A 144,179-nucleotide genomic window follows, 5' to 3' on the forward strand; every position below is an offset into this window, starting at 1 on the left:
TACTGGAAAATGTGTACCAAGTAAATCACAAAGGACCCTTGAAGCATCAAGAATGGTGTATTCTTAAGGGTTGTTGAGTTCAGGATGCTGAGGACGGAAAGAGCATTCATTTTTTCATGATTCTCAATTATTTTTAGTCTGCAATCAATCTGTACTGATATCTTGAAATTACAAACATTGTATTCAGCCTATATATTCAGTGGATCTGTTTCTGATGACGTTTTATAATAAATCTGAGACTAAGTGTTGTACTAGAGATATTTACTTTACATTAATTGATGATTATAATGAATATATACTGAGAACCGTATCCACCTTATTCTCTAAATCAGCATAGTCTGTGCCCATGATCAATATACCATCGAGATAGGCCGCGGTACCAGGATTGTCTTATAACATGTTTACATTCAATTTCAATTCGTACCACTACTCTTATGTAACTATTTGTGATAATTACCTGGTTTAGAAGAAAAAAATTGTGATGACGGACCACCTGTGAACTCGAGGAAGCTGTAAGAGGCTCAGAAGGAGCCAAAGACGTCTCATCCAATCACCTTTCGGAAGAATATTCTGGAATTCCAACGTGTAGCTTCCCGATTAGATAATGCTAATAACCCCCTGTATGCGGATTGGAAGACTATAATGATGATTTCGTTCTCACTAAAAAAACTATAAATACCTGACAATTTTGTACTATGATTGACACTGTTTGGAATAATATTCCTTTCGTTAGTCTTCTGTCTTCTTACTGCGACTTGGAAGGGTTTTGGTGTTCTAGTGCTCTGTTATACGCGGTAGTATCAAGAAAAATCAACTTTTCAAGATATAACATCTGGCGACGGGTTGTTGTACCAATATGTCATTTACCTTTGAACAATTTGAAGCCCTACTGGAACGCCAAGAACAGTTCCAGATGCGCATGATAGAGATGCTATCTCAGAAAATTAACCTGGATCAAAAAGAAGTTACAGATGATCCCTTCAAATCTCATGTTGACGAGATTGTTAATTCTATCCATGAATTTAATTTTGATGGTTCAGCTGGCATTACTTTTGAAACTTGGTTCAAGAAATATGAAGATTTGTTCAAGGTCGACCTCAAAAAACTTGATGACGCCGCTAAGGTCAGAATACTCTTGCGAAAACTTGGAACTGTTGAACATGAACGTTACAGTAACTTTATCCTTCCAAAGAATCCAAGAGATTTTTCTTTTGATGCAATGATTGAAATTTTGTCGCAAATCTTTGCTGAACAGTCATCCTTGTTTAATATTCGTTATCAATGTCTCAAGATGACAAAAGCAGGTGATGATGACTGGGTGAAGCATGCGGGTTTAGTAAACCGTGAATGTGAGCGCTTCAAACTATCAGCAATGACAGAAGACCAGTTTAAGTGTCTCGTATTTGTGTGCAGCCTCCAATCTCCCGAAGATGCCGATATTAGAACCAGAATTTTGAGTAAAATTGAACAATATTCGAATATGACACTACAAGAAGTAACCGCAGAGTGCCAGAGATTGGTAAACGTAAAGCATGACACTTCCATGGTCGAAAATAATGGCTAGTTGCCATACGTTCGTGCTGTAAGCGTAAAGAAAGATTCTTACTCAAGAAATGTATCGCACACAGATAATCAGCATTCATCTCCATGTTGGTCTTGTGGGGGTTGGCATTGTAAAAGATTCTGCCCATATAATGGACATTGTTGTAGCAGATTGTTTCGAAGTTAAACTCACTTATTACTTACTAATTACTTACATCTGTTACCCCCAATGGAGCATAGGCCGCCGACCAACGTTCTCCAACCCACTCCGTCCTGGGCCTTGCTTTCTAGTTCAATCCAATTTTTGTTCGTCCTTTTTATGTCTGTTCTTTGGTCTTCCTCTCCTCCTTTGGCCTTGAGGATTCCAAGTGTAAAATAGTGTATTTCCAGAAAGGCTGTAAATATGCAAATTTTTGATAGACGAACGATGTAATTTAACAACTAAAAATCATTTTAACATTAAATTTAGCTCTCAAACTTTAAGTATAGATGAGTGACGTAACACAGAAATCACTTTTTCTTCAAGTGATTGAGCCTAATTTACTGAGTTTGGCGTTTGTCTTGTTTATGGGCATCCAACGTCCGTAAGAGTTTCGAGTATCAAGTTGTACTGCGAATTCGTTAGCAAGTAATTGAAGAAAATGGACTAAGACCGTAAGCTTCTGCTACCTTTGGGTATTAACTACTTTAAAACTTTTATAGTAACTGTTGCTTATCTAATAAATGAAATCTTTTTAAAATGCAGAAAAATCTGACTGAATATCTTTAAATGTTTGCACGTATTGAAGTAGTAACTGCCTGGTATTTGAAAATGAACTTTCTTTAAATTTTTGAATTAATTTATATGGTATCAAAAGGGGTTTTTGGTGATATTATAGTGATTTCAATAGTTGAGATCATGAGTCAATTGAAACTTGGGTTGATTAAACAACTGTATGTTGCATTTCCTATTGATAGAAAAGCGATCAAAAAGGAATGAAATCTTTCTTCACTTCTATGGAAATCTTAATCATAGTAATTAATATGAGCAATAATGGTTATAACCAGTTAAAATGATTTGAAATTAGATTTAATTGTTTATCTATGATCATAATTTACACACGGATACTATGATATAATAATCCCAGTCCTGTAAATTCTTTTACCCACATTATGATTGGCTATTTGTTAACCAGTCACAATCTTTATAGAATTTATATTCATTTTCATTACTGAATAATATTTTTATTACCTACTGTTACAATTAATTTGATTAGAAAAGATGAATTAACAATTACTGAAATCAGTTGTATAGTAAAATCGTTTCAAACAATCATTTGAATAATTCTATTATAATGTAAATAAAAAATCGCAATACTCCTATTGTTTTGTTGTAAAAAACAGATTACATTTTATGACTTCAGTTTATATACTGTTTATTTGTTGTTTATTGGGAAATATATAACTTAAATTATGAGTACAGAATCTTGTCATAAATACAGTACAGTCTCAAATCAGTTATCTGATACATCAGTAGAATTACCATGTGCTGAATCATATTGTGATAATACTGGATATACTACTACTAATGAGGAGAAGAAAATATCATATGATAAGTTAGCATTAGCTAGTATAGCGCGCCGTGGTGCTATAGTCGATGTTAGTGAAATCATGGTAAGTAAAAACAGTTGAGTGTTATTTGTTTTAGATTTACTCTATTATCATTCATCTTGATTTAACTGAAGTAGTTGGATATTGAGAAGACAGACTAATGTTATCTGACTATCTAACATGACATGATAAATCATTTATGATATTTGATATTTTAATATCTGTTCTTTATAACTCGATTAGTGTCAAGTACTAGAAAAGAAACATGACACTGGTTATGAGTTTATAAATCCTTTTTTAAACATATTAACCTTCCTCACCTAATTGTTACATTCACATTGATCTAGTCCCTCTATTTAATGATTTTGTTGATTATTGAAGGTAAGCAAATACAAAGATATATTTTATTTCTTCTGTTAAGATGTGTCATGAATTATCACCTATATTTGATTACAGTCACTTAGGTAACATTAGTGAGATACACCAATATTAAGCTGAAATTAATAAGAATTTTCCTCTGAGTCAAATGCTTTTTACGACATGTGAAAGTGAAAAGCAAATAAAGAAAAGGTTTTTAGAAATTAAACTTAAAGAATTTTACTGAGGCAATATTAGTTGGCTGGAAAGTAACTCATGAACTTATCATGTTACATATAAACGATAGTAATCATTAATATTATGTGCATTAGAAAACTGAAAATTATCAATGTTTTTACTGCCAAAAATGTTTCATAAGATAAAGAAAAAAGAAAAAACTTAGGTTTTAATGAAATGTGACAAACTTTCTGCTCTTTAGTAGAAGAACGCGAAAGATATATTTTCTGTATTGCAAAATTAGTTGCATGCATACATATGGGTATAAATATATATATCACAATTTGTCAGTCAAACAATGGACTGAATGATCAAGAAATCTAAATGGCGTCTTATTACAAAAAAACACAATAACAGATTCGCAAATTGAATGAAAGCATCTGCTGTTTTATCACTTCTCATAACCAAATAAAAGTATTTTATGAATATGGATAAATAAGTAGTTGTGGTTGTTTATTTTTCTTATTATGATACACATTAGGTAGAGTATGGAGAACGATTGTATCAGAATAAAATAGGTGTATATTCATAAGTATTGGGTTTTGGAGACTGTAGAGTTTTAACTGAGATCATCAACCGATCAGTGTTAGACCACCACTGAAAATCTGGAAGCATTGGCCGACCATTTTGTCCTAATATGGGATTCCTCAGCGGTGCGCATCCATGACCTCCACTCGGGACTTGAACACAGAACCCTCAGTCTCTCGCGTGAACGCTTTACTTCTGGACAAGTGATCCGGAATCAAACGGTGTTGAATTCTGACCTCAACCGGTTCACAATATTAGGTAATTTAGGTATTGAGCGTTTACACGCGAGACTGAAGGTCCTGGGTTCGAGTCCCACATGCAGGACCATGGACACGCACTGCTGAGGAGCCCCATAGTGCGACAAAACAGCCTTACAGTGCTTCCAGGTTCTAACATTGGTCGTGTCGTAATCTAAAATGTATATTTATTCAGCTACTGACAACCTTAGCGAAATTATATGTATCATTTATAGATATGTTTATATTATATTATAATATCAGAAGCGTCTTCACTATTCGCTTTAGATGCTTCTTATAGATTATCCACACCATTCGATACAGAAATATTTATTCAGAGATACATCTGTTATGGTTCTTTCAAAATGATTACACTTTTAATAGTATTCATTAAATAAAGATTTATATTTATTTTACCCTAATACAATCGTCTTTCATACTCGATTTAAATTTACAATAAACTAATTCGATAGGATGCGCATTATTTAGCTTTTGTTTTCTAACGAGTCACTTTCTTATCGTGAACTGGATTAGATAAATTTGATTTACATCATGAAGCTGTATAATGATAATACAAATACTTTAAAAACCATCCAAAAAACCCTTAGATGTTTAGTTGATTCGTACATAGTAACAATAACCAACAAGTACTTAGCATGATAATCAACTTAATTCAATTAATCATGCTAATCATATGACAAGTTAAATGCTAGTTGAGTATTAATTGTCGTTTTATTCAATATCAGCTGTTTGGTAGTATTGAAGGTTTGTGGAGATTTTACAGTTTGTTATTCCACAACGAAAGTTTTTATCAGATGAATGTCAAAAAGATTATCACTTGTCGATTAAATATACACAGATGAAAGTAAAGACCATCGTGGTAAAGGAATATTATTTTACGGCCATAAGTCACCTGGATAATTGGTTTAAATCTCATGGTTACTCTATGGTTATTCTGTTTTATTTTTAAACTTCAAAAATAGTGAGGCTTTATGGATTATTAGTTGAATGATACTAGGATTTTTAGGCTTTGATACGAGCCCATTTTCGTTGGACTTGGGGATAAGAATGGTTTAGATCATATTTCAACCAACAGTTTATGCTCAGTATAACTTCACAATTTATCAACGTCATCGACATTTAATTGTTTCATATTTGACGCAAGTAAGCTTCACATGTCGAGGCTTTTCAAAAGAAACTCATACATAAATTTCAACGGCGTGCACTAGTCAATCAAATCAAGACATTTAGTAGAATTTGGAAATATGATTTCGTTATAAATTTATAGAGATAATCGTTTCTCAGCTCCTCATCAAACAAAAAAATCATTCTATGAAGGGGAAAATACGGCTGGGGAAAGGCAAAATATTTACTTCGGAAACTTATTTAAAAGTCTGATAATATTTAGTACAATATCTTGGGGTGGTTTGCAACTCAAATTTCTTCTGGTTCGGGACTTGTTAACTAATTGCACCATCACTTCAGTGTTAATACTCACATTGGGAACTGAACCTCGCTCTTAACTTTCATTCATTATTTATCGGGTTACTGACTTGCAATAATCACAAGGTTGCTAAGAAAGTTTGTTGTTAGCGTACAATCGTATTGAAATACAACTACGTCATTAATGTACTTCATGACAAATGAATCAGTAATAAATTAGCATTATTCTAATAGACATAGAAGTGATAACAGTATTAAAGAATAACATTAATATAATTAACAGCATATTGACCAACTTCTACTTGTCGGCTTTGGTATGATGAAAAATTTCAGTAATAATAAAAATCAAACCAAACATGACCTCAGTAACTGACCTAAATCGAATAACTTTCTTCTTTATTAATGACTAGTTATACGAAAAACTTTACATATATTTAATTGTTTTGTTTATTCTATGTAGGTCACTGTGTTTGACAGTAACGCCATTTAAAGCTGTATATATAAATGTATATACAATGTTATTTTCTAAGTATGCATTTATAATCAATAATTTTCTTTGTTTAATTATTTCATAATTATGAAGAAATTTAATATGTACACAACAGAGGAATTTTGCAGTAGTTACTTAGAATGCGACTGTACTGAATTGAAAGGATATCATGTATATGTATTTCATTTCTTCATCTAAATTTTCATTTTTTCATTTTCTAGAATATTTTGAAGTAAAAACAATTCAATCTAGTAATGTTCATTGATTGTATCAAAACAAGTGGTTATCAGGACTCAGTAGCTAAGAGGATAATACGATAGCGTTTGAAGCGAATGGTACTGGGTTCGCATCCCAGAGTGAACATCAACTCTGGGATGTAGATACACCCAGCTGACGAGTCCTCGATAGGACGAAACGCGTGTCCTCGATTCCACTGCTAGCCACTATCCATCTTTGCTTAAAATGCTTGTGAATTAAGGCAATATTGAGGCAATACGCATTGTATGCATATATACCAATAAGAGACTGATCACTTTCAGTCCTAAACATTAAATGTAAGATTCAAGTAAACAATATCAAGTGAATTTAGTTTTTGATACGTCTTCATATTTATTCAACGTTTTATTCTTCTTTGTTTTTTTCGATAAACAAAGTTCATCGGGAATCACTTATATTATTTTGCTTCATAATTCATTTATCATTCATGTTTACAAGTATCAGTTAGGAATTCATTTAGTTGAAAATGTTTACTACTTTTAATTATAAGTGTAACAAATATAACGAATTTATTTACAATTGGCTTGTCATTTCTGTTTCTTTATATAGTTAAGGGTATAAATTTAACTTGGAGATGCGCTTCTAATTTTGAATAAAATTCTTTTCTTACCCGTCACATTCAAATTAAAGTATATGAATTTTCATTTGCTTTTTTAGTTATATTTTACGTATGTGTTATTCAACAGTCCAAGATCGTCGAGTAGTGTAAAATACTAAACTTCTCTAAACAAGAATAGAAATCAGAAAAGATGGCAATTCATTTAAATTAGTTTGTTAAACCATTTTAAATTCATTTGACCTAGTGAAATACGGTCATCGTATTTCGTGGGGCAAACACATGTTCACTTGATCTACTGGAATTAGGTGCATAGGTCGCCCATCTGTTCTCGATATGCTATTCCTAAAAAAATACTTTTGCATTGCTCAGTATAAGGCAATATACACCGGAACTTGAACTCGATCTTAATTGTTTTGTAAATTGTGAAAAATACTGATTATAATCAATGTTAAATCATAACAATCTTCCTCATGAGATTATCTCAAATTCAAATATTCAGTGATTTGTTAACGTTATCTGAAGCCTATTAATTCCATATAATACGATTGATCATATTTTGCTGGAAACTTTTGAATAAATAATATGACAGCATATTGTCAAGATAGTATTTATTTCTAGTATGAAATGTCAGTGTTAAAACGTTCGAAACTATTCATAATCATTGTGATATCTAAATGTTTTTCGTTTTAATTCATTTAATATCATGGATGTATGTTGTCATGATGACTTGGGACTAAGAAAAGACAGCTATACAGTATTTTTGGTGTATATTGGAAGTTTGTGCTGGTGAAGTTTTCTAGAATAACACTGGGAGCTTCATGATCAGGGTCTCCAGTAATGGGAACCTCAACTCTGCTTGAATCATCTTCCTGAGCTACAAATCCCCTGAACCAGCTAAGCTGTTTTATTGTGTATTTAATATATTTATTCGACTGAGGAAAATATTATATATATTTAATAATATTTTTCAATCACTCAGTCAGTTACAATGTAGGACCAGGCACATATATGTATCGGTCCAAGTTGTCACACTTCATTAGCACAACAAGATGAACATATTCAAAGAGGTATTCACTTCAATGTTACTAATGCATAAAAGAAAGATTGCATATAAGTATATAGTAAAGGAAGAAAGAATTAGTTCGTAGAAAGAAAGATATGAAGCGATTTCAATCTCACAGTTAAAGAGAAGACAAAGAGTGTATACACCGACGTCACTGTGATCGATTCTGAGTCATGTCACCCAGAGTCTCCAACCATTGGTTACCATAGTTACGCGGACCCCAACCAAGTAGTTTGCGTCTACCAACATGGCTCAGACCAGAAGTTAGTGACTTCACGTTTTGGTTTGGTCGCCAATAAATTTCTTCCAACCGTTTCCAACACTAGTCAGCATTGCTCAGCGTTTTGACTGATTTATAAATTATTAAATTATTTAGTGACTGATGTTAGTCGACGAAAAAAATTCTTCCGAAATACATTTTTATATATATTTTTAGAAAATAAAAAGTGAAGTAGATTACACATGTGACCCTATAGTTTCAAAATTAAATTTTATAAATTTTTCATCTTTTAAATGCATTATAAAACATGGATCTAGATAATTATAAATTACATAAAAGCAACGTGATGCAGGTCATAACGGTTCATGAATTGAATTTCATTCTCATTTTTAAAAAACTCACCTGTAGTATCAGAAAAATGCAGTGAAATCAAATCATTTTTGAGTAATAACATAGGTAAGATTAAATAAATATATAATATTTTCTGAACTTAGCTAATTAATGAAGTTAATTCTTCTTCCTGAATTCCACCTAATAAACAGGTCCTGGGTTCGAATTTCACCAGGCGGGATCGTGGATGCGCACTGAGGAGTCCCACAATAGGACGAAACAGCCGTCCAGTGCTTTCAGGTCTTCCATGGCGATCTAGCTTCGATTGACTCATGATCTCAACTAATGAAATTACTATAATATCCACAAAAAGCGTTTCTGATATATAGATTTAACCGAAAAAAAATTAATTTAGTTATATTTTTCGAATACTCGTTCTTTTGGTTAGCGTTTTGCAGAACCAATTTAAATTTCTTGTTTCACTCTTAAATTATTAAACCACTGTACAGCTAGACTATTAACTTGTATTTTTTTATATTAACTGAATTAAATTATATGATCAGGTAATCTCCTATTGGTTCAGAATCCAAACAATGCATGAAAATCTAATAAACGGTGATTTATAGAGAATTTTTTTAATTTTTAGATCTCCATTTTAACAAAATCTTGTGTGGGCTATTACAACAAGTAAGATTTCATGCATGTGATGTAACTTTTGACACTTAAATCAGTAGCATAAATCAATAAATTTAAGATTCAAAAGATGACTTACATTTTTACTTAAATTCCATGATCTATTTCTATCTCAGAAAGTAAAAGAGCCATATACAAACACCTCTATCTTCAGAATGTAAGCTATTTATTAGTAAGGTTCTAAAGATATTCTTTACAAACGTTAACCAGAGACAGCATTATTAAACGTGAAGTAAAGTGTTAAATGCAAAAGTTTTTATATTTTGAATAAAATTTAAATCCTTGTTTGAGAACACATTTCTAGATCTTGCTTCATACATACATTAAACCGGATGCAAATTTATGTCAATAAACTTATTTCTTTTCGACGAAATCACTTACTTAAGCTGTACATTCGTCTATATAGAAGAAGGAACTTACAGAGATCTATATACAGAAAACCTTCTTGGAAAAGACAGTATATGAACTTCTATAGTTGGGTTCCATTAAGTAGAAAAAGGAACTCAATTCACTCTTTATCCTCGAGGATTAAGCGAATCTGTTCCAATGACACAACAGATGGGGAACTATTTCATCTTCGACAGACCTTCATCAAAAATGGTTATCCACCGAGATTCGTTGATAGCAACTTGGCACCCAGACTTCATGACTAAGCATCGACAGTAGAGAAGAAAACTCAACTTATGAATATGGAATTTAAAGGAGACACGGCTGCTGAAATACTAAATAAACGGATTTCGAAATTATTGAATAAAACATTCTACGCAGCTAAGCTCCGAATCGTTTTCTCTAGCCGACCTACCATTGTGGGAAGTGTTAAGGACAAACTTCCGCTTTGGGCCATATCAATGTGCATATATAAATTTACTTGCTCATGTGGGGCAAATTACATAGGCCGCACAAAGCGATCATTATCCAAACGCATCTCGGAACATTATCCGGACTGGCTCTTAAAAGGGGAACGTAAAACAATCACTAGTTCGATATAGCAGCACTTAATTAACTGTGGACACATCGCTCCAAAGGACTCCTCATTTAAGTTAGTCCACAGAGTCAAAGGAACTTGATCGAAGGGGGTTCGAATCAATATTTTATGCACCGCAGAGGCATTGGCAATCCACATTCTCAAGCCTGAACTTTGCCTGCAGAAACGATTTGTCCAACCTCTCATCCTTCCTTGGTCCTAATTCCCTTAATGGGTATGTTTCAGTGTTGTTTTTTTTTGTTGTCTTTGTTGTTTTTCTGCACTTTTATTTAATTGTTATCGATATTTTTTTAAAAATTACTATTTTGCACTTTAAATTCTAATCATTTATTATTATTACTTTATACAAGTTTTCTTGATTATCATGCAGTTTATTATTATGACCTTTGTTGTTTGTCGCTTTTCTTCATATCTGTCAATTGGACTATTATCTGACCCATAAATTCTGTTCTTCCTTACCCCTTGATTAGTACGTTAACCTCATTTGTTATTTATTCTCGAATCCATTTTTGTGATATAATCCTTCCTATCCTTCTATAGACATACATTTTCCATATAACTATATATACAGCTTAAGTGAATGATTTCGTCGAAAAGAAAGTTTTCTTCGCTGAATTCTCTTTTTCTTATTCAATGACACTATAGGTTATTTTAATTAAACTTATTTCTTGTGGTGAAAATAAATTTGTACTATATTTCCCATTGTATAGACCATTTAATTCCTACCAATTAAGTTTTTTTATTTTTTTAATATACCAAGTCAAATAGTTTTATTCACTAACTGATTGACACGTTTATTCATCTGAATTATTTAAAACTCATCACTATTTCTATGGGTATTAATACGTATCTTGCTATGGAACATGTGATGATCTAACTATTACTGATCTTTCTATTGTTGTTTATCCCTGATATATTTTTGTGGAACCATGATAAAGAGTTAACGTAAAAGAAATGTCTGTTCATTTTGCGTTTTTTTATGTATCCATAGAAATATTTTGCTTTATAAGCTAGCATCTGTCGGCTAACAAAAACATCACTACGCAAATAAATAACACAGTAAAATCTGTTTAAAATACTTCGAAAAGAATATTTTGACTACCATAAATTGGTTACCCAAAGAACCTTCTTAAACACCTTGTTAAAAATAAATCTTACTCTAGCTTTCATTAAACTTATTCAACTGTTTATACTTTTTTTACAGGAAATTAATAAGAAGTGCATTGTTTAAAGTGGTCATTGAGATGGTGGAAAAGATTTGTAGCACAGGTGGATGATTTTGATAAGGTTTCGTTCTCTGAGCTGGATGGTTTGGTCGACCAAACCAAAATAAAGTGGTCATTTCTGACATTATAATACTTCTAAAAATGCATAGTAATCTATACTCAATATTTTCTATGGATAATTTAACCTGATAAGGAAAGTGTTCAAACATGAATATTTATAACAGGATCATATCAGATCAACTACTAGGTATCTACTTATTGTTATCAATAAAGTACTAAACGTAATCGAGTTATTACATACAAGTGCGAAGTTATAGTGTGATAATAAACATAAATTCTAAATTTCATCTTAAGACATTTTACTTAAAAGTATGTTTACCAGTCAAATTTTCTCAAAATGAACGAAAAAAATGTTTCTTTACAATAAATGTTTTTATGGTGCTTTATTCTCCCGCTGTAAATTTTTTGATATATTTGGTTCTTTGTTGTCTTGTATGTCAAGTTTTTATAACGCTATTTTGTTTGTAGTAAGAAAGGATAAAATCTAGTTATGAATAACTGTAATGTTTGCCATAATACATTGTTTTTCTATACTCTCTCTCTTTATACATATATATATATATATATATATATATATATATATATATATATATACCCCTGATTCGTTATCCACTGTCATTGTTTTGATCAAATAAATAAAACATGATAAATAACTAGCCTAATTGATTTTATCTTGGTGTTTTGCAACTAGAAGTATTTTGGTGTTAGTGATTGATGTTTATTGCGATTTTGTTTTTCATATTTACAAGTTATCATTAATAAAATTATTTTCGCCATTGTGTAGGTTAAATTACTGGTATGTCATACAATTTGTTCTGAATCAACATATTATTGCATTAGCATACACAATATGTAAAACATCGTCAGAGGATGTGAATGGGTAGTAAGGTTGATATATGCTTAACTAATTACAACTCATTTCATAAAGTCATGTGATGTTCACGAATTAAGGTTTAAAGTTTGTTGTTATGTCAATAAACTTGTCCTCAGCTGGTATTTTTTTCCAAAGTTTTTTCTTATCGATGCAAAGATTTGTTGTTCATAATAAACTAAGGAAAGTATAGATTGCATTCCTACAAATACGCAATATTACTCTTGACAATACTTCATTTTCACACTAGACACTGCAGTCATTACCCAGATGACGTCAAATTGAATCATAATAGAACATTTTCAAGAGTTATCGTGGCTGAAAAGTCAATAACAGAGGTATTTGAAGTGAAGACATTTGTCTACAGTGGCATGTGTTTTACTGATGTGATTGAAAGCGGTTAAATACTCTTTTTGATAAACTACATTACTCATCAATGGGTTTTGTATTTAATTTTCATCATCTATATTTTGATAAGTGGTGATATACTTGGCGATTATGGGCTTAGGCTATCCCTCATTAAATAATAATAATTAACGATGCATTTTATATTATAGAGATTTATAACGATAAGATTGATGGTCTGATTTATCTTCATAAGTACCAAATTCTTCTCCTTATTCTATTTTATATATTCATATATGCATTTAAATGTACTCTGTTAGTGAAATTATAAGTTAAATAATTATATGCGCTCAACAATGGACGAGAATCCGATCTCAAAGGCTTCAAAATCTAGACCGGTGAAATTTTAAGTTTTGCATCGGTTATTATTGAGTGGTCGACTGGAATGAACGACAAGACTCAGGAATGGTTTACGGTTATGATTAGAATCACTTTGGATTTCAAGCTATTCATATATATTTTTGTAATATAAGCTATGGCCGATAACCATAATTAAATTGTAGAAACAATTTGAGTGAATAAGAGTTCTTCCCAATCAGTTCTTTATCAAGGTTCTACACTGATATCACTTTAATAGTTAAATCAAAAAACGATTAAAAATAGATGGAAGTTAGTCAATTTATTAATGTGATAATCAAGTAAGTAACAACATTTAGAAAATTAAAACTAAATTGAAATTTCTAAACCGTTGAATAACACCACTAGTTGAATAAGGAAATGAATAAGAATTGAAATTGAATAGTAATAAAAAATGAGTGTAGTAAAAATGAGGTAATTCATTACTAAACAAGATATGTCAAATTAAAATGTTAATAAAACCAAGATTTGGAAAAGTTAAGAGAAAAAAACACTCTTGAAAAAAACAACAGTTGTATCTAAGTGGAAGTTTAGGGCAAATTCTAAGTCTGTATAAACATTTCTTGTATACAGAGGTTAAGTTTATTAATATTGTTGTGAACAGGGAAATAAGAAGCTCAGACAAACTACGAAAGCTATTTCTTGGGACGTTATTTCATTTTATTCAAACCTTGTAAAACACTTATATCTATTTTTGTCCCTGTTTTATTCCACAGAACATGAGCTTTCGTTCGATGTATCATTCATTACCACACCCCTTTTTGTTCCGAAACTATTGTAATTTAAAAATAACATTTTGGACCTTATTTTATACCCTAATTCCCAGTTTTGGACATAATTTCATTTTCCCAAATTATCGTACGTTGTGGTCAGGATATTCACTCATTTATTCATGCACCTTTTTGCACTAGTCCGAATTCAGAGATTTCAGGGTGTTCCAACTGTCTTTTCTTCTCTCACTTGCGCGCTTGCCAGCCAATCAGGTTCGAGAGTAGTTTTCTCTCTACCCCATCTCGAACTCACGCATACTAGACTCAAGGTTAAACCGCTCAGCCTATTGCGCCAAGGTCATAATCTAGACTAGACGGAGCAAGGTCAAGTCATAACAAAGTATCGACGGGGTAAAAGCGATTCAAGGTCATAACAAATATGGTTAGCTTTAGAAAAACAGTTGAAATAATAAATATACGTAGAAGCAAAGAAACTAGGGAGTTTATCCTTATTTGGTGGTTTCACTATCGACTAGTTGAAGAAACAAACCATATAATCTTACTGCATTGGATGTACGTTCTAAAGTTTTTCGTGTACGTTGGATCAATATTTTGCTTTCCAAATAACCTTTAAACAATATTCTTAGAATTATGAGTTTTTTTAGGTACTTCCAGCGAGTTTACATTAGATTTAGTTCCAAATATGTTTCGTCAAGAATTTGGATGAGTATCTGTGTTCACTTGGTTAAGCATGAAATAGTATTGATTTCTCTTTGGGTCTGTCATCAGAACAAATAATTTCGGTTCTATGGGTAAAGCATTTGGTTAATTTTCTCTTGTTTTAATGGGAACAATTTGAAAACTGAATATAGGCTTTAAGTAGTTTTTTTACTTTAAAGATTTTTTTATACATTTTGAACTGAATGTTTTTACTGTTTCTTTTTATTAAGCCGTCAATTCTTTTTGTTAGAATTTACTGTTGGTGTATACATTGAAAGGCAATCTATATATTAGATATATCATTATGTAGAGTACTACGGTAAATATTTTGTAACATTTTTTGACCAGCTAATTTTGAAGTTAATGGTTTCACACAATCCTTTATTAAACACTTATTCCTATTTATTTGAAAAATTGAGCGTTCATATTATACTAAATATTAATTACAATCTACTGAGGTTTTCCATTTAAAATCACTTTGGAAAAATGAAAACATACTGTGAACATAAAACTGCTGATATGGAAATCGAAGTTAAGACTAGACGAAAGAATTTCACATTTTATTTAGCATGAAGTATTGAATAAAGTGATCATTCATAAAATGATTTCTACTCTTGTAGTAAAATTTAAGTTACGTAATCTCACTAACTTTAATATGCCGAGTTCGTTTTATTTCAGTTATATCTCCAAATAGCTTATTTACAATATGTGAATTGATTCTGACATCATTTTCTTAATTTATATGACTAAACATCTCTCGTATAAATATGCATTAGCTATAACTGCAATTTTTACTGTCTTGTTATGCTTTTTTTTAACCTTGTTCTTTACACATTTAACTGAGGTATGTCAAAATACTATTCCTAGTGATGTTATTGAATAAGGTACTGAAGTGTTTACAGTTGAGATGAGTAACTTTCAAATAGAATGAAACCATTGATCCTTGTTTGTCTAAAATAATCAAGATATGATGTATAAAAAATTGGATAGAGAGATGAATTCCATCCACTTGCTCATTATCAGATAAATAATTTAGGTATTATCTGTTAATTTACAAAGAAAGAAACTCCGATCCTTCATGATGTTAAGTGTAAAAAATGGTCCAATCATAGGATTGATTCCTAATAGTTTGTGACCAGAATTAACCGCATTTTTAACTTGGTTTCATCGGAAAACGACTAGATTTGCCCAATCAACGACTGAATAGTGAGCTCATTTATGTCATATTCACTAAGTTGGCAGTATCAAGGAGATGAAAAAATATGAACTGTAGAATCGTTCGGAATGACTAGAGTCAGTGATAAACGAAACAATGCTTACATTGGATATTGAAGCTTATTGAACATTTTTAAACAGGTACTTGAATATGTGATTTTTTTGGTTTAGACCTGTTTACTTGGTTCAGTTTGATTAAAAATATCAAGAACTATAAGTCACAGCTTAAAAAAATCTAGTATTTAACACTGTTAACTAAAATATAGTATTCATTATGTATATTCCATAGATATAGTAGGTATCATTACCAAGTTTTGACTTGATGATTTCGAATAAATTGAGCATTGAGTAGATTGTTGTAAATAAATTAATATATTTGTAATATACCAGTGAGTAGAAAGATTGATTTTTCTGACAGATCGTGACTCAGTGTAAGTTAGTTCTCTGAATAAGTGGCTTACACTGAGTCACCAAACGTCGAATGATCTAATTTTTCTACTCCTTGGGATATTACAAATATATTATGTTACTTATATACCATAGATACTTTTAAAACGTTTGTTCTTCTTAAAAATATTGATAACAATTATTTTAAATGCTCTATGTGGTGATATTTGAAGGTCATTGTCGCAAAATTCGGCTTATATAATTGTCCTCACTCTATTTCCAGAAAATAAAAGTAAATGCACTATCAGAATAGAAAATTTTGGAAATCCTAGTATTTTAATAGTTGAAATCACCAGCCGATAATAGCTAGACCACCACTAAAATCTTGGAAGGCCTGGATGGTCATTTCGTCGTAGTATCAGACCCCTTGGTAGTGATTATCCATGATCCCCCACGTGTGACTGGAAGCCAGGATCAACGGTCTTAGGTACGAACACTTAATTTCTAGACCACGGAGTCGGTATCTAACAGTGTCAATTTCTAACTTCAATTAATGTATGATCTTGTGCAACCCTACATCTGTTGCCTAAGTTGGATAACTGTTTCACATCCAACATGGATGGACTACACTGGTCCCACTAGAACTCCAGGAAATCCATCTTGAAACTAGTCACTAATGAACATATGATTATTTTCAGTATAGGAATTTGTGGAGATTGTAGTATTTTAACGGTGGATGCACACACCTGAGGGGTCCCTTACTAAGACAAAACGGCTATTCAATGCTTCCAGGTTTTCAATGGTCGACTCTTGATCTCACTTATGTAAATTCTCTATGTTACTTGATGTTTTAAACAAGATAATGAGACAATGACTGTTGATCTGATATATTATGTAGGCGGAGAATTATATCAAACAGATTTATGTAAGCATTATAAATTGTCTAATTTTATATAACTGTCAACTATTTAACTATTACTTAATATAAATGAGTTATATATGCACATTTGGATTAATGATTTATAGAACTATAAATCAACAAAAGTTAAAGTTTTTTCCAAGAAAATAACATCCATATGTACATTTTTAATATTTGCCAATAAATATCATTCAATCATCATTTGAAAGAAGAAAAAAAAACAGTTTTGAAATCGGCTCCCTAGACAATACAACTAACAAATGATTATTGAACTTATTGTTTATTATATATTAACAAAAATGGATATTATAATACAGTTAATTAAAGTACAAATTTGACTATATTATAATCCTAAAGAAACAGTTAAATATAAAAAAATATTGATTATTTCATTAGAATTACTCGGATTAAATAGAAAAGATAAATGTTGTTAAGTAGTTACAGTTTTGGTCATAGAAATATTTTATATGAGAACTTTGTTAAAATTATGTTCAAATATCTAATGTCTTAATTAATAATTGAATTTTCTCAAAGTATTTATAAAAAAAAATAGAAAAATTTGATATAAAGCCTCATAAGTAACAATACTGTTTTCCAAGATTACAAACATATCTTTCTAATGAGTACTAACAATAACAAATCGTATTTCAATGAATTAATCAATTAAATCATGATCTCAACTATTAAAATTACTATAATATTCACAAAAATCCCTTCTGATACTAATCAGTATATGCTCACTAGTGACTGGCTTTAAGCGGTATTTCCTGAAGTTCTGGTGAGAAGCGGTGACCAGTGGAGTTCAACCGGGTCAGTTGTGAGATAGTAACTCATTTAAGACAATGGTGGATGTGTCGCTCAATTTCGTGGATTAGTTGAGTTAGACATTTACACCGTTGGATGCCGGTCAGCTCAGTGGTCTAGTGGTTAAGCGTTCGTGCACGAGACTGACAGGTCCTGAGTTCAAATCTCTCTAGGCGGGATCGTGGATCCGCCCTGCTACTGAGGAGTCCCGCAGTGGGACGAAACGGCCGTCCAGTGCTTCCAGGTCTCCCATGGTGGTCTAGCTTCAACTGACTCATGATCTCAACTAATGAAACTAACACAACTTAGCATCGATTGGTGTGTGTTTCTCGATATTCATTAATTCGATTCATTATTAAGCTACTTTGACTGATTGAGAAAATGACGTTACTTAGAACATGACATGAATACGTAGGTATCATAAACAATGTTTGACTTGATAATTTCGAATAAACTGAGCATTAGGTAGACTGTTATATATAAATCAGTGTTGGACATTGATTAATTCAGATCTGTATTTCGATTGATCGCACATTATATTCTTACGTTGTTCCTTTGTAATATTTAAACTGACTCATGAGTTCAATCTGTGAAAATTTCTAAAAATCTCCACAAAACACATTCTGATAATTTTGATTTCATTATTTATATCCTGAAGAAGTTGCTTACACTGAGTTACGAAACGTCAAAAGACCTAACTTTCCTATTCGTTGAGATATCTGCAAATATATTATTTATTAAGGCATGTGTATATATAATTAATCGTTAACCAGCAATTTATATTTCATAATCAATTTCGATACAGCTACTTAATATGGCGATTTTATTCTTAATTTAGTAAGAAACCTTATTTGTTAGGAATGAAGTACCGAACAAACAAACAGTTTTACCTCGATTTCCATATGAATATATGTCTTTAACCTGTAAACGTGTGGCAGTCCAAAGAACGTATAATCGTCACAATAATATAAAAGATTTTGAATCTCAATGTTGAAAACCAGACAAAAATGAAAAAAATAGACTGGTACTAACAGTTATATGATCCCTCCATAGTTTTTCCACTCACTAAGATCTCATTTCTTTAGTGTTTTGATAAAATATCCCCTTTTTCCAGTTGTTTTCAGTTGTTTGTATAGATTACTTGGGTGCTTCAACTGGTACGCTATCTGTTCCTACTGTCTTGTCACTCTTCATTTGCCTAACGACCCTACTATTTGTGAAGGAAAATGACTTCTAAAACATGTCTGCAAGTCCTTTAACACTGACGCTTTGCTCCCAGTTTGTGTCAGTCCATGATATGTTAGTACATGGTTTATCATCATGATAATTAGCTCATGTCCAGGGCGCTTCTCTGCGATGGACTACACTCTCCAAGAAAACCGTTTTCATCTTTTTCATCATTGGTGTGGTCGTAATACTGAGTAAAATTCCAAGTGGTCCTTAGTTTGTTACTGTAAGAACACTGTAATTATCCTGGAGCTAAGTTTTATGGACAACAGTTGGCCTTTCTTTCATAGCTCAAATAAAGTTACTGCTACCGTGAAGTTGGTATTTTTGTATATATAATGTCCTCTTGGTGTCTCATACGCCGAAAACGGCCAAGTTAAACTTTTTATTGGTAGATTAAGTTAATAGACTTCCCCGCATTCTTGAGTATTTCAACTACCAATCAGGCAACCAAACAACCTCAGACTAAAACATAACGTGTCATTGTCTAATTAAAGGAAAACCATAAGAATTTCAAAGATAATTGCAGAAGTACATGACAAATGATCGAAATATACTTGATCCCTGAAATCCAAATTATTTTTGTTTTTATTATTGATCAAGACAATGTAAAGTTAAATACCTTAACTGTATAAAATGAATAATTTGATTAATTTAAACAGATTATCTCGTTGGTAAGTTTATGTAATGACATAAGAAGACGACATCTGTCATAATCATGTATCACCCTAATATATTGAGTGGCTTCGACAAACTTTGTCTTTATAGTTCACACAAAGTACTGCTGATCAATTGTCCAATGACTACTAAGAATAACTTAATGTAGCAGAGAAAAAATTAGGAATAGAAACTAAAGATGGAAATGACATAATTTTCGGAAAACGCCAAAACGTTTCAAAAGATAAGCTTTAACTGATGATCCTAAATGCACAAGAAAAGAGGCAGAGCGGGGATCGCACGTTGTCAGTGATTAAAGACAGACACGGAAGATATGAGTATCACTTGTCAGAGACTGGAAAAGCGAGCCCGGGGTAGAGTCAGCCTGAGATCTTCAATCGTGAGTTTCAACAAGATTTGTGTTTAGAGAAAAAAGTTTGACGATAATTTAAGGTGTTATAGCATTTGTTAACTTTAATGTTTTCGTTTTCGTGATCCACGGATATAGACCTGACAAATTCATATCTCAGCACATCCTATTACTGTGCTAGGAAACAGCAGATAACATTTATATGTTTTTGTAAAGTTTTTACGCTTATCCAGTGCTTTTGTACTCCATCGCGTCTCCTTTCCTACTTTGAATAAATCGTTGAACAAACGATTTAAGTCAATTTCCTTAGCTTTTTTTATTCTAAGTCCCTAATATATCCGGTAATTATTATTTGTATTCTTAGTAACAAATGAAATAATTAAAACAACACTTTATTTTATCAGACTGTGGATTTCAGATCGTTGATTTGACTTGCTTATTGATTAGTTCCTCTAATAAAAAGGTATTTTCAGTGATATAAGTATTGTAACATTTTATTCTATAGAGAAAACACATTCTATTAAAATATCGTTAGCTTTACTGAAGATAATAATGGAACAACATTGGCATCAGTCTGCCATATTTTCAATCGTCTTGATTTTAGTTAGTAATAGTTATCACCCTCACGTTTTTTAAAATTCATTCATCACCCTGTTCTTACATGTCAGTTGGACAATTATCTTTCGCGAATTAACTTTTTATCCCATTATCTCTTTTTAATTCTTGATTACCAAGCAGCTTTTTTGGCAATATGATATGAGGTAATAACTTGAATAACTATAAATACAATTGTACAATATGAGTAAATGATACCATCGAAAATTAAAAATTTTCTAAATTGTCATAATGACTTTTTAATGGCATTAAGGGTTACTTGGTTATTTACATTTCCTAGCCTTTATTAAATTTAAATACAGTCTTTCAACATGTAGATGTGTTCTACGTTTCGTTTATTCAAAGAATGTTTCCTTGGAAAAATCAAATCTGGCAAACATTCATAAAATCTTGCGAACTCACATAATTTATTGAATATTATGTTCTATAGAATTGTTAGAAACAACTGTCCACAAATAGCAAACTCAGAATCTTTAATTCAGACATCAATACAGTTCTACTGTACGGAGCTCAAACGTGCAGAACTAAAAAACACCATCATCAAAAATGTACAAGTAATTATAAACAATTGTCTACACAAGATACCCAATGTCCGTTGATCGGATAACATCAGCAACAGCCTACTGTGAAGGAGAACAAACCAGCTCACAACTGAACAGGAAATTAGGAAGAGGTGTCGGAAGTGAATAAGACACCCATTACGGAGATCATGACATTGCACCACGAAGCAAGCGTTAACTTAGAATCCCGAAGGGGAATGGAAAAGAGGGAGTCTAAAGAACACACTACGTCGAGAATTGGAAGCAGACATGAAAAAGATTAATAGCAACTAGAAAGAACCTTTAAGAGTTGCCAAGGACAGAGATCAATGGAGAATGCTGGTGGGCTGTCTATGCTCTTCTACGACGGGTAAAATTCGTAAGTTACTCAGATTAGTGTCAACATTACAAGAACTAGTCATAAAACATAATATTCCTATCACAATTTCACCGACTTCTGAACTTCATTCAATATGTTTACTGATTGAAAATTTTTCCGCATAATAAAATTTAGAAACTGTGAAACATTTAATTAACATCCTAAATTATTATATGTTGATTTAAAACTTAAGCTTCCATGTTCAACATGAAGATGTTATTTTAAATGATGAGTTTTCATTCCTGTGACTCAAATGAGATAGTAGTGGACAAGAACACGAGTGGGGACAATCGAATGTTTTTGATACGGAATTGCAGAGCATCTCACTAAAATCTGGGGACCATATAGTCAATAGTTAATTTGCAAAATATCAATCCATCGTCTCAAACTTGACTGTTCTTTTTGTAAATATCAGTCCATTGACTCAGATTTCATCGTTCATGCATTTTCATACCAACGGCGTTCCGTTCTCGCTCTTTCATTATCGATCTACTGAAATACATTCTATGCCTGACAACCGTTATATGTTACTTATGTGAATATAAGTAACCCACAACACAAGATATTTAGCAGTTTTGAAAATAAGGACAAAGAAACAAACAGATTATGTTCAGTCAACTTGTGTGTATCATTGAAAGTTACCTTTGAAACCCTGTTTTTTTCTAATTATAGCTGTAATACTAAACAATCCCTATTCTATTTGTTAATTATCGTCAGTGTCAATACATATTTTCATGAATTGTTGTTAGTAGAACATACGATACTTTAGTTTATAAATCATAAAAAATGTTTTATTTTAGAATAAAAATCATGCACCGGATGTTTAAACTATCAATCATTTATGTTTTTAAAGCAAGAATAATAATAATATTATTATTACTTATATGTAGATTTTTAAGTAACATAAATACAGTATAAATAGAAACGTATTCCTTTTAGTTACTATCACTGTGTAGAGTAGATTGAAAGCAGTTGATTTTCGTCAATATAGTATGACTTGGATTAATACAGGAAGTTTGAATTTCCGGTGTGTTGCATAATTTATTTAGAAACTTATAAAAATTATTATAATAGGAAAATATATTGTATGATTTTTTGGACCGTGTATAATCCATTGTCAGAACTAATGGTTTAGTAATTAATCTGCTATAGTTGGATTTAGATGAATATTTAATTTCACTGGTTGAAATCATGAAGCTAGACCACCATGGAAAACCTGGAAGCACTGGACGGTTGTCTCGTACCTGACGCGAGACTGATAGGTCCTGGGTTCGAATCTCGCGGGGTGTGGCATCGTGGATGCGCACTGCCGAGGAGTCCTATACTAGGGCGAAACGGCCGTCCTACACGCCCAAGTTTTCCATGGTGATCTAGCTTCAATTAACTCATGATTTCAATCAGTGTAATTTCTAAAATCTCCACGAAACCCCCTCTGATAAAATATTTAATTCACTGTACCTTGGTTAAGACGTTAAAACAATGTTTTTTGTGTTCAGATAAACACTGTTATTTTTTGCTGAAATAGTTATTTAGTTTCTCACAACTTCATTATTTGACAGTTAAATAAAGTGGGAACAATGAAATTTGCATGATAACATAAATTCATTAAATCTTAGGGCCTATCATCAACTCCAAATGTCCTCAAGTTAAAATTAGAGCATATGGTATAACATACAGAAAATTATTTTAATTGTTTTCTGAGTCTTACCCTTAGAGTAACCAAGAATGTACTTCCGAATGTTCAATAAAAAGTCGACTTTAGATCACTAAATGTTTTTATTTTTATTACTAATTTGCAATTCACAGTATTCCAGTCTACTTTGAACGAAAAGACTGTGAACCTGCTGATAGTGATGATTGTCAGTGTTGGAATTCTACCATACAGAAAGTTTGGAAAAGCTATTAACTGCTGGTGTAGATGGATCGTTCATGTTCTCATAGTGGGGAACTATTCATAAGACTTGTCCATGCTTACGTCTTTTTACAGAAAAAACAAGCTTCCATCTTCTGATGGTTTCTGGGGCTGAAACTATTTTTACAACCGACTTCACATGAGCAACTCACTGAATGAACAGCACAGGATGTCTTCAACATATAGTCACAGATGTTTAAGCAATAAAAAATTCCAGAGCTTTTTAAGTTTTATCACCACTTTTATCTAATACATAGTTTTAATACACTTGCAGCAAATATCCTCGTACGTTTTATTCGTTTCTGAAAAGCAGCTACCGATCGCACACAAGATTTTGTGATTTCATCTAGGTAATCTTGAAGAAAGTAGTTACTCATAATATTCTGAACATGTCAGAATTACAGAGAATCGATTCCTTTGTACTGGTTATAAACAACTAGTGGAATATAAATTTATATTTTTATTTGTACGCTACCATTAATTTCTCTGCGTGAGGTAGTGACTCTCAAGGTTTTCAAATCTGACACAACAGATTACGCAATAAATGTAAAAGATTTAATTATTTAACATCAGTTTAAGAAACGGTTTAGTGTAAATCTCAGATGAGTGGAAAGATAAATTTAAAGTCTATGAAATCAGATGTAGCTAAACGAAGATGACACACACACCCAAAAAAAAATTAAAATCATAATGATGAAAGCAATACGACATTTTATCTATTTTGTTCTGAAATGAAATATCATGTGAATGTTTTCAACTTGTAGTTCGGAAAATATGCAAATATCAAGCAAATTTAACTGTTCGTTGTGCATTTTATAACTCAAATACATGGACCGGAAGTATTCATTTGAATATATACAACCAGAATTACCTACACTATGTCATACTTTAATTAAATCAGGTGAAAAGAGTAGCACAACGCATGGCTTGAAGTTTTACATCTAAACGTTTATTCGAGATAGTAACTAACTAAAGACAATAGTGGATGTGTCGCTCAATTTCGTGGATTAGTTGAGTTAGACATTTGCACCGTTGGATGCCGGTCAGCTCAGTGGTCTAGTGGTTAAGCGTTCGCGCGCGAGACTGATAGGTCCTGGGTCCGCATGTCTCTAGGCGGGATTGTGGATGCGCCCTGCTACTGAGGAGTCTCACAGTGGGACGAAACGGCCGTCCAGTGCTTCCAGGTTTTCCATGGTGGTCTAGCTCCAACTGACTCATGATCTCAACCATTGAAATATATAACATATTGCAGAAGAGTTTGGTTGTTCACCTTTCAGATGTTTCATAGGAAATAGCATCAGATGACATTTTTTTTATCAATAACTGTCCCATCATCAAAAATAATATAAAGTTTTCACAAAAGTGTTTACCGAAAAAGGAGGAATATCAGTCATTATGAATCATATTATTAATAACCCAATGTAGTTAAATATGCTAGGGTAATATTCATAAAAAATAGTGACAATATATATGTTCCTGAAATTTATCTCCCACTCTAAATATTAGGTCTAACACAGAACAGAAGAAAAGATACCTCTTGAAAAAAACTGAAACACATCAATTGAAATACTTTGAAAATATTGGCTTTAACATACTCAACAAATGAACACATGTAAAAAGTTGTGTTAAATAGAAAAATTAGAAAGTATACAGATTAGCTTCGTTTTATATGTTTAATAAAAACTTAAAGAATAATGAACTATTCAGTTGAAATTGTAAGCTCATTACTTTCTATTAGTATTCAACTAATAAATAAGTGTTCGATTACAATGTATAGCAATGAATAATCTTTAGCTTGTAAACATGCATTTCTCATTTGATGAAAATAATATCTTTTTTATTCTGATCATAAAGACATTGTTTTAGTAATGTACTATTATATCTTAATATCTAGAAGATACAGTTGATTGTCTCCAAAGTAACTAGTTAGACACCATAGCAACTGAAGTCTATTCATACACATTAGCCTTGAGTGAACTTTTAAGATGTCTCTTATGGAAAAATAAATAACTTTAAAAGTTGCTTGATCAACATAATATCTTTTAAACGGTTATATTTCTGAATAGATAAACATCTTAAGGAGCACTTTATGTTGCAATAGCATTCACACACAGTTTTATCTCATTATCTAGGAGCATTTAATAGCCAAATCTCAAGAAATCGTCTTTTAACAATAGGCGCCAATTATAAAGCAACATTATAATATTAGAAACACTGATACTTATTTTGTGTTATTTGTTACTTTGTAACCTTGTATTCTGTATATTCCTATAAAACTGTTCTAATAATGTTCAGCTAGAATCCCAATCTTAGAGACTTGATTAGTTATTCGCTAGTGTTTGAAACAAAAGACCAGGTGAAAACAGATTTGTGTCATGAAAAATGCACGTAAAAATATTTTATTTCAGTCTGACTGATTAGAAAAATAGGACCAGTGAAACCATGTTCATTAAGATGAACAGATTATTGAAATAATTTGTTGAGTTACTTATCAAGAATTTCAATTGGAAACTAAACCAACACTGAACACAATTTTTCTTTTTGTACGTATTATTGTTTTCAATTGAGCAGAAAAATAGTATTCAGATATGTCCTGTCACTACGAAAATATTGCTTGTGAAGTAATATATAAGAATGTGCAATGAACCCTCAAAAAGTTGTAAGGTAAACAGTTCTGATGTTAGTAGCAATCTGTAGCTAATAATCGATATAAATTGTTATATGCTAAAACGTTAGTATTATCATCGACATTTGGCGAATAATAGAAAACACTTTTTCATATTAAGCCAACACAATACATTTTGTGACAATGAGTTAATAGAAGTAGGGAACGATTATTTGTTACCACATCACTTCACTTTAGAAATATCTGACAAACATTAGTTTGGTTTACCGGAAGCCATTCTTAAAAATTTCTTTCAACACATGACAAAAACATCATCATTAAAATTCATAAGAACCCATGATCCCACCCGCGGGATCGTGAATGCGCACTGCCAAGGAGACCCATTCTAGCATGAAATGACAGTTCAGTGCATCCAGGTTTTCCGTGGTGGTATGGCTTTAATTTACTCATGAATTCAACTAATAAATTACTAAAATCTCCACTAAACTCCCTTCTGATAATATGACAATTATTCTGCTGCAACCTATGAAGACAATCAAGCCCTGTTAGGTGTTAAATGGATTGGTGGCTGAATTCGTAAATCAAATATTTAGGTATGATAGTTGTAGGAAAGTTTCACATATATCACATGGAAAGCTACTGGCACTGAATAGAAGTGACTTACTGGTAATTATTGGCATTTACTTATTTTTGTTTGCGATTTCTGAACGAAGTTTGGTCAACATCGACTGGAGCTAGAAATTTAGTTCACTGTATGCTAACTCAGAAGTCTAAAGGGACCGGATTTTATCCATGAATGGATCGTAGTTAGTACTTCCGAGAAGTTTTAAGCATGGCAGGTAATATCCACTTATTTGAAGAACTTTAACAAGATGAACTAAATAATACAGACCTTGTGATGATTGAAATATCATATACTAAATAAATTGTGGGCTACATAGCAACTATACTCCATTGTGGTAGGTAGATTAGTTTTCAAGATTAATAATAATTTTAAGGTCATGAATGGATCAAGCTTAGACCACCGTTGAATACATGGAAACACTGAACGCCCGTTCCGTCCTAGTACGGAGCTCCTCAACAGTGCATATTCACGATCACGATCATGGGACTCGACCTCAGTACCTTCGGTTTATCGTGCAAACGCTTAACCTCTGGACCTCTGAGCCGACATCCACCTGTATTAATGGGTAACTTCAACCAACCCACGATATTGCACTATCATCCCCGATTGTCTTCAGTGAGTGTCTTACACCGGACACGGTTGAGCTCCACAGGTCGCGGGTTCTCATCAGAACTCCAGGAAATCGATCCTGAAGCTAGCACTGATTGCTAAAAACTGTTAATTTTACCTGATATCCGGAAAAAATTGGAAAACAAAGGAAGAAAGTGATGAAGTAGATTGTCACCTTCATCGGCTTACAGCAGTGAGGATGCAGTGTAGTGGTATTCCCAGAAAGGCTGTATAAAACCATCATTGTATTAGTTTTGAAAAACTGCTCATTGGGATTTTACTGGTAGTTTGTTACATTAATTGTTTTATATAGATAACAGTAAAACCACCTTGAAAGAGAAATTTTCAGGAGAAATTCATATTCGGATAAACTTTTTGAAAATCTAGCCTTTATGATAAGAAAAAATTAATAATTCTAAGGTAGACTAACATGCTTGTATTAAGAAGGTAGTGTGTAAATTTTTACCCTTCAGGCTGTATTTATATTTGCAAGTAACTCCTAGTCATTCTTAAACACTAAATATTATTCAAATAGCAACAAATATTTACTGTTTATATTAACTTTATCCTGCTCCTAAATATACATAAATAAACAGAATAACAAGTACTAAAGTATACTAATCACTGAACGTATTTTAACTTTTGCACTTAGTGGGTCTATAGCAACACTCACTTACAACCTGACATTTGAAACCACTCATAGTATTCTAGTTTTTCCGAGAATATTGTTCCATAAGACCAGTATGCTGATAGACACAGCACACAACTTTATTTTTCGTCAGCACGATGATCTTCAGTTTGTTACTGTGTGTGTCACTAAATAGCTCTAAACTCATACTAAACTTTTGTTCAGGGATTATTTAACACATATAAGTCAGTGGAGAAAATGATTTCTCACCGATTTATGAATAAAAACAAATATAGACTACTGTAGTGGATTTAAACATGAATTTAATCAAACTTGTTTCGGTATAAATAACCTTCAAAATTACCGATTTTGTAAACAAAATCAATAGTGAATAACGTTATTGACAAACATTCCAGTTTACCACAATTGTTCACATACAGTATAATGGTACTTTACAAATATAATTCCAATAACCACAAACAATTATACAAGCACAAAGAAGCTGGTAATAACTTTTATATGTATGCATAAACCTTAAAAATAATTTTTTATATGTGCTCGGATTCCCAGTTGTTGTTCGTTTTTCATTTAGACGTAAGAGATAGATTATTTATTTACAAGACTAAATGTTCTAGATTAGCAATGAACTTGATAAAATAATTAAAAGCGCAGATTTCTGAAGTGTTTAGCAATAGATTATTTTTTGTTATTTATGAATATACGTAATTCGCTCAATGTTATTTTGAATGGAACACAGGGTACACACATTTCTAATAATTCTGATTTTGAACATTTAGGCAACATTCACTAATGATTTTGTACTGAATAGATCGCAATATTTTTTGGTTCATAGAAGTTATAATCGTATTGACCCATCGCTCCCTCTTCCTCTTTCCTCTGGTGGTCAACTGGATTATGAGGACCTCGACATCTGAGGGAAGACGCGGAATGCAATGGACAGCTCAGAACCAGTTAGACGATTTGAAGTTCGCAGATGACTTGGGCCCCCTACCCCATACACACGAACAAATGCAGATGAAGACGACTAGAGTAGCAGTCTCTGCATCAATAGGCCTCGACATACACAAAGAAAAAAGCAAGATCCTCAAGCACACTATGGAGAACACCGACCCAGTGACACTTGATGGAGAATGTCTGGAAGATGTGAAATCCTCCACGTAACTGTGAAGCATCGTCAACGAATGTGGAGGACCAGATGGAGACATAAAGGCGAGGATTGGCAATGCAAGGATAGCATTCCTACAGTCCAAGAACATTTGGAACAGAAGACACTGTCAACCAATAACAGTCAGAATCTTCAATGCAAACGTCAAGATAATCCTACTGCGCGGACCTGAAACGTGGAGAAATACTATAACCATTTTCATAAATGTACAAGTATTTATAAACAGTTGTCTACGCAAGATACTCAATATCGTTTGGTTGAATACCATCAGCAACAGCCTATTATGCCAGCTTCGAGTTGAAGATGAAATTAGGAAAAGTCATTGGGAGTGGATAGGAAATACTTTACGGAAACCACCAAAATGCATCACGAGGCAAGTCCCAACCTGGAATCGTGAATGGAAACAGAAAAGTGGGAGGTCGAAGAACACACTGTATCGGGAATCAGAAGCAGACGTGATAAAGATCAATGACAACTGGAAAGAACTGGAAAGGATTTCCCAGGACAGTGTTGGATGAAGAATGCTGGTGGGCTGCCTATGCTCCTCCACGAGGAGTAACAGGCGTAAGTAAGTAAATAATTGACCCATAGAGTCTTAGGAATATAAGATAGTCATAATTCAATAGTGTACATTAGTCTTTAATCTACTTGTTTAACTTTACAGGGATTTCAGCATTTCGAAAATATTGGGTCATCATAAGAAAACTTTAAATGAATAATATTTTTTGTAAGGTTACTTCACATTTGTGTAATTCAGTTACTGATTAAGGATAGCCAGTATCCCATTAATCTACAGATTGGATTTTAGAATAGCCCTCAAGAACGTCGGATCTTAACAGTATTCAAGGTTTTTTAAATAATAGCGCTATATATATTACGATTAGCATAGTGTTTTTATGTACATCCTTTCAAGCAACAAAGTCACATTTCTAGTTTTGCTTCAGATTAAAAAAACAACAATCTATCTAATAATGAATTGAAATATCAACATTAAGAATGACAATCTTAGAAACGTGTCCACATTATTTCATTATTCGATATCAGTCTGTATTCACATGATTTATTATTGGATCTATTCAAACAACTATGGTTAATATTCGACCTAAATTGTCAATAGTTAATTGATTTTTTTCCAATGAGTATAAATACATTTGTAAAGTTATAAAATCTGATATAAAAAATGAATTATATCACTGTGAGTAACTCATTTTTGTTATCTGTTGTGTAATTTATAAGCTTTAGAAAATTTATTTTAGCTCAATTTTTCATGATGACATCATCAGTTAATGTTGATAATCCATGTGTAGATACCAATTCTTTTATAGCTATAATCATCACCGTTATGAATGTTTCTAACTTGAGACATGGGTTATTTAAGTTATCTAAGTTTAGAGTTTAAATTTAATTCGCATTTAAAATGGAGGATCCACTAGTAAAACATGTAAATAACTGAGAATTATGTACAAGAAATTCATCTTGTGGTATTCGCTTACACAATAATGACCTTCCTTATTGTTTATTGTTTAAAACTGTTATTTGTAAAGATGTACACTTCGTTAGCCTATTAGATGATTGAAGATTATCGGTGCAAGACTTTAGTCGAATTTTTACTGTAGTTGTCATTTTTCTGTATGGCGTATCTCTATTCTTCAAGCCATTGATCATATCATCGAATTTGAATCCAGGTCATTATTTTTCTAGTAAGTGACTTTAAATGTCTAAAGTAATCGATCACCTTATGATGGTACAAGTAGGTTTTGCATTTTGAATAAGGACCAAATTTAACTTTATGACCACTAATCTACAAGGACTTAAAGTCAAGGCAGTTGGAAACTGTCAGCTAGAAGCCTTGATCTGAATCTATTTGCAACATCATATTAGGTGCTCTGTCATTTTACATCACTAATACAAGTTGACAAGTTGACACGTCGGCATTAACTATAGAAACTAAATAAGTATGACTTTGCTAACTGTTAAGAGAACTGTTTGCGTGTTTTTAATCTCTTCTAACTTTTCAAAACTCGTCTTACTTATTGACAATATTAATTTTATTCTAATTTAGCAGAAATTCTCTATTTCAAACAAAAAAATGGATTCATCATATGACATGTTTACTAAACTATTTGGCTTACTTGTATAGTTGGTAAATCTTTGTGAGTGAACGCTTGGAGATTTGAACAAAACCTGAATTTCATAAGGAATACTTCGTACGGTTTTAAAAGCAGTTTATTGCTAATTAGAAAGTTTAAAATGATTGTTGGACATTTATATTAGAATAAATCCAACCAACATAATAAGAACACTGAGATTTAGTAGCCTATTTGTTTTATAATGACGTGTCATACATTTAACCTTCCACTCCTCTTACTAAGGAAAAGTTGATTCCTATTCAAAAGCAATCATAACTTTGTAGCTGAACCGCTTTTTTAGGGTAATTAGATTTGACTATCACTGCCTAATAAAACTAACAATATGCTTATAAGACTGATACTGTTAGTTCGTGCATCCTGATAACACTGGGATTGACTTAAATGCTCTCATCTTTAATTGTGCATTCTGCCTATATATGCTTCATATTATCAGCACCTTTGTCACCAATGATCTAGTAAAAGAATCTATCATTCACATCTTTAATAATGATTTACACTTATATTTTTGTTCGATGCTGTACCTCTTTCGTAGTAGCCTTATCATATCTACAAATTGATGTGTATTCTGTAATTATTCTAAACATCCATAATCATTGTTATTATTATTACAACTACCTTTACTATTGGTACTGCTTCTGCTATTATTCATATTATTATCGTTATTGGCTTAACGTAATGATCTCTCTATCAGGAAATCACAATAAACAAAACTCGATGATATATTGCCTACAGTTCTCAATGATCTCATTGAATCCTGATTAGTTTATTAATTATAGAAATCTATTTCTACCTTTAAATCAAGTCCTGATCGGTGGTTTCATTTAGGGTTTTTGACTTATGTAGCAACTACGTAACTTCAACCTCTCTAGGGATGCAGTTACTATAAATTGTTCAGTTACGTTTACATATTAAGATGTTTGTTTACATCCACGTCCAGTTTAGAACAACCAATTCCATTTATGATTCCAATATTCTAGCGTCAGAATTAAGCATCAACATGAATGTTCTGCCTGAAACTAAATAAGATGGTTATCATGTAACCTAAATTATTTTATGTACTCGTGTTACAGAAAACTACTGAATAAACCTCATAGCTACATACAATGAAATACCTAAATAGTTTGCGACGTAGATATAGGTAGAATTCGTATTAACGAAATTTGGATTTACAATAAAACCAGTGACAAACCTTGAACATTACATGATTTTCTTATAATCTCTTATTGGGCTGAGTATGAACTACATTAAAGCACCCGACTAGATCCTTTGAGATAGTAGGGTTTGTGCTGATGATGTTGTTCAGAGAAACGATGAAAGCTCCACGACCAAACCATCCAGCACAGAGAATAAAGCTCCATCAAAAACTAGATCCTTTGTTTAGGAACGCTTTGACTTACATTTATTTTGTTAGAACACGTTGCTGTTTACTCAACATTTCCAGTCATTATCGCACGAAGAATAATGTAACATCCTTTACTGAATCTGTTTCTGATATCATATGATGGTAGATTTTTTTCACTTTTGATTGAACAGTTTAGTTACTTATAAATAAGAAAGTAGTTAAAAATATTTAAAAAGATATTTCACATTGAAATTATAAATTCATGAGGGAAATATAGAAGACTATTTGCTTTGTCAATATATGGATAAATATATGCTGCAAACACATTCAGTATGATATAAGTTGTGTAGTCACTAAATACTGTGCCATATTCATCGGGCTCCCATTTGAAAATCTCATTAGATTTTGTTATAATCGATGATAAAACTAGTAGTTAATAGCCCAACATAGATTTCATAATCCTTATACAACCTGGTTTGTAAACCTCGTTATTATTTGAGATTGTAATCCATGACGAATCATTTGATTTAAGGATAGTTATCACCAGTTGATGTAACCCATACAAGTTTAGATGATTGTTAGTATTATAGATTCAAACCATACTATAATTCGGATATTACAACGAACATGATATTATTGAGCCAGTGGTTTGAAACTATTTGGCTCGCTTCTATAACCTTAGATCTACCTGCGACTTGTTACTGACCGATGGACAATGTGTTAATTTGAATTCTTATTTTAAAAAGCATAAACCAACGTCCTTCAAGGTAACTTCACAACAGTTAATTAAACTTTAGGCATGCCATTTATCGACTAATTTTTCAGAGTCCAGACAAATGGTGTCTTAACCATTTTAACAAAATGGTCTTGCACATTTCAAGAATGTTCCCCAACTTATTTGGGGTAAAAAAAGAGATACTGACAAATTAAAATAGCTTACTCAACATTAATGAGTGAGTAGCCACCACCTGATCAAGAAAATAGTTCAGTTAACTAACCATTAAAGAAATAAATTTCTATATTTTTCGTAAGACAAGTGATTTAAGTTCAATAGTTGAGACCATGAGTTAATTGAGGCTAGACCACCATGGAAAATCTGTAAGCACTGAACGGCCGTTCCTTACTATTGTGGGACTCCTCAGCAGTTCGTATCCACGACCTCGCCCTGCGATATTCGAACCCAGAGCCTAAACGTTCTGTAGCTATCGGATCTATCGCTCAATTTCGTGGATTAGTTTAAGTCAGACATTAACACCCTTGGATTCTGGCCAGCCCAGTGGTCTAGTGATTAAGCGCTCGCGCGCAAAACTTGTGATCTAGCTTCAATTGATTCATGATCTTAACTATTGAAATTACCACAATCTCCACAAAACCCCTTCTGATATAAGTGATTTAACATAAATGTCATGAAAATGAGTCTTTGTTTAATATTTTTTGGGGTTTAATAAAACTAATAGAACAGAAAAGCTTAATAAATGAACGTCTCTAAACTATCATTCGGTTCTTAATTTCTCATGACCTACATATAAATTGATTATTTTATTAATTTTCAGTTGATTTTTATATTCCTTTATTTCAACCATAAGGTCATAAAAGTCGATTATTGATTTGGGTTAAACATACCATGACGCCTGATGAACAAATCGGCGTATACATAAAAATAATGGCATGTTACCAGATCGGTAATTTATATTTTATTATACTCAAATAAATATTCAGGATTATTATGTTATTACATTTCAATCATTTAGATTTATGTGGAAATGGTAACTGGATGGAAAATAAGTATCATTCAGTCTTACTTTTATTTTTTCTTCATACAATTAAGTTTACTAATTTCCTTGAGTAACACAGCCTATTAGGTTTTGTAGTTTTCCCTTTTTATTAATAATTCAATTACCAGAAGAATAGTGAAGATACTACCAATAAGCCATAAAAAGTCAGTTTTTCCGGAATTGATCAACACATTCTTTTAAACTAATAAGCACTGTATATCCGTTTAATCTTGGTACAAAGCTCTTCATCAAGTCATATCTGTGATATTGGAATGATGGTTGTGTAATATTATGAGCTGACTGAGTTAGACATGTAACCATTGGTTGGATGATCAATGGCCTAAGAATTATTCCTTCGTTGCAAGACCTGAACGTCTTGAGTATAGTTCTTGGTGAGGTTGTGGATACACAATGTAGAGGAACCCACATTTGAAAAAAATAGCTATCCAGTGCTTACCAGTTTACAAAGATTGTTCAATTATGATCAGTTTGTAATGTAAACCGTAAAATCCAACAGTCTCTACAAACTCACGTACCGGCATTTTCTAAGTTCATAAAAAGGACAAACACATGTACGTACGATCGATTGTTTGTCAAATAATTCGAATTTTCCAGCATTATGAGAATTTTTTGGAAAAACAGGTATGGAACTAGCTTCCCAGCGCAAATCCAATCGTTTGCTCCTATCCAGTTTTAATGGCTTGCGTTTAATTAATAACTAGTGTAGATTTGTTTTGCCGCTACCAACTCCTAACAAAATTTAGTAATTCATTTTTCTCAGAAGATAGTATATATTAAGTCTGTCGTCAGGTGATACGGTCAAGCTTTGTTTTACCTCGTTTACAGTATAGCCAAAAAGGGATTAAACATGAAATATTTCCTTTCTTCTTACAGCGATATTACTTCTCAGTGGTTGCAGTTTAAATTTAGTTATATGAAATTTAACGATTCAAGTTGATTTCTTAACTAGTTATCTTTCTAACTGATCCATTTGGATAATCAGTTGATTAATAAGCATTCTACTACAAGTAAATGACATCTGTCATTACAGCATTCTATAAAACGAAGTCTTAAAATAATAGGGATTAGTGATAATGATGTGATACTAGTTGAAGATGTAAACAATTACTGAAAACAGTTTCAGTCAGTCAGTCAGCTACAACGTAGGACCAGGCACATATATGTATCGGTCCAAGTTGCCATACCTCATTAGCACAACAAGATTAACACTGGATTCATAGAAGTAGTTAATTCAATGGTGGTAGTATATAAAAGAAAGATTGCATGTAAGTATATAGTGAAGGAAGAAAGAATTAGTTCTTAGAAAGAAAGATATGAAGCGATTTTAATCTCATAGTTTAAGGGAAGACAGAGAGTGTATACACGTACGCCATTGTGATCAATTCTCAGCCAATGTCACCCAGTGTCTCCAACCATTCGTTGAAATAGTCACGCAGTTTAAGAACTAAATTTGTAAAATATTGATTTATTCAAGGCTGAAGGAGTAAATATCATTCCTTACAGTTGTTGATGTTCACAACTGAAGATAAATAGATCTCTTGTACTCTGTGGGTTTCATCAAATGCATAACATTTATCAGTTCGTATTATAAATTTATTTGCCCCCAAATGCCCTGGTACGGCCGAGAGTGGGGAGAGCCATCTCTCTCTTTTGAAATGCTCCCAAATAGCCACGTGCATATAACCACTGCCAAGGAATTCCTGCTCACTGCCTTCTCGTGACGAGGGTGTTGTTCACGAAATTGAGAGGATGAAAAGCGAATGTTTGACGCCTTAACTGGGTTGTTGGATATGGAGGATCCACCTAGGGAAGTTGAAAAACCCTGATTCCAAACCAATAGTGTATATGAGCTCCAAGATCCTAAGGTAAAAAAATGGCGTATGAACCAATGATGGTCACCAACTACTATGGGACTGCATTTCTTTACGTTGCTCCACTGCCTTGTGGATTAGACCTTTTGGTCAAAGGCTCGAGGTGTGGCCCTCTAAGAAAACCACCTTCTTCGGATTTGGCACCCGGGTAGTATCCCATCCCACACAAATCGAATGCTTTATGTGGCGAAAATATTTTTGGTGCCCTCTTGTACCAATCTTTATATGTTTGAATAAATAAACCATAATATAAATTGATTTGTGAATATACATGAAATTAAAAATAATGATTTTCTAATGATACTAGAATACTATTACTAAATCATACTTATTTATTATTCATACATTCTCACAGACTGAGTTCATTTTAAGTGTAAATCGCCAAGCTAAACGATAACTTCAGTTCTTAGAATTTTTAGAATAAGCATTGAATCGATTATCTCAAGGTTATGAAACGGACATACAGTTGTAGACACACACCCTTAAATATGTTACTAAGGTTAGGTTTTTTTCTATGCGAACAAAAGTAAAACTTTGTTATGAAATATAGCTGATTCAGGACAGAAAATATAAGGATATCCTTTAGTTTTTAACTCTAACATAGTCCTATCTTATCACCACGTGACTAATCAATGAATATCAGAAGAAAGACTGGGATTATTTTGTTTTTATAGGTAACTATAAGTGACTAAAGTAAATATAAGCGAAAATAGTCAACAAATGATAGTGATTAACTGTACTAATAATCCATGAATTTAGAATTGTATGAAATGACACATAAACATCTACAACATAGTTCAACAGTAAGATGGTCGGTTGACGAATTCAAAGAGTAAGCTTTGAACTCTGTTTATCATTTCTGTCAATACACTACTTATAACATCTACAGAAGAATGAAAACTTTTCCAACATCTCTCAGTATCCTTTGTTATTTCATCAAGGGCTTGTTCATAAATATGTTGATGCGGAAGATGATTGTCTTAGATTTCAGTGTTAGTATAAGTAAATGATAAATATTTATATTTTTTGTCATATCCAATTGAGTAATAAAATGATATTTCTGACGTTTCTTTTTTAAATATAAGCCACTTCTTTAGAGTCAACAAATAACAGAGATATTTATTTACTCTAAAGAAGTACCTTACATTAAGTTACAAAACGTCAGAAATACAACTTTATTACTCATTGAGATATAACGAAAAAATATATTTATTATCAACTTCCTACCCAAGGCTCGATTTATTTGAAATTATCAAGTCCAACCTTGTCACTGATACCTATAAGTAAATGATATAGACGTTGATGCTTTTCACAAATGAATTCGTAGTTAATTTCTAGTTGTAACGAAAAAAGACTGATAAACTATATTAATATACTGATTTATTTATTTATGATAATACTGATTCGGAAAGTTTATAAATATCACCTTCATACCAATTTATATTGTCATTTGTAACAACTTTGTCCTGAGGCTAATTTGACCAGTCAGTATAAGGGGGTTCAGTATAAAGTTATATGTATCCTGGATTCCATTAAAACAACACATTATGTAAATTATATTTTGTGAATTCACAAAATATACTACTACTTTATCATCTAATTTTTTTACGTCTGAAAGACTTTCATGAATTTGATGGAAATCTGGTTTGATGGCTGAAATCTTTCTGTTGCATCATCACGTTTATTCATATCTTATATTGCTTCACAGAGTTCATCCATAAAATCTTATATATGAATGCAATTTTACCACATGATAATAAATTCATTAAAAAGTGATTCAATTGACACATTTCATGATTACACGTTTGAATATCAATTATTGGTTAAAATCTCGACAAAACCACGACTGATAATAATCATCGTATGTTCACTAGTGACTGGCTTCAAGAGGTATTTCCTGGAGTTCTAGTGAGAAGCAGTGACCAGTAGAGTTAAACCGGGTCTATTGTGAGATAGTAACTCATTGAAAACAAAGGTGGGCGATGGCACAATTTCGTGGATTAGTTGAAATTAGACATTAAAACCGTTGGATACCGGCCAGCTCAGTGGTTTAGAGGTTAAGCGTTATCGTGCGAGACAGTTAAGTCCTGGGTTCGAATCCCTCGAGGCGAGATCGTGGAAGCGCACTGCTGAGGAGTCCCATACCAAACGGCCATCCAGTGCTTCCAGATTTTCCATGGTGGTTTAGCTTCAATTGACTCATGAATTCAACAATCATAATACTATAATATCCAGAAAACCCCTACTGATAACCTCAAGTTTAGCATTCTTATGCAAATGATTCATCGTACAATATATATATATATGATCGATCGTGATCGTTCTAAGGCGAACGGAAACTATTTCAATTTCGACAATACAAAAACTGGAACGAATAACTCTTCAACACTAAACTCTAACAATGAAACACAAAAAGCAAGTGGCAGTGTGGAGTGAAACTCAGCATTTGACAAAGAATCTAAGCTTAACGATTTTATATGAACAGTGGTCGGCATAACTATCAGACACAAAAATTTAGTGAATTAAATATAGTAACAACCTAACCGGTAAATAGCAGAATCGGAAAATTTATACTCCTGGTTATCGATGCAAGAAATAACCATTGTTAATTCATAGCACTAAGTAATCGAAGATCATTTTAGAAATGTAATACCTGTGTCATGATGACATCACCTTTATAAATTTTTTTAATATCCTGGCTTTTTTACAGAAATATTTTATTAGCTTAAACTAATTGTACATAATGACTTCATTTAATTAATCAATACTCCATCATTTAGGATGCTATTTTCAATGATTTACTCCAGTGAAAAACGTATACCTCTGTGATCGAACAATATTTATGTTGAAATGTATTCAAATGTAAATTCTGCGAGTTCATTTAATGAAATAATTATATCCTAAAATTACGATAAATAATGTGAAATAGAATTTTAAGTGTATGAATATGATAACTGTAGATAAATAATTAAATCATTTTTTGATCTTATGTACTTAAGAAATTAAGTTAATATTTTAGCGATTCAAATAATTTATGATAAAACTAATGCATCATTATCAACATTTAATAATTGAATTCATGAGTCAATTGAAGCTAAACCACCATGGAAAATCTGGAAGCACTGGATGGCCGTTTGGTATGGGACTCCTCAGCAGTGCGCTTCCACGATCTCGCCTCGAGGGATTCGAACCCAGGACTTAACTGTCTCGCACGATAACGCTTAACCTCTAAACCACTGAGCTGGCCGGTATCCAACGGTTTTAATGTCTAATTTCAACTAATCCACGAAATTGTGCCATTGTACACTCCTCTCTAACCATTAGAAAGATGTTTCACTTCTATAGATAAACTTTACTAACGATTATTAACTAACACAAAATCTGTAATGAAGTAATTCTACTACATATCTCAAAAATACTTAAATTTCTATCTGTTCTTTAAAACAATTTCAGCGTGTTTATTAAATACCTAAAGAAAAGTAGAAATAAATTATGATTTTATTAAATTTATTAACAAATTGAATAGTAACTAATGAATTTATTTGAGGAAAAATAAAAGAAATTTTTTGTTTCTTCATTTCTGTTTTCGAAATAAAAATGTACTTCCTCTATCAGATAGGTTCTAATTCTGACCAGACAAATAATCCGAAAATTTATTAACCAATGAAATTATTTTGTAGATAATTTATCGATTATTACATTCATCAATTAAATCAATAGACTTTCCCTTTCAAATATTATTATTATTATTGTTCATTTACGTACGTGTATGTTGTCCATTTGTAGAATATGACTTATATCTTAGTGAAAAATAAATGATTATAAGAAAGACTATATTATTATTATGAACTTGTGGACCAAGATAATATTTAAATGAATGAACTAAATTCAATGGAATTATATGAGAAAAGTAAAAAGAAAAGAGAAAAGAAACACTGGGAAAAATCTAGTTGGTTAACATAATCTTAAGTAGCTAAAGGCAAATTTATAAATTTCATAATAATTAACATTTCGAAATATAGTACAACAAGAAAATGTTGTATTGCCTAATCATATTGAATTATATTTTCCAAATGCACTTCTATCAAATTATATAATTAGATTTCAAAATTGTCAACAATAGTGGAAACTACCTATAAATATTTCATTATATATAATACATATATATATATATTTATAATTTATGAGCATGCATTCATCATTTCCGGATACATATAGAAAGTCAGATGATGAAGATCATATAACTAAATCGAAACCCCTAACTAGCAAAGGATGTAGTGATAATAATAGCAACAACAATAATTTGTCTAATTCTAATAATGATAACACTGATGAAAAGAAACTCAATGATGTATTAAAATCAATTGAAGAAGGTGATAAGTATAGTATGTCTGTCGGTCTAGTCAAACAAGTAGATTCAGATGACACGGTAAGCTTTAATTTACAGTGATAAATCTTTTGAAAAATAAAATCGGTACTTATTGAAAATATCTTTTCTGTTGCTTGAACAAGTTCTCATCCAACAGGATGTATGTATACAAAGCTATCATAATTAAAAATTGAGTAAATACTATAAGAAACAATGTTAAATTCCTTAATTTCAATTTAAGGTTCATGAGCAAATTCATTCTAAGTAATATTTTAACAAAATATAGTTATTTGGCATTTTCATTACATCAGAATTCAGACTTTTCCATGGTGATGTTGCAGATTATTATTTCAAGATGAGATGAAAACCATCAGATTACCGAATGCCTTTTAGTAGCACCATTTAATTTGATTTCAAAACAAAAATAAAACCACAACAGTTCGTTCTGTTCTACTTTACAGATGTGAAACGTTGTCATCAAAGGTAGAAGATACTCGTAAGCTACTAACAGTTCACTACAGATGCCTTAGAAATATTGCTCGCATTTGCTGTGATCACTAGGTAAGTAAAAGGGAGGTTAGACGCACGGTATTAGGGAATGATGGTAAATCAGTTGATGAGGTTCTGAATCTACATCGACTGAGATGGTTGGGAAATGTGTTGTGTTTGCCGGAATACTGACTATCACGATGCGCATTGCTGACTAGTGTTGAGGATGGTTGGAAGAAAGTTAGGGATGGCCAAAACAAAAAGTAGCATCAGTCCCTGAAGTCACTAACTTCTGGTTTGAGCCATGTTGGTGGTAGATGCAGACTACATGGTTGCGGTTCGTCTAACTATGATAATCAATGGTTGAAGACACCGGGTGACATTGGCTCAGAATCGATCACAATGGCGTACGTGTATACACTCTCTGTCTTCCCTTAAACTATGAGATTAAAATCGCTTCATATCTTTCTTTCTAAGAACTAATTCTTTCTTCCTTCACTATATACTTACATGCAATCTTTCTTTTATATACTACCACCATTGAATTAACTACTTCTATGAATCCAGTGTTAATCTTGTTGTGCTAATGAGGTATGGCAACTTGGACCGATACATATATGTGCCTGGTCCTACGTCGTAGCTGACTGACTGACAATTTGTTCCTGTTGTAGATACTCATAGTTCAGTAATGAGATATTAAACGGAAAAAGAATTGCTAACATAGTAAACATGACAAGAATTCTTTAATGTACAACTTTTAATTCTCTGTATTTATATATGATTCATGACTCGTTAGAAATGTACACCAGGTACAACTTAATGATCGATACCATATGGGTTTTAACATATTGTTTAATAATTGTTGAATATAATGATATAACTAACGAGTTTATTTTTATCACGCAAAGATTTGAATCAACTGTTAAACTTAACATAAGAGAATCTCTGCATTGTTGTAAATGATTTGAAACAGTTTAAACGATCATTTCTATATTTTAGGTAAAAAATAGTTCATTACGGTTAAGCATTTTTAAATTCTATTTTCTACTATTAAAAGTATCCATTCTCCAAGAACATATTATATTAACATCCCGAAAATTCTGGTACCATTTTCAATTTAAATATTTGATTCACGGGCTGTTAAGCTATTATTGTTCACAATAAGACAATTTTTATATCATGAATCAACAAATGTAGTCTCTGTTGCACAAATTAAAATGGTATTTGTCATCTATTTATCCGGTAAAAAGAAATAAAAATAATTTTTTTAAGATCATAAATGAAATAAAATGAATAGTAAAGATTTCATATTACGACAGTTATTCAAAACGTAAGACTCAGTAGCTAAATAGATAACGCGATGACGTTTGAAGCGAATGGTACTGAGTCCGAGTCCCGGAGTAAATATCAACTCTGGGATGCAGGCACATCCAACTGACGAACCCCAAATAGGACGAAACGCGCTTCCTTGATTCCACTGCTGACCACTATTCATCTTTGCTTATAATGCTTGTGACTTAAGGCAATATCGAGGCAATCCGCACAGGATGCACATATGCCGACGAGAGAATGATCAATTGCAATCCTAAATAAAAATGGGATGATACAAGTAAAACAACATCAAGTGAATTAAGTATCTTATTTGTCTAATAAATTGATGATTATCGACTATTTTATTTAAATAGGTACAATCGAAGTATTCAGATAACCAAGAGCAATTCAGTTGACTTTACTAAGAAAGTGATCAATATTGTTTAATTCATCTTATCTTACTTATATTTTGCTATCGGATTTTGTAACTCATTTTCCATCCCTCTTTTTTAATTATCGTATTCAGTCAATTTTAGTTTATATAAGTCAAATATATTTGTAATTGGGACTAAATACTAAAAATAAAATCGTCCAATATTTGAAAACCTAAAATAAAATCAGATGACATTTTAGGTTAAAATAAATTACAAGCTGAATTTACGTTGATAATTTCAAACATTTAGGGTTTCATATACATATTGAAAACACTATGAGAAACTGAGTTTTATATAAATATAAGGTTTATTTTCACAATTTATTTCAAACCATCTTACCAGATTTATTTACATTATTATAGTATATTTAGATATTACTAACATGCTCCATATTAATTATAGTACACGAGTTTGCTCAATTCTAGAAACCTCATAAAACTCGATGATTCCTGTCAAAAGCTTCAATTTAGTGTAAACACAACAAAATGTCCTGACCATTTTCGAATATATAATCAGCAGGCGAATATACAAGTATCGCATTTTAAAATCTAATGTCATCAGCACCGGGCCATTTTTGCCTGCAACTGGCCTGAAGCTGTAAAATTTAGATTTGCTACGTGATACCAACAACTATTTTACTAATAATTAATTTTATTAGATTGGCAATCATAATAAAGTTAAAGGCATGCCTTTTGATTAACACTTAACTAATCAGTATACTATTGACCTTATAATTGTTTTACTATGTTATGTCATTTCATTTCTGTTCACATTTTTTCTAACCACACCAATATAAGTAGTCTGTACATTTATACGGTTAGTTAAGTTAGAACTAAAGTACGTAATGTTTATTGACAAAACAAGTAACCGGAATTGCTAGAAAAAAACTATCAGTACATATTTAAAAATAAGTCCCCATACGATGTAGTAAAATCACCGTGATTTACATACCATTTTGCACTAAGATACTATGACAACGTAAACAATGATCAGCATATCTAAATTTGTACGCCTTCTAGTGATATGTTCGGTTTTTTCTGAACAGAATGGATGCATTATTCCGTCACACTTTCATTCAATTTTGTGCTGTACAAAATATATAACAGGAACTGATGGACGTAACCACGAATGAAAAGCCTCACTATAGGTTTAGTTGTTTATCGATTTATTAATGAACAAACGGGGACATAAGTTTCCTTTTCACACATGCCATTTACTACATAATTTTTTTAAGTTAGTAAAAATTTAATACCAATATATGTATAGCATCTTTGCTGATACTGAGTTATCATTTGCATAGTATAGGAATCATTATCTAACAGTAAAATGTCTTCAGTTTGATTAGGCCACTTCATCCTTTTCTGCGTTTCTGCTTCACGTAGAAATAGACTGCCCTATCTAAAAATACTTTTACTGTTTAACCGGTTGAAAATAAGCATTTCACATCTTGACTGTTAAATAACTTGGTTTGAATAAAATGACTTATACAACTGGTTCTAAGGTTTTTTTGGAAACAAAATATAAGATGAACGACGTTTAAATTGGTCAAAACATACTGTAAGGAACAACTGTTTCGTTTCTACTTATCTGGAATTAAGGTTTACTGTTGTTATGCATTTAAGTTCCAGATTTTGTATTTTATTACTTCTTAAATATTAAATCTATGTAGTTGAGCGTCCTGAAATACACTCTAAACGTAACAAGCTGTAATTTTGTAAATTACCACACATGGTTTCTGTTTTGCTGAAATTAACATACAGAGTAATTCCCAGATATTTAGCTGTTTCAGATAGATAGAGCCAATTTTCATAAGATTAAAAGAAAACTTAATGTGCTTCACATTGACCTAAAGCTAATGATAGAATGCTGGAAAAACTGCCTTAAGTCTTAGTTTTCCCCACAAGTATGCTCTTGGAATCGTTTTAGATAAATATGTTTATTGTCCATCAAGTTGTTAAACTGGGTATCAGAGTCCCTCAAGATACTCTAATTCTCAAAAGAAGGCAGTTTGTTGTGACTGATTAAAAACCTATCAATATAAAACTCTCGGATATCTTACCTATTATCCCGACATCATATTGGAAAAATATTTCTGTAGTCTAAGTTGTAGAGAAATCACATTGATGCTTGCATTTTGTTGATATGTAGAAAAAATAATGTACGCTATTCCAAAAATGGACAAATCAGTATTTTATTTCACAACTGATATCGTGGGTTACCGTGCCGAACACCATGTGACCCACTCACCCATCGAGGTGGTTGCTGAATACGTACTTGAGGATTTGTTTAATGACTAACTATACGTGCCTTACTCAAAAACCTGTATCTTAGCTTCGCAATATTCTCAAATAGGTTCATAGCTATACTGAGAAGATTAGCATACTAAAAAATAAGTGGTTAACAGATCATCATATTTTTGAGTCAAATTGAAGGATAAACGTCAAACAGGTGAACAGGAAACGATTATAATTATCTGAAGTTAAAAGTGTAAGGTGACAGAAAATAGAATTATGTGTAGGACAAATAATTGAGTCTCCTGCTATTTACCTCAAGTCACCCTGGATCCCAACAGAGTGCACGGATATTCGAGTCATTTATACTAATGTACACATTGGAACCTGGTCGACAGAATCTTGTCAGAAAAACATAACATCAATCACTACTAAATGATCAGTTAATTATAAACTTCTCGGTACTACAGGAGATCAATTGATGGCTGAATATTTTATTGTTAGCATGTCTCACTGTTAGTCTATCTAACGTGGGTTCGAACCCCCTACAGAATGTCAACTACCTCATTATTACATGTACGCCTTTCTGATGATCGCCAACTAACAGAAGATCTAGGTAAAGAGTTTACTGCTCACCACTTTCAACCACTTAACGTAGAAATCCTATCATAATAGAGTCGAAACCTCTTTGTTTTTATGTCAACATTGAATTTTTAAGCACATAATATGAGAGTTTTGGGATTCTTGAAACTTGTAAAGACCTAACCTTCCGGCATTTTCAAGTGTTAAAATTCTTTCTTCTAACCATCGTACATTATAGAAAATCGTATAATTGTTTTTAAAATAAGGCTGATGTTAACTGAATATCAGATAGAATTTAATTTTTACTGACTTCGGTATTTTAAAAAATTGATTGTTTTATATTATTGATTTTCATTTATTGTTATTCTATCGGCTGTGCAGGAAATAATGACGAACACTCCCCAGAAAAGAAATTGGAAAGGAATTCTACTTGCATTGCTTGTGATTATGTTTATTTCTTCTTTGATTCTAACAGCAAGTGTCTTAACAACACCAAGTAAGTTGAGATTTCAAGTGTTTGAATGATAAAATGTTTTTGATCATTAATTTATGTATATTTGCATATGTAAAAAACTAAATCCTTTGATGCGTGTATTCCATAGTACACTACAACGTATTCTTAGTTTTGCGAAAATGAAAACAATGTAAAAGTATTGCAGCTTATAAAAAATATACTATCAGTCTTTTATGGGAATGATCATTCGTTGGTGAAATTTGTTAGATTAATAAAAATAAGACTAAATCTAAATATATAGATTTTAATAGTTGAGATCATAAGTCAATTGAAGCTAGACCACCATGGAAAACCTGGAAGCGTTGGACGGCCGAGAGACTGATAGGTCCTGGATTTGAATCTTGTGAGGTGGGATCGTCGGTGCACACTGCTGAGGAGTCCGTCCAGTGCTTCCAGGTTTTCCATGGTGGTCTAGCTTCAATTAACTCATGATCTCAACTATTAAAATCACTATAATATCCGCAAAACTCCTTCTGATATATAGATTTTGCTCGATATTTGTGTTATATTATTGTAAATGTCAGTGTATAACAAGCGAATTTCATCAGGACAGATGTCACATTATTTTTATTTAAAAATATAAAGCAAACTAATACGTTTATTATTATAATAAATTATTCTCGTTGATATTTCTGAATTTAATAGTTGAAAATAAAGACCAATCTTAGTCAAGCAACCGTTGAAAATTAGGAAGCACTAGATTGCTGTTTGTTTCTTGCATAAAACTCTTTATTAATATGCGTACAAGACCCCACCAGGGATCAAACACACAACCATTAGTTTTCGCGGTAAGCTCTTGCACTTTATACTAAGGGGACGACATCCGGCGGTTTGCATGTCCGACTTCAGTCGACCATTCTCTATTACACTGCTTTACACCTAACACGTTTGAAGTCCAATGTTCGCGGCTTTTCGTCTAGACTCTGGAATTATCTTTCGAAGTCGGACAATAGAGGGCGCATGATTAATTACTAAAACAGGTTTATGGAAAAATTTTTAATATTATAGTTAGCATGATGGGTTGATCTTAGTAGTGTTCATGAGGTGATTCAAATTCTTTTAATTAGGCTCATTCATCTATCGTGCTTTCAGTGTTCTTTAAAACTATTGATTTAAAACTCGACCTTCAAAACAACATAATATATTAAAAGCAGAGGTGGATGATGGTTAGCGGTGGGATCCACAACGCTCTTTTCTTCCTATTTGGGACTCGTTATCTGGGTGTACCTGGATATTATATAATGCTTTCCCAAGTTTGTTTCTACAGATTTAGAAAAAGTGATTATTTAAAAAAACATATAATTGTCAATATATCTAATGTCAATTTGTGTCATTATACAGATCAGAGTGATACAGGTATATTTGACAAAAATTCCAGTAAAGTTTTCATTAAGTAGATATCAACCAATGTAAATGTTGGTTTTGACGTTACTTCAATTACAATTAGAATTGTGTCATATAAAACTATGAATTATCAATCTACTTTAACCATAAAATTAGTTTTAATACGGACCCGTTTTAGCCTTGACAACAAATAACAATTATTGATAGACATTTTATGTGCAAAATATATTTGAAATAAGCTCAGCCATTGAAATTCAAATAATTCCAATGTTTCGTCCAACAATCCTGTCCGAACTTCCCCGGAGTATCAAGCAAAATCATCAATGGAATATATAGCGTTGTAGCAATAAAATCAAATCTATACTGTGTTTATCCAGTCATATATGGATGTTGATTTTTTCACATGATTCAAATTTAACTGACTTATATTATCCTAATTTGATTATTACCCTGAAGAAGTCGAGACAAGGTGGCTGGACGAAACGTTGAGATTATTTAAATTTTCATCGCTGCGATTATTTCAAATATAATTTCCGCATGAAATGTCTTTTCTATACTCAGCGCCCAATTTCTGTCAAACTGTTCGTTCTAATCTTGACGAATATTTGTTGGGGAGATCCAGAAAACTTCTCGAAAGAAGACAAGAAATGCTCTGAAAACACTGAGCAGCATCTTATCCAATCAGTGTTCACTAGAAGTTTTGCCAGAAACATCTAGAAATTGGAAAGTCACATTTCGAGTTTCGATTGGATGATTACTACACTGCTAATATGTTTAGTGGCATTCTAGAATTTTCGGAAAAACCCAAGGACATCTAAAATACTACAAAAACACTATATTTTCTGTACATAAATGAACCTTTGGAGTAAAGTGTTTCTTGCCTATTTTGCACCTTTTCTCTTGTGTTCAAGTCACTATGTAGTTCTAGCTTGGGGGTTATTAGAATAGCTTAGGAACCGAATATAGCGTTCACTTAGCAAGACTTATCAATATTCGCATAAATTAATAATAAATTTACACTGAATAATTTGGAAATAAATTTGGTCACGTTTCGTATGTTGACTTCAATTGGTGTTTAATATGTAGTAATAATCCCATTATAACTCAGTATATGTGTAATAACCATGTCTCTAATTTTCGATTGTCTATCCTAAATATGGAACTACATATTAAATTCTCAATTTATAAATATTATTCGAAGTATAAAGTCACATTTGTTTATTGAATAATCAGTTTGATTTCAATATTTCTTACATAGAATATCAATTGTTTTTTTTATTATGTAATCAGTCATAGTTACATCATAATTAGCTCGTTATTATTTTTTTTCCGTAAAATGGTCATTTACTTGTTCTGATAAATCTCTCTGTTTTTAGCATAATAATGCTTTGATTAACAGCTGCTAAACTCTTAAGATATAGTAAAATAAAGATTTGTTTCATTGCTAAGATGTGTTATGCATATGGAGAATTAACTGAATATACTTTAATGCTTGGTATGATTTAATAAGCATAAGTAGTATTTCTTGTTTAGTCGAAAATATTGATGTGGAATTATGTAACCTACAAACTCCTTTTTACTGTAAAATCACTGTTTCAGATATGGAGACATTTAGCACTTGTCCGAAAATTAATGCTAATTGACAGCTTTGACAAACTTAAGCACTTCTATTTAGTTTGGTTAAGTTGTCGAAAGTTTCTAAATCATAATGGTCACTTCATAATAATTCATACTGATAGTTTGCTGGATTACAAATCTTTAACTCATAGACCATCAAAAATACATATTTGAAATAAAACCAAACAGAGGAAATGTCTTTTTTTCAATTAGTTGTTCATTATGGATCTACATTAATATAGATGTTTATCAATCATGAAGTGTATTAGACAGAAAATATTACAAATTCAAAATCCATATGAAAATAATTGTGAATGATTAACAAAATAATTAATGATGTTGTAGATAAAACGATTGAAATTCAATTAACAATTATTAAATCAATGAAACGGAAAATATAGTTGCGTGAAAATTTTATAAGTGAATTGAAAATTATGTAAGAACAAAAAAGAGTGCTGGAGCTATGCTTCAAAGAAAAATAGGAAAAGAAAGTGTAAAACAAGGATTACGCAATAAGTCATTAGCAGCTCATTTCAATATTGGTTAAGTATTATGGTTGTACAAATATTTTATAAGCACAAAGACCAGACATTTTGAAATTGATGCATGTGGTTTAAACTATATGTAATATGTGTGCGTAAACTGCGTGGCTTATCTGATGAGATCCGGTAGATAATTTGAAATACACTGCTCAAACTCACTAGATACCCTGTATTCGTTAGAAAAGCTAGTATTAAGACCCACTTAACCAAACTAGATGATGTCCGATAATTCACTGACTGACATACTTAATTGTATTCTCTATCATAATGTATGTTCACTTCTTATTTTGAAAACTACCATCAAACTATGAAGTATGTTTTTAGAACTTATGCCTCTGTACATAGGCAACCCAGGTTAAACGAGCGAGTGGTAAATTTCGACATTAAATGTCTAATAACCAGAAGGTAAATCTGTCCGCGTTATTATAAAATGTATTCATTAAAAGTATTGCGTATTGAACTAATTAAGTTGGGTTTAACGTTCAGGAAAAAGAATACTGGTTAGAATATATTTAAAAAAATAATCTTCGTAGATTTTTTATATAACGCTATAAGAAAAATGTATTTACAAGTTTTCAGTTTCAGGGAGAATATGCTGGTTATTTACCTAAAAGCGTATGGAGAGGTCTTATCTGAAGATTGTTTATAGGACGTTTCCTAGAACCTCACTATAATCAACTTTTGATATAGCATTACAATGAGAACAAATCACATTACCTAAGCAACAGTGCTACGCCGAGTCCGATAACGTTTATCAAGACGACTTTCCGAAAGATAATGCATAACAATTAAGTGTTTTTAGATTTCACCATATTAGTGTTTTTTAAAGATCATACAGAGTGGAAAGTGGACTTACTGAAATGACTTGAAGTTCAAAATTATTTCATACATACCAATAAAACCTAGAAAAAATGTGGGTTAACCTAATATACCATATCACATTAACCAGTGGAGATGAAATTAACAAGATGGTTTGTAAAGTTGATTAAAATAATGTGGTACTGATGATATTAATAACAAAAGAATATAGAGAAAATAATTCGAAAATACGGAATTGGAGGGTATGTATTGAGGGATAATATAATTCAAGGCCTAGAAGGCAAAAGTGAATGTACCCGCGCAATCGACAATGATTTTAAGCCATGTGGCTGGGAGTCTCAAACCACTAATCACTGTTATTGCATGAACTCCATGCATATAGTCTACGTCTACCGAAACAGACCAGACTAACAGCCAGTGACTTATTGGACTGATGTTTCATTTTGGTTCGTCTACTTCACACGTACTTTTACATCAGTTTACACTGGTGGTGGTTAGAGATAACAAACAAATGTTCATTATCTGCCTAATATTGTTGATGGTTAGTGTTTTGCTACGAAAATGACTGTCGATTTTCAACACATTTCTTTTTTAAATTTAGAATCACATTTTAGCACATTCCCTCAGTTGATTTGAAAATTGACAATGTAAAGTTATAATAATCACTGCATCACTCACATTGTATTATTTTATCAAGTCAGCAATACTGAAATCCTTTCTCAAGTATGACTGTGTATCAAAATTGTCACATCGGTTTCTAAGAATTGATGCACAACTAATTTTACTCTCAATATATCTAGCGTATTAAGCGCAAGAAGTGTTTTGTGGAGATCATAGTTGAATTCATGAGTCAGTTGATGCTAGACCATCATGGAAAATCTTGAAGCACTGAACGCCGTTTCGTCCTATTTTGGGACTCCTCAGCAGTGCGCATTCATAATGGGTTGGTTGAAGCGCTTGCACGCGAGACTGATAGGTATTGGGTTTGAGTCCAGCGAGGCGGTATCATAGATGCACGCTGCTGATGAGTCCTACAATAGAACGAAACGGCCGTCTAGTGCTTCCAGGTTTTCCATGGTGGTCTGGCTTCAATTAACTCATGATTTCAACTATTAAAATTATTACAATATCCACAGAACCCCTTCTGATATTAAATTTTGTTTATCGAGAAGACATAAGAGTCATAAAGTAATTCAAATGAATAAAAGATCTCAGATATTTGTTGCTTTTTTATCTATCGACAGAGGTGACTGGGAAATTTATTATCTCACAAGTTTACTTCTTTTCTAACCATATTCACTATGTTTAGTTTCACCTAATAGGATTTTCGCTCGCATTGTTATGCATCCTGATCATTTTATTTCGATTTGCTGACCCATTATATATAAACCACCCTTAAATTGCTGACGTCAAGATTTCAATACAGTTGTTGATGTACATTTTACATCGTGATTAGCTTGCTAATAAAAGCTACTGTATATTATCTAAAGGGCATTTTTTAGAACATACTACAAAATTTGAACAAATAGTTTTCCATTAAGTAAGTGGCAATTTTATGGAAAAGATTATAAGCGAAAGTATATTTGTAAAACTCTTAGCTAATGAAAACAAAAGTAACTCTAACGTTTCATTTGGCATTCAAGTAAATTATTGAACATCGAAACCATTGAGTATAAATCGGGTTCACAAAAGAACTGTGTACTGAACCATTGTCTGATCATTGAACTTAGAATTTGTTAGTGTAAACATGAACATGAGTCCTTAGTGTAAGACCTGGTAAACGTGATAATAATTGAAGATATACTTATATATATCTGTAAGGTAATTACAAGTAAAAATTGTCAGAGCATGAATAATATGGCAATAAAGTGATAAACATATGATTGTGTTGATTATGTTAAACAGAATGTTCATGACATGTCGAACTACAATAACTTGTTAGGAAACAATGAAAGTATTGCGTTATTTTATGCCTATCATGGGATGAAAGAATGGTTAGATAAATAATTATTCACTTTTTATTCATTAGCTACTGTTAAACAACTAAATGTATTCTGTTTTATCTACTTGAATTGTCTGGGTTTGCCTATATATGCCGGTCTTCTGTTGTCATTCATTGAGACTAACGAAACCTTATTTATCAATTTTGTACCACTTAAGTTAATTTTATGTTCAGCTTCCGATGGATGTAGTGGTATCACTTATGTATTTTTAATTCAAGCATAGTCTCACTGTTCAGAAAAGATATACCCAGTTACTTATTTTGCCATGGTATTAACTTACTAACTTAATTTTGCTATTCTATAAATAATTCTTAACACCTGTTCATTTCCTCGCTATCTTCGCTTAATTTGTTAAGTGTGAGATTATTTTTCGCCATTTTAATATTATGTAATTTTCACTCATAATTTAAAAATAACTTGGGTTTTTTCATAACCCTGTTAACTTCTTATTTTACCATAGACTATTATATGTCAAATGGCCATAAGTAAAATTGTACCCGTGTAATACATAACATCTTCGGTACGAAAATTTTCTTAGCTGGACCATCATTATTCTGACATAGAAGGTCATGAGTGTAAATATTGTTTGAGAAGTTTGGTTTGAATAGATTTTTGTAGCACTGTGTTTGACAATTGTTTTTCTGCTTGTTTGTTATAACAAACTGACTTCTTACAAATTTGGTTTTTTGGTTATTTTCATTTAGTGCGCAGTCATCTTTTCATGACTAATTTCTTTTGGTTTTGAATTTTAGAAGAGAAAAAGATCGACCATGGATTACCATTCACTTTTTCTGATCTTATTCTCATAGATCGACTTTTGGAATCATTCAATAGTCAATCTGTTAATGGTATGATGTTGCTCTTACTAATTATGAGTATTTACATAAGCAACATTTTTCTATAATACTTTGAGCTCTCTATAACTTTGAAAAAAACAGTTTAAAAGATCTCAACGTCTGTCTAACTGACGTCTGTCCATTTTGTATAAACGTTAAAATGATGAGTAGTTCCTGGTTGTCATATAAAATGCAGTTCGAATAATCGATTGAGCAGTTTTGACATTGATTAACATAACTCTTGAAGGCAATCTGGAAACTTTTATAATCAATCTTTGTTCCATATTTGTAACAGTTATCTTATTGGCAGATAATAAAACGCGTTTCATTGTTGTTTTTTCCTACTGACCTAATAGTAGTACAATCACAACTTTGATTATCTTCATGATGTGCAATACTGTTACTTTCTACTATAACAATTGTACTGTTCAACTAGACCAAATTAGTTTCAAAATAACCTGAAGTTCAACATCAATTTAAAAAAAAAGAAAATTGCCCTAAGTATTTTAAAATTTGTGTAAGTATATCTCTGATTACATTGCTGTAAAATTATTAGTCCGGATGATAAAAGATGTATAATTTTACATAGACAAGATTGTCATTGCCGATACATCTAGCTGACGAGTCGAAAATAGGACGAAACGCGCGTCCTGGATTCCACTGCTAGCCACTATCCATCTTTATTTGAAAAGCTTGTGACTTAAAGCTATGCCAGTAAGACACTGATCGATTGCAGTCCTAAATAACAATGGGAAGTTACAAGTAAAACAACGCCAAATGAATTTAGAATTATAATGTTTAAATACAAAGTAGTTAGCAGGTGCTGTTTTATCCTAGAGCTTTAATTTACTCTTAATATAGTGTGGATAATTTTGACTGTAATAACTCAGTTACTGAATTTAGACTTTTTGTAACATAGAATTTAAAATAATAGTTTTATTTAAGTAAAATCTTGATATTATTGGTAGAGTCATTTCAATACTAATCTTTAAGATAAGGTTAGCTTACTAATAAATTATTCACTCATGGTATATTCACATTCGTACGAATAATCACATCACATCAATATATCGAATTGAAAATCTCAAGACAAATGTAAAAGTAGTTGAAGTCGTAAAGGTATAATAGGTCATAGAAAGGATTAGGTTTTAACAATACTATTCCAAAAGAAAGAATGAATTCACAATATAAAAAGTATGACAAAACTTCAGGATTCAAGAGAAGATAACGAGTGAATGCATTTGCAACATTGTTAGAGATTCTAAGTCATGTCACCCGACGTTTCAAATCATTTGTTACAAACAGGTAGATTCAGTTTCCTTAATATGAACATTTGAATTTAGTCAGATATCTCAAGTTATTAGGAATAATACATTAAATATAAAAATTTATATTCGCCATCTGAAATTCAACTAGCCATTGAGATCATTTATAAACACTTCACTGGATAAATTAATTCTTATTATCATTTATGACCACTTCAATCCAAATTCTTGGAATTATTTTCAAAATGATTTCTCATTTAGTAATTTCAAGCCAAATACTTAGAAATTAACCTAAAATTACGTGAAAGATTTCTTTGTGATCTCAGTGCTTACTATTAGGTTGAACGTGAATTGCTTCAAATATAAGCTTGTTCAGTGAATATGACTTCTGGCATACATCTTAGATAAGTTACATCAGAACTCTGTGTTCACTTTGTTACTTAAATTGCTTCAAGCCTGTTGTCATTCATTAATCGGTATAGTGAAAGGGAGACTACTAATCATTATGAATTGTACACTGAAATAATGAAGACACAGCTATTTCTTAGAATAAATTTTATTATTTTATGTCAATAAATGTTACCAGTAAAAGTAAGATGTTGATATGAAGCTGTAACCTTTCTTGCTGTCATTATCACATAAAATTTCAATATAATTTTAGGTAGTTTTGTTTATTTAACGAGAGGAAAAGATCTGATCGTGTTGGATACTGATACGCTCAAAGAAACACTTCTTCTATCTCATCTTGTTATACAAGAGGTAATCATTGAATTTATCGTGAGATGATATCTCACCTCAGTTTTTTGATTGAGCATTCTTTATAATTGCGTTTTGTGTAGTCCTACTGATATCACAAAAAAACATAATCCATAAACTAAAGTTCTGTGATTATAATGTGACTAGCTATTTCACTGATCTGATTGCAATGATTTAAGTGTTTAACAAAAGTTGTTACCTACCTTTTTTCAATAATTATGTATCTAGCCTTCTTTGAATTCTAAACCAACATACCTAAACATTCATAATCTAGTCATCAGTGATAAATCGTATTTTTTGGAAACGTTTAATTTGTTAAAAGACATTTACATCTAAAACTTAGAATTTTTAACACAGTTCTTTTAAACAAACCCATACAACAGTGTTTTACAGAAGACAAAATATTTCAACATATTTACCTAAAGTGAATTGTGTTTTAATACAAATATATGCATCATAGTTTTACCCAGGTAACTCTTGTCTATAGAGTATGAATATATGTGAGAATGCACTAAAGATCAATGGACTTTTAAAGATATCAAATACCCATATTTTGCTAAACTTAGCATGGTTTTTATGTGAGCATTACATACTAACTCAACAATAAATTCGTTCATTCTCACTCAAATCATATATTGGGTTGTTTAGAATTGATATCTGTCCCATGAATTTTATGTTGAATCACCCAAATGACTTCAGCAAATAGGATGAGATAAAAGCTTCATCATCGTGTAAAGTGTTCCAAATTTGTTATCGAACAATTGTGATCTTCTGAATGATTATATACAGATTATTTTTTTCTTAAATCCTTATACTTTGTTGATAGTTTTCAACAAACGTAGAAAATAAACTCATTGACTTGAGTGAGTTATTTAACATTATTGACAAGAAATGAAACACTACCTAACAATAGTGAAATAAATAAGAATACGATGATACAAATAAACAATACTCTCAAAATCTCATAAGACTAAAATAGAATATAGTCAGAGAGAGGTTTTGTGGATAGTATAGTAATTTAATAGTTGAATTCATAAGCCAATTAAAACTAGACCACCATAGAAAGTCTGGAAGCATTGGACGGCCGGTTTGTCCCAGTGTGGAACTCATCAGCAGTGCGCACACATAGCTCCGCCTGCGGAATTAAAACTCAGAACCTATCGGTCTTGTGTGCGAACAGCTAACCTCTAGACCATTGAGCCATCATCCGACGATGTTAATGTATAACTTCAACTAATCCACGGAATTGCGCCACCGTCCACCATTGCCTTTAGCGAGTTACTATCGCAAAACAGACGAGTTTGAACTCCACTGGTAACGGATTTTCACCAGAACTCCAAGAAATAACTCTTGGAGACAGTCTGTTGTAAAACAGTGACTCACTGATGACAATGAGTTAGACATTAGCACCGTTGGATGCCGGCCAGCTCAGTGGTCTAGTAGTTCAGCGTTCGCGTGCAAGACTCATAGGTCCCGGGTTGGAACCCCACGAGCGTGATCGTGGATGCAAAAGGCTGATGAGTCCCACAATAGGACGAAACGGCGTCTAGTGCTTCCAGGTTTTCCATGGTGGTCTAGCTTCAATTGACTCATGAATTCAACTATTAAAATATTTTATATTATATTTACATCTACCAAGGAGGCTCTGACAATAATTGATATTAGACATTGGTCTATCACTAACAGTTAATCAAATACATTTTTAACATACATATTGTCTATAGGATGTCTGCTTAATTGGTAATATTGATACAACTTATAAGGTGCATCATGTCTGCTTTGTCATAGAATATTTCTCTCTTTCTATGTATATATACCACTACTTATTTTCGTTCTATTATTTCAAAACAAAATTCTTATCCAGAAAGCCTCATTCATGGATAAATATTTTGTTGCACCAGATCTATCGGGAGTGATATTAGCATATGATTTTAAAGATGTAAGTGAAGAATTATTAATCGTGTGACATCTTTAATTTTCTATTCTTGTTGTTTTTCGTTTTAGTATATATATATATATATATACATCATAACATGGATAGCAAATATAAAGGTGAAAACAATGAACCGTTGAATTTCACCATACTAGTGAAGCGGTTACTTTGATTATGAATGTTCTTTAATAAAACGTTCAAGGAGTAGTTCTAAAAAAATTAAATTAATCCAAATCAATACTACTTAATGTTATCCAAGGCTTTATAAATTAAAACATGTTTATAAGATAAAACGAAGTTTTTCATATTGGAACGTTTAATAATACAACACCAACATGAATAAGTTCATAATTTAATCGGAAATTTAAGAATAATATTTCGAATAAATATAGATGCTATATAGTTTCAATGTTATTTGCACCATAAAAGTATTTCAAATGATAGATACAAATAGATTTTGCTAGTCTATAATATGTATCTTCGAATCTCGATGTCACCAATGGAGGCGTAGAGAACATTAACCATAATTTTAAAACAAAAAGTATTCGAATCAGTACAATCATCAAACTTGGAAAAAGTAGTTATCCAGGAATCAGTTGTAAAGATCAAGGGATCACAAAAATAAGTCAGTTAATTAGGCCTGAATAAGACTTTTGTAAACCTAAAACGCTAGATTTCAGCGATATTTGACATATATTTTTTTGTAAGTAAGCATCGGAGCTGCACAAAGTTGGTAATAAAGTTTCATTTTCATACTGATTATGTGAATGTTTAATTGATTCAAAATTGTTTTCTCAAATTTCAGCCTACTCGACGTTCTGGAAAGTCAAAGTATGATGTAGTGAACCTTAATCCGTGAGTGACGGATGATTTTTTTTCATGAATATTTTCAAACAAATTAACTGTTCTTTCGACGGACTTGTTAAATTAATGGTTTAAGATGTAGTTTATGCCATCTGATTAACTGCGCAAAAATAGGGTGCAACATTGTGTAATAAAAAATTAGATTAGCTTTTGGGTTACTGTTTGGCTTACAAGGGATTATTATTGATGAGCTTAGATTGTATAAATCCCATATCTAGAAAAGTGATACCACATGAAATATCTGAAAAATGTTGATATTAAAGCGATCAGTCTATCTGGAAATACGTTATAGTGCTATGTATTATAATTTGAAAATTTAGGTTGTCATTTATAACGTGCAACATTTGAAATTTTTACATTGGCGAGACTATAATTTGTGGACGACCTTTGAACTAATCTTCAGTGAAATTCAGAAATATTAGCCAATCAGAAAACAGTTTGTATAGAGTAAAAATATAATATACAAAACCAAAGAATTAAAGCGGATTCAGTTCTTTTACATGGTTCAAAAAACTTATCAACGTTAGAAAAGAGGTTCAGAAGTTCTAAAATCCCAACGAATACAGTAGAGGAAATCATCCATATGGCTCCATAATAGTCGGCCTCTGAAGCCACGGTAAGGTGCCAAAACTCTTTCAGCCCTGACTATATAGCTTCAACGTTGTTTGTGTGCACTCCGGTTGTTGGGTCCACAAAATGCCGCTTGTGGATAACGACACGATGCGTATAATCAAGTATATGTAGGCATCTGTACGCTCTACAATCATTCGTATATATTGTAGTACCCGGCAGCACCCAGTGTTACTAGTACTTTTGTTATCCAGTTGGCAACAATTCTCATAGTTTGTCTTAGTCTGGATCGAGCGCGAAAATCCTATTCTAGCAGACTCCTCCCTCCAACACATGAAAAGACAATATCATCACGGTGGTCTGCACAAGATCCACAAGTCATTTGATTACCACAATCACAAATAAAAGGAGTTCTTAATAGTCCCATCTGTTGTAGCCGCTCAATTATCACGTTTTCTCTAAAAACCACTACAAAACGATTGTACGTGAGCATCAGGTACTGAAATTGGCTCCGTGACCTTAAAATCCCTCAAACGCTTCGTCCATAAATTATGGTCACACCCTTTTAGCATCTCTAACAAAAAAAAAGCTATTCCATTTCACTCTGGGATGTAGATACATCTAGCTGATGATCCCAAATAGGACGAATCCCGCGTTCTGGATTTCACTGCTAGCCACTATCCATCTTTGCTTATTTTAAGTAAATTTTAGGTATAGTTTTCTAGCAGGGTTTATTTGTTCCAGACTATAATAATTACTTGACTTTTTCCTTTATGTTGGTATAACAATGTGAGGCTGGAATAAATTAACTAACATTACTATCTTATTGAAGCATGTACATTTACATGATGTTACTTGATGTACAAGTTTTGCTTGTAAACATCTAGCTTTCAGGCATCATCTGTTCATTATATCAGTTTTATGATGTAATATTATTGATTATATATCATAAACTTACTAGATTTAATTACGAAAAAATATACTTTTGGTCCACGAATCACTTAATTTGTAATATTTTAATCAATCAAAAAGTTAATAATGATAAATGGTCCCTTGTTTTCACAACAACAACTTTGAAAATACAACTGTGAAATATTAACAAACAATTAATTTTAGAAAACAATTGACTAGTTTCTTTCAAACTCATAATATTTCTGTATAGGGTAGCAAAGAGAACTGGACTTGAAAGAAGAATTGAAATCGGAGTAGACGATCAAATGACAGAACAACCATTTTTAGACTTTGTCAAGTGGTCACCAAAAAGTAATTGTATAGTAAGTTATGTAATTTATTAAGTTAATACGTTTTAGTTTGGAAAACGAGTAAACCTCACTGGTATTCGATCTTATAGTCCATCAAGTGAAATACTAAGTCGGTTAACTGAAAACCGTTTGTCTGTATAACATTTCAGCCCAGCCACTGTCTCATAATTACTAGATTGTATGTGGAAGTGCTTTGTTAAAGTACTGTTTATCTATCTTTAACTGAAATTTGTATACATTTCACTCGTAGATTCTACATGAACATCACTGAACTTGAACTCAGAAGTGAATTCAGATGTTATAAGAATGATATCCATCTCATATTTCACAAGTATTTATCTGTAATATGGTTGTTGAATGTAAAATATACATCGTACGTTATAATCCACATGTCACATTGATGATGAACCTTTATCAGTTATTCTACGTTGTCACAGTACACTCCGTTGAACGCTCTATAACTTGGTTTTTATGCTGATTAAATTTGTGGAAGCAACAAAATTCATGGCTCCTGCTGTCTCTTGTTTATTTTTTTTAATTCTATACGTATGAACGTCTCCAAAATATAAGCATTATTCTCAACATTTCATTGTGCACAATGCACAATATTATTAAATACTGATGATTGATCATTTACACTTGTGAAAAAATATTTTCGCCTAGGAATTCAAAATACTGAAATAATAGATAAATAGTGGTAAAATATAATGTAATATGCAAATACCTTAGGTATTTGGTACAGTCGAAGCAAAAGCGTTTAGCGTTTGCCATAGAAGTGTAATTATGAAAATGGTATTGCAATCACGAAAGCAGAGATATTATTATTTCATGCTTTTCTTCAACACAAAAATGTCTGACAATCGCATATGCATAACAGTTGTTAACGTTTCCATGTTTTAGCATTTTTCATGGTTACCGACTAAAAAAATAGATGATTTGTATCTTAATAGTATAGAGGGATTGTGGAAAATGTATGATTTTCAGTTTAAATCACAAACCGATCTTAGTTAGACCACAGTTGTAAGCCTGTAAGCACTGGATAGCTATTTCGTTTTGGTACGGAACTCCTCAGTAGTGCACATCGAAAACCCTGCAGCCGGTCATCGAACCCAGGGTCTTTGGTATTAAACACAGACAATTAACTTGCGTACCTTCACCCTCATCCATCGCGTGTGCTGGATAATTGTCTCGCACCAATAGAGTTTAACCATGCTGAGTACGAATTACCTATCCACCAAACTCAATGGATGGAGATTTCGCAATATCGTGAGTTGGTTGAAGTTAGGGATTAGCGCCGTTGGATCATAATGACACAGATGAATTGTCTTATTATACATCTTGAGTTGCATCACTCCTTTTAAATGCTCACTATTTTATTCTAATAAGACTTAATGACGATGATGTTAGTGAAATACATAAACTATTTATCTTTGTATATATGCTGTCGACAAATCGTGTTAACTACGTAGAAACAAAGAGTCAAATACCAGTTTCAGACATTTCATGTGAACAGGTAAACTGTACAAGTGAAAATGGAGATCGAATTAACGCAAAAAAGAGTACCTGTACAGAACTACACTATGAATAATGGAAAATTTAGCCTTTAAATAAGATGAATAATTTATGAATTACAGATAACCAATTAGAGTATAGATGTCAGATACGTTTCGGGGAAACAACTAAAATATTTTCAAAGTTAATAGTGGATAATCAACGTGAACATGTATATCAAAAAAGACTAAGAATGCAACTAGACATCCATACATACAAGATAATCAACAAAGTTACGGTTAAACGTGTAAAGGTCAAAAAAAGAGCTCACAACAGTTCGTATCAATCTTTTACATTAATTCATCATAAAATCGTAAATTACTTGAGGTAATTAAACGTCACTACACCTTTATATATACATCTCGAATCATTCATTCTCATTATAATTGCCATATCATAATTCTATATGTCTGCTATTCATCTGTTTATTATCATTACATTGTATTTATGTGATTTTGAAAATTGGCTAACTCATAACAATCTCCACAAATTCCCTTACTGATGACTCATATTATCAGCTGTTTTAACGTTGATTATAACTGATTAATTATGTATAAACTTACGTACTATCCTTAAATTATGCTTGTGTGCTACATTATAGGATTGAATAATTAATTATTTTTCTTTATATGAGTGTTTGGTACTCTGACATTTTTTGAATACATTCATTGTATGACTTTAGGCTTTTGTAACTCAGAAGAATATCCACCTGTTATTCAATCCACTTGATTCAAATAATAGGAAGGTTGTAAATCTTACACAGTCGATGCCCCAAAGTCACATGTCTTATGGTGTATCAACTTGGTTATATGAAGGTACGTAATATATAGTTTAATATTATATTGGAAGATGAACTGAGGTATTATACGAAAGCAATTTTTCGGGTATTGACTTATCCAGTAGAGCAGGAATACTATGATTTACTGTATCAAAGAAACTGAAACACAAAAAAATCAAATGTGAATAAATTCATCGGTATATTTACAGTCCGAATATATTTGTGAGTTAGTTTTATTTCTATAGAACAATGAGAAGACGGAGTTAATCTGGAAAACGTGATGTATTCGCGCTATACATTTCGAACAATCTGGTCACACATATTCTTGTCAGAGCATTTTATATGAAAATAAATAAAGGTCAATTAAATGAAAGTCCAAGTAAATATGTAACAAAGGAGAGAGAAAGAATAAGAAATTGTCGCGTTATCCTAGGCCATAGAATGACTTAAGGATTACCAAGGTAAATTCAAGGTTACGACAAATTGTTTTTGCACACATAAGGGGGGTTTAAATTTACGAATAGCCAAAGCTTAAATAAACTTGAGAATTCGACCTTGACAACTTCTATACAACGTTCTAAAAGCTGTATTAAAGTCAATTTCGTGCCCCGTTTCAATTATATGTCTCGCTATCGATGAACCTGGTTTTCTACCTCCCACGTTGATCGGATCATTTGACACATTAATTTTGAAGCCATCTAGGCACATGTTCATTGACTCTTGATTGCATTGTTCGATCACTCCTCCCTATCTATATGTGTCCACACAAATATGTAAATTGGTAAATACAATGGGATGTGACGTAATCATTAGTGCATTGTTTAGGTCTATTAGGAATCATGGGCTTAGACTTTTCAATCACAACCAGTTGAGCAGCATAACAGGTATTCTCGATGGCTGCTTTCAGTCTCTGTCTTAAAACTATGCTGTTGAATTCACCTCTATATGGTAGATAGATATAAACTTTTTTCTTTGGAACTGAATAAACAAGATGTCTTGGCATTAACTGACTTTTACGCCTACTAATAAACTTAAGTGGATAACCATTTGCCATTAATGTGTCAGTCAGTAACTTTTCATCTTTTTCCACCATGTCAGAAGTACAAAATGCTAGTCTGAAATCGAATTCAGCAATTTGAAGCGTTTTGTTTCTAGTAATCAAACACAACAATTATGAATACTTTAAATACTGATTATTTTGTACTATTACTCCGAACTCTATTGCGTAATCTATCTACTAACTTCACTTTTTAACCTACAATGTGATCACAAACTTTTGTGATAAGTGAAGTAAGGATAAAAAAGCTCTCATGCTTCATTTGACCTAGAACCACACCAATGATAGGAATGATCACGGTCAAAGCTCATTAGAGACGTATTATTTTGTGTAAGCAAGTCTGTACACAAACGTTTTTCACAAGCTTTAACCCGTTTGCTTTTAACAGGTCTAGTTATTATCTTACCTCACACTGCAGAATGAAACTTGTACAAATATATGTCAAGTGTATTGAAAATTATTATAATTATAACTAAAAATAATAATGATGATAATTAAACAACACCAAGTGAAAACCTATACTTCTTTTGTTTCTTATGAAATTTCTGATTTATAGAGGAAATTTTACATACTAATGAAGCATTATGGTGGAGCGATAGCGGAAATTACTTAGCTGTAGCTGCGTTTGATGAAACAAATGTGAGTACATATGAAATACTTAAATTTGGTGATGATTATGAGCTGAAAAATAGAAATAGGAAGATGAAATATTCGATGGTAAGTGAAATATATCTGGTTGGATTTATGTGAATAATTCCTTTTTATTTAACTGTGAAATATGTTAAATATTGTGTAATCAACAATTACTAAATGCATTATTATCAGAAGGAGTTTGTGGAGATATCTCACAACAGACCTAATTCAACTCCACTGGTAACGGCTTCCCAGTAGGTCCTGGGTTCGAATCCCGCGAGGTGCGGGGTCGTGGATGCGCACTGCTGAGGAGTCCCACACTAGGACGAAGCGGCCGTCCAGTGCTCCCAGGTTTTCCATGGTGGTCTAGCTTCAACTGACTCATGATTTCTATCTGTGAAATGCATTATTATTTATTCTAGCACTTATAAGTAATGAGTTTTCAAAGTGCATTCTGTTAATTAGCAGCTTAAATTAGAAGATATTTGAGGTGGCCTACTTGATCAAGATCGACTAGGTCGAATTATATATTTGCAGATTTGTTAGTGTTGGGTATGGATTGAGGACGCTAGTTTATTTTCGAAAGCTAGTCTATTTTTAGTTGAGTTATTGGGGAGCCTGTACACACGAAACCATCACCAGAATCCCATGTCATTTTAACCTAGGACTTTCCAGTACTTTACATTCAAGAAATGAAGAAAAAACGTAAGTCAGTTCTACTTATGTCTCGCAATCAATCAGGGTTCAATAGTTCAGCGAATTGAACTAAATCGCACGTTAATCACCCTATACTAACGGTAATACCAGTACCATTCGCGAGTTCGTTGAATAAAGCTGGTCACAACATCCTATTAGAATATTTGCAGTTCATTTTAAAATCCATTCATCAATTAATATATTATTATCGTTTAGTTAAATGGTATCGTACTAATTCATTGTAAATAAAGTTACTCTACATACTAAAATCAGATGGAAAATTTTAAAAGTATGAGACCTTGAAAAAAACAGAATGTCTATTCATTAAAACCTATATTTCATTGGCTATTCGTTAAATAATAGATGATATCAGGTGGTTTGGAATATTTCTCAGGAGACTATGGAACTAGGTTTTGTTCTAGTTAGCACTTATCATCAAAGCGTACCTGAAATAGTGAGGAGACTGATGCTCTTCTATTGATTCAGACGAAGGGTACTCAGTTTCATAATATGGAACTTTACTATTGAGCTCTTCAGACAGCAAATGACTTCCTGTCGGACTAAAATGTTTAACCTGACTGATTATTAGTGATGTTTTGTTAGGCAACTCCATAATTCTGATCAACTTTCACTGATAAAGTTTGAGTGTGATCATCATTTAAATTTACAGTACTAACAAACAAATGCAGAATTTTAGCAATTGGGAAAACATGAACTGTAGGTTAAGCGTTCGCGCGCGAGACCGAAGGGCCTGAGTTCAAATCATGGGGTGCACTGTTGAGGAGTCCACACTAGGATGAAACTTATAAGCATTCACATAATGATAACAACAATAGTTTTATTCAATATCACAAGTTCAGTACAATATGATATTCCCTCTACATCATCTTATAAGTCAGAAAAAGTTTATCTACGTAACTGCTTGAAATTAGCACGCGAAATTACATAAAATTAAATTAAATCTTCATAACAAAATAATAACCTACACTTTAATATATAGGAAACAGGTCCGATAGTAGAAGTTTCTGGTTGAATCAGCCCTTAAAGTTAGGGGAAATCGTAAGTGATAAGAGGTAATATGTAAAACCGAAAAAGAGGGAAATAAATAATAGGTCAAACGATTAGCTATTATCGGTAGTCATAAAACATGTCAATAGTTAGAGAGATCGTAAGAATAGATTATTAGCATTCTTATTACAGAATCTCCCACAGTACAAACTTCATGTGATTTGAACAGTGTTTTCATGTTTTAGACTAAAGATAACATTTGAATATTTATGAGCATTATGTGTAATACTATTAAGATTTTATCATCATTCAGTGAACCGGAATGATAAGAAACTGAAATATATACTGTAAGACCATTCACATTCTTTATGAAGGTGTCTTTATGAGGTACTAGATCATGCAAATGTTACTGTGAAATGTTTCATTTATTAAGGGTATTCCGTTTGTCAGTAGAAAGAGATAGGCAACCTTTAATAAAGTCTCAGAAATTTTACTTTGTTCTAAATTCTGTAAAGTTAGTAACTTTCTATGTGATTTAAGTACACCGGAACCTTACACTTATTTGTTTTATAATGTCTAGTCGTCAACAAAATGTCTTCTAATATGATTTATCTTAACGAGCTATTCAAAATTACTGGTCTGAATTATTGGTTCTATGCTTCATAGATACTTCTAAAATTCTAATTTTATCCTGAAGTTAGAACAATGTCTTATATTTCGTTTATAAATGTAGAAATAATAATCAAGTTTGTAAATGCCTTAATGGTGGCAGTGTTCAAGCAATGAATCTCTCCCCAAAGTTCCCTATTTATTGATCGAGTTATGAGACCCTGTTATTGACATGATCATAGTATGCTGAACCCAAGTTATAATTAAATTATAGTATGACTCGGGTTTTTATTTAATTTCAAAGACGATAGTTGAGTGCGATAAGTGGTTTATCCATTAATCCACATTACAAGTATAGAAGACTCTTAGAACATATAATTTTATGACAGTGCAATAATTATGCGCATTTACTATGAAGATTAAAAATTTTGTTCAGTTTTGAAATGACTGAAAATGAAGGTACACATTTCTTATTTTATATACTTTTTAGGCAGGTGAGACCTCCTTGTATAATAGTCCTGTGGTTACCTTATATCTATACGATATGAAAACTATGAACTTTCAAATAATTCCGATACCAAAACAAATTCCTAGGTGAGTGTATTTCAAATTATATATAATTTTATATCTGTTACTAAATCTATTATGTATACAACAAGAATCTCAGCAATGATTAATCAAATATACAACTGAATAAACAAATACATCTTTCAGCACATTCTCACTAAATTATACACTTACGTCTGCGAACTAACAATTAGAGTATTACGTTTTCTAATACCACTTACACCTTTACTACTTCTGCAAAGTTGACATTTTTGGTCATCTCATCGTTCTGTACTGACATGGTGTGTCGACTCGAACCAATCCACATGTGTCAGATTATTTGTCGTTTATGATGATTGCCCTGCTACTTAGATTTATAATTAAGAAGCAAGAAATCATGATTTTTTGGTTGAATATCATTGTGATTTCTGCCACAAGATCACCTAATTTGCCGGTGGTGTATTAAAAGAGTTTCAAAGACCTCAGTGTGTTTCATACTTTGAAGTCTATCAAGTTTCATCAAGAAAATAATCACGTAGCATGTCATTCTTTATATGCATGTACATTGTATTACTGTATGTAAACTAAAACAACAGGGATACAGCATCCTTCTGAATCAACATATTGAATAATTCTGGATTGAATCAGTAATCTGCGAGTTACTATGTTTATTATATTATGTATAGTGATGGATTATTAACAATGGCGCGCTGGATGAATGATGACATTTTCGTACATGCATGGACAAACCGTATTCAAAATCGTGGTTGGATAACCGTCTTCAGTCAATCTCTGAATCAAAGCTGGGTTGTAAGTTCATCAAAAAAAATTATTACCTAAAAGTCCCTTTTTAAACACGTTTTGCATTTCATCGGGAAAACGTCTTTCAGTCATCGTAAGTTTTGCCCAGTTTTTCTCTCCAGACTGTTAATTATCTGCACTATATGTAAACAATACATTTGACGTTCATGTGTTATTTGAATATTTAGTTCAAACACCCAAGAGACAATTATTAAAAATTTGTTTGTAATCTTTCTACTCTGTTGATTTCAATAATCATGGAATAACCTCAGCTGAGTTATTGTCAAAAACCAGGGAACATTGTATAACTGTATCAAAACACCCCTGCACTAGTCTCTATTTTAAAAATACAATATTAAAAAAAATACATATAGTATAGTATGTTACGTGTGAAAATGAGAAAAAATAATATTCATCATATTAGCGATTTAATTTATTCAACAGGACAATTTCATCACTTAACATAATCTAGAATAAAAAGTATTGCCGAAAAAATTTGTTAATTAGGCACAAAAGTCATAGATACTTAGGATAGCTAAAACATTGTTTTCTAAACTTATTATTTTCTTAATTGTTTTATTATATTTTTTTGTTATCTGTGCCTCTATACCACTCTTACAGAATTGTATTGATATCACTTATTTTCAGTTTTATAAAATTGGTTATGAAAATGGATGGGTGGATTTGGTAGGTGAATTACATTGACTATTTATTATATTCTCGAATAAAGTGTCTATTAAAATGTTTTCTAAGTTGACATTATTTGTGGAGTAAGTGAAATGTCCGTCTAACAAACAACAGACGAGTTTAATGTTCAGTGGTTTGCTCTGTCCTCTTTGATGTCCATGAAACTGGATCTATAAAAGTAGAGGGAATTCCTAGAATACTAGTACCTGATAGTAGGTGTCGCTGAAAAATTGCTCATGTACATCGAGAACACAAAGTAGCTTGTCCTGAGGCAAGACGCTGGCGAAACTAAGTAAACTTTATGGGACATGTATTACGTATGCTCAATCATCACTTTTCTTGACAAGCACTGCTAAGCAGTGACTACGTGACTTGAAAGTAAGCTAAAGGGAGGACGAATCAAAACATGATATCAGTCCATGCAGTCATTGATTGTTGGACTAAGGCGTCTTGGTAGACATATCCTCGTTGACGTCAACGGGTGTTTTTCATCAAGCATCATTATAATTTCTTTAGAGTGTTGTTACCTAAATGAGACGCATTTCATGATTTTTTCAAAACTTTTTAAACTGCAATATCGTCTACACTAAAAGGTAACACTGATGCCTAATCTTTTCAGATCAGGCATTGGCACTCTTTAGATTTTGTTGGAATTTAAAGAACAGTCCTATTTAATTTTGTCTTTTTCAGTTAAAGCAGACTAATGTGGAGCCTATAATTAACAAAGAAAATCAAGAAATGTTAATTATACTTCCAAGAGATTATTCAGAAAAAGGGTATAGGGGTATAGCAAAACTGAAAATTGTAAGTCGCCATGTTATTTAATACTTTCAAATTTCGATCATTTCTACAATATATAACTGGATCTATTACTGTTTAGAATTAGTCTATATTAAGTAATTGCTTGAACAAACAAAGCTATATGTAATATGGTGGTGTGACTAAAAAAGGAAGCTTCATAAATAAACTGTACCAAAAATGCCAATGAAAGAGGAGATAGAAGATCTTGGAGTTTTCGCAAAATTCAAAATTCTGTGATAGATAGTCTGTACCTCTTAAAGGTATACATAAAAACTAGATAAAACGAATTAATATTTAGTTATACTAAGACTTTCAATGTCGATAAATACAACAAGGCCAACAGACAGGAGCCAACTTCAACGATCCTATCAAATATTTTTATCAAATAGATGGGTAATCTAAAAGTTAATTACTCAAAATTCGTTTCCTCAAGAGGCATGTTGTCATCCATAGGTCAAAATGCATGTTAATTCTCTCGGTTACCACAATTCGGCAGCGTTATCCAAAAGTTACACACATATCAGTAAGACACTAAAATAAAAACAACACGAGTCCCTCAGTAATTTTGTCAAACGGTGCCAAATCATCTACTAATAAAGCCAATCAAATTTTATTGACTGTGACATTCATATTTGAGAAAATCAGTCGATGAACAAATATTTCAATGGTTGGGATCATGAGCCTATTGAAGCTAGATTACCACGGAAAATCTGGAAACACTGAACGGCTGTTTCGTCTTATTGTGAGGCTCCCCAGCAGTGCACATCCACGATTAACACCGTTGAATGCTAGTCCAGTGTTCTAGAGGTTAAGTGCTCGCTCGCGAGACTGGTAGGTCCTGGGTTGGAGTCTCGCAAGGTGGAATCGTGGGTGAGCACTGCTGAGGAGTCGCGCGATAGGATAAAACAGCCGTTCAGTGCTTCTAGGTTTTCCATGATGGTCTAGCTTCAATTGACTCATGATCTCAACTATTAAAAAATTACTATAATATCCACAAAAACCTTTCTGAATAAATATTTTTAAAATGGTCTGCTATGTTTTGTTCTTACTTCTCCAGTTACAAATGGTTATAACATATTCCAGATTTATTGAAAAAAATTCTTATCAGCAGATAAATTACACTTTCAGTATAAATCAATGTGGTTTTATGGGCAGTGTATGTAACTAAACATTTCAAAGCGATATCTGTAAATCAGCTTCAAGTATCATGAGCCATTGACAGTCACATCAGATATTACTTCAATATTTAAGTTTTTATGTATAAAACTTAATACAATGATATTTCATTTTAAAATTTCCTAATTTCGCTACTTGTTATGATCTGAATGTGTTCAAATGTGACCAAATTCTACACAGTATACTGTCAGCCTTTCGAAATTTTTTAGGTATATAATTAATTTAAGCTCAATAATGAATCTCAAAAATGATCACTCCTCGAGAGAACCCTTAACTGATTTGCATCTTAATCTATGTATGATGTCAGAAAATCACGAATATCAAGCTCAGTAACTCAGTTATGTTATAGTTAAAGTTACTGAGATTGGAAATGTTGTGCACTTAATTATTAACTGATTAATTTATATCAAATTACTAGTTTAATACATTCTAATTCGCCTACTGATAGATTAAATGAGTCATATTTAATGCAGAGTAATTTTGAAACAGCTTTTGAATCAGTGGTGAAAACACTAGTTGGTACACAGATAAATGTTCACCTAGTCTTATCTTTTTTACATCAAGCCGTATCAAACCTTCTTTAGTTACACAGAGTTAACAAGGTAGTTGTATCTTCAAGATATGTCAAGTAGTCACACCAGTATCTTTGCAAGTTACTACACAACCAATCAGTAGTTTTACACCTTTTCTTAACGTTATATTTTTGCAGCTTTTGTTAACACTTTTATGAAACAAAGTAAAATTGTCTTTTTATTTCTAGCCAATGTTACCATCAGAAACTCTTCAGTTACCAAAGTGGATTATTACACCGAATTTCGATGTGAAGGAAATACTATATTATGATGGTAATGATGAAGTCATTTTTATTGGAACAGGACCTGACTCTAAAAATGCTCATGTTTATTGGTAAGTGGGAATATTTTATTATAGGATTCGAGCGAAGTAAATGTAAAGACAACTAAGTGCATCTGTTGTCGTTATTATTATTAAAACTAATAATCAACATTTAACTGGAAACCATGTTAAAACAAATAAAATATTTCTATCTCACGTTTTTGATGTTTGATTTCCAATTAAATAGTCTAAATTTATAAATTCAGCTATTATATAATATGATGCATTTAACATGCCCAATTCCGATATAAAGAATCATTGGTATCTCACTTTCTGTATGAAATTAAATTTCTACATCCTACCTCATTCAAAATCGTGATGGTGGAAGGAATAATTTTCGTTCTTCATTGGTTTCATGTCATCATGAAAACAACCTATATAAAACCCACACAGAGAATTACCTTACATGCTCAAATAAAACACTGAATAATTAACCATTCCAAAGCAATCTTGAATTTTTGTAGCAAAAGCCTCTTTCCCCTATAGAAGATATTCCTCTAAATTTCTAGATTGAGTAAACTGCGTTAATAGGTTAAATTAACATTTAAAGAAAACGTTAGAGTTAATTTTAAATATATAGCCTCATACGCTAGTAGTTACCATGGTTTTTGTTATTATATTTGGTAGATAAGATGCTTAATAGTCATACATCTATTAATGAGCCAATAAACAGCTTCATTATCTATTTGGGTGTATTTACAGCACTTTATTTAATACATGACACTTTTTTCCCCACTTTTATGCACTTTTCAAGGACTTCTCAATCCATAGGTAATATGACTTGTCTTACTTGTGAAAATGTGAATAATACATATAATTGGGCAGAAGTTCTGTCAAACGGGAAATATTTAGTTCAAGATGTTCGAGGCTCGGGTAATCCCAAAACTTTCCTAAAAAGAATTAATAAGAATTTAACAGAAACGAATAGTAAGTTATATTATATGATTGTTTGATCTCTAGTTATGTATTCTTCCTTTACTTTGTTTTAGTTACGGAACTCATGTTTTACAAAAACTAAAGTATATATATACCTCTACTTCTTACGTAATCCTGTTAACTTCCATCAACTCATTCTCTTCTTTATCTACCGCCTGTAAATTGATTATTGATATGGAAGCAAAAAAAACATGTAAAACTCATAAACTACTCTTCTAGGCAAAATGTTGTGTTGTAACTATTTCATCAATATATATCAGATTGTACGTATAAAAGTATATTATGATAGAAATATGAATATTCAGTTAAGTTATTCTCTTTCGGTTGTTTGACGTTGTTAGAAAATTAGTTGAGTATATACTGACATACTTATAATTTACTGACAAAGTGAAAATATGTGATATTCATGCAATACGTATTTTATGAGATGTTGGCATTACAGAAGGACTGGCTAAAGATTCATCTTCCTGAATTGTTGCATTCTATTTCATCGAGTGGAATTATCTTTGTTGTTTCATTGCTTGAAATTCAGAAGTTAGTAATGACAGATAATTAAGTGCTGACTTTCATTATATTCTATACAAACTCATTGGAATTATGAACTGTCTACTGGAATAAGATCAATTTTATGATGTTTAAAAGACACCTCATGACCGTGAAGTGGTGTTACATACATTTTCTTCCCAATTACAGTATAGAAGAATCATTGGATCTTATTCATATATTCTTTATTGCAAATTTTGAGTGGTATAAACGCTTATTAGAAACCAATTATAATCGATTTCTGCCCAATTTTTACGAAACGTTTTGGGCAGATTCTTGTACATTACATATATTTTCTTTCAACACTTTTTTTCCGATTCTTGCCAAAGATTTCACAGTTACCACAGAAATCATCAAGTACTTTGTGACTAATAGAGCATTTGAAAACTTTGTAAATTCTCATGCACTACCACGTGTTGAATATACAAAACTGAGATTACGTAATGGCACCAGAAATCAAATCGATGTCGAGGCTAAGCTATATTTACCACCGGAACTTGATCCAGCACATATCACTCAATATCCTCTTTTATTATATACGTAAGTTCTTATTAATTTCTATAATTTCTTTAAATGATACAAGTGTTCACTTACTGTAAAGTTATATCTTCAGTATATTACTAACAGCCGATTAAGCTTAGAATGAGGCTTTCCCTGTGAATTCTCGCCCACTGTTTGTTTCTTCACTTGAAGATATCTCTTCAATCGTGATATCCTCTCATAAATCTCAATAAGAGAACAGTAATCAAACTCTAACTACAGAACTTTTATTTCTAGAACTCGAAGTTGTGAAACAATAACCTGCCTGTATAGAAATAATCATGACAGTGGGAACAAATAGTGTAATTAATAAACTAAATGCTAATAGTAACTAATCATACCTTCAGTTATTATCAGTATGGTGATATACATTTCAAAAAAAGGTTACTCAAAGTCTGGTTATGGTAATTCTTAATCCATTTTGAAATTTATGTGTAATGTATCCATTTATCATTCTTTCTAAATTATCCCATTACTTTTATTTATTTTTATAATTTTCAATTTACTTATTTAATTTTTATTTCTGTTGTTTGTGCAAAACTTCTGGACACTTGAAATCCTAAGACTGTGATTTTGAACGAATAATTACTTTGAGTAAGTGACTATCGTGATTTTCACTTAGCCAATAAAATAAGAACTGATTAAAGACAACATCCTCAAAATAAAGGAATTTTATACTAAGTATTGTAATTCATTCAAACAATTTTAGTTTTTTACAAAATACCTAGTGAAAGAATAATTGACCGACGAACTTAAGTGATTGTAATGTGATCTTGCAAAAATTGAACAGTCACTACGTAGTCAGAATATGGGTAGCATCAATAAATAACTTTTGACGATCAAACAAAAAACTGAGTAGGCTCCTACCGTAAATTTGCCTTGATCATCAGTAGCATATTTTTTTGCCGAATACCTTGAAAATCTCGACGTGTAGTCGTGTTGTTCAATATGTATCACGCAAACTCATAAACTTTATCCAATACATTTTTTATCACACTACTGTACGTTACCACAAAACTAACTTAACATTTCTGATTACGGTCATTATTATTATTATTGTTTTGAAGTAGAGTATTTTTTTAGGAAAAAGAGTCATTTTGAATTCTGGTAACCGAATTTGTAAACATAGTGATATATTTATAAAATCCCTGTGAGTAGAAAATTGAATTTCCGAGCTTCCTAAACACCCAAACGGGTGGACTACAAAAGTACTTTTGGGGTGTATCAAAGTCACTTCAATACAAAATCTAATAAAAAAGACTGTCATGACTTGATTGTGAAAATTGGAATTAAGCATTAGAGATGTATTACAGTAATAAGTAATGAGGAATCTGCTGGGAAGATCCAGAAAACTCCTCGAAAAAAGGCAAGAAATGCTCTGAAAACACTGAGAAGCATCTTATCCAATCAGCGTTCACTGGACGTTTTACCAGAAACACCTGGAAAATGAAAATCACATGTTGAGCTTCTGATTGGATGATTACTTATACTGCTACTATGTTTAGTAGCATTCCAAAATTTTCGGGAAACCCAAGGACATCTAAAATACTATAAAAACACTATATTTTCTGTACAAAACGAACCTTTGGAGTAAAGTGTTTCTTACACATTTCGCACCTTTTCTCTCGTGTTCAAGTCGCTGTGTAGATCTAACCGAGGAGTTAGTAGAAAAGCTTAGGAACCAAATTTAACGTTCAACTAGCAAGATTTATCAGTATCATTCTATATAAGTATAACTATTTAAACATGTTTAGATTTTATCTATGGTGTTCTGGTGAATGGACATGATCTATCAACTATATGTTCATTAAATCATTAAATTCCCACAGCTATAATTGAATATAACTTGATCCATATATTCACAAGAAAGATTATGCAAACAAAATAGTATTGAAGTAATTCACACTAACAAGCTCATTTAAAAGAGACAGGCTGGTTACAATTTTTATTATCAATATCGGGAATTTACAAACCCTTAATAATAAGCTGATGCTAGTTTTAAAATACTTGTGCTTATTTTGGAAATAATATTACAATCGTCAGTATGTGAAGTTACCTACTCTTAAACCCAGACTACTTCTACAGTTGCATCTTTGTTGGGTTACACGTGATACGCGTGATACTTCGTTGTTGCTTAAATAATTTGAGTGATTGATTGCTTAGGTATGGTCTTATAACGAATCCTCATTTATTCTTTATTATCATTGAGTATGTCGCTTACTTTCCGATAAAAATGCTGAGGTTATTTCTGAAGAAGGTTAGATCATTTAGGGTCTTCCTCAAGCTAGGATTTAACGTCTATTTATATTATATCATACAGCGTACATTTAGAGGTTAATAATTAAAAAAAGGATGATGTAAATAAGAGTTGTTTTTCTAGATTAAATTAAGCAATGTTTTTTGTAAGCCAAACATTGATGGGTATAGATGATAGTTCACCATTATGACAAGCAAGGTCTATGAACTGTTTAATACCATCTCAATAGTCCAAATACCCCAAAGCCTGTAGGTTCCCACCTCGACCCTTGGCGACTTAGGGGATGAACACTAATGATGAGTTCCTTACCATAATAAGACAGTTAACCAGTTCAATCTCTGGTTTCCAGTAGTTAATAAGTTAAGGTCAAATTGTAAATATGTGACTGAATGGAGATTTTCAGCTCATCATTAATCACCACAGTCAACCTTTAATTTCGACTCGAAACAGGAAGTAAAGTGGTTGCATAGCTCAAAATCTGAACTGGAGAGAAAACTACTTGAATCGAATCATGATGCTCTTTAAGGTGTGTTTAAATTAGCAAGAATTACAATATACTTGACAAAAATTAGAAAGCTTATTTTATATGGGAAATTATTTTACCGGAAGGTCATTTATGTTTTTGTTACGTCCTTGATCTGCGTACCCACTTTTGTGCAGGATAAGTTGTCTAATCTAGATTAAGACCTTGACGCAATAGGCTGACTGGCTTAACCTTGAGGCTAGTATGCGTGAGTTCGAAGTAACACCAACTACTTGGGGTAGAGAAAAGAAAACTATCCTATCATCTGATTGGCTGACAAGCGCGCGAGAGAGAGAAGACAAGTCAACTGGGTTGACACTACGCCCACGTTAGTTATCTTGCCACGAATACTGATATGCATCACATAAAAAGCAAGTTTTGGGAAAACGGAACTGAAAAACGGTTTGAATATTTCATAAAAGTTATTACTGAATTAGTCGGTAGTCAAATGTTGAATACCGAAATAATAATGAAATTATCACCAAAGTGTGTGCATAAGTTTTTTAGTAACACATGGTCTGTTAATGGGAAAAAGAAATCAACATATCAATAAATCATCATGATAATTTATTCATTACGACATGTATAAATACGGCGAAGGAACCGTAAACCATGGGTTAATGAAACGACTTTGACGGTATATATTGAAACGGTTTATTGTTTTCACTTGTAAATTATTTGTAGTTCTGTATTTTAAAATTAATTTTTTGGTCGTAATAAAAACTAGTGTGTTTAATCAGTTATGTGTGAATATTGTTAACCGTAATATGAAACCTGAAGTATCTAGACATTATGAATGTAACCATTTTTGACAAGCATTTGAAATATTAATTTCATGAAGTGTAAATGAACTAGCCTACGCCGTCTGACTCAACAAATATCTATCGACACTAAACGTATAAATAGGAATAAGGTCGACTGCATCAATGAACATTTAAAATGTTATTATTATTTGTTTTCCTTATGATAATTATTTTTCCTTATCTATATCTTAATCTTCACATCCTTCATTCCCAATTCCTTGATCGTAATAACCTTGATAACACCCTCCTTATAACATATTACATTCACAGAACAATCTTATTTTTATTATTATTATATCCATTGACAAAATTCCATTCTCCTACTATGGATTTTAGTGACGCAAAATTATTGGCATTTTCAATTGAGCTCGAATGCTATTGTACTTATTGTGTAGTAAAGTGTTCATCCCGACCTTTAATGAATGACCTTTCTAATTTGTAAATATCGCAAATTGCAAGTATATATATATATATATATATATATATATATATATATATCAACAGATGCAAACGTTCACCATTGTTAACACAAAACATTGTCAGACTCATTAATTCCATGCCTTATTTTTGGCCTTGGTAAAATATTGAAATTATGGATTTGTAGCTGTCGAGCCTGAAGATGAAGTTATTGAAAACTATTGTTCGCTCAATTGTTTATCATTTTCGCATAATCTATGGGAATTTTTAAGTGCTACAATGTGATTGTCGCAGAAATTAATAGTTATATAGGTGTGCAAATGAATACGCATAGTTCTGGTTTCAGGTACTTTTAATATAAAACATGAATATAAAATTCTTAGTTGTGTATTCATGAAACGGCTAATATTCTTATTCATTTTTACACTAACTATATGACCTTTAATCGCATTAACCATTTCGATGATGATTGTTTCAACTTGTTTTATAATGTCAGTATTTTATTCATAAATAAGATAATTTTCTCAATTTTGTTTACTTCTCTATGAGCTTTAATCACATTCATCCTTGCAATCATCTTATTATATTCACTAATAAATGTCATCATAAATTTATTGACCTAACGACAAAATAACAATTTACACTATTTTAAAATATTCCTATGAATATGTACTATTATTATATAGTTTAGAGATGTGTTACTAATTATTACATTAGAGTTCATTAGATAACAAAATCTTGTCTAATTTTTCTCAACCTTTATATCTAATAAACGTTAGAAACATATTTACGAATACATGAGCAATAATCGCTTTCCGATTATTCATCTCGAAGGGATATGTAAATGCATTTCACATTAAAAAGTGCTGATTCACTTGATCTTTGCCATAGGAAAAGAAATATTGGGGAAAATTAATTTAAATCAAATTGTGGGTGGCCCTGAAAAGAGCCTTTAATTGTTCTCGCGGTCGGACGGCGTAACTATGATTTATTAATAGCGCCACACATCGGACAGTTCACTGTTCGTATGTTTGGTGACGGGTCGTAAGCACAAAACCTATGAAACATTGCAACGTGAGTCGAGGTTCTTGTTTCAATGTACAACTGCGGTTCTGCCTGTCAGTTCAACGGCGTTGGTGGTAGTCTACCGTGAAGTTCTTGATAAGCATGGTTATAAAGTGAACTGCATTGTTCCTCAGACATTCGCCTGACTAATGCAATCACTGCATTCTTCATGCTCGGCTCGCTCAATTGCATTGGGAAATAATTCTCAACTGCAATGAGTCAGATAAGTATCAGAGTGTAACCACCTATCACAAATTGACTGTACGTTCACATCAGTAATACTGTGTGAACAGTAAGCCAATATGTGCCGACATGGCAAACCGTTTTCAATGGAAAATGAACAGGAGCAGCGCATGGAATCGCGGTGTACATTGTAAGTGCCTGTTGCGTCCACAGCCGTGAATAAGTCAACAGACATTACAAACTCCGTAATAGGATTGCGCAGGTGTCGCTTCAGTACTTGACCGTTGGAAAAACAATAGGAATCGAGAAATAAACGTCGATGTTTCGCGACTTATAAATGCAATACAAACGGGTATTGCCATAAAATTCATATCAAGGGCGACGACCTGTTCTCGTTATTCGTCTTGTATGTCCCGTCCAAACCAATAACATCAGAGAAACGATCTGCCAAAATCCTTTGATCACCAGTCGTGAAGAAAAAATACGATAGACAGTTATTATCGTCTAATTCGTATTCTCAAAGCCCACCCAAGGATGTTATGTGAGCTTTCAATTTCCCCTAATCACCTATAGTGTACATTATAAATTGGCAAATTGCTTACCAGGAAGGTTCGCGTGTGAGAACACTTTGTACCGCATATTATAGATATCTTGATCATTCAGTAGTTTCCCATAAGAATGATAAGCATAATTCTTAATGTGGAATGAAGCAGTACCAGATATTAGCAGCGGTCGCACATTTTCAAACTGGGCCTCTGTTAACCTGCGCACCCATGAATTACCTTGGTACCTCAGGGCATTGCACTCGTGATTGTGATGCACATTCCCACGTACAACAATCCAGTAGCCGTCGATAATCTTACAATACATGAAGGCCGGACACTGAGTGTTCATGGAAGCCCTTCATGACAAAAAATGTTAATAACATTAATAGAATTACCTCCTCCGTCTGATCCGCTGTGACGAACCGCTAGATGTTATACGGCCATGTCTCCAGCACACAAATTTAATGTACGAGTTTTCATTTCTGCACAAATGCGAATCTCGAACTACATAATGACAGTAAGTTGATCTTTCATAATTTGTGATAGCGGACTTCAACGCTTCAACCGATGGGAACGCAACGAGAAACAAAGTTGTCAAAAAGACTTCCCCCATTTCTGTTACGTGAGAAACAACAGCTCTTGTACTAGGCACGTTACTCTCCTCCATAATTATAATTAAAATGTACTTCGTCGACAAGTACTGATGTTTTATAACAATCCGACAAAACATAACTAACAAATTAAAACGAACTTTAAAACTAGCCATTTCATTGGACGAAACGGGATGAAAAATATTGCAATTTTGGGTTGAAAAAACATTTTTAGAAAGGGTGGGTGGGGTTTTTTTAAAAAAAATTGCCGTGGGGCTTATGAATATCGAGGCTAGACCACCATGGAAAAAACGGTTGGATGCCGGCTCAGTGGTCCAGTTGGTTAAGCTCCTGGCGCGAGACTGGTAAGTCCTGGGTTCGAATCCCGCGAGATGGGGTCGTGTACTCAAACATTACCGAAAGTTTGAACTTCTTAGTCTTGGTTAGAGAATAATCTACAAATATATTCATGTACGCAAATAGCTTCTATTTATATGTGATTGGCAAATCATGCAGCATGCTTTATAATGTTTAAGCCAGCTGCTCAATATAAAAAAATAGACCGAAACAGATGGGTTTATTTCTTATCCTTAAATAATTCCCTGACTTCCATACTTTTAAACTCACGTAAATATAGATTTTCATATTCAGAAAATCCTAATCAAATCATTTACCTTTTCATTTCCTTGTAAATAAAAATAAACAGTTATGGTGGACCAACACTTCAAGTCGTAACCTCAGCTTTTACAATTGACTGGTTAACATACATATCAGCAACTGCGAAAGTTATTGTCGCTCAAGTTGATGGCCGAGGTACAGGTGGTCGAGGAAGATTTTATGAGCAGTCAATCTATAAAAATCTAGGTGTGATTGAAATTGAGGACCAGCTGGATAGTGTCAAGTAAGATTGATATAATATAGTGAAATTCATGATTATTGTTCTTAATAAATACTGACATGAGTACAATTGACAAATGTAAGTCATCAAACTGGCATTTTCTTATTTATCACAATGCGTATTCACTTGATAATTTGACATAACAAACGCTAAAACGGGACATTCGGTGTTACCTATGAAGTGACAGATCATCATACTGTCTCACGATATCAAAATAAACAAAGTATTTCAACAAGTCCCTTCAAATATTTCAGCATTTCGTTTTAATCACAAACATTTACCAGACATTAAAAATTAATGTATGAGATTTTGTACCGTTAAAGAAAAGTCAAAAAGTTTGTTAACTTTAATATAATTACAGAATGTTTTATTTAATGCTTGTACACCATAATTTGCGATATTAACCTGAATATATTAATTGTATATTTTCACATCGAATTTACTAGAAACTAGTGAGAATATTTGGAGATAGAGTTAAATGGTTGGGGCAAAACACTTAATAAATTGACTGATTTAATGTATTCTGATGTGGTCATTAGTAGCTACAAAATAAAAGCATATGATACAGTTTATTTCACTCATCTATAGGGACTTATAAACTGCACACAATTTCCTTTGTATGCTAGCTCGGACTGAAATGAATATTTATTTTTAAAACTAATAACTACAAAAAATGTGCTCATACCTCAATGTTTTATACATCCTCGTTATAATTCAGAGCTTTAATTCGACGTTTCCATTACATAAACGAAAGTCAAGTTGGTGCTTACGGTTGGGTAAGTGATTTGATGCATTTTATGCTTTAAGGTTTTTTTTATGGAGTGAGCTGTATAGTTTTAATACGGTTGTAAAAGTCAATGAATAAACTGTTCAATGGATTTGAATATCAGTCGTTCTCTAAATGACGGAACTCATCATAATGTATCCTTTACGGCTTAAGGAAACATAAATTACAGTATTAATATGAAGCATTTGACGTTTATAAATATAACTGTAACGGATAGACATACAGAGCACGGATACATACTGTAGTGGAATCACAATTCGTCAGTCATGTTCGGATATTGGTATTATTTAGACGAGCTGAATTTTTAGATAACGTGATAAGAAAACGAATTAAAACTGGAAGATGTTCAACAACTTAGATAATATTGATTTCATTATATCTTCATGAAGTCACTAATAAATTAAAAATATGAGATATTATTCCTGACACTCATGAAATAAAAATGCGAAACACAGCTTATAGTTTAATTAACTTTTATTACCAGGGTAGGTTTAAGGTGAGAACAAAATGTTTTTGAATGCATAAAGTGGGTTTGAATTTTCGTATGGCTAAAGCTCCAATAAGCCTCAGTATACGCCCTTTAACACTTTTGTGCAACATCATAAAAACCGAGTTAAGATCATTCTTATGATCTGTTTCAACTATATTTTTGGCAGTAGAGAATGATAGATGTTTATCACCTACTCTTATTGGGCCATTTAATTTTCTTTGTTTTTGCAACCATTTCGGTGCATATTCAAACACCCTAATTTGGAGATCATATTCTTATTGCACTATCCAAAGAGTTTAGAGTTTTTGAAAATTATACTGGTCACTGAGGCAAGTTTTTTGGAAATATTTGTGTAGATAGATACTATTAAAATTTCAGTTAGTATATTATTAACCGAGATTAATATACAACATTTAAAAGTGATGGTACATTAGATATGTATCAGGTTGCTAGAAAAGTGCATCTCATGCAGACGTTAAATGTCAATTAAGTATAACTTGGTAAACGATCTGTGTACAATATATAGCATTCATATTTCTAGTTCAGTGATAATAATTAATAAAGATTTCCACTGTAAATATTTGTTTTTTTTAATGAATTTTATTTCATTCTGTTAAAATTAAAGTCTTATGGTGGATTCACAGTTAGTCATTTGCTTACCAGACCTGAAAATCAGTGGATTCGGTGTGGAATTTCTGTCGCTCCAGTCAGTGATTTTAGATATTACTGTAAGTATGAAAAATGATATTACGTAATTCATTTAGTTTTCACTTAATAACAGGTCCAACATCATTTACTTAACCGGTTGTACCGGTGACTGAATTGAACACGCAAACAAACTTCATAGAAAGTTAGAATAGTTGTTTTCTGAAACATATCTAGATATTCGTGGTAATTCCGTATTAAATGTTTGATTTTATTGAACATGTATTTATTTTTGTTGCCAAAAGTCATAAGGCATTTTTTAATGAACCCTTCTCATTTCCCTCAGAACTGTAAGCATTTCTTATAGTAATTTGAACAATAATTGTTAATCGATTGACTGAACAAATGTAACCGAAAATTATTTCGAAAGCGAATGAGATATTGGTTACGTTATACTCTGCTGGTCAATTCAGAACTTATGACTAATTGTCGTTGGAATCGACTACGTTAAATGATGTTAGTCAGGCTTATCCGCTTTCCACATTTTTGTTTGACATTGTCATAGAAACCCTTTTAAAGATAACGGTTCTGTCTCCAACTTCTCGTGGTTTGATTCATCTGATGACTTAGAATATAGTTCCGAAAAGTGCAGTTTTCTGACCGCCTTTAGCAACAAGCCACGTATGTTTGGGATGTGATTCTCTGGCTTCAAACGCGAACTGTTGTTTCACCATTGACCTGAGTCGGAGTCTGACTCAATGATAGAGAATTTAGTAGTTGAGAGTATAAACCGTCTTGCTTATCTTAGGCGTCTTATCAGTGCCAATGATCTGGTGTCTGGCGAAAGCTTGACAAGGATTCAGAAAGCTTGATCGACTATTACCAACTTCCATTACTTGTGGCACTGATGAGATGTCCGTCTGCCAACCAAATGACCTGTTTACTGTGAATCAGTTTGCTCAATTATACTTTATGGGAGTAAAATATGGCCATTAAGAACAAAAGATATTCGTACGCTACTAGTATTCGAAGCGTTGCTCGTGTATTTTTGGACCACCGAGTAAGCAATGCCCGGATCAGGAATAGAGTACCAGATAAAAATGGGAAATTGATCAATATAGTAGTAAATCTTCATCAACTGAGGTGGTTGGTGTATGTGTTACGTATGCCTAACCATCACCTACCTCGGTGGGCGACGTTGTCTGACGTAGGAGTAGGTTGAAAGAAAGGTAGAAGCGACCAAACCAAAATATGGAGTCAGTCCGTGAAGTCATCAAAAATCGTATAGAGACATGTTAACAAGTGTTAACTATCAATTGGTTGGGGTCTACGTGATTTTCGTAATCAACTGTTAGCGAATTTGAATGGCATAGATCAAAACCGTTTGGAATATCCCAGGCATATACATTCTCGATTTTCCGCAAATAATGAGCTTCTGAATTCCCCATAATTTTTTGATATTTCACTAATTTATCTATTCCTGAACCGTATCTTCAGTGCCAATTTTTTAATCACTACTCATACTGTTACTACCTCTAATATTCTGGGATTTGCCATAGCGGTTTTATATCGCTGTGCTAATATGGTATGATAACTGAAAACCGGTGTAGATACGCATTATGTTCTACGTTGCGACTAACTGAATATTTTCAGGTTTCAATAAACGAAAATACACATTAACGTTTTTCAAGATTAATCTTAAGTATTACAATGTATATTTACAGTATTCATAAAAGTACTTTTAAAATGCAAGCGCTTATGTTAATGATAATTATCGTAACATATGTCAATTTATATAGTTGATGTTCGTCGGTTTTTTTCTTAATATCCATTTATACTTGTGTTGTTTATTCGTTTAGCTACTGCATATACCGAACGATATTTAGGAAGATTTATTGATGACCCAGATGCATATTCTGTAAGTCACTTGACTTTTAAAGTTTAATAAATACATTGCCGATTTAAATTGAATAATGTATATTTATTTATTTTCCATGAGATATTGTGTCAATTATTCGTTAGTATGAATAAAAAAGATACATCATATCAAGATTTCACATAATGATCGGAAACTCTTCAGTATAGTATTACTTATGGCATACAGTATTTAAGCACGGTACTGAATATTTCATTCCCGTCACTATAGTCAGTTATCCGTAGTTATTGGATATGAGGTTTGTAGATGAGGAAGGTCTATGAAGACAGCATAGTGACAATGGCTGATGCTGACTATCAACTCAAAAATAATAAATAAAATCTGCCAGCTAACCTCATCGTTGTTATGGACTAAGCTGACTAGGTACTCTGTTTACTGTGAGTTATCAGAAGGACTTATTTGCTATTTCAATGAAATTCATGTTTCCTTGAGCTAGAATAACAAAACAATTATAATTTAAATGAATCTAATAACAGAATAAGTATTATTCTGACTGATTTTGTATAGAGAGGTACCTAAAATGCAGTTTAAACATTTAATATAGCAGTCCCTGTGATTTGTTTTTCAGCCGTAGTACTGTTTGTATTTTGCTGTCCATATCTCTGTCAGGCACACTGATCTTGATATAATTCAATTTTAACTAATCATTTCTTTAAGCAATAAGTGAGTGGGAAATGATGCTCTACTTAGATTTGATATATGAACAGAATGCAGTCAATACTGGTGGTAATTGATCGGAAAATTGGTACTGATTTGTACTGTAATATTCAGCATATAGGTTAAATGACAGAAATTGACCAATTTATGGTCTTCATCCTTTAGTCAATTAACTAGTTGATATGTTCCATCATCTGCTATTCGGATAATAGTTAACTTAAATAAAACATTAACAGACGCTTAAATCTCGTTGTTCAAAAGTCTACGTTGTTTTGCTAAAGTACACAAATTGTGACCACCGGCTTTTCGGGTCTATTTATACCAGAAGATCTCCTGTATTTCAAACTAATACTTCACAATGAAAGCTGTCAAGTCTACCAAATTTTAGTACACCGTAAGTATTTTAATTGCGGTGAAAGCTCCGAAAGTTACTTCACTCATCAAACGTAGATGATATTAGTTGGAATAGTAACTGCTTCGAAACTACGTGACCGCGTAGCTATGTATACAATGACAAACACCAATAATTACACTATATATTCAAATTATGTACTTATTTATTCTACTGCATCCAACATTCCTAAAAAATATCGACCGACGGACACCCATAATGTACACAGCACTCCTGTCTTCAGGAATTATCTTTTTCTAATCAGGTACTTCACAGAACCAAAGAGTTTTTGCCAAGCATTTTATTGGCATCAGAAACATTGTTTGATTATCTCCCAATACTTAAACAAAGTTTGGGTACAACTGCATTCGAATTACAAACGAACTGATAAACTAAATCGGATTTCAAATTAGATAAGATTTAATTTAATATACCTCATGTGTTTCACTGGTTATTTCCTTCAGTACATTTTTTCATGCAAGCATAGTTTTTCAATTTTCAATCTTTCAGCGTACAGTTATTAGAAATCCTAAGAACATGGCGTCCAAAGGATTTTTATTAGTTCACGGAACTGCTGATGGTAAGCATTTCTAAATGTGTATTCCATTATAAATTTGTTATTCCATGTTTTGCTCATTTAATATACACTTCTATGTGATAGTACATTTGTTACAAATAGCATATAACAACAAGAATGATAGTAGGTGTGAACTCTTATGTATGTGATTGGAAGCTAAGTGTCATGCTAAACAAAAATTGATTTTCTACAGTTGTTACGTAGCTATAAAAATGTAAAAAGTATTTACAAAGTTAAATTTTGCTAACTTTAATACACTTATCCATCTGTGATGAAGGATATTTTAAACAGAGTTTATAGTCTAACTGTCATTTCAATTTTTTGCATTATGGCATTGGGGTACAGTAGAAGCACGGATATGCCTTTTATTACTAAATTTTTACATAGTCCAAGTTTCTCCATACCACACGTTAGCATTTTCTACATCTTATTGAACCCTGATTTTACACACTTATTATTTCAAACTTACCTGCTTAACTTCTCTGAATATTAAATCCATTACTAGTTTTTTAAACGTCTACGTATTATTTACTTTACTGTTGAGTTCAAACAGTCATCAGCATTTCAGACCATACTAATGTTGTTGTGTGGTTTAATGACATTACGTGTTTTTGATATCTAAGATTGTATATGATCATTCTTAAAGAGGCTCAAGTGATAGATCTAGGCTTAAATTTCCATTTGAAAATTTATCCTGAAATCTGATAGTAGGATTAAGTGTAAAGCATAAAATTAATTTTCGGCACTGCTCACTCTGGTGATCATGAATACAATATCACTAAAGTCTGGGAGAACACAGCAACTACACCTGAAGGTATTATATTGTAATTTGAATTAGGCATGTAAAAATTTAAGCTAAAACAACATATTGTCGAACTTATCTGTCAAGCTATAAACAGATCAAAATGCACATCTTAATCGCTACTGCTCGTTACATTACAAAATTTAATAAGATCGTGTATCTAAAAGTAATATGGAGCCATGCGCTCAGGAAGATCATATGCTGACAGAAAATGCACAAATGCTGTCCTGAATAAAAATAATGTAATTATGCAAACCCTTACCAGCAAATACACGTTTATGGTTGACAAAGTACCTTTACCATCTGAACTATTTAGAAGAATTTTCACAATTCCTTCACCATAAGTAGTCAGTCAGCAGCATACAAATAGCTCCTCTGATCATGTTAGTAAGTGGTTAGGGTTCAAATCTCAATTTTAAATATACTGTGGTGTGTGCTATTTATATTGATATAAGTAGTAAATGATTTTAGTCGTGAACAGAAGATCTGGCAGCAGAAACAAGGGTATCGAACAGTAAAGAATGGAAACAGAATGTAATTTATATGAAAATGCAAGAACAATGAAGTCTGAGTCATTTTGAGACAATTGGTGGACATTTTGCAAATTAAGCATTTACTTTATGATTGTTATATTTTATTAACCAATCCTGTAATTGGGGATCAAATACGTTAGATTGTCCCCACTGATGTTCTTGTTCACTACAATACCTCTCTGACATGTATCAAATTACCGTACGTCTAGCTATTGGACATCAGGTTAAGTTGCGTTTAACGTTGAATCATTTAAATTAATGACAAGATTGTAACATGATTGATATAATTCTTTTGTCACAAAGAACTACTTAAATACTCTATAAATTAATTGTTAAGGGTTTTTGGAGGTCATTACATTTTATCGTTTCCAATTCACGACAAGTGTAACTTATTTATGTCTAATGCAAAATAGTTACTCACAGTTCACGACGAAAGATTGTTGCATAATATTACGAACTGACTGAAAGTAAATATGTAAACTATCGGATTCCGACTGAATGATCTGAAAATTAAGGGTTCACCAAGAGACCTGAATGTCTTTAACATGATCCGCGGTCATAGATGCTCCTAAGCAAGGGGTACCATACTATGGCGAAACAGCTATCCAATACTTACTGTTCTTCAATCGTTGTCTAATCTAAGTTAATCTCTGATGTAAAATGTAGAACTGCATTAATTACTATTGAATAATCAATGTATATATTTAATTTTAAAAAAATTCTAAACATATTTCCGAAGTAATTAAAAATTTTTCAGAAACTTGAGTTGCGTATGGTGTCGCTTTTACTCATATTCCTCAAACATTATAAATATATATATATATATATATATATATATATATATATATATTCTCTTCGCTGTTTTGTATGATTTTAATAGACAATGTCCATTTTATCAATACTGCTAAACTGACCAAAGAGTTGATAGATGCGGGGGTAGATATTGATTTAATGGTAAGTAATCCTTTATGTTTTTGAACATATTCGTTTTCGCTTTCATTTTTTGTATAGTAAATCATTTAAATGTAACTGAGAGGTTAAATAAGAATATATAAAGCTAATAAAAAACGCTAATGAAAACGATAAAAACTAGGTGGAAGAAAATACTTATTGATTTTGAGACTAGTGTGTACAAAGTGTTTGAAATCATGAAATTTACCCTCCCACTAGATGTTGTAAGTGTTTTTTTCTTCATGAAATATATGTGATGAGAGGAAGCATCAAACAGAGTATTTTCTATTTCAATAGTACTTTTGAGTTATAGGATATTGTTATATCACGATGAGAATAATGGGTGGCAACTGTCGGAATCTATTTCTGGACAAATACTATACGTATACGTTTATCGTATAATTGATAAGTTACAAAAATATTCATATTCGTGTTCCTCTGATCATAAGTTTTATTTTGACCTATGAATTATTATACGATTTGATATTCCTCAGTTATACCCAGTTTATCAATTACTATCTCTCACATTCAAAGCCACAACTGGATAAATCTTGTACAAATGCTATTTTCTATTTTATGGTAAGGTGTGGTCTTTTTGGTTTGTATATAAACCCAGTATATTAAAAAACATGATTCATATCGCAGAGGCTGAGATTGGTGTTCTGGACTTAACAGGCGGGGCTAAGCGTCATTAGTCCGGTCGACAGTTCACTGTTCTTTAATTGACGGTAACATTACGTTATAGGGCACAAGGCCACAAGTTATAACAGATGTACTGACTGATTTCCTAATTCTTGTAGATTCGTAATCTATATGATACTAAATTAATTTGAATATCTTTCTTATAGTTTCCATCCAACAAATTCTTTATAATACTGATCTGATTCAATGATGGTTTTTTTAATTTTTACTTAGATTTATCCAGATGATGATCATTTTCTATCGAAAGGTAGAAATCTTGAAAATTTATATCGTAAAATGACCATATTTCTACTTGATTGTTATAATAAAACATCAGTAAAGTATTCAATGGATTTATCAGTTAAAGATCTTTGAGAATAGAAAGAAGAAAAAAAGGACAAATGATGGAACAATCAGTTAAACAGATATACAGTCATCAAAACACGATAACTAAATTTTGTTGTTTAAATATAAGATGGCTTACTGTTATTTTTTATTGTATTATTAAGTAAATCATGTGTTAACATAGAAAATCTTGTATCTTAGTACTAACAAGAATCAATTTACAATGATTATCCTGAAAGCCAATTCTGAAATATGTAAATAAAATATTAATTCATTAAAAGTTGTGTAATTTTCATTTTCTTGAATATTCTTATTACTCTCCAAATCAACTAGTTAAATTCAAATGTTTTTATTTACCTAATAATGTTATGTAATAAAGTTCACCTAGAAGGAGTATTTATTTGAGAAATAAAAAATGAACACTAATAAATTAACTCTATTATTTCGTATAACGCATATATAATAGTTTATACTTGATTTGTATTTTAATTTTCTACTCTTTACACATTTTATTATTGACTATGAGTTTCCTCAATACTATTGTTTATACTAATTCCCATTACTTACTTGTTAGAATACTGATTTAAAGTAATATTTTCATGCTTATTTTCTCTCATCCTTTCAAAAGATTATCATTCTCTTAAAAAATCATCTTGTTCTAATCAATAATTTTTCAATGGTTGAGATCACAAGTCATTTGAAGCTAGACCATCATGGAAAACCTAGAAACACCGGATGTCCGTATTGTCATCTTGTGGGACTCCTCAGCAGTGCACATCCACGATTCCGCCTTGCGAGACTCCAACACAGGACCTATCAATCTCGCGCGCGAGCACTTAACCAGTGCCTCCGGGTTTTTTATCGTGATCTAGCTTCAATTGACTCATGATCTCAATTATTGAAATTACTATAATATCCACAAATCCCCTTCTGATATTATTCAACATATGCTCACTAGTGACTGGCTTTAAGAGGTATTTCCTGGAGTTCTAGTGAGAAGTAGTGACCAGTGGGATCCAACCGGGCCTGTTGTGAGATAGTAACTCACTGAAGACAATGGTGGATGTGTCGTTCAATGTCGTGGATTAGTTGAAGTTAGACAATAACACCGTTGGATGCCGCCCAGACCAGTGGTCTAGTGGTTAAGCGTTCGCACGCGACACAGATGGGTCTTGGGTTAGAATCTCGTCGGTCGTTATCATGGATGTTCACTGCTGAGGAGTACCACTATAGGATGAAATAGCCGTCCAGTGCTTCTAGGTTTTCTATGATGGTCTGTGTTTAATAGACTCATGATGTCAACTATTGAAATTACTATAATATTCACGAAAACCCTTTCGATAATTTTTCGTTTGAAAATGATTGGTTAGGAATGACCTTGAATGATATTGTTTCCGTAAATATTAATATATTTATAGTAAATAGACATGCGTAGATAAAATAATAATAATAAACAGTTGTGAACAAATAAACACGTGCCAAACAACCACTAACATTGATAAAGCTATTGCTAACCGCAATCATGATGTCATTTGATCTTAATTTTCATATCATTATAAATGATATGATTATTGATATCATTTAAAACAACCGCATTTTTTATCACTACAAGAGATTTGAGACAAGGATTTGATGATAATATTATAACAACTACTTGCCCATATAGACATCAGTATTATTCAGTGAAAATATTACTTGGTAATCATTAGTACAAATGATAACATTGTATTACGTTACGCTTTTATTTCTAACCATACTTTATTACCTGATAGAACCATTTATCAAGAAAATTTCGCTATGAATCAATGTTCTATAAACAATCATCATAAATCAGGTTTAGTGTCTGAACATCTCAGGTAACGTTTGTATGTGATCAAGTATGCTCACTTCCAGTGAGCCATATATTTAAATGACATAGAATTATTCAACACTCTGATTTTATCCAGTTGACATTAGCATAAACTGCGGGAAATTTCCTTTAAATTGTATAAAGATTCTGTTTCAATCATCCTACCTAATAGTTAACCATTCACATGAGCATTCTGGCCCCAAAATGCCCTGGTACGGCCGAGAGTGGGGAGAGTCCGCTCTCCCTCTCGAAATGCTCTCACATGGCCACGCGTATATAGCCTCTGCTAGGGAATTCCTAATCATTGCCTTCTCGTGGTATGGGTGTTGTCTACGAAATTGAGAGGACGGAAAGCAAATGTCTGGAGCTTTAATCAGGTTGGTGGACATGGAGGGTCCACCTAGGGGAGTCGGAAAACCCTGATTCCAAACCAATGGTGTATATGGGCTCCAGTATCCTGAAGGAACAAATGACGTATGAACCAATTGTTGATCACTGGCTACCATGAGTCTGCATCTTCTTACGATGCTCCATTGCCTTGTGGATCAAACCTTTAGGTCGGAGGCTCCGTATGTGGCCCTCTAAGAAAACTACATACTTCGGTCTGGGCACCCAGGCAGTATCACAGCCTACACACATATCAAATGAGATTTGTCTGGCGCATATGTATTTAGTGTTTCCTTGTACTAATATCTATGTGTTCAAATAAATAAATAATAAATAAATGAACATTCTGAATAAAAATTTTATATTTAAAATAGGAAAATTTCAAGTTTGACTGTTAGCATTAGTGATTCCGTTGTTCACTCCCTTTAATTTCTCAAATCTGTATTGTATTTATTTAATAACAGGATTAATGATAGATTTGTAATATTCTAATGAGTAGAAAATTAAATTCCTAGCGTTTTTCGACATGTACTCAGCTTCTTCAGAAAGCAAATAAACAAATGAAATAAATTAGCATAATTTCAAATAATACAAACGAGCAAAACAAAAAGTATTTAGTTCAGTCGAAAACAAATCTGAAATATAGTTCAATTATCGTATATTGATCATGTGCTTCTGTTACTTTTATTTATCCACATTTGGTATAATAATCTTGGTGGGTTTTCTGGATAAATTTAAACCCAAAGAAAGTTTTGCACTGAATGAATGTGTTGAATTGAAGTTGATAATATCGATTAGGATGTGCTCATTCATAAAGTTGAATAAAAATTGGCGTTCTGCTTGCAGTAAATATGAACTAAGAATACGTTTACAAATTTAGAAAATGTTTTTTAAGACCGTCTTTTTGATGATAACAAAAGTTTCACAAACATCAAAACAGAATTCGTGGCCTGGCGTCATTTGCGGAAATATTTGACTCGATTATATGAAATAGGTTGACTTCAATTGAAGACAAGCGGAATCTCATTCCAATTATGCTTGCTTGTTTGTATAACATCCCTTTAAAAATGAGTAAGTTTGAGTTCAAACATAGTTCCATGGACTTCGTAATTTGAATGATCTCTAAAGGACGTCTTTCTAACTTGTGATCATTCTTTAGCAGCTCATAAATAAGCCTTAGACCGCCGTCAAGTGGAATAATATTGTTCAAATTCACAACACCATAACTTACCATTGTTTCATTGTCTTCATTAGAGGATTCCGATATTTTGGATTTGAATTTACAGAAGTTTTAATGTAAGTTTTGTTGTTTTGGCTATAACATACTGACCAGATATTTGGACAGTGCATTAGTAAGGGCGTTTTTGTAGCTCACTATAAACCTTAGTGAAATATAAGGCTTATAAATTTCAAGTAAAATGTAATGGGGTTATATGATGCATGACTTACGATTAACATTAGCATATGAAGACGCCGATGAATGGCTTAATTCCTTTAAAAGTTTACCTATCACTAATTTTGTTCTTAACCGTCTAAATATTTGGTGGGTCAATCTTATGATGCAGTCTCGTGAATAGGTGTCTAAAAGCTTTTTCATCATAAGCCATTTTAGTCATGACTGTTGTTGTATTACTTTCGTCAGCATTAACTATTCAAATTCTTACGTCTTTTTATAGTGAATGTAGAGATCTCAATCCTTCTTGAAAGATACTATGTGGAAAGAGTTTTGTTTTTTCAAAATGTGGGGTGTTTTCAACTTTATATATGTAACTCTTTTTCCGACAGTTGTCCGACTAATAATTCTAGAATCTGAACAATTTCTACAGCGCTAAGTGACTTTCTATGCTAACTGAAATATAGTCCTTTCTCTAATAAGAGTGATATCATGGGTATTTAGGTTTTTGACTTAGAGATTATCAGTAACTCTCACATAGTCAGAACATAAATTTATTGAAGTTATATTTCTGTTTTTAAATCGTCCAGTATGTTTTTGTCAGTCAGGATTTCGACGAATTCAAATAATGGTGTTCGCTTCCAATAAAAAGGCAAATATCAGTTTGCAATTTCATAGGAACTATAAAACTTATTAGCTCGCTGGAAAATTCCCATTATATTAAAACAAAATTGTATGAACGAAGAATATTCTTTTCAATCATTTCTCATCAGGTTCTACAATTATAAATCCAAATTAATAATCCGTAAAATTGGACAGATTTAAGGCAGCGTACATCATTTGGAAATTGTAATATGTGAATTGAGAACTGTTGTTTGTTATAGATCATCCAAGTTATCGAATATTCAGTTGTATTGTTTTCAGTAAATAGTTTGTTTAATTTAATTTCTAACTCGTTCGGATGTTACAAATAAATCATTCGTTTGATTATTAAGGATCTACCCAGTGTTTAGTATATTTGTAATTATCAAGTCAAACATCGTTTATTACTTAGCAATAGGGTTTACTTGTGAATTTCATTTTTGGGATTGGCATGTGAAAGTTAGGGAGACAACACACATTCGAAGTATTAGCTATCTCTCTTATTAAAGATCACCTTATTTTACTCTATACACGATCAAGAAAACACATACTTATTTCCGAGTAAGTTATTTATGCCTATTTAAACTGGAATACTGTTGTATCCCGATGAGAATAATGGGTGGCAACTGTCGGAATCTATTTCTGGACAAATACTATACGTATACGTTTATCGTATAATTGATAAGTTACAAAAATATTCATATTCGTGTTCCTCTGATCATAAGTTTTATTTTGACCTATGAATTATTATACGATTTGATATTCCTCAGTTATACCCAGTTTATCAATTACTATCTCTCACATTCAAAGCCACAACTGGATAAATCTTGTACAAATGCTATTTTCTATTTTATGGTAAGGTGTGGTCTTTTTGGTTTGTATATAAACCCAGTATATTAAAAAACATGATTCATATCGCAGAGGCTGAGATTGGTGTTCTGGACTTAACAGGCGGGGCTAAGCGTCATTAGTCCGGTCGACAGTTCACTGTTCTTTAATTGACGGTAACATTACGTTATAGGGCACAAGGCCACAAGTTATAACAGATGTACTGACTGATTTCCTAATTCTTGTAGATTCGTAATCTATATGATACTAAATTAATTTGAATATCTTTCTTATAGTTTCCATCCAACAAATTCTTTATAATACTGATCTGATTCAATGATGGTTTTTTTAATTTTTACTTAGATTTATCCAGATGATGATCATTTTCTATCGAAAGGTAGAAATCTTGAAAATTTATATCGTAAAATGACCATATTTCTACTTGATTGTTATAATAAAACATCAGTAAAGTATTCAATGGATTTATCAGTTAAAGATCTTTGAGAATAGAAAGAAGAAAAAAAGGACAAATGATGGAACAATCAGTTAAACAGATATACAGTCATCAAAACACGATAACTAAATTTTGTTGTTTAAATATAAGATGGCTTACTGTTATTTTTTATTTTTTGCTATTTTCTATTTTATGGTAAGATGTGGTCTTTTTGGTTTGTATAAAAACCCAGTATATTAAAAAAACATGATTCATATCGCAGAGGCTGAGATTGGTGTTCTGGACTTAACAGGCGGGGCTAGGCAGGAAGCAGGACCGATAAGTATCTAGACTGCTCATACAGGTTTTATGCTTCATTGGTCCAGTCGATAAATTACTGTTCTCCAATTAGCGGTATCATTACGTAACACATTGATACCGGCACAAACCCACAAGTTATAACAAATACAGCCAGATTTTGCAATGTGAAGTCCATCGTTTTTGTTTACAGTTTTAATATTATTGAAAACTATAATGCAAATTGAATGTTTGGTGAAAGAACTCATTCTATCTATGAAACCTGAAGAGGATTACATTCTGTTAAGTATGGGGGACTTTTTTCATCCCAGTAACTAAACGTACGCCTTGATTTGTTAAGTTACTTTATTTAAATGCAGCAGACGTATCTTAAAGATAGAGTTTTTTTATTTCTCCGATCCTCATGAACTCCTTAATACCTGAATAAGTAATACCACATAAGTTGCAGTATATTCTATGTGCAATATTTGAATATATATTCTTTACAGTTCATATTCACTGGTTTCCATAATTTCGGAAACATTCAGCTCAATATCAAATATTTACAGCAACATTATTTCGTATTCATTTAGCTCCCAATGTTTTCTATATTTTGGCTACCTGTTCCCGATCATAGTTTATTTCGTGAAACGTTTAAGGTGTAATTAAGCGATTAATATACTACTCGCAAATTCTGCTGACTATTACCCTTCAAATGTTTGATATTGGAATATGCTGAGTATTTTCAGGCTCTTTAGTTAACTTAGATTTTTAAAAAAATAAATGAATCCTTCTCTTTACAACGTGAACTTATTTCATTGCCTGACTGATCTGGTAATAACACATAAATCATTTACTTCAAAGTCATAAACTGATAGGCCTTTCCCTAAACTCTATCTGAACTTATTTGGCGAAAAGGGTATATCGTTAAGAATTAACAACTACATTACATTTCAAAAATATTTTTAAGGATTGGAAGTATATGTTGTAATATGAATATAGTGATTACTATAGTTATTCACTGCGTACTCTAATAATCGCGGATGAATTAAAAACTCTCTTCAATCTAGTGTACTGTAATCAGGAATGCTAAGTTGTGCATTAATAAAACAATTAACATTTTACGGAAACACCATAGTTTTCAGACTGACGTTTGCAGTTTCATTCAATATATTTTATTATATGTTTGAGCTACTTGTAAGTAGATGGATTGCTTTAACTAAAAAACAATTGTAAATAACACCAGAGAATTTTGGTGAAATACATAACCTTATGCATAACTCACAGTACAATACCTAGTTGTCATGTTGACAACCAGTTGTGTAGATGTTGATAATATTTACCTTGTCATGAAATTAGCTTATTTATAGTGTAAGATGAATTGTGAAACATTGGGAATATTTTGTTTCTGCCAACTTTATCTTCCGTCTTACTGATCAACTTTCAAGCGAGTTCATTCTCCTAATTCCGAACTAAACAACTTTATGAACATGCTTTTACAATGACTAAAATTTATCTCCTCCAATTACCCTATATTTATGTCATTACTTACCACAGTATGATAGGTTTCTGTGAAAGTGTTTGAATTACATGAATTCTTATTTTTTGAAATAATTGACACAAATTCTTCGGTTTGCAGAGAATATGTGAAGAATCCAACAAATAAATGAGTCTAAACTATAAAGCTACATTTGTATTCCTTGATTTATTGATGAAAGAACTATATTAAAACAAACCTCAACATAACTTATTACTTTTGAGTTATAAAGGACTTTTATAAAAACCCTTATCTACATTTTAGACTAGAATAATGAGCATCACTAGTTCAACAACCTTAAGATTTAATAAGTCAATCAATTAGTTAATAAACAAGGAAATGTACTTTGTTTTCAAAAAATCAAGTCAACATGAAAATCAATACCATTCTGTTTACTAGGAAACTAAAAAACAACAACTTAAAAGGTATATATTTTTGACAAGTACTTTTTTAGAAGAATTAAGTAATTTGGTTAGTAGTCAATCATCTAGAACTGTGGTCCAGTTAGTAGAAAGGAGTCGCTTGAATTATTCGTCAAATAAGTTGCACGGACATGGATTCTGCGTATTGTAGATGAAGAATTACCCGTTTTAAGAATAACATTTTAAAATGGCTTTCCACCAAAATTCATCCATAAGAATATAAAACTTCGACTTTTAAAAGAATCAATAACGCTTGTGTCAAAAAGGCGCACTGCTTAAAGGTCGAACTCAAAGTTAACATAGTTGCAAACAATACAAGGATTTAAAACTGCGTCAAAAATCTCTCCTCGAATTATATCTAGCCGTATCATTCTGTAGTCTGTTTGAGTTGAACGACAATCTAAAAAATGGTTTCTTTCATCTGACTGCTTAAGTGTGTATTTATCGATGCACTTATTCCTATTGAACTTGTTATAACACTTGTTAGATATGCATTTTATCCAATAGTACTTTAGAACACGCAAGAAAATAGGTGACTGACTGATTATTTTACGTAGTGTTCGTTGCAATCTTTACTTATGGACTGAAGTTAGTAAACTTCTAACTTGATCGAACTGGCATGAAACTGCATGAATATAGTAGCACTTGTGAACATGGTAACGTTAGATTGAGACTGTATGAAGTGAGTGTTTAGTATAAATGAAAATAATTAGTAAAACAGTACGTTGATTTATAGCATATAAAAATATTAGGCAAATTAGTTAAATTCATTAATGCAAATGTCCACAATTTTAATATTACTTAATTTGCTCATTCAAGCTATGCTTTATTTTAGCGATTGTTATATAACATTTATGGATATAAAAGTTTTTCAGTCAAACACCTTTCTCATCTTGTTAAATTTCGATTAGAAAAGTTACATTAATTTCTTTCTTTAGCCCTACATTGTTCCTTTATAAATTTATTTAGAATAGTTATTCGTATCAAATAAACGATAGATTATCTCTTCATGATACTAAGGAAACTAATACTTTAATATTGTTCAGAGTTCTTACAACTATGATATTTTTAATGAATGAATATTATAAACAACGATCAAACCAAAATGGTGTAAATTTGAGGATTGTTGGCAAACAGTTCTCTATGCTTTTTTACTTGAAACCTTCTATTACGATAAGAATTAGAGATATACATAGATATAAATATATTTCAACCGAATCACATGCAATTGTCTGTTATCAGTTTACAATAACTGTTAGTTGAACGCACGTTAAACGTAACATAGAAAATTCACCGATTCATCATTTCTACAAGGAAACAGAATCAAAAGAAAGTAATTAAAAATTTATTTAAAGTTAACTTTTGTGACAGTTAATCCCGCATTCACAAACAATGTACACACAAACTGCATGTATGTATTTGTGGTACAAATTAAAATGATCTCAAACTTGAACCAAACACCTGTTCAGCTTTTTACGGTTGATGAATATTCGTCAATTGATATCCAACCTTGTATTGATATTTTTATGCCCACCTATTGAATCTGTTATATATTAATCGAAATAAATCCAATTACAGACAAAATACTTGCAAGGAATTAACCTACCCTTTTGTAAATTATTTAATAGATACTTTAAATATTGTAATGGTTAATTTCTTTAAAATTAAAATTATTCTTTGAACTAACTAGTCATGTTAAACTGAGGTCATAACTGCAAATATCAACCTTGATCTGATTGTCTAATTTATGAAATTACTATCATATTTACCTGCAGAAGCATAAATTACACATTTTAATATGTCACTTTTATTCATTTCTATTAGTTAATTTTTGATTTATCATAAATGTCTTCATTCACTTATAATAAACGAACAATGACTAATGTATTTCATTTATGAATATGGTAACATAATTGTTCATATATGATCACTAAATATATATAGGTCACGTATTTTTGTTTCCACCACGGTAGTTAACAATTTAATAGACCATTTGATTTTAAGGACATTCAACTATCGTTTCCTTTTTTTGTTGTTCATAATAGCGGACTAAAGGGAATGAAATGTTTAAAACATAAAATGAGATCTCGTTGATTGTCGTTGTTGTTGTTGCTGCTTCTAACATAAAGATGAATATTGAATGTTCTAGAAATTTTCTATACATAAATTATGATTAGTAATTAGATAGTTTCCTTTTACAAAAAAATAATTGGTCTATCACAATCACTTGTAACTTATAAACTTTTCAATTGATGCTTTTTTCTAATATTTAAATATTTATTTCTCTTAGAATGAGTATTTTTCAATTTGGAAGTTAGTGTATCATAATGGATTAAAATGGGCCGTAAAGCCTTTATAAATTACTTGTTAATTTGAAACTTTGTTTCACAGTACACTTACTCCTTCATCAGGAATTAAGTTTTATAAGTACAGTTTATGTGGCGAGCATAGTACTTGATGAATGTTCAATCAATGGAAGTCAATTACATAGATAGTTAGACATTAACTGATAGGTCCCGGGTTCGAATCCCGCGTTTATGGTTACTGCTGAGTAGTGCAACAGTAGGACGAAACGACCGTCCAGTGCTTCCAGGTTTTCCATGGTAGTCTAGCTTCAAGTCACTCACGAATTCAATAATTAAAATAAACTATGTTTAAGTATGACATTTAAGTAACAAGAGCTTGTAAAATTCAATTTCCTTGTTTGGGTTTTTTCGAAACATTCTCTGATTAAAGTTAACCTACAAATGACCTACGAAATGGTACTTAAAAAACTCAATGAACACAACTTTAATGTTATCGCTAAATGTATGTATTATGGTAGATTTTAAATGATTCAATGTTACGCTTACCGTATAGTCTTTTACCAAAACGTTGTGGCACAAATCCTTTGTCAGAGTGTCATAAAGAAACATTAAGAAAAGAAAATGTAATGAGATTTTATTTTATAACTAAAATGTTGTTAAATATTTACTAACAGTTAAACACGTAATCCATGTAGTTCGTAAGAAACCTTCTTCTTCATCGTCGTCATCATCATCATCTGATGCTGTTGCTACTTCTACTACTACTACTACTACTACTACTACTACTACTACTACTACTACTACTACTACTACTCTGATAGTCACTTTGATAATTACATATATATATATATATTTGGTTCTACATTTCTAATAGCCATGAAAAGAATTTAGTATGAATAACTGCTAACCTGTTCGGGTCTACAATTCTGTTATACAAAGTATATCAGCCCTTTAATATGTTGCAATCAACGATTATAGTTTTGAATATGTATTTCGATTATTCTGACTTTCTATATTTCCAAATAACGACAATTGATTTGAGTTCAAAAATCTTTATGCGTGCTTCCCATATGTACGTTCTGTTAAGACTGTCTTTGTGAGCACAAGGTTTTTGTACTAAAAATTGATCATTCAAAGCCTCTTTTTTGTTTGTTATTTTTTATCGGTAAAAATCAAAAGGGTAGTGGTGCAGTTGACGTTGTTCGTATGTGATGTAAGTCCAACACACAATTCCCCAAAAACTTCTCTTCCTTGTTTCAGGGAATATTATCAACCAAATTATTTGTAAATTTTAATAAATTAATGTCTACAATACACATTCTGATTCGTTAAAAACCTGCAACTAAACATAACATACTATAAACACTTTTCTTAACAAGGACGATACGAATGCCGGCATAAAAACTATTGTTTAATTGGTTTACATAACGATTTTATATTCATTAGATATTTTCGACATTTTGAACACCACAGAAATTTCGTAATTATTATCCAGCAAACAAAACTGGACTTATAAAAACAACAAATGTATATGAATATATTTTTATGCCATGCTGTCTTGGAATGCTTCATCAGTTCACATATCTTTATTTTTAAATACGCACTGACGGCAGAGAAAATAGGGAACTTTTGAGCAAGTGGCTTAAATTTATTGAGCTGCATAAAAACTCAGTCATATAATGGGATCCTTTGAAACAGTTAGTAAACAAATACACAAAAGTAGCTCGATTATAATTGTTGAAGTTATCACCACCAAAAGGCTAAACTATAATCTATATGTTCGAATAGAAACTGCTGATAACCAGTCAGTTCAAATTTCCAGTCACCTGATTCAAAATTCTCATACTCTTAATATGTGATTCTTGCTGTTCCATCTCTTCAAAATTTCGAACCATATCTTTCTAATTTATTTCAACCAATTGGCTGGTTTTCATAATCCAAATAATTCGTGTATCATTCCCTCTTTCATTTTCTAGGATGATTTTCTAATCTTTTGATACCGATCATTTCGTCGACAACACTTTATCACATCAAGTATTTATAGTTACTAGGTTTATGTATCCAACTCTTCCATAACTTTCCTACATTCTTTAAAGCATTTTACAAAATACAGAAACTTATATCAAACAATATTGAAAGTTTATCTAAAACAATCAAATGTTATTAAATTTGTTTGGATTGATTAAAACCATGTAAATGAATGGGTTATCATTCACTAAGAACCTTGATCTAGATGTTTAGGAATTTAATGTTAACTTAAGAATCTTCACAATGATGAGGAGAAAAGTAACTGTTCTAGAACTGACAAGCTGATTAAAATGATCTATTTTTTAAAAGTGTGACTATCTTACTTCATTTTCACTGTTATAGAGCATTGATGATCGGCTTTTATTCTTAAACGCCGTAGATGAATGTTATGAATGTTTTATCCAGGTTAGTAAGAGGACGTATACTGTCACAATCCACTGAAAAGTACTGACTGTTCAATGTACATATATTCTCTGAACAGTAAAAATTACTTTTCTATAGATTAATTTTAATTTGTGTTTAACCAACATGCACTAATTAGTTTTTAGAATTGGACTGATTTAACTGCAGGTATTACTTTTGGTAACTGTTATTAGGTCATATTATCAACAGTTAGCAATAGTTTACTCCAGTAAATATTTTAGGAAAATATAATGTACCAGATTAACAAAACAGCAGAGCAAAATAAAATAAATTTCACGGGTTGTAATTTCTTGGTTGTCAACAAACCTTTAGTTAAAGTTATGGATTCAGTCACTCACTCAAATGTACGTATGATTTTTATGAATAAATACTGTAAATAAACCAGAAGTTGGAGATTAGCTATTCATGAAACAGCATGAAAAATCCACCAAGCGTAGCGCAACTAATAAGTTTATATATATATATATATATATATATATATATATTCACAATGTGCTATCAACGAAAAGTAAATAATAATAACATATTCGTCTACTCTAAAAAGAAAGTTCACGTTTAATACAGTTCACATGCATATTATTCTATTAAATGATAAACATTATCATCAAAAGTAGAGATCTCTTTGGTTTGAGTGTAAAAGTTTATAGAAAATAGTGTTGACTAAAACAAAGAATTAAAAAGTTAATGACTAGTAATTTGTCTCAAACCGATGGGAGATAATCACTTCTAATCCTTAGGTCAAGGTTTTTTCAAACTCTATAGTTATGCATGTGACTTATGATGAATCTTCAAGGAATTAATTCTTTCTGTGGGATTCTAACCTTTGTGTTATTGTTTAACAGTCTGTAACGGTATCAACATTGTGCTTGAGTTACGGCGAGACTGTGGTAGGAGCAAGATCGAGCTATGTTTAAACAATAAAACTTGTAGCACTACTATGCGCGTATGTGCATGTACGATCTCGATCTCATACATGCACAAGGCCTTATTGATGCTAAAGAACATTAGACAACTGAACGAACAGCATTACAACGGTTCAATACAGTCTACCTAGAAGATACTAAGAAACTCAATCAATCAATGATAACTTTCAACAGCAGGTTCCAAGCCTTACAACATCTGTTCGAAGAAGAGAAAATTGTTGTGGAGGACAACTAGGAAAGGATAAAAAAGCGCTAACTTCATCGTGTCAAGAAGTGATTGGACTTGAAAAGCGTCACCGTAAGGAATGGATCTCTATCGAAACTCTGGGCAGCACTCAGGAAAGGAAGAATAGAAAGACAGTAATTAACAACAACGGAACAAGAACAGGGAAATTCAAGGCAGAATCTAAGTACACAAAAGCAAACGAGTGAAGAGCATTAGAGCCAACATGTAGAAATACGTGGAAGACCTAGCAACGACAGAATAAAAAGATGCAGCAGAAGGAAATATGAAACACCTATATGACACGATGAAGTAGTGGCAGGGAAACATAGTAAACCAAAGAGACCAGTCAAGGAAAAAGAAGGCAAGGCAACCATTGATATTCAAGGACAGAGTAACAGATGGGTAGAATACTGCGAGGAACTCTTCAATAGGTCAGCTCCATTGAATCCACCGAGCATCGAAGCCGCACATACAAACCTTTCTATAGATTTCACTCCATCAACGACGGAAGAAATCGGGATGGCCTTCGGACAAGTCGAGTGAAAAAGCATCAGGACCTGACAATATACAACCTGAAGTACTGAAGTCAGACATAGAAGTAACTGCGAACATGCTCCACGCTTTGTTCAGGAAGATTAGAGAGAAAGAACAAGTGCCAGTGGACTGGAAAGAAGGATACTTCATCAAGATACCAAAGAAAGGAAGTCTGAGCAAATGTGCGAACTATAGAGGAATCACACTACTGTCAGTACCAGAACGGTTTTCAACTGTGTGTTGCTGAACCGGAGGAAAGATTCAGTAGACTTCCAGCTTCGTGATCAACAGACCAGATTCTGTAAGTATGGGTTGTGGAAAAACCAAATCAAAACACCACTGGTCATCGCTGAGCAAATAATTGAACGAAAATCTTCACTGTTCATAAACTCTCTTGACTATGACAAAGCACTTGATAGTGTTGATAGGAGGACCTTATGGAAACTTATTAGACAATATGATGTATTTAGGAGGATCTTCAATATCACATCGAATTCGTACGACGGACTACACTGCATCGTCGTGCATCGAGGACAGCTGATAGATGCATTACAATTAAGGACTACAGGCAGACAACGCTGCTTACTCTCCTCCTCCATCTTTTTTCTGGTGGTCGAATGGATCATGAAAACCTCCACATCTGACGGGAAGCACGGGATACAATGGATAGCTTGGATGCAACTAGATGATTCGGACTTCGCAGATGATCTAGTTATTCTATCTCATAGACGTCCAAAAATGCAGATGAAGAAACTAGTGTAGCGACAGCATCTGCATCAGTGGGTCTCAACACGCACAAGGGAGAGACCAAGATCCTCAAATACAACACAGAGAACGCCAACCCAATCGCACTTGATGCTGAAACTCTGGGAGAAGTGTAATCTTTCACGTATCTGGGTAGCGTCATCGATGGACCTGGAGGATGTGATGCAGACATATAGGGAAGCATTGGCGAAGCAAGGACAGCATTCCTACAGTTGAAGAACATATGGAAGTCAAAGTAACTGTCAACCAATATCAAAGTGAGAATTCTCAATTCGAACGTCAAGACAGTCCTACTGTACGGAGCTGAAACTTCAAGAACTAATACAATCATCATCATAAATGCACAAGTATTTATAAATAGTTGTCTACGCAAGATATTCAATATCCTTTGGCCGGACACCATCAGCAACAGCCTACTGTTGGAGAGGACGAACCAGCTTCAAGCTGAAGAGGAAATTAGGGAAAGAGGTTGGAAGTGGATAGGACATACATTGTGGAAATCCTCAAACTGCATCACGAGTCAAGCCCCGACTGTGAATCGTGAATGGAAACGGAAAAGTGGGATGTCGACGAAAACACTGTATTTAGAATTGGAATCAGACATGAAAAGGATGAATAGCAACTTGAAAGGACTGAAGAAGAGTATTGTCCATGGCAGAGTTGAGTGGAGCGTGCTAGTGGGATGTCTATGCTTTCCCACGACGGGTATCATTGGTATATAAGTAAGTTATGTACATGTACGCATTTACCGCTAAGGTGAACGCAAACTTGACATTAAGTACTGAATAATAATCAATCGGTACTGAAAAGTTTTTGATAACTGATTCTGGTATCACCAGAACTATCTTACCTAAACCGATTAGGAATTATTGGCCGACCCACATAATCTGACATGAAATGATCTAAAACTATGTCGGTAAAGTTAAGATTTTATGTTGATTTCAGTACTAGTCTTTCGTAATCGAGTATGGTATTCATTTCTTTGTTAAGGAAATTCTGATATTTTTAGAACTAAACTTCGAATTACTATGGAGTGTTTGAATGGGCACTTCTAAAGCTGATCGAACAAAAATTAAGAAACAGTGTAATCATAGATTTCACTAGTAAGATATTTAAAGTATTTTAGTATCTTCATGGCTTTGTAATGACTATAGTTTGGTCATTCAAAGATTTTCACAACATATTTTTATTCGTTTTATTCGTTTACTAATTAAATGTAAATATGAATGCGACTGTATTCATTAGCTTATTTAAAAAAAATACTGAAAGTATATCAGTTTACTTTAATAAAGATAACCATTTAATAGATATATAAATTACTATAAATAAAAAAACTAAAACATTTTTAATATTAAGTTTGATGTACAAATAGAAACTATATGGAAACGTCACAAGATTTTGGATAATTGATGTCTACGACTTTAAATTCAAACAATGGTCATTGATGAAAACACTCTATTCGGTCGGTTAAACAAATAGTAAATAAGGTAGTAGCATAATGTTTGATTCTTGAGTTCATAATGTTGTCTGAGATATCTAACTTCAGTGAGTAGCATTGATCTGAGTTCTGTGAAGTTGAATGACATTAACATACAGTTGAACCGATGATGAATCTTCGAAAAGTGGTAAATAGTGTAGAAATCAATAATATTATTCGTTTGTACCGACCACTTATTTCTCAGAACATATTTACAAAACTTGCGTGTCATAATATCTGTTTGATCGCTTGTACTGAGTTTTCTAAATGAACTGATTCGGTTAGTATGTTTCCATACATATTATCATCATATTTTGGGGCTACAGACAGTGTACAGATAAGCCACATAGCATGTTTAAATTAGATGTGATAACTTATTGAATACCAAAGACACAGCTCAGACAATTGGCTATTTTCAACACTATTTAATAGGTTCATAAAAACAAGCTTATGAACCATCACTTTCACATGTTAACTTTAATTATTTCACTTAAAATGTGTGATTCAGGTATTTTGTTATCAAATTCATCTGTTCGAATACGTATGTTATGGTTCTTTCGAAAAATACTTCTTTAACTTAAACGTTAATTGAATACTTACTTGTGTATCTTTTTCCAAATCGTTGGGGCATAAAATGACGTCTTATTCTATAGCGATCATATAGTTCTGAATCTTTTAGTTTAGATTTGACAAGTTCTTCGGACAAATCCTCACCATAATATCCTGGTATGTTAGGATAGTTTTTTAAGTCGAATTGGGCTGAATAGTGACTAGTCCAAGCTATCAATAAGATAGTAATCTTTAACGCATTCCCAAGCATTTTAAAAAAAATCTAAAATAGAAAAAGATAAGCGAATTTCAATGACTTTATAATGTTTTATGGTGTAAAAATTAGCTGCAGTTGAGTAGGTCAAACGGTCTACAAACTGATTACGATGAAGCAGGAAACTTAATCACCTGGCACTTATACGTCGGGCATAGAAGGTCAAGAATTATTGGAATGCATTTTCATGACATAAAAGTATTTAGTAATTTTATCAAGAGAACTCAGTACTTTTTCAAATAGATAGTAATTACTAGCTGCATTGCTGTGCTTCTCTGTTAAAATGAAGGTCAAAATCAAGATAGATGTTTGTATACGATTGAAACAGGTTCTCTGGAAATGTAATTGATATTGATGGCAGTTAAGACACTCGATCCTGTTACTATTTTATTCAGAACAACATATGCTCAAATGTCATAATTCAACAACAAATTTTCACCCCACAGTTTAAATCATTATTTATTCTGACATATTATGAATAGATTGTTTCTCAGGTAGGAACTATTATTATGAGATTCTAGTTTACAATGTTGATTGACTTTTGCTGATCAAATTGTAATTTTGACATTTGTTTAATTGAGTTCGTTACTCTGCTCACTGGATTACTACCAACTTTGCCCTGAGATCTACTCTCCGGTTGCCACCAAATGGTATTCATGGTCTACACGTCTGTCTTCAATTACGGGCGCTAAATGTTCATCGTTCTATCTCTTTTCTTTTGCATTGAGGATTAGAAGTTAGGGTTCATTTTGTGAGCTGTCATTTCCACCTCCACTGTCTATTCCTAATTTCCTCCTCAGCTAACAACTGGTTTGTTGTCTTCCAGAGCAATTTATTACTGACGGTCTCTGGCCAATAGGTCTCAAGTATTGTGGTGTACGCTACTCATGATGGCAGATATAAGTAATATGTGGCAGTAATCGGATGTGAATTGCCTGTCAGCAGAAGATTAAGTTGAATGGAACAGGAAGATGAACAGTGATCAGTTGTAATAATAACAGAATTGGAAGGATCATTAAACATGTAAAGGACAACTGAAAGATGTGCACATAACGTATTTAATGTATGGTTTTCATATTTCACGAATGCCCTACGTACGTTTGAATGAAATAAAAAATCGGTTCTCCCCATCTGAGTTTTTGTTCACTATGATATCTCTCATAGTTAGAAATTCATAAATACCAGTGTACTTTTGATGGTGGTGGAAGCCCATCAAGTTTCATCCCCATAAAATAGTACCATTTCGACGTCGCTGATGAGAATTCTGTGGTCATGGGGAACAATTGTTTTGAGTTCCAGATAGATCTAAATTGGAGGAATGTCGCTGTTTTTCCGTTGATTGGTCTAGTGATATTTTCATTAGATTCTGCTTGCTTATGAGTGACTCTGTCCAGGCGTGTAATTGCTTCCAGTTATCTCAGAGCTTCCAGATCAAATGTGACTTGGTTGATGCTCATACTGTTGAGCATAACGATCTCGTTCTTCTGTTGTAAAAGTTGAGCCAAACTTCTGTGGCGGCCGCTACTATGACTTTTTAGCACATATTTTTTTGCTGTGTAAATTGTGAAGGAGCCAAGCCATTCGCGAAATTTGAAACTTCCAGCTCCATCAAGGCGTCCACTGTACCGCACTTCCTCTGGAATGTGGTCATCGTAATCCAGTCAACAGCTGGCCAAAGATGAGAAGGCGAAGGCAGTCACTCATGTCTGAGATCAGTGGTCACTTGGAACGTATCGGTAAGCTGCCCTGCATGCACAACTTTGTAATTCAGTCCCTCACGAGAGTTCCGTATGTTGGCGCCAGTGTTTTCAGTTATTCCATGGTGTTAATAGCGATTTTACAACATTACTTCTATCCATGCTTTATCCTAACCAAGGAAGTTGGTGTTTAATGACGGCTTTCATTCAATTGAATATTCAATAATAATCCACATTATCGCCATTTGATCGGTATATGATCGTCCTTTACGAAAGCTGACTTTTTGATCTCGAAGTTGGACGTCTACTGAAACATTCATTCAGTTCACTAACTGTCTATTGAAATTGTAACTGGTGCTAACAGTTATGTGATCCTTCTGTAGTTTTTAAACCCACCAAGACCCCTTTTCTTTGGTATTTTGTGAGATATCTCTTCTTCCACTTTGCTGGCAATCATTCTTTCTCCAAAATTTCTCAGGAGAAGATGGGACATCTTTTAAGTTGCCTATATATCTGACTTCAGTGTTTCAACTGGTATGCTATCTGTTCCTGCCGTCTCGTAATTCTTGATTCGTCTGAAGGTCCTATCAATTTCATTTTTTGTTGGTGGGTTAACATCTAACAAGAAGTCTATGCGCGCTGCTTTAGTGAGACTCCTTTATTCAAGAGCTCTATCTGGTCCTCTACCCCCCTGTTCTGATGCTGTTGAGCCTTACCGATCAATTTTCCTTCTTTGTTCTCGACTGGTTCTTCTGATCTACTGTATTTCTCTGCCAACTTAGTCGTATCATACAGTTCTTCTACACATCCTTCCATTGCAGCTTATTCTGCTATAACTGTCAAGCCTTCCGCATACTTTCACCTTTCAGTCCTAAAGTCCTTATTTACTTGCTTGTTTTCGTTTGAAGACTCCTTGCTTTTTAAAACAAAATCTTATTGATCTCTTCGGGTTGGCAATTTTGTAGATAGATTCATTTTTACGAAATACAAATACCAAACGTACAGTTCAACAGTCCTCATTTACTCAGGCTTAGGACTGGTAAAGGCCCTACTGGTTCTCCAGATGGAGTTAATTTAGGTACTACTTTAAGTGATTTGATATCAGATGCAGTGAATTTTTTGTTTCAGTAGGTTAGAGACAATTTTTCATTTAACCATATCATTTCAACTCATCTGGTTTTTAACAAATATTAGGTTAAATATTACTGAGACTCTTTGAAATTTTTATTTATGAGAGAAACAGTGATACAATATCACAAACATCTATACATAAGCTGGATATCATACCGGACTTGATGCCTTGTTGCTGATTCATAAAAATTACTATGTCGATCGCGATGGCTAAAATACTATTTTTATTAGGGATTTTGTTTATTTTTATGTAATAAAGTATTCATAATCATATACTAATGTAAATAACTTATTTAAAAAAATTGTATACCTTATTATGCAAGATAATTATTCATATTAAAAAGCTGTTTATGTTCTCTCAACTTGTCTGTGATTAACAAAACTGAAACATACACTATAAGCTCTGCCCTCATGAAGCTGATAATGAGATCGTAATCACCATTATTTACTGTTATATAAAGCATGGATGTTCAAAAATTCAGTACCCTAATGTATTTATTTCTCCAAAAGTAGTTGAATTAATAAATGCATCTTGGGTAGCTATAAGCATTCTTTTCAACCATAGCAGACCTTTTCAGTGGTTTTTTGGCGAACAATAATGAATTTCTAAATGATACTGTTTCAAAGTCATGTATGTAACTAGCAACTCAATCAGATCTATCTCTTTCACATACCTGAGAATTATTCAACATATAAACCCCCTTAAAGTTTCAAGCGGTCATGAAGTAGACGAAATTTCATTTTTCTCTACAGACACGATGGACCAGATATTCTATTACTTCTTCTAAAGCTGTTTACTTTTTCTCTCTAGAGACAGGTACTTACCCTTACTGTTTGAAAACTACATATATCATCACACGTTAAAAATTTGAGATGAGACTGACATGAACAATTAACGCTCCATAAATATTACTCCAGTTATCTGTAAGGTTATGGATAAAACCTTTAGTGACGAACTCTCTAACTGTCTGTTCACTGAAAAGCTTATCAATGATTCTCAACATGGCTTTCTTAAAAAGCAATCTTGCATGACATCCCACTTCGGCTTCTTCAATTTCATCTTTGCTCAACATAACCGAATATATCTAGTCTTGGTCATATACTCTGACATTTCTAAAGCTTCCAACATGATTAACCACCAGCTTCTTATGGACAAACTCGCATCTTACTTGGTTTAACGCTTTCTTTGCCACCGATAACAAATAGTCAAATTAACTGCTCCTTGTCGGATGCTGTCCCGGTTGAAAGTGGTGTAATAAAAAGTAGTTTCTCGGGTCGTTTGCTTTTTTTTAGTTTATATCAGTGGTATTTGCGGTTGCTTTTATATGGGTAAGCCTCCTCTAAATGCAGATGGTTTTAAAATAGTGTATTCGTTTTCTCCTAATGAGCTGAAAAATACGCAAAACTGTATCAGTATGGCGTTCAATAAGGTAGTTCAGTGGTGCTCAAAATGGTAGCTGTAGTTTAACGCGGCTAAAGGTGCATAGGTATGCTCCGGTAATACATCACTCAACTTAGATCTTATCATAAATTGTGAGGTCTTATCAAAGTTACATACAGTAGTGGACTTAGGACTTAAGTACTCCTACAACAAGTCCCTCACAGAACAGGTCTATAAATAGGCCTCCAAGTCCCTGCGTCTTATGGTTTACATAATTCATAACCTCTATAACAGCAAGTTATTTATTTTGATGCATAAAGTATGTGTTCGATAACTCCTAGAATACTGCAGGTTTATTCTTAGTAGTGCTCACATAAAAAAATTAAGGTTGGAATCCATACAGAGACGATTTACACTTTGCATTCTTGGGACTGACTGTACCTTGAATTACAAGTGCAGATGTATTAAACTTGGACTGAACCCTTTATGGAAGATAAGACTCAAACTCAATCTAATCTTACTCTTCAAACTACTAAATAAACTATTCTTTGAATTCAATCAATTAATTTAATATGCAGAGACTCTCTCTATACCGATCATGCCTGTAAACTGGAATGAATTCTGTAATTATTATTTTTAGAATATATATTGTTATTATCGTCGTTGAGATAAAACAGAACAGTAACCATATGAATTCAGATCATAACCTAAAATTTAACCACATCTTGTTCAGTATTAATCTTTTACTTACACCCTCCATCATTTTTGTACATATATATCTGAATTAATTAATCTGTTGTCCAACACTATCACATGAATAAAATATATTTCATTCTTATAAAACACACATATTCATTAGTGTAAAACAGTTTGACAGTTATACTCCTGAAAGATCCCTAATCAGTGTTAGAATTAACCGAAATCAAAAATAAATTTCCGTTTGACTTTATTTACAGCTCAAAAGAAAAACCACTTTAGAACACTTACAACTATATTTATTCATTAAAATTATTGAATATTAGTGTGTAAGTTTAATTTTACCTCGAAATTTTAGTAACTATTGGTAAAGAGTTCAACATTATTTCACTTTTCAGTTTAAAGTGGGTACTAATTTTATGGAAACAAGGGACACATTATCAAATTTTCACTATTTGAAAACCTCCTACGGTGTTAACTTTTACATAAAAAAAGGAAGCAGATACATTATACTCTTTGAAATTAAAAATAAAATACATACCTACTCATAAAATATGAAACCTTTATTAGAGCAAAATTTCGATCTAGATTTCTTTTTTTGTCTATTCTAAATAAATAGTTGTCATCATATATTTTCACTATATTGGACCTGAGCGAAAATTTTATTGTTGTTGATTATCTTACTGCCAAAAATTTATTAACACATCAGTAGAAATTTCTGTTTGTCATTTAAGTGAATACACACGTTTTCATATATCGTAACGTCTGTTTATTCTTTTTTAAGTTTATTGTTTGCTATGGTTTTTGTACAATAAATCGTTAGATACTGAAAATCAACAGACACCAGATAACTATTTCTTTCTCAGTTAAGATTCTTCAAGAATCTCAACCTTAATAAAATAAGGCATCTATTGATTGTTCTTTGATTTTTAATTACTTTACTAGATTATTTCATTTCATAGTTTCCAAAACTAACCAGTTTTGTTTAAGCTAAGTTATAATCCGAAGTGAGTTCGAGAATAAGAGCTACTTGAAATTAAACACTATAATCAGTTTTCATAATACTGTGTCTTCCTATAATGGTAGTTATTTCTATATCTTTCATTATTGCTCTGGGTAACAACAAAATATAAATATAAACTTCTTAGTAATTTCATTAGCTTGAAATCAGTTTTTTCATTGACAGAAATGCAAGGACAGATAAAAACAATAATACCTAAGACGACAAATATTCACAAATGATTTTATCAAAACGAACCAATTTAGTGTTAAAGAAAAAACTGAAATAGTGGAACTACACTAAAAGCTATTCAATCTCACCAACTAGCTAGAAGAACATACATTATGAGAAGTATCCATCTGAATCACAAATCATTCCAATCCTTTAATTTGCTGAATAATCATCTAGAGTTAATCATAATCTTAATTGAAAAGAATAAAAACAAAATGCAAGATTTAAAAAAGACTAGGACAGTAATTGCTATCGAGGTACTATCGAAATTCAGTCAATTTAAACTCCTAATGACTTAGGAGTTTCAAAAACTCGGTATACAGTTTTTCATCAATATGAATTTGTTTGATTATAACAGTTTCACTTACTATTGATCTACTTTATTTATTGTATGAGTATATATTCTGGTTGTAAATGGCAATTAATGGTGAACTTATTTTTAGCGAGTTATCAAAGTGTACTGGTTTATTTTCTTTATAAAAATTGTGTTGATCATGAATTTCAACAGTCTAAATAATGAATCCCAACAGAAATTAAAAGTACCAACTTATGATATAAAATGAATAAATTATGTATTAGGATTAAATCATTACAGCTACTAGTTAATAAATAAATAAATTTTAATAGTTGAAGCTATGAGTCGATTGAAGCTAGACAACCATGAAAAATCTGGAAGCACTGCACGGCCGTGGATGGATCGTGGATGCGCACTGCTGAGAGCCACAGTAAGTCATTGTTACTTACTTTTATTCAAGTGACCCTACAAAATTTTAAATGCGAGTTTTATTTAATACATAAACATAAGATCAGGTTGTCAAGATTACAATTGATCATAACCGGTTTTCTAACCGGAATCAGTGTATGATAAAAATCGTATTAAAATTGTTGTAATGTGGTTATTTGTAAGTTGTTTGCATTGTAGGATTATGCATTCATTATACTGTAAGCGACAAGCTCTATTTTATGCATGATTTCAATCAGATCTTCGAATTGATGCTATAAAAATATTTCAAAATTGTGGTTTAATGGAATGTGTTAATTGATATATATATATATATATATATATATATATATATATATATATATATATATAGTTTTTATCACTTATATTTTGATGAAGTTTAAAGATCATTTCCAAAGTTTAATTATGGAAATTTTTTGCTAAAACCGTGATATAAAGCTGGTATATATAGATATATATATATTTCACATAATTATAATAAACACTTGATAATTCTCATTAAAAACAATCTAAGTGTTTTGGGTGCCTTTAGATAAATTCAATTGAAAAGGTTTTGATAAATTAATCAGTCGGAAAATCAGAAAACTTGATGAAAGGAATCTTTGAAAATCAACAATTGGTTAGCTACTGAAATCGTGTACAGTTATTACATAACAGATATCCATTTAAATCATAAGTTCAGACTGAGTATTATTGAGTGATGTGAATGTTTGCATAGTTACTCGTTTATACTATGAGAGTAAAAATTTACGCGACCGAAAACAAGAACCACCTCTTTTTTTCACCCCAATGTCAACTTTCACTATATTTTTCATTTATTGAAATTTTTTAGAAGTTTATTTTACAATTTAAATGAAAAGCCAAAATACCAACAGCTCACAAGTTAACTTCCTCAAATATCTATTGAGATTCACGAACTAATAAAGATGAGTAGCTTTCATAAATTATTTCAATAATATTAATAAAGAAAACAACCTGGATGATTTTGTCCACTGAACATGGATGTTTACTTGCCAGCTAATTTTTAGTGAAAACTAGGAAAAAAATGTCAGATGCATTTTTGTCTATACAACCTTCTTAACTTAGTGATTAAACATTTTCTATAAAAAATGTGTATTTAGTTAATAGAATCGAGCTTTTTATCCATATATTTAGTGAGCCATATTATAAATGCAATACAATTACAATTAATTATTGATATACGTTTCTATTTTATCAGGCAAAAATACCTCAACTGGAACTGAACATACCTTTTTTGTTATTTTCATTGTAATGGATGAACAGTGTTGTTCAGAGTAAGAAGTTATATTTCCTTGGAATCTTACATAGTCGTCTATAATCCTATCATTCATATAAAATCAATAGATTTTATTAAGTTTTCAAATTTTCCTAAAACTTCATAAACCTAGTGATAAATTATCAGGTATTTGGTTAATAATCACACGGTTTCTAGAATACTTTTACAACATGGTTTGTTAAAAAATTAAATTTCCTAGAAATTAGCCTTTATGCATTTTCGAAAAATTTTTCACAGGTTTTCACCTTAGTAAACATAAATATTGAGTCGCTATAATATTTTCATAGGTTATTTTATATTTATTGTTTTTTACTAATCTTAACTTGTTTGGTTTGAAGTATGTTTACTGGTTATAATCAACCTATAATATTGTTTTAAAATTGTAAATAACCGAGAAGAATCCATAAGACAAACAAATTTATATCGAGACAGTCCGCACATGATGCATGTATGCCAACAAGAGACTGATCAATCGTAGTCCTAAATAACAATGGGAAGATACAAGTAAAACAACACTAAGTGAATATTACAACGTTCATTGTTATTGTTATTGATCAAAGCCAAGTTCCTTTGTGTATCCTTGAATAAGCGGTTTGATATATTTATTACTTATCCAAGTAACTATTATTTTAAGTTAATTTTTGTCCTAATTTAAAAAGGGTAATTAGAAAGAGTCTGGATTAATTTAAATGAATGAAAACACTGTTCTGTGATTGTCATAAAGTTTTTTTCAACAGAGTAATAAAATGAATATTCAAGTAGTCTGGACTTTACCATGTGATTAACTAAAAAGAACTTTTAGTGAATACTACTGGATATTTTTTTCATTTTTTAGTGGGTCTTGCAAAAAAACTTCAAATTACCGCTAAAACGTTTTTAGACTTACATACAAAGTACCGTTAAATTTATTATCATAGAGTTTCATTCCTGTTAAGTCATAAATCACTTAGTATTAATTTATTATCATGAAACTAAGGAAATTTTCAAAAAAACCTATTCGTTAGCGCATGTTACGGAAATTTCGAAAGCATTGCAATGATAATGACAGTTTCGACTAATAAAAGCAAAGTCTGATCTGCATCTTGTCATGTAATACAGTGCTACTTTCTATGGCCAGTAAATAGAAATTGAATCGATATAAGGAATTAGTCAAAATAAATCATTTTCTTATTATCAGCAGTTGCATAGTTATTTTAATTTGTATTTCTTTTTTCTTATTAATTAGTAACTAACTGTTTGTGTAAGTTATATCTTCAGTTATTCCATGTATCTATTTATCAAGACATAAATGGAGAAGTTTATTTCATTCCCTTTCGTGATGTAGTATCATTTGTTTTTAAAACTAATGAAATGTATCTGAGAACCTACAAACACATCTCTAAATTTATTAATCTTTCAGAACTTTGTTGCAGAAACTAGTTACTTCATTTAATTTTCAGGATTGTTAGCTGAGTAATCATGTCAAAATCGCACACACGGAGTGGCTATTTTAAGTTAGTAACCAACCTACTAAAGAACTGGAGAAAGAGATGTTAACCTTCAGTTTTTAAAACACTACTATTCCTGACAATTAAACTAACATAGATCATGCCTAGAGTACACCAGATTTATTCCTTTTTAAATAATCACAGTGAACATGTCTCACAATTATGTAGCTTTTATATAACCATTCTTGCAAAACATTATTCTGACGTCAGTGAAGGTTACTCGATTTATGTGTATTTTACATAACGGTGAATAATACAAAATCACAGTAAGATCATTCTACATGAAAATAACTTTGAGTTTGAGAACTCAGTGTTTGAAATAAAACCGTCTAGTAGTCTGATTGTTTACAATAATTGTTTTCAGTAACACTGACTGGTTGTCGAACAAGATAATCAACTGGCTAAAGTTGTAGATCGAAGTCATCGGATTTTGACCCGCTCACTTTGATACTTGGAGACTCATGAATTACATTATTGAGGCGAGCAACAGGAAAGCCACATACTATTGCGAAATAACGGTATGTTGTTTTCTAGGCTTAGTTTTCACCAGTGATCGATATTTTATGGAAAAAAGCCATCTCGCAACTAAATTCAACCTCAAAACCAACTAAACACATATTTTTATGTTGGATACATCTTAGACCCTAACAATCATAAATTTTAATTCAAAAAAACCTTAAATATTTACACGTATGCAAATTAACTATCAGGCTTACATATTTCACGTTTTTTGAAGTATACTTTTAACAATGTTAGACATAAATGAGAGTTAGATTTGTGAGAAGATCCCAATTAAAGCTTAATTATCACTATTTTTATCCATACAAATAAATAATTACTAAGACTTTGGTCAGTGATCTGAAAACCAACTTTTTCTTTTTAGACAAATAAAGACAATGTTCCTTTTTAACAATAAACAAGAAGATGGCTATTTAAAATCATATATAAATTATTAATTATATGACAAAATTATATATATATGTACTTGGATATGCTTATATGTGTATGTGTATGGCATTTTCCTACTACACACACCAGTCATAACTACTTTTGATTGTTAACATGCATACATCAATCTAATGAGTAGACAATTAAGATTTCTTGGTCAAATCAAATTGATGAGCTTCTGTACAATCATAGTAAAGGTGTTATTCACATTTATTTATCATGCCATTGATATACAGAAAATATATTTTCATATTTTACTTATCTCACTAGTAAATTAAGAGAACAGAATATTATTTATTGTTCAGTTGAAAAATTATCTGATTCCTATTCACTACAAAAGCCGATCTATTTCGAGTATAATTTCGATGAACGGATGTGACAAATCACTAATTTTACCTTTGATACGAGTTAAATATTATTTAGACATAGATGTAACTAAGATGAATTTTGATAAATCCTTGATTAAAACATTACATTTCACTGTTTAAAACGTAGTAGAATCTTGAACCATATTGACTGTCATTCTATAAATATTTGCTTAATTTATTGTTTTACAAATAAACTTTTTGGACGTTCAAATACTCCTGTCGCTTCAACATTTCCCCAGCACACATAAATCGTGACGAAAGATATTTTCACGCTGCTCTATCCTTTACAATTACTTCGACTAAACATTAATCATATGCACACTGATGGCTTGCTTCGTGATTAATTTCATACAGTCTGTATTGAAGTCATTGGCTTTGCATGATATCACGACCAAGAGAAGACTAAATAGTATTTCAACTACGACCTACAACTGTAACCTATCAATCGTATTTGTTCAGTAAAATATCATAAATCAAATTTGTACTAAGGATACAATTGTTATTAGTCTGTGAGATAACTTCTTCTACATTTAACATTATTCTAAATAAATGTTTTAATAAAAACGACATATTCTATTGGTTTTACCTGTTGAACGAAATAATATTTTTGATACTGATGTTTATAGTTTTATTCGAATCACTAAAAATTCAAAGAAAATCATATTTCACTTTCTTTATAATGCTGACGCTTGTTCATCTCAATGATTTTGACCACCATCGGAAAAAAGAATCACGAAACTATTGTTCAATGATAATCAATCTAATTGTTACAATAATATTAGATTTTTTAATATTTTAGTATTGTTGGACATAGTGGGTGAATTATAGTAAAAACTCTAGTTCTTGGTATAAATGACTGAAACGTCAAGAAATCAACTATGTTACGTTTTGCTAAATCATTTTTCGTAAACTGATATGATTATTTTCAATTTTATTAATTATAATCTCACATAATCAACAGAAAATATTTAACACTATGAAATTCCAATGGGATACTTTGATTCAACGACATAGGAAAGGAATAAAGATATTAATAAACTAATTTAAAAACAACCTAATATAGCAAAAATAAAAAGGCATCTAATATTTCAATAAGCAAAAAATTTATTATTTAGCATTTTGCGGTCTTTTGTCTATGAGTAATTTAGAAATGATGTAATAGTGGCCTCACTATGTCAAAATTTAGTGTTTTTTTTTTTCAAAAAAAGTTTACAAACATATAGTTTTTATTATGAACCATCTTCAGAAATCTTGTTATTTCTGGAAACAAATAGTCGTATACACAAAAAGTTAATTTACGTTAAGAAACAAACAGAATCTTAGAAATATTTTAATAATTTCAATAGTTGGTATCATGAGCCAATTGAAGCTAGACTGCCATGGAAAATCTAGGATCACTGGACGGCCGTTTCGTCGCCTTCTGATACTAATCAGCATATGCTCACTAGTGACTGGCTTTAAGAGGTATTTCCTGGAGTTCTAGTGAGATAGTAATTCACTGAAGACAATGGTGGATGTGTCGTTCAATGTCGTGAATTAGTTGAATCTAGACATTAACACTGTCGGATGCCGACCAGATCAGTGGTCTATTGATTAAGCGTTCGCGTGCGACAGTGATAGATCTTCGGTTCGAATGTCGTGGGGCGGGATCGTGGATGTTCACTGCTGAGGAGTACCACTATAGGATGAAATAGCCTTCCAGTGCTTCCAGGTTTTCCATGATGGTCTGTGTTTAATAGACTCATGATGTCAACTATTGAAATTATTATAATATTCACAAAAACCTCTTCTGATATTTTATTAAGTACTTATTTACTATAATTCATAATATTCAATTATTTCACTTACCAAAATAGTAATACTCGATGTTACCAAAGTTTATTTAAAAGAAAGAATTTTCAACTTTCTCTATTCTAAAATAATTTTTTTCTCAGTATCCGTTGTTGAATTTATTTTAAGAATAGTGAGTAAAATCTGAAATAGTATCTATTTGTTTATTGGTCCATTATTAATGAAACGGGAAGGTTGCCTAATTTTTATTGGATAAACATTATTTTTGCTACTGTAAGAAATAAGTAACCAATTTTCGGATTTTCAGTAAAGATCGCTCTAGATTATCATATTTATTTTATTATTACATCTCAGTTCTTATTATTTTTCTCAGTTATATCTTAGAAAATTCTCTTACATTACCATAGTGAATTGTTTCATCCAAGTTTTAATAATTACAGTCAAAAACATTATATTTACAAAATAATTCAGCATAGATTGCTTACTAAAAACATTTTTCGTATATCCTTAATCCAATCTTTGTTACTAAGTAACAGAAACCAATTTGTGAACTAAAACTCCTCAAAATCTTTTAAGACATGAAGTGTAAACTATGGTTGCACAAGATACATTGGATCAATAAAAATTGGCAATAAGTTCAGTAAATTATTTATCATAGTATTCGCTGGTATACACTGTAAAACATAAGTAAAAGTGAAAAATTCTCATTTCGTTAAACGTGATGAATCTGGATAATTAGGTTAAGGCAGCTAGAAATAGAAATAATATATCATATGGTTTGCAAGATGATGGTAATTTTGCCGCATATATATGTAATAGATGTTTGATGAATGGAGTAAATGATCGGTATCTGTCTTAACCTTCTTGTTCAGTAAATGTTAAAATTGAATCTGATTCACATACTAGAGCCAGATAATTTAGTCTTCAACAAGTCGATGTTTCATATGTCGAATACAATACAACCAGTAGTTGTGTAGGCTTGAGGTCCAGACCTAAATTGGTTGGAAACAACCGTTGAAAAGACCTGTACATACGTTTCTTAGCAAGTGCCACTTATGAACAAGATATACCTCTAATTCTGAGAAAATCTAGACTGGGCTCAAGGGTTGAAGTATGAAATTTTATACCATTATGTTAATAGATTTATGACTGTTAGACTCCGGTATATTGACTTATGTGCAGATTGGGAATCATACTTTGTGTAAATATTTATAGTTAAATGATAATCCTATCCTTAATCGACAACTCATTGTTTTAAATTATGTTTGTTGACCAAAATAAACCAAAGAGTGAATACTAACACTGGGATTAAGGTTTATTCTACAGATAGGTTTCAAAAAGTATAAAATACTGTTTATCAATTTCACTATTACTTAAAACCCAAGTATAACACAGAATTTCAGTCAAAGAAAAATATGTAGGGATTTGCTTGGTATGTACTTATACCAACAGTGACCGATTAGTTAAAAGTATAAAACCTGCAACTGTAAAATACGAGCATTTATAAATAAATAATAAGTTTAGCTTTTTGAAATCGTATTGATAGTAGATAACAGTGTCACAACATAATTATTTAAACCTTTCATTAAAAACATCATTTATTCTTTATATCAACTATTTCTATTGAAAAATTAGATGTCATAAACGTGTTAAATAAGAGAAAGCTTCAACTGCATGCACATGTTAGTGAACAGAAAGCAGTTATGTTACCTGGTATTTATGTACTTATGTTCTATGACTAAATTCATTAATCTGAACAATCTATTACCATAGTAGATTGGTTCGAAAAGCATATTCAATACATTTTTTGATAACCGAAATCTGGAACTTAAAAAAATAACGACTGTCATAGATCTGAAGTATGTCTGCCATTATTATTGACCAATTAGTTTGTAGCATCAGTTTTTTTACATTTGTATTTGTATTATTTTCAATAGTTGAGACAATGAGTCAATTGAAGCTAGACCGCCATGGAAAACCTGGAAGCGCTGACTCATGATCTTAACTATTGAAATTACTATAATATCTACAAATCCCCTTCTGATATTATTCAACATACGCTCACTAGTGACTGGCTTTAAGAGGTATTTCCTGGAGTTCTAGTGAGAAGTAGTGACCAGTGGGATCCAACCGGGCCTGTTGTGAGATAGTAACTCACTGAAGACAATGGTGGATGTGTCGTTCAATGTCGTGGATTAGTTGAAGTTAGACAATAACACCGTTGGATGCCGCCCAGATCAGTGGTCTAGTGGTTAAGCGCTCGCACGCGACACAGATGGGTCTTGGGTTAGAATCTCGTCGGTCGTTATCGTGGATGTTCACTGCTGAGGAGTACCACTATAGGATGGAATAGCCTTCCAGTGCTTCCAGGTTTTCCATGATGGTCTGTGTTTAATAGACTCATGATGTCAACTATTGAAATTACTATAATATCCATAAAAACACACTTTGGTATTTGTATTAATTAACTCATTCTCATTAATATTTCATTCATTAATAAGATAATAAAATTAAATGTATTGCATTTACTAATATCTATATTTATCTTTTCAAACGTGCTTATTTACTGTAATATTAGCAGTTTAATTTGTTAATTAATTTTCTACGAAATTAAAACTAGACTGAAAGAATATACAGTGAAAGTATTTGATTGTGAGACATTTTATTTCTGCCTCATACTACTACTACTACACATTCCTTAAACATGATATATGTATTGTATAAAATGAGAATTAGGAAATAATATTTCTATTCTAATTCTTTATAGCATAAATAAAATTGACAATTTTCTAGATCACATTATTATTAGTTAAGTGTTGAAATGAAATAAAAATACTATCATCTGGGTTAAGTTTGATGAACAATAAAAATAGTAAGTATTTCTTTACACAAATAAAAATAATTAATTACATAATCGCTTACTTAAAGTAACTGGTTAACAGAAAGCTTCATTCAATTCAACATTTTATCGAAAGTTCATTTTGACCAATTTTACTGGTACACTTCTGTATGAAGTTTATTAACGGATGAGATATGCATACTTATGCAACTAGTAATGACAGATTAAGTGTCAACATTGGATTAATGAATTAAATCATATCTGAATTTAATTCATTTATTATATACAGGTTTATATGTTCAATCTCAAATCACACTTCGTATATGTGGGCGGGTGAAACTAATGTGTTGTCCAAACCAACGTTGGTGCTACAGAGTTTGAAAGTTGAATGTTTTAACTTCCAAATACTTTGTATAAATTTCAAAGTCATATCAATCCCTATAACTACGAAAGATTTGAAACGTTTTCCTATAGGAAGCTTCCTAGTTTAATACAAATGGGAATGATAAATAATCACTGAAATTTTTATACTGTTTTAAAGTATATCTGGATAATCAAAAAGAATATTTTTCGTTCAAATACTAGTCTTTTTATATCTGGATATTCTTCTTATTTTCAGGTATTATTCGACGTGAAAAAGAACGCTTTCACAAACACATCAAAATTATACTTCTTATTGATATTTTTTATAAACATTTTATTTAAACAAATGCACTTTAAGCATAATAAAGTAAATTATTCTAAATAATTCACAAAATTGTAACATATAAAACCTTGAAATTTTTGTAAAACTGAGCTACCGTAGCAAACCCAGTCGTGGGTTATAAATTATGAATCTGCTACCAATATTTTTTCCCTCAGTATGATAGAATTGTTATCTTTATTTTTATTCGTGATGGCGTCTGAAGAGAAAGGTACTGTATTCGTGTCACTATTAACACTGGGATGCAGGTAAATCCACCCAACCAGTCCCAAACAGGATGAAATATGCTTTCTGGATTCTACCGCTCCCCAAAATTTACATATTCTATATTATCTTTAATGTTTCATGAAATAAATACGTAGGTCGTACTCAGAGGGCTTTATCCTTGCGTGTTCGTGAACATGTACCAGCATGGTTGGGAAAAGGAGTTACTAAATCGATTAACAGAACTATTCTTCCTCACTTGGTAGATAGTGAACATCATATCAAAATAGAGGAAGTTTTCTCTGTTTTATATCAAGTTCCAAAATATCCACCTCAAGGAGATAGATTAAGATTGCTCTACATAGCCGAAGCCATCTGGATCAACTGCAGAAAACCAAACTTATGTATCCAGAAAAAGTATATCCAGCCTCTATGTTTACTTGGGCGCACGACTGGATCACCCGGATACTTAAACTGAATATTACAAACATTGTAACCCCTCTTTTTTTATTGCCTCGATCTTAATCTTCACATCCATCATTCTCGATTCGTTTATCGTAATTACCTTGATAGCACCCCCCTTATTACATATTATTATTATTATTATTATCTCAATTGACAAGATGAAATTCTCCTACTATGCATTTTATTCACACAATTTTTTGCATTTTCATTTTTACTATAATACTATTCTATTTATTGTGACTGGACACTTTACTCCAAATCATTCTTACCTTTATTGACTGATTTTTCTAATTTGTGTATAATACAATTTTGAAGTATATATATTGTAACAGATGCAAACGTTCACCATTTTTAACACATAACATTGTCAAATTCATTAACACTTGCCTTATTTTGACCTTGTAAAATATCATAATTATGGACTTATAACTGTAGAGCCTGATGATGAAGTTATTGAAAACAATTGATCGCTCAAATATTCTTCATTTTTAAATAAAATTATCACAATGTATTTTAACATTTGATTTGTGTCTGTATTTTAAATTCTAAACTCAATTAAGATTGCAATGTGTTGTCTCTTGATGTAATATGCTTTTCAATACTATGAATAATAGAGTTTAATTACTTTATTTATTTGGCTTTATGAAAAGGGATATGTAGTAATTAATAACAACTATAAAACACTTACATTTCATCTGGGTGAGCACTGTTCCGCAAAAGCAATATTCGTACAAGCAACGGTTATTGAGTTTTTATTTTCTATCACGTACTTTATTTGGATGAGAGATGTGTGCAGATAATTCACGTCACAGACAATATAATCATAAAGCCACTATTCACCAAGGACCATTGAACAAATTCGTCTCTACCGACCCATGAGGGAATACATCATGTCCAGTACTCACCTTCCAATAACATTCTTGCTGAAGTTACTCAGCTGTGTAAAAAGTAATCAAATATCCATGAATGATAGATTGTTTAATTACTACAATTTGTATTTATGAGTCTTTATTGATTGTTCACTGGTCGTTTTATTAAACAAATTGTTTTTTAGTATCTGAATTCATTAGTTAATTTAATCTAGATCACAATGGGAAACGTGGAAGCACAGGACGGCCGTTTCGTCCTAGTATGGGCAGTGCGTATCCACAATCCCGCTCTCAAAATTCAATACTGACTCATGCTGTTGAGAACAAAAGGCAGTGAACAACGTTTCCATCAAATTACGAGCTTTTCATTAGTTTGCACCTACATCTCCCCACTCAGTGGTTATTTAATGAAAGTTAATAAGTGACGTAAATCGTAAGCTTGAATAAACCTTTCATTCCATATCGGTAACTAGTGCTGACCAGAGGTTCATATGTTATATTAAGAAGCAATGTGTTGAACATCAATATTTTCAGGGGAGAAATATATTACCCATAAAAATGAATGAAGGTTGTACAACATATTAAAAATTGGTTGAAACTAGTAATGTGAACTGTCAGTTTTTAACTTAGTAGTTTAAAGATACTGCGCTTAACAGCAGACCAGGAGATTGTCGGTTCAATCTCTGCTCGGTCACCAGTGTACTCAGCTGACAATTCTTAAACCGAAAAGAAACCGCCATCTAGTTGTTTTCTAGACAAAGTGGGTTTACAACGCAAACTACTTATAATTTTTTATTCATTAAAAATCTGGCATGATTCTCTCTGAGCGTCAGTTATTTTATTTAAATAAACTAACCGTATTAAAGTCATTCGACTAAATAGAAAAATGTCATGATTTAGTAATAATGCTTAGTGTACCTTCACCGTATAGTCTTCTGTTTTAACTCAGATAAGAGCAGTTTTATTGCAATAAAATCTCGATATTTTACTATATCTGCGTGTAATTGTGAATTAATGTTGGTTTGTCACAGATTTTGAAATTAGGCTCTTGCCTAGTTTTTATTCACTCTGTTCACTCCTAATTCAAGTCTTCCGGACGTTTTGAAATACCAGGTTACAAAAATAAATATCACGTGAAACATTACATTTTTAACCGTCTTCAAAATATTTACGTGTGAGAATGAACTTGATAACAAATTACATTTTCTTGAGGTTTCGTTAAACAGAAAAGAAAATGATTCTATCATTATAAGTGTGTACATTAAAAGTCCTTCAGCAGGCCAGTACACATGTTTCTTGAGTTTTGTACTCATTCATCACAAGCGAAACGTAGTTAGATGTCTTGCAAATAGAGTCAGAAAGATATTTTCAGATGACACTATAAACACTGAACTAGAACTTATTCACAATATTTTTATTGAAATGGGTCACCCACGATCATCCATCTGCATACAGTGAACAGGAAAATAGCAACATCGACGATTAGTAAGAAACCTTCCTTCCTGATGCTACAACTCAACGGAAATATAGCTAATGGTTGACTACTAGATAGTCTGGCTAAAGTAATGCAAAGAATGTGTCATGTAGATAACCTCTGTTTATCGTCCTCAATCCTGACTATGGTGATTCTTCAACTAAAGCATAATTTACCTGGTTTCGCCATATCATGGGTATCTAAGAATCCAACTGCTATATCGGGCACACAACCACACAACTGTCTCAACGAGTTACTGCGCACGTCCATTCGTGATTACAAAAGGATATCCTCAAAACAATATGCAGCTCTATTCGATCACACTCTGTCGATAGCGGTTAATTAGTTGACAGAAATAGGTTTATTCCTGTACAATTCTGTAATGCAAGTTAAAAAGGTAATAATGAATTGATTCATTTAACTTTGATATATTACTACAGTCGGTAACATACGTTGATATTAAAACAAATATTATTTAAGCGTAAATTCTTGAAACTGTCTAAATTGTTAAGTGATATGTTATTATTACGAAGCTACAGTAAATGTATACATAATAAAATCTTATATTTTCTTTTTATTTTTGACTTAAAAATAGTTACTTATGATTAAAATTATTTATTTTTTTCCTTCTCTATAACCAGATAATCAATAATTTTTGTTCCTTGGTTCTTTCAACAAAATATCAATAACCGGCAATTTTAAAACAAGTCGAAATTAAACATGTCATTTTCGCAAATAATAAATTATTCAACTTAAAACGTCTATTTAAAGATTGATGTCCGGTAAAAGCATTATTATTCATCATTAATAGAGATTCTAAAAATATTTACCGACAAACACATAATTTTATAATTTCAGTTTAAATGAAGTTTTACTGAATATTTTATCATAATAAATCTGAATGGTAAATGATTGATAAGTTAAATAGTAAATAAAACCATGGTAGTATAACGTTTATCACCTTCGAGTAGATGTTATCTTGGATTTCAAGACCTTGTCCAGAATAGCAATAACATCTTCAAAATTAAACAATCCAACTTTGAAAATACTAGATATTCAAGAAACATAAGCCCAAACCTCTCAGTCATATAACAACAAAACCTACTTTGTTTCTCTTGTATACTATTACATATACATACTCTATTGTAGAATTAACTTAAAATTTTTGAAAATTATGGGTTTTTTGATAAATAACTGCAAATCTGTTACTCTTAAGCTTTACTTGAACTCATTCTCTACCCAAAACAGTAACTGTACCACTGATTTTCTCCTGTTAAATATGTAATTTGCTCGCTATTTTAATAAAATAGTTCGTGAGTGATCTGTGACGTCAAAAATTGTTATTAGTTTAAATTTTTAATTCATTAACTCGTTATCATCGAAATTCAGGTGAATTTTTTATATTACTGAGGAAAAAATGAATGTTTTTAGACTATTATATATGAGAAATTTAATCAAAACACTGAAATAAACTAATTTTAAAAAAAAACAACCTAGAAAACATGGAAGCACTAGATGGTTGTATCATCGCGTACGAGACCAAAGTTTTTGGGGGTGATTCTAACATAAGGAGTTGTGGATGTACACTTTTGTGGAGTTTCATACTAGAACGCAATGAACGTTCAATGCTTTATGTTTTTAGTAATGGTCTAACTTGGATCATCACAGGATTCCAATGAAATTTAAAAATCTGCATAACCCTCTACTTCTAGATATAAGAAAGTTTAAACTTTTACATGTCCGAAAACAATTTGCACTTACGCTATATATATTGGAACTTGGTCACCCTTTTGTAAGTTGATCAACCTTTATGAGTTTAGCATCCGATTACATATAATGTTTAGAAATAGTTTGATGCCGCTGAACTAGATTTCGTCATAGTCGATCCTCATTAAAATGTAATTTTGGTGGCATCTAAAGATTTTAACACGTGTTATAGCCAACAAAATGTCCTTCATATTATTTGAAACTCAAATAACCTCCCTTTAGATAAGTCAATGGATTTGCTGTTTTTCTCGTCCTTGTTGATGGCTGAAGTTTACCGATCATTTGTAATGTGCTTATAATGCAGGGTAACTCGATGTCAGTTGGATTTTGTTTAGTCGACCTGAACCCAATCAACACTAAGTGTTAGACAAAACCATTTTTTACTAAGTAATTAATTACTATAGAATCTAAAAATATTTGATGCTTTTTTCAGCAACGTTCTAGGACCATGACTATCTTAAATCTAAATCTGAATTTATTAAGCTGTGTATATTCATAATTTCTTTTTCAATGAAAAATTCTAAAGTGTAACTGGCAAATCAGTGAACAGGTATTCTCTCAAAACATTTGACTACACGTTATCCTTCAAATTATGTTAGTATAATCATTGATAGATCCCTTTCTTTAGTAATTAATTAATATTTGCGTAAATACTAATAATGAAGACAATATAGAAAGTAAGTATAAGATCAATAAACAGAATATTCTCGTGATACGATCTTTCTAATTAACCCTGTTATTTTATGTCAAAAGAATAATAATGTGGTTGGATGTGTTGGCAACAACTGTCAAGAATATTGTAAGATTATGGAAGAAGGTAATAATAAATGGTTTTTTTCAGTCGAATGAAATTTTTCTATCTAAAAGATTTGTACATACATTTTCCTATCCACAATATTATGAGTTATAGTACGTTCTAGTATGTTATACACATGTATTTGCAGTGATTTAAATAATAATTACGATTTACCAGTGCTAAGCCAATATAACTGAATTGATTATTCACAAATATGTCATAAATGAGCCGATTTGAATAAGTAATTCAAATCATATTTTTAGACTATTATGCTCTATTAAGCACATAGTAACTATTACAAATAATAAGATAAACACACACTCGAATCAATATATATATATATATATATATATATCTTAACTGTTTCTTGTATTCAAACGGTTTCGATGTATGTATAATTAACTAAGAATCATTATATACAATATAATTTATAAACTAAAGTATTGTTAATCTGACGTCAAAATTGTAATGGAATAAAAGCAAATTTTAAAAATTAGACTATCAGCTTGTCAAGTGTAAAATATTATACTTTATTATATTTTATTTTATTCCTAACAATAAATAATCTGCAAAATACTTTTTTTCATATTCAATTTTTATTTATAAAATCTACATTAGTAGCATCAAAACTACTGTTTATACAAATTTTGGTAATTTTAGAAATTAAAATAACTATGTGACCAGATAACTTTTGACACCTTCAGTTAACTTTCTTGTATTTCTATAGCAATAAACAATTCATTATTGTTCAGTTTAAAAAGAACTAATCAATATGACAGCTGTCTACGCAAAATACTTCGGATCAATTGGCCAGACACTATCAGCAACAACCTACTGTAAGAGAGAATAAACCAGATTCCAGGAAATCAGAAAGAAGCACTGGAACTGAATAAGACACACATTGAGGATAGCATTCATCTGTGTCACAAGACAAGCCCCCACTTGGAACCCTCAAGGCCAAAGGAGGAGAGGAAGACTAAAGAACACATAACTCCGAGAAATAAAGGCAGACATGAGAAGAATGAGCAACAATTGGATAGAACTAGAAAGGAAGGCACAAGAAAGAGTAGGTTGGAGAATGCTGGTCGGCGGCCTATGCTTCATTGAGAGTAAGCAGGTAAGTAAGTAATCAATATGAGAATACTTCTTATTCGAAATAATAATGCAGTATACCTGATGAATAACAGTAAATTTTTTATCAAGTCATTCGCATATGACAAAATAGGTTTGATAACAGAATATATTGTCTATATACACCGAAATGAAAACAGTGAAAAAATTTCTTTTATCTTGGAATCAATATAGATAGATATGTTTTCTCTGTTTTTTCTCGGAATATATATAAGGCAAAGTGAATATACAGCAAGACCTTCGCAAACTCCTCGGTGAAAATTCAAATAAATGCTTAAAGCAAATTACAATTTTCACAAGTTTCTATAAAAGTGTATTAAAAACAAAAATGGCTAAATGGTTGATCTAAAAAACATTTTTCGCGCTGTCACCCAAAGAATAAGCTGATTCTCTTCTTAGTAAATTTGCAGTTTTAATCGAACTACCCCTAACATTTGTTACATGCTCACTACCAAGCTTCAATATCGGAAAATATTTTATTGGCTTACTGTTATTATTTGATGTTTCCTCATTTAGTTGTCTACTTATTATGCTGTGAATTTTAGCAAACAATAAATCGAATAACTCACCATCCTTGACCATCAATTTATAAAGAGCACTATTAAATAAGGACAAAAAATACATCAGATTGGTTCTGTTATAAATCTTATCACAACTCATCTATTCCTATTGCTTAGTATTCCTGGACACCAATTCACTCGACAAGTCCCCAAATCAAAACATGGTGGAACAGGAAGGAAATTACATTCAAAATAACAAGGGCAAATGGAAGCATAAAGCACAATAAGAAAAAAGTTAGTATATTTATAGTTTTTACGTGAGAAGATTCTAGTTTTCTCCATGTATCTACTAGCGCTGATTGGATAAGAATTGGCCAACTAGCATGCACCAACGCAATCGTGCATTGAATATGCATTAATTCAATCTATATCCTGTGAACGGGTTACTACTCTGTTGCTAGTCATGACTCAGTGAAAACTGTATCTGACTATAAAAGTGACTAAACATGATTTGACTCTCGTGTGAAGCATCAGTTTTATTAAGATTTCATACATGTCATTCATTCTACTGCGCCTAGCCCGAGATTCGGGTAGAAATATCTCGAACCACTCAACAAACAAGAGGTTTCAGAATACTGAGTTGCAAAATCCTTTGTCAATAATTCCAAGATTATTTGGAGTTCCTTTTCATCGTATACCTTCATTTAATTGAATTTAACAATCTTACAATCAACTTGAATCATATATTTTTATTTTGTTGAATTAACCTCAGCCTATATAATTACGAATAGCAATCAAAACCAGTATTTTTTTTAATTAAAGAGATCATAAAATCACTGTGTTTCCTTAAATAAAAATAATCAGTCAAGTGAACCTCGTTTGTCTGTCTATTTATTCATTGAATAACAACTTCATTATTTTTTGTTTATTTGAATAAAGATCACATTAGAAATTAACATAAAACCCAGGTTTCTAATTTTGAAAAGATAATTATTAATACAAATAAAATAAACAACTGAACAAAAACTCAGTTTGATTAATATTTTTGTCACATTGACAAAATAACTGAAGAGTATCACAATTTCCACTGTCTTTTTCTGTTTTTTTTTGAGGGGGGGGATGAACAAGTCATTTCGAAATGAAACTTATTTATAGTTTCACTTTTATTCAAAAATATTTCCTCTTTTTTTATATATTCTGATTTATTAATTAGTTTTATTTATATTTTGAAGCATTTTCTATCTTCTTTTTTCCAGTACATTATCATTATTGAAAAGTTTTATTCAGTAGAAAGTAGAGAAAAGTAATAATCAAAACAACTGAGTATTTACTCAACATATAGAGTACATTAAATAGAAAATCAAAGTACAAAAACATTTAATACTATTTCTTCTTAATAAAAAATTCATAATACCTTTTTCAATAGTGAATACGCATAGTTTAACTAAGTTCAAGTTTGTAGAAGGAGTTTGTATTAAACATCGTTAGAAGAGCTACCTTAAAACTTAAAAATTTAATAACCAAACTTTTTAGTTGAATATTATCCAAACACATCCTTTTTCTGTGATTATTCTGATGAAGGTACACGAAATTTATTATTTAAGTGATAATCTATTTATGCGCTGAATTTGTGATTTTGATCTACGTTTATATTTCTCACTTATGATTTGAAATGTAACCAATGGTAACTAAATAAAGTTTGGAAATGTCAATTATTGTATTGAAAATAATCGATTATAAAAGTTTTATTCTCATTTCTTCATTGATCTTACAGCACAATCAGTCGAAATTATTTCTTACGAATTCAGTTAAGTTATTGCTTACGAATTATTTTTTCTCCAAGTTCAGTGAATAAAAAAACTGGAAAAATTCATATCAAATTCTGACAGTAAGTAAACTAATACATTATTTTCTATTTTGGCAGAGCTGAAATTTGTTTAACTCTGAAATGTTATCAATTACAAATAGTTTGGTAAATGTTAATTTAAACAACGACTAACAAGAACATATTTCACATAAACATAAGATTTACTAAAAGTAAACAGTCAATTTCATTTGCGTTAATCCCCTTAACATGAGTATAAGTTATGAATTTTATTTTGAATCTCATTTTGTAAACATTACTAGTTCATTACTTAATAAATCGAATGAGAAGTTCAATTTGTACACAATCAATTTGCTAATGTCACGCCCCTACTGAATAAAATATTTTCCTCTATTCCATTACGGAGTAATAATTTTCTCTTAACAGTACAACTTGTCTTTCAAGAAAGTAGTTGAATCTCTTTATAAAGTCTTAGCCAAATTTGAAACGAAACAATTTTAATAAATAAAAACTTTCGTCTAAATTTAAACGAATAGTTTCACAATATTTGGGCGCCGAGTTCATTTGAGACATTAAAAAGAAGAATATATTTGTAAAATCTCAGCGAATGAATTTTAAGTAAATCCAACGTTTCGCCTGGCAATCTGGTCCAAGCTTTTTCAAGGAAAATATAATCAAACAACAAAATTATCGAATATAAATAGGTACATGGTTCTTCGGTTTACTGTATACTGAATAAGTCATCCAATCAACTTGAAGGATTTTTTAAAATGGGTAGTTGTATTAATGTGTAAGAGACATGTTTATATGAAAATTAATAAAGGTCAAACAAATAAAAGTTCATTTGAAAATAATCAAGAGGAGAGAAAGAATAAGAAAAATTGTCGTGTCATAGAATGACTTAAGGATTACAAGGTAAATTCAAGGTTATGACAAATTGTTTTGTTCACATAAGGACAAAGTATGTGTTAAGATAACAGAATGTGTTTATACGCAAGTGATGTGAGAAGAATTTCATTCAACTAAATATTGACTACGGTCTGTGTATATTAAGAAAAACAGATCATTTTTATATATGAAATGAATCAAAAATGCCAAAGACTGCATTAAATGTAGATAAATAAGATAAGTAAACAAATAAAAGAGGAATGTATATGTAATTGAAGGTGTGTGTTATTTTAATGTTCCAATCAATTGTTTAACATATTCAGATAAGATAACGGATTTGAATCATTGAGCGTATTATCTATCAATTAGTTACTATGTCATAAATATATCGAATGGCAAAAAGGAGATCAGGTTTACTTATTAATTATTAGTTGCCATGGGACAGCTAGTTGTAATTTATCTCTCCTATTAATATTGTTTGAATTAGCCCATATATGTAGGGCTTCGGCTGTTAGTCGTTCTTTGTAAGAATTAAATCCTTTTTGAATGATTCTCGTGCCATTGAAATCAACTGTATGACCCGATTCAGTCGAGTGTAGTGCTATCGCTGATCTGTTCTCAAGCTTTTTTACATCAATTGAGGATTTAGGAATGTGCTTTAAGCACAGTTTGTGTTCCTTCACCCTCACATTCAGTTGCCTTGATGTTTCACCTACATACGTTGCATTACAAACATTACATTTGATTTCATAAACACAATTCTGTTGATCATCCTTGTGTATTGGATCTTTGATTCTTACTAGTTTTGATCTTAGAGTATTGTTTGTTCGAAAGAATACTCTTATATTTTGACGAATTAAAATCCTTCTGATGTCTTCTGAGATACCTTTACGATATGGGATCACTACAGTGTTCATCCAATCTTGCTTAACTCTTTTTTTTAAAATATCATTCCGTTCTTCATTTTTAATTATTCTTTTAATAAAACCTTTCGGATAATTATTCATTAATAGAGTGGATACAACTAGATTCATTTCCATTTTTATATCATTCGATTCAGTGACAAGTTTTTTGACTCTGGTGATCAAATTTTTGGCCACTGTCACTTTGGTCGCGGGTGGGTGCGCCGACTTAAAATCTAAAAATTTTCCCGAATATGTAGGCTTTCGGAATGTATTAATTTTTAAACAATCATTATCCTTCCTTTCAACCAGGCAGTCTAGAAAAGGTAATCTGCGTTCAGGCGATTCCAACTCTTTAGTAAACTTGATTTTGTCATCTAAGCTGTTGAACCGTTGGAATAGTTCGTCTAAACCATCTCGTTTTATAATGACAAAGGTATCATCTACGTATCTTATCCAAATTTTTGGTGGAATGGAACACATTGAGATAGCAATTGTTTTCAATGAATGCATGAATAAATTAGCCACAATTGGCGAGACAGGTGATCCCATAGCCACACCTTCTGTTTGTCTGTACAGAACTCCTCGAAAAATGAAAACCGTTGAATGTAAGCAAAGCTCCAACGCTCTAATAATGTCTGATGGGCCTAGAAGGCAACGCTGTTTAAGTTCAATGTCAGAATCTAACAGGTTATACACAATATCTAAAGCTTTTTTAACAGTAACATTAGTGAACAATAAGCAAACATCAAAACTTGCCATTATTTCATCCTCTTCTATCCGAATATTACTGACAATGTTTTTGAAATCATTAGAATTTTTTATTCCATATTTTATTACGCTTTCATATGGTTTAAGAATTTTGGTCAAGTATCTAGAAAGATTATAAGTTGGTGAATTAATGTAATCAACCACAGGTCTTAATGGTACATCTGTTTTGTGTATTTTTGGTAGGCCATAAAATCTGCACGGGTTATTGCTTTTTGGATATAAAGAGAACCATAAAGATGATCCTAGTTTGGGCTTTAAATTCTGTAGCAATTTGGCCGTTTCAGCTTTCAACTTATTTAAAGTGGCTCTAAATTTGCTCTTCATGATTTTTTCATACGGTCCATCATGGAGATGCTCAAAGACTTGTTTGACCTTTATTAATTTTCATATAAACATGTCTCTTACACATTAATACAACTACCCATTTTAAAAAATCCTTCAAGTTGATTGGATGACTTATTCAGTATACAGTAAACCGAAGAACCATGTACCTATTTATATTCGATAATTTTGTTGTTTGATTATATTTTCCTTGAAAAAGCTTGGACCAGATTGCCAGGCGAAACGTTGGATTTACTTAAAATTCATTCGCTGAGATTTTACAAATATATTCTTCTTTTTAATGAAACAATTTTGAGTTTGCATTATTGTCAGATCCAATACTTAGATAAAAACGGTCGGTTTCAAATTATGAGTTCAAAAAGTATTATTTAGAAAACACATTTTAAATGGGGAATTTATTTAAGCATTTCTCATCATAGTAGAAAAATAAAGTACATGTTATTTAACGTATAATGAAAGCATAATTGTGCTTTTTATAGTCAACTTAAAATGTATGACAAAACCATGGTAAGAACGATAAGTAAAACTGACATTATTAAAAAAAACAGTATAGTTTAGAAAGGAAGTATAGTTATTGTCTTTTACTTCCTGGCTTCGGTAAACCCAGACCTTAAAAGAGCACCGAATTCTTCACAATCTAATGTTTGATCTTCGTCCATCTTTACTGTATCCAGTAGAAGTCTAACTTCTTCTTTAGTAATTTTATTAAATATTTTAGACATTCGTAGTGCTATTTCATCAGGATCCAGATATCCATCACCATTTCGATCAACAATTCTGAAGAAAATACAATAATTTGTTTATTATACGGTGGAACAAATACAAGTGTAAGATTGAAATATTAGCTACTGATTTGCATGATCAAAAATATCCTAACTGAAAAACCCCAATATATTTATGTTCAGTGGATGCAAGTAACATTGCAGTTACATGCTGAACATTCAGCATATTTCATTAGGACTTTTAACCACTCACAAACCAAGTGAATGACGTAAATCAATTTTATTATTCAAATGAAGTTTAAAATACTATAATTTTTGTTGTCCACCTAAACCAGTAATGTTAAAAGGTAGTTGTCTGTTAAAGATATGAACAGTAGTTTAACTTTAACATATCTCTAACATTTTCTTTCGATGTTTATCATCCTTTTAAAGAACTGGGTATAATTAAGATATTCACATTTCTTTTTTTGCATTTGCTTGAACCTTTGTATTTAGTATGCAAGTCATAATCTTAATTAACAAATAGGCCATTTAATCAATTTAACTGTGATATATTTTGAGCATTTAAACAAACTCACTTTTTTACAGATATATTTTAATATATTTCATCTTACTTATAATCAATGCTTTCAGTAATCAAATGTTTGAATTAAATCAAACACTCGCATTCATTTTCAGATTCATGATTATAAGAAAGATGGAATATATTAAAATATAATCAGAGAAGGGTTTTGTGGAGATTGTAGTAATTTAAGAATTGAATTCATGAGACAAGTGAAGCTATACCACCATGGAAAACCTGAAAGTACTGGACGGCAGTCTTATCAAGGTATGGAACTCCTCAGCAGTGCGCATCGATGATCCCGCCTCGAGAGATTCGAACACAGGACCTATCAGCCTTGCGTGCGAACGCTTAACCTTTAAACCACTGAGCTGGCCGGCACCCAACAGTGTTAACGTCTAACTTCAACCAATCCATGGGTTCAAATCTCGAAGGGGCGGGATCGTGTATGCTCACTGCTGAGGAGTCCCGTACTTGGATAAGACTGTCGTCCAGTGCTTTCAGGTTTTCCATAACGGTCTAGCGACAACTGACTCATGAATTCAATTATTATATTAAAATATATCTTTATTTTATTTTATTTCAACACATACATAATGGTACAAAGAGGCACCAAATACATATGCGCCACACAAATCTCATTCTATATGTGTGAGGGCTGTGATACTGCCCGGGTGCCCAAACCGAAGCAGGTGGTTTTCTTAGGGGGACACACCCCGAGCCTTCGACCTGAAGGTCTGATCCACAAGGCAGTGGAGCATCGTAAGATGATGCAGTCCCATGGAAGCCGGTGACCAACAATTGGTTCATACGCCATTTGTTCCCGCAAGATACTGGAGCCCATGTGCACCATTGGTTTTGAATCCGGTTAAAGCGCCGGACATTTGCTTTTCGTCCTCTCATTTTCGTAAACAACACCCCCGCCACGAGAAGGCAGTGAGTAGGACTTCCCTGGCAGAGGCTATATACGCGTGGCCGTGTGAGAGCATTTCGAGAGGGAGAGCGGACTCTCCCCACTCTCGGCCGTACCAGGGCATTTGGGGGCTAAAATATATCTACAACAAAGTGATTGATAATTTATCTCCAACTGAGTATGTATAAGATTAACTCTTTGATTTTGTTTACATACTCAAAATTCATCACATTTAAATTAATTCGATGGCCCATTTGTCAATTAAGATTATGACTTGCATACTAAATACTTTAATGGAAATAAGTAAATTCGGTAGTTTCAAAGAGAAAGTTAGTTTAGTAAAATGGGGATGTCTACAAGACTAGAGTAATTATCAATAAAAACCGAATTTTTTGATTCCAACAGCATAAAAAAAGAGTAGAAGTTGACGAATTACTTTAGGTTTCAAAATAAATAACCAAATTCCAATTAGTTCATTACAAGTTAACGAGTACATAGATGCTAGAAAAGGTTAAAATTATAGCAAGTTTTATGTAAACTCTGTAAATCACAACAATTATAAATGCAAGTAACATTAGGAAAGAAGCTAACTTTTATGCAACGAGGTTTGTTTTGCGTTGAAAGAATGTCTTTGACATTCATCGGTTAAAATGTTTCTGGAAAGAAATGAACTGTAGTTTACTCACAACAGTTAATTCGGATTCGTCTTGTTAATGTTGTTGGTGACCCGAATCTATCTCTTAAATTTAAATGCAAAACAAACGAACTCATCCTAGAACCCAACTTGAAGAAAACTGTAACGTCTCCAAGTATCATTCTAATCATAGTGAGTTCGCTATGAGTCTGCTGATCTAAAAGCAAGGTTTGAACGTGATTTCAAACGTATCAGTGCTGTAATTACATGCTAGTGTCAGCAGCGGAGGCTGGTGTTAGAATTCACTAAATATACAAAATACAAAGACAGTCAAAATTTGACTGTTTACAGAAATAGTCTTATGAACGTAACTCTTGTTTCAGCTACTTAGTTTAATTTGTTATTAAAAAAATGAACTCAAACTCCATAGATTTAGAAACGATAGTCTTAGTCTAAGTTACCTTGTTAAATAACTATGTGCATAAATCAAAAGAAACGAACAATGTCATAACAGAGTGAAGAACCTGATTCAGAAATCCCTTTGTATTCACAGAGCTTGGAGGTAAGTAGTCGCCAGACCTTTATGAGAGCAAGAGAGCGTCAAACAGGACTAACTGTTCACTGCATCAGTGGTCATAAAGACTTAAACAAAAGTGGCCGAGATTAGTAATATAAATAACACAAAAAGTGGACGTGGCTGTATAGATCAGATATTCAAACTACGTCAGGTCCTAGAACATAGACACACATTTAGACGTCACATAATAGTAGTATTTCTCCACCTTAAGGTGGCATTTGACTCTGTTAATCGTGAAGTTCTATGGCAGTGTTTGTCACTGAAAGGGGTACAAAAGAAGTACATTAACTTTAAACAGGATCTCTACTCGAACACAACTGGCCGAGTGAGAGCTTATGGCGAACTGTCATCATAATTGATTACCTCAAGTGGTGTTCATCAGGGCTGTCCACTCTCTCCATTCTTGTTTAACTTTGTCGTTGACGTGTTTTTAGGTATAACACTTACCTCATCCAAATTTCCAGGCGTTGAACGTTTGCCGGTAGATTTACTTGTTGACTTAGAATATACCGATGACATAGTTCTATTTCGTGAATTCGCTGATAAAATGCAGAATCTTCTGGCCACCGTAATCAATATGTTCGGGATGCGATCCTCCCTCTCGAAGTAAAAGATGTTGCTTCAGGATTGGGTTGCATTGGTACGTGAACTGATGATAGGGAGTGAAATAGTTGAGCGTGTCGACCGCTTCACTTATCTTGGAAGTCTTATCAGCCCTTGTGGTCTGGTGTGTGACGAAATCTCAGCACGGATACAGAAGGCTCGACTAGCTTTTACCGACTTGCGTCATTTATGGCGTAGGCGAGATATCCATCTATCAACCAAAGGACGACTTTACTGTATAGCAGTTCGTTCCGTCCTACTTCATGGCAGTGAAACATGGCTGGTAAGAGTAGAGGATATTCGTAGGTTACTAGTATTCGATCATAGGTGTCTTCGAAATATTGCTCGTATATCATGGGACCATCGAGTAAGTAATGCAGTTGTTAGGAAACGGGTACTAGGTAAGGGTGGCAAATCAATTGATGACGTAGTGAAACTTCATCAGTTGAGATGGCTGGGACATGTGTTACGTATGCCCAACGACTGATTGTCTCGACGTGCGATGTTTTGTTGTATAGGAGTAGATTGGAAGAAAGCTAGGGGCGGTCAGACCAAATCATGGCGCAAGTCCATGAAGTCACTGACAAGTAGACTGAGTCATATTGGTAGGTGTAGACTACCTGGTTGGGGTCCACGAGATGATGGCGACCGATGGTTAGAGACCTTGAATGACATGGCTCAAAATCGTTTGCGATGGCGCAAGTTCATCCACTCTTTGTGTTCTTCCAAATCCTAATCTTCTGAATGTTTCATGTCCCTCTTTTTCTCTTTCCAAATTTACTTCACTGGATTATACTCCTTGAATAACATCTTCAAAACCTAATCTTTTCGATTATTGCTTATACTTTTACTACCTCTACCACCATGGGATCTGAATCGACAATTGTATTTCTGTGCTAATGTGGCATGGTAACTCGAACTGATGTACGAACGTACAAAGTTCTACATTGTGACTGACTGACTGATATGAAGTCACTTACAAAAGTTCCAGGACACTTGACTGTTTATATTAAATAACCCCATAAAATACAGACATCACTAGATTATTTGTAAAGTTTGATGTTTATAGCGACCAAAGCAAATCATTCTAAAACGTCACCATCAGTCTCGCTGCAGTTAACGCTATGGAACACTACAAGTCTATCAGGAATAAGTACTTACAGTAGGCAGTAACTCGCGAAGCAATTATGAGACCGACTTGCAAAAATTTTAATTAGACATCCTTAGTAACTATTATCGTATATCAACTATAGGAAAGAATAGCAAATGATGACTCCGAGCCTAATTGCAGAAAGCACATCTCGAATGAGAAAAGAGGACCAAGGTAAAGCGGAAATCACAGCTAATTGCTTCAAAAAACCTTCAATCTTGTTAATCCTCTCGACAAGTGTTAACAAACATATAACACTTAAATCTATTAAGTTGGTTTTACTTGTTGTCTTGTATCTGATGAAGTGATTAATTCTAAATTTTTATCTTCATACCTTTTCAATGTATCTTTGTTTGTCTGTTTAGTAATCTTACTTAATCATTCTCCCGGTTTATTAATTTTTGTAATCCTCGGATTAAATGATACTTTGAGCATATTCCAGTATATTAACATCCTTCACAAGGCACAACACGGGCATAGAAGGGGCTAGCCTTGAGCATCAAATCTTCTCATAGCATGCGGAAGATGAACAACCTGCTGAGATTAAAAGTTACTGATCCATGTAGTATTAGTTGATTTTGCAAAAGCATTTAACGCAGCACTGCAAGCACTCCTCAAGCAGACGTTGCAGGAATGGGTTTTACCGACTCACTTTCATCCTGGCTACTAAATTATCCGTAAAACTGGACAATCCACACCAAGTTACATCAAATGCTCGCAAGCTGTAAAGTCTTAAAACTGTGAGTCCCATAATGAATCAATTCTAGTCCACTACTCTACCTAATCTTTATTGATAGCCCTACAGACGAAATTGTCTCACTGACTCATATACGCTGATGATGCCAAGACATGGAGGTTCATAAGGAGCTAAAAGGATTCACTCGAGCTTCTAAAGGACCTCATAACGATAGGGGAATATACAATATTTAAAGGGTGGGATGTAATCTGACAAAATGTCATATCATGAACATTCTGCTCCATAGAAAACAAGCAGATTACGTCCTATATGAAAATCCGCTGCTAGTCGTCACTTCAGAGCTCGATGCAGGACTATTGGACACAGAAATCTTAGATGCTGGTTCAGGGACATATTCAAAATCAATGCAATTTTTCACTTTGTGCAAAGACAAAAATGCGAATCTCTTAGATCAAGTACAGAGACGAGCAAGTAAGTGGATGTTGAGTCAAAGAAGCAAATCTTACGAAGATAGACCCCCATAGCAGAAATTACTTCCTATGAACTAAAAGAAATAAACGATAATCTGACAGTGGAATATAACGTAATAAGTGCATCAACTAACTATATTACAACATCCTGACAGGATATCAGTATAATGTACCGAAAGGTTACTCATGGAAAGTTGAGCACTGAAGAGAGAAATATCAGGTTCACTCTTACTTCTTCCCATTCGAGGTCGCCTCCCATTTAGATTGCCCTCCTAGCCACAGTGACCACAACCCCTTGAATGAATAGCTTTAAGGACCAATTTACCCAACGATCACCATCTTTTTTGACCAATTGTGCTCGATGCACGTCTCGTATCTTTTTCGCCATTATCGTTAACATATGTCAATAAATTATTACTACCGTACTTATCATAATCTCCGTTTCATCTTTTATTGTTAGATTTAGGCATTCTCTTATTATCTGCATTCCTAATTAATCAACCTTTTATTTATTAAGTTCTCCGAGCGATCATCTCATCTTAGTTAACTTGTGTACTCCGGTTACAAGACACACAAACTCACAAATAACCGACAAATTGGGCAAGATTAGTCAGTCAAATATCTAAACTACCACCCATTAGACATTACCAAAGACCGGAAGTAGTGAGGAAACAAGAAGAAGGGATCCCAAGGAAATTAATCAGGTAATGGAAATTCGTCAAAAGATAATGGATATTGTCAAGATTTTGGAATGTTGTACGGTTGTCATACATTAGTTTAAAATGATATGCACACAAACAAATAAAAAGTTTACGCATAAATGCAAACCGAAATAGTGTCTTCACCGGTTGGTTTTCATCAAGACTCTCCAGTGCACGACCTAGGAGTTCAATAAATTTTGGAAGCCCTATATAATCCTCACAATCAGATAAATCCCTAACAATTGTCTGTTAAGGAAACCATTACAGTATTTCTTATTTCACTTTACTGAAATACTGTTTTCATTACAACCGATACCGAGAGTTGTTAGTAAGTAAGATATATCGTCAACACCCAAAGTTCCATCTCCATCTTTGTCAATGTACTTGAAAGCTTGAGACAGATCATTGTACAAAATATCAGGCAGTGTATCTCTTTCTGACATTCAATTTAGGGACAACTCTAGTACTATAGTAATCAAGGTCGTTATTAACACACATATTGATCATTGCAACGCTAATATCTTAGTGATTAAATCCAATATTCAGTATGCAATATGCCTCAATGAATCAACGTGTCCGTCATTTTCACTGAAAAAAATTTTGTTCAACTATTTCTTTACTTCTGTGTATGGGCTCTAGAAAGATTCTCAGTTGTTTACTTTAAAGATATCTCATTCATTCGGGGTTTGAAAAAACGGGGCTAAGGGGCTTTGAAGATATGTGTGTCGAGAAACGTTTACTCTAAGCTGACTACTAGTTGCAAGGGATATGTAGCATGGTGCAACCTTCAGATAGTGTGTGTCCAATAAAACTAATGTGGTCAGCATCGATGTCCAAGACTTACAGAACTATTTATTTCCGGGAATTATTTACTGCTGCAACCTAGTATCTTTATGACGATCTAATGTAAACTAGACAGCATATCTGCTCTCAATTCATAGTATTGTTGCACACCGTTAGGTTACTATTATTGTTAGTATTATTATTATTATTATTATTATTATTGTTATTAGTTTCAGTTTGGAAAGGACAGGAGGCTTGATGGCCTGTGTTAATCCTGGCAATGATGGTCTCTCAGATGATCCAACTTTCTTTTGAAAGAGTCGACGGATGGAGCCTAAATCACTTGCTGAGGTAATAAATTTCACTCGATGATTCGATGGTCAGTTGACAAGTAATTTGTTCTCAGCCTGTGAACTTTTTTGGAGTGTCCTCGTAAATTCTCTGTTTTGGAAGGCAAGAAAAATGAGGGCATATCAGGCGCAAATTTATCACTAAGCAATTTGAAAACTGTAATCAAGTCACCTCTAGTTCTGCGATATGACAACAGGAGAAGGTTCAGCTTGGCGAGTCGAGCATCATACGGAAGCTTCGCTATTCCGGGAATCAGCTTAGTTGCCGTTCTCTGAACCTCTTCCAGAAGCTCACTGTCTTTTTTTAAGCAGGGGCTAGCCTCTTGTATGCAGCACTCAAGTTTGGGACGTACAACCACTGTATACAAAGTCAAAAACGTTTTAGCGTCGACATGACTAAAAGCCCCACTTATTGACCATAAGTTTCTAAAACCTTTGGCGGCTATTGCACAGCAGTGTGCAGTAGTCTTCAAGTCTTGGCTAGCGATGACTCCTAAATCCCTGTGTGTCTAGACGACAGGTAGCTCAGTGTTATTCATCGTGTATGAATCTGTGCCTTGATGACCGATATGCATCACAACACACTTGGAAGTATTTATCGGCGACTGCCAGGTTTCAGACCATTCAGATAATTTCTTCAAGTCATTTTGG

At 32.2% G+C, this 144,179-nt stretch overlaps 2 protein-coding genes across 3 annotated transcripts; one reads left to right on the forward strand and one right to left on the reverse strand.

Moving 5' to 3' along the window:
- The first annotated feature begins 40,506 nt into the window (after window positions 1–40,506).
- DPP10_1 (Inactive dipeptidyl peptidase 10) lies at window positions 40,507–90,680 on the forward strand. 2 transcript variants are annotated; one of them, XM_051217933.1, is made up of 23 exons: window positions 40,507–41,184; window positions 46,553–46,667; window positions 53,763–53,858; window positions 55,773–55,870; window positions 57,732–57,806; window positions 58,606–58,655; window positions 60,397–60,508; window positions 62,730–62,862; window positions 64,439–64,599; window positions 67,319–67,422; window positions 68,061–68,184; window positions 68,824–68,862; window positions 69,553–69,666; window positions 71,600–71,745; window positions 72,488–72,660; window positions 73,542–73,752; window positions 80,842–81,036; window positions 81,752–81,809; window positions 82,936–83,038; window positions 84,815–84,873; window positions 86,450–86,519; window positions 88,732–88,805; window positions 89,718–90,680. In XM_051217933.1, the coding sequence occupies exons 1-23, from the start codon at window positions 40,939–40,941 to the stop codon at window positions 89,856–89,858; spliced, it is 2,697 nt and encodes an 898-aa protein (XP_051064369.1). In that variant the 5' UTR covers window positions 40,507–40,938; the 3' UTR covers window positions 89,859–90,680. The 2 variants fall into 2 exon arrangements, with proteins under 2 accessions (XP_051064369.1, XP_051064370.1); XM_051217934.1 differs by lacking the exons at window positions 40,507–41,184; window positions 46,553–46,667; window positions 53,763–53,858; ... (9 more) ...; window positions 69,553–69,666; window positions 71,600–71,745 and adding an exon at window positions 83,075–83,201 and having other exon boundaries at window positions 71,982–72,660.
- A 45,073-nt stretch (window positions 90,681–135,753) lies between these two features.
- Window positions 135,754–142,854, reverse strand: MS3_00009563 (uncharacterized protein). The gene is made up of 3 exons (XM_051217937.1): window positions 142,683–142,854; window positions 142,523–142,641; window positions 135,754–136,143 (listed from the first exon to the last, which is right to left on the reverse strand). Exons 1-3 carry the CDS (start codon window positions 142,836–142,838, stop codon window positions 135,948–135,950), a joined length of 471 nt encoding a protein of 156 aa, XP_051064371.1. The 5' UTR covers window positions 142,839–142,854; the 3' UTR covers window positions 135,754–135,947.
- Between the last annotated feature and the right edge of the window lie 1,325 nt (window positions 142,855–144,179).

The sequence above is a fragment of the Schistosoma haematobium genome, chromosome 7, assembly GCF_000699445.3.
Source record: "Schistosoma haematobium chromosome 7, whole genome shotgun sequence".
NCBI classification, from domain to species: Eukaryota; Metazoa; Platyhelminthes; class Trematoda; order Strigeidida; family Schistosomatidae; genus Schistosoma; species Schistosoma haematobium.

What these genes read in the sequence shown, in the direction of transcription:
- DPP10_1 (XM_051217933.1), top strand. Translation starts at nt 40,939, where the DNA reads ATGAGCATGCATTCATCATTTCCGGATACATATAGAAAGTCAGATGAT. An exon ending in AAGTGTCTTAACAACACCAA is followed by an intron (nt 46,668 to 53,762) that starts GTAAGTTGAGAT and finishes TTTGAATTTTAG; the next exon opens with AAGAGAAAAAGATCGACCAT. An exon ending in CTCTGAATCAAAGCTGGGTT is followed by an intron (nt 68,185 to 68,823) that starts GTAAGTTCATCA and finishes ACTTATTTTCAG; the next exon opens with TTTTATAAAATTGGTTATGA.
- MS3_00009563 (XM_051217937.1), bottom strand. Translation starts at nt 142,838, where the DNA reads ATGTCAGAAAGAGATACACTGCCTGATATTTTGTACAATGATCTGTCT. An exon ending in GTAATGAAAACAGTATTTCA is followed by an intron (nt 142,642 to 142,682) that starts GTAAAGTGAAAT and finishes TTTCCTTAACAG; the next exon opens with ACAATTGTTAGGGATTTATC. An exon ending in CCGGTGAAGACACTATTTCG is followed by an intron (nt 136,144 to 142,522) that starts GTTTGCATTTAT and finishes TATTTTCTTCAG; the next exon opens with AATTGTTGATCGAAATGGTG.